Genomic DNA, 144,179 nt, shown 5'->3' on the forward strand with positions numbered 1-144,179 from the left:
TGCGTGATGAAATTATTTTAAACTGAGGTTCAAAGGGTCGTTTGTAAAAGATGAAAAAATAGTTGGCCCTTTGTTGAAAGAAAACATTAAAATTGAACCGTAGTTTATATTAATTTCTGTCTTTTAACCTGCTTGCAAATAAAATAAGCCCACTAGTCATAATGAAATATTGCTCCATGGTGCACAGCTGGTGCACAGAGGGTTAAATTAAGTTGTCTGAAATTCAGCTGAAACCAGAAAAGAATGACAAGTTAACATGAACGTGCCCATTCTGCTGTAGCTCCAAGTTGTTTAATGATTCACTAGCCTTTCATGTGTGTACAGAGCCAGTTCAGTCAGTTCAGCGAGCTCTTTCTAGGAATCGTTCGCTGACCTAGGACGTGACAAGTTTGGCCTGCCCTTGCCCCGTTAAGTGAAGAGGCGAATTGTTTGCTCAGCACAGATAGCATAGATAGCAAGTGCGTCATTTGTGTTGGAAAGCAGAAAACGCGGGGCTCTGCTGATAGTAGATCAACATTGCATATTGACATTTCAAGATAACCGGCCAAGGCAAGGCTGAAAGTCAGGAGGTGGTGGTTTAAAGATTAACCTGTAGCTGCATGGTCAGATGCGTCGCAAATAATGTAAAATGTGAACGTAGACATATTTCTGAAATGCACCTTGATACTGTAATGTACACGTGGACCTAATTCTAGCATGGTCACACCATGATGTAATAGTTAATTAATAACAAGCCAAGAGTCTGTGAAGGTATATAAAGACTGATTTCTTTCTGTAACACCAGATTACTTTGCACCCCTGCAAATTGTCTCAGCTGGAGCTTTATTGGCAATAAAGCCACTTTCCTTTGAAACCTTGAATGTGCCCTTCTTCTTGTCCCTATTAATAAATTTCTTTGCTTTAACAATATAGCCATGTCTGAACTGGGGTGGCAGAGTGGGCTAAAGAACGGTGATGGATTAAACCCAGATCTTTTGACTGGGTGTGAGTGTTTGATTGATTCAGATGCTCCGTCCATCACCACCCCCTTTTGTACCGCTTTTGGCCGTCATAAGTGTGGCAGGGTATGCTCAGACGTGAGTCCCTTGCTCACTTTGCCACTGGATTCAAGCAAGGCGGGCTGAAGACGGCTGGAATGCCAGAAACCGGTCCTCGGAAGCTTGTTTCCGGTCCAGGGAAGACATGGCTTGGCAGTTCGGGCTGGGCTGTTCCCATGAGGCACAGAGTCTGACTGATTTGCATATAGCCATGTCTGAACTGGGGTGGCAGAGTGGGCTAAAGATCGGTGATGGATTAAACCCAGATATTTTGACTGGGTGTAAGTGTTTGATTGATTCAGATGCTCCGTCCATCACCGCCCCCTTTTGTACCGCTTTTGGCCGCCATAAGTGTGGCAGGGTATGCTCAGACGTGAGTCCCTTGCTCCCTTTGCCACTGGATTCAAGCAAGCCGGGCTGAAGACGGCTGAAATGCCAGAAACCGGTCCTCGGAAGCTTGTTTCCGGTCCAAGGAAGACATGGCTTGGCAGTTTGGGCTGAACTGTTCCCATGAGGCACAGGGTCTGACTGATTTGCATATAGCCATGTCTGAACTGGGGTGGCAGAGTGGGCTAAAGAACGGTGATGGATTAAACCCAGATCTTTTGACTGGGTGTGAGTGTTTGATTGATTCAGATGCTCCGTCCATCGCCACCCCCTTTTGTACCGCTTTTGGCCGCCATAAGTGTGGCAGGGTATGCTCAGACGTGAGTCCCTTGCTCACTTTGCCACTGGATTCAAGCAAGCCGGGCTGAAGATGGCTGGAATGCCAGAAACCGGTCCTCGGAAGCTTGTTTCCGGTCCAGGGAAGACATGGCTTGGCAGTTCGGGCTGGACTGTTCCCATGAGGCACAAGGTCAGACTGATTTGCATATAGCCATGTCTGAACTGGGGTGGCAGAGTGGGCTAAAGAACGGTGATGGATTAAACCCAGATCTTTTGACTGGGTGTGAGTGTTTGATTGATTCAGATGCTCCGTCCATCACCAGCCCCTTTTGTACTGATTTAATAGTGAGACAGATGCTCCTTAAGGTCTCAGGAGGGGGGACTGAGAAACATGTCAGCCTCCTCCCGTCTACCTGTATCCCACCAGTTCCTCAAAATCTAGACCACTCCCAGGACAACCAGTGAAAGTAGAGTAGATGTTTCTCACCTTCTGGGAGATGAATTCTGCCACCCTACTACATTCACCCTCTGAATCATCACTGGGTGCATTTAGATTGCCACAGCGGAAATCTCTTTATATATTTTAAACAACTCCAAGTTGTACTACAAGTAATACAAGTGAAAGAATAACGGGGAGAGTGAAGAAGGTAGGGATGGTGATAAATGGGCAAGCAACAGGTGCTGCAAGAGTGTTCTTACTCAATGGATGGGCGGTGTTGTATGCAACAGAATGTGTGTTATGTTTCTGAGTGGTGGTGTGTAAACGAGCTATGGCGAGGTGAATGATGCCACATGTGTTATATTTGTTTAGTGTAATGAGTGGCGTCACATGATAATGGAGAGTCAATGGTAGTTTTTTTTTGTAGGGTCTCAGCTTGAGGTGATGTTACTGGGTAATGTAGATGGATTTTTCTGTAAGCATGAGAGGCTGAGCTGTTTTCCATGTGGCTCAGTGTGTAGAGTGGTGTGTGGAATGGCCTGAGGTGAACAGGTGATTGTGTGGGTGTGTCATAATGTTAAGTAAGTGAGTGGTTTCCCAAAGGAGGAATAATATAAAACATTGATGGCGAGCAAATAATGTAAGAAACTGGTTTTGAAAGGGCTAAATGCTGATGCATCTGTGTTGCTAAGTGGCGTTCGTGTGTGAAAATGAGTTGTGATATGAGTGGCTGTGAGTGAAGGGTGGGACCAGCAAGTAAGCGGTGAATACAAATCAAAAGAGGAGAGTGGTATTATGAGTGGATGAAAACTGTACTTAGTAAGAATAGTGGTCTGACTATGTGGTGAGTGAGAAGTGTCATAAGTAAACAAATAATGAGGTAGTGAGTATGATGTATGATGTTGAGTATCTTTCATGATGTGGGGTGAATCAGGTGGTTGGTGCAGCAAGGTCTGGGTGAATAGTGTGTTAAAGTGTGGCACTAATTGGATTTATCAATAGTTTTACAAATGTTGACTGATATTAATGAGTAATTGGTTCAGTGGAATGCGTCAGTAGCTGTAACAGAGTAATAACAAGTAAAGTAGTAAGTGGTGAAACTGCCTGAAGGTGAGATCTTTAGTCACTTCCCAAACTTATGTTAAGCTGTTGCAGGAGAACAGGGATGCCATCTAAATTGTGTGAATATAATGAGTGTATTCTGGTGCAAGTGGTGTAAAAACTCAACTGAAAAGCATTATATGGTGCACAAGTGGAAGGTAAGAATATAAGTTGAGTAGGTAGTGTGAGAGTAAAGGGTTATGTTACTTTTGTGAATATCTGTAGATGGTTGGTATAACAAGTAAGTGGCTATGAATGATATGAGTGGTATTGTACAATTCTGTTGCAAGTAAAAGTTCAAGTTTAGCATTTGTATAGCGCACTACTCACCCAGAGGGTCTCAAGGCGCTTGAGGGAGGGGGGTGCTTTACTTATCGAATATCCATGTTTTTAGTTGTTTTCTGAAGGAGAGGTGGTTCTGTGTGAGGCGGAGGTGGGTGGGGAGAGAATTCCAGGTTTTGGCCGCTAAGTAGGAGAAGGATCTTCCCCCCATGGTGGATCTATGGATGCGTGGAATTGCGGCGAGGGCTTGATTGGACGATCGTAGTTGGCGGGAGGGGGTGTAAAAGGACAGGCGCGTGTTGAGGCATTCGGGTCCTAGGTCATAGAGGGCTTTGTGTGCGTGGGTGAGGAGACAGAACGTTATTCTCTTGTTGACGGGGAGCCAGTGGAGGTCTTTCAGGTGACCGGAAATGTGGGCTTGGCGGGGGATGTCTAGTATGAGTCTGGCTGAGGCGTTTTGGATGCGTTTAAGTTTTTTCTGTAATTTGGCTGAGGTTCCGGCATAAAGGGTGTTTCCGTAGTCCAGTCGGCTTGTGACCAGTGCGTGGGTGACTGTCTTTCTTGTTTCGGTGGGGATCCAACTGAAGATTTTTTTGAGCATACATAGGATGTTGAAGCATGATGATGAGACAGCGTTGACTTGTCTTGTCATCGAGAGGGAGGAGTCCAGGATGAAGCCCAGGTTACGTGCGTGGTCCGTAGGTATGGGTGCATTTCCCAGGGCCGGTGGCCACCAAGAGTCGTCCCAGGCGGAGGGGGATGAACCTAGGATGAGGACTTCCGTTTTGTCCGAGTTCAGTTTTAAACGGCTGTTCTTCATCCACTCTGCTACTTCTTTCATCCCTTCGTGTAGGTTGGTTTTGGCGGTGTTTGGGTCTTTGGTAAGGGAGAGGATCAGCTGGGTGTCGTCTGCGTAGGAGATGATGTTGAGGTTGTGTTGGCGCACGATGGATGCGAGGGGACTCATGTATACGTTGTAGAGGGTGGGACTGAGTGATGATCCTTGTGGTACGCCGCAGATGACTTCGGTGGCCTCTGATCTAAAAGGGGGGAGGCGGACTCTCTGGGTTCTTCCAGCGAGGAACGAGATGATCCAGTCCAATGCTTTTCCTTGTATTCTGACGTTGCTGAGGCGTTGTATAAGGGTGCTATGACAGACTGTGTCGAAGGCTGCGGAGAGGTCGAGTAGGATGAGGGCAGCAGTTTCTCCGTTGTCCAGTAGAGTTCGAATGTCGTCTGTTGCTGCGATGAGGGCGGTCTCGGTGCTGTGTTTGGCTCGGAAGCCGGACTGTGAAGGGTCGAGGTATTTGTTGGATTCGAGGAAGGCGGCGAGCTGGCTGTTGTTGGCTTTCTCAATGACTTTGGCAGGGAATGGGAGGAGCGAGATGGGGCGGTAGTTCTTAAGTTCGGTGGGGTATGCTGTAGGTTTCTTCAGAAGGGCGCTGAGTTCGGCGTGTTTCCAGCTTTCCGGGAAGGTAGCAGAGTTGAGGGAGCAGTTGACGTCTCGGAGATGGGGTGCGATAATGGAGTCTGCTTTGTTGAAAATGTGGTGAGGACATGGGTCGGTTGGCGATCCTGAGTGGATGGAGTTCATCAGGCGGATGGTGTCTTCAGTGGTGATTGGGTTCCAGGTGCAAAGGTTGTTGGAGAGGGGTTTTGGTTCGGAGGTGGATAGGGTGGACAGGTTTTAAAAGCTGTTATGTATGTCAGCGATTTTGTTGTGGAAGAATGAGGCTAGGGAGTCGCAGAGGTCTTGGGAGGGAGTGATGTCGTTGGTGCCGGCGGTGGGGTTGGTAAATTCTTTGACGATGTTGAATAGTTCCTTGCTGTTGTAGGCGTTGTTGTCGAGTCGATCCTTGAATGCTGATTTCTTGGTGGATCGGATCAGTTGGTGGTGTTTGCGGGTGGCGTTCTTGAAGGTGGTCAGGTTGTCAGTGTTTGGGTTTTTTCCCCAGGCTTTCTCGAGGGTGCAACAGAACTTCTTGGATTTCTTACGGTCATCGTTGAACCAGGGGGCTTTTTTGCTACCTTGCTTGAATTGATGTTTTTTCAAGGGTGCTAATTCGTCAGCGCTGTGGGTGATCCATTGTGTGAGGTTGGTGGCTGCAAGGTTTGGGTCCGATGATTTTGCAGGAGGGTTTTGGTGTAGCGATGTGAAGAGTTGGTCGGAGGTAATTTTGTTCCAGTTTCTGCGGGGAATTGGTTGTGGGTGGTTGTGGGTCGTAGTCTTTTTGTAGTTGAAGTGAACGCAGCTGTGGTCTGTCCAATGGAGAGCTGTGGTGTGATTGAAGGAGATGTGCTTGCTTGAGGTGAAGATTGGGTCAAGCGTGTGCCGGCATAGTGGGTGGGGGTGTCAACAAGTTGTTTGAGTCCGAGAAAAGGTAAGGAGCCAGTGGTGTTGTGCATGAGTGATGCGAGCGAGGGATATTATAACTGGCTTTGGATCATGATGATGGTGAGCAGGAACTGTGTTGGGGGGGGGAATACATTGCTTCCAGTAATAGACTTTAATTTAGAAATCTGCCATTTTAGGAATAGTCTTGGTTTGGTTAATCTGAAAATGATTTGAAAAAGAAAAGCCTAGGACACTGGCCACACAATAAAAATCTTGGCCTCATGGATGTGTTTCAAAAAACATAATGCTTGGGTGCTGTTAAATTGTACTGGTTTGCAATTAGCTGCACCTATGAGAAATTAATAATCAAATAGTTGCCTGCTTGAAACTGTTGTTTACAAAAAATGTCTAGTTTGATAACATTGCAAGACTGCCCATCTAGCAATTGTCCCCATTTTAATTTACTCCCATTTTTAGTTTGCAAAACATTCAGACCAGCAGATGGATGTCATGTTCAATAAAATATACAATAAAATATACTGTTTCTATTCTATGCATGTTTGTTCTAACATATGCATTCCAGTGCCGACATGAAGATAGCAGATGAGGGGGGCGTGGCTTGGATGCCGAGGAGGTAGGCAGCGTGAGCTCGGAGCTCCGTGCCCGATCCCGGATAATATCCTGAAAAATCATTTGAACCCCGAGATAAAGGACACTATCCGGTACTGGACGGTATTGCGGGGGGTCCGGGACCCACGGAGGATGACACCGAGCCTTCCCACAGCAGTATCTCAACTTTGAAAGCTGAACTCGGCCGAGAAGTCGCGGACCCCAAAATGGCGGCGAGGGCATGAGATAGCTTGTGACGGAGACATCTGCCTGGAGACCCACTGAAGACCACTCCCGGACACACTAGAGGTGTTAGCGGCCGCGTCGCGCCTCCCCCCAGGTCTTTTGGCGCGCCCTTGGGCGGTGGTAGAGGACCGTCTCCTGATTGGGGCAACAACGGTGCGACAGTGACCCGGAGACGAGAACCCCGGACCTCTGGCGCCACTGGGGCTGGCCGGGCCACGACCGCTCGGTGCTTCCTGTTTCTTGGTGACATTTCTGGGCCTGAGAACCCGGCCGGAGGACGGTGCCCGGCGACGCTCGGAGGGCGACCAAGTACACTCTTGAAGACCACCGCCCATCCCGGCCCAGATGGGGAAGCCGAAGGGGAAAGGAGATGGCGCGACCGACACTGAGGCGGCGGAAGGAGCGGAGAGAGACCAAGCGGCGTTGCAGCAGATGCAGGATCGTATCCTGGAAGCTATCGCCACCACAAAGGATGCCCTGCAGCAAGATATAGCTCAGGTGGCAACGGGCTTGGGCCTCCTGAAGGCCGACCACGATAAACTCAAGGACAGGGTGAAATCCGTGGAGTCCACGGTTAAGGACTTAGCCCCGGCCCAGGCAACGGTGAAGGCCCAGATGGCCGACGTGATGGACCGTCTGAAGGTGCTGGAAAGGAGGGCCGAGGATGCAGAAAACAGGAACAGGCGCAACAACGTACGCCTAGTGGGCCTGCCGGAGAAAATTGAAGGCGACGACATGGTGGGCTATTTGGATAACTGGCTGCGGACGGAGGTGGCACCAGAAGGTCTGTCCCCCTTCTTCTCCCTGGAGCGGGCACATAGAGTTCCGGCGCGTCCGCCAGCCTTGGGCCTTCCTCCTCGCCCGGTGGTGTTCAAGTTGCTCCATTACCGGGACAGAGACTGGCTTCTGCAGAGGGCGAGAGAGGCAGGGCCCTTTCAAGTGGAAAACAACAGAGTCACCATGTTCCCGGACTACACGTTTGAGACTCAGCGACTCCGGGCAAACTTCCTGTCCCTCAAGCGGGAGCTCCGCCAGGAAGGCATCAAGTACTCCCTGTTGTTTCCTGCCAAGCTAAGAGTGGTGGTGGATGAGAAGTCTTTATTCTTCACGACTTCCGCGGACGCATGGGACTGGTGGGACACTTATAAGGCAGGAACGGACGGTGCTAAGGCCAGGGAGGAAGAGGCTAAGGTGGAAAAGCCGATCAGGCAGTCCCAACGGATCAGAAGGAACCGCAAGAGGACCGGGAAACCTTCGATGTCGCAGACGGAGGCGGAGAGGCAGGCGGCCCTACAGGCGGTGGTGGACTTATCTAGAGCCGCCAGGACTCAGTCTGGGAAGGGTACGGATTCGGAGGCCCCGGGCACGGGCTCAGAGACAGGACAATCGGAATTTGGTGGAGCCCGGGGCCCTATTTTGACGCCGCAGACCTCGGGAGAGATACTGGAGGCGTGATGAACTGGTTTGGCGGAATGGACTCGCTGGTTGGACACCGGGGCGATGGACCTGCAGCAGTGGAGAGATATTGATTGAGGTTTTGGGGAGCTGTAATGTGGGGATTGTGGGGTGGAGCGCGCGGGGCTGATTTGTTGGAGGTCTTATAGCATTGAGCCGCGCCTTACTGGCCCCTAAGGTCATCGCAGTGGGGACTGCGAATATTACCACCTTTCCTTGAGGGGTGGTCGGGAGTGTTGGTTTGGATGGGGGTACTTCCAGTTGCGGGGGGGCCTGTCCTGGGGGGGTGGGAGTTGCGAGCAGTTGGGGTTGCTCAGGGGGTTGTAGTTGTTGGAGGGGTTTGGCTTCCTGTTTGGAGAGGGTGGGGGGGGGGGCCCGTGGTCGCAGGACTTATACGAACACTGTTCTTTGCTGTCTGGTCCGGTTGTGTAGGGGGGAATGGCTAGTACTGGAGCGTTGAAATGTGTGACCTGGAATGTGCGGGGTATGCAGTCCATGACGCGCAGACATAAGGTTCAGGCGTACCTCAAGCGTAGGGGGGTTCACATAGCGTTTTTGCAGGAGACGCACCTAAATAAGCAGGAAGGGGCGGCTCTACAAAGGCGCTGGAGGGGGCAGTTATTCTATACGACATTTTCAGCATTTGCGAGGGGGACATTGATTTGGATACGGGCGGGGGTCCCCTTCCAGGTCTCGAAGTCGTCGATAGACCCAGAGGGCAGGTATGTGGCGGTGGAAGGAAGGCTGAGAGGCAGGATGATTTCTCTCTGTAATGTGTATGCTCCTAATGTAGATCTGCCCGCTTTCTTGTCTAACATCTCGGGCAAATTGGCGGGTTATTTGGCAGGGCCGGTCCTCTTGGGGGGGGACTTCAACTCAGTTGAGGATGTGCTACTAGATAGGTCCCATCCCCCGCTGCGCGCGTCCCCAGCACATAGGATCGCCAAGCGTAGATTAGAATGGCAGGAGAGCTGGGCCCTCACGGATGCATGGAGGGCGTTGCACCCCACCACTAGGGACTACTCCTTTCACTCGCACTTGCATGATTTACATGTGAGGCTGGATGCGTTTCTTTGTTCGGAATGTGTGCTCCCCGCGGTGGGAGGGGCGGAATACTTGGCCAGGACGATATCGGACCACAACCCCTTGTTGATGTCTCTGGAATGGATGGTGACTGTTAACTGCGTGCCAACATGGCGCCTGCAACCTGACACCCTGGACGACTTGTTGTTCAGGGAGGCCCTGAGTGACCGTATTGAGAGGTATTTTGAGGAGAACAGTGGCTCGGCTTCCACGAGGGCGGTTGAATGGGATGCTTTCAAGGTGGTGGTGCGGGGACACTGTATTGGGCACACGGCAGGGGCGCGGAAGACTCTGTTGGATGACTTAGACAAGGCTGAGACACGGCTGAGGGATCTTGAGAAGAGGCGCCCGAATCACCCTGAACTGCAGGAGGGGCTTAGCGGGGCGCGGGAGGGGCTGGCGGTGGAGCTGGAGCGGCTGCGTAGCTTCGACCACAAGGCGTACGTGACGAGGGCGCATGCGGAAGGTGATAAGGCGGGGGCGATGTTGGCTTGGCTTGCTAACCCTATCCGGGGGGGAGGGCCGATCATGAGGATCCAGGAGCCAGGGGAGGAGCCTTGCCACTCCCAACCCGGGATCCTGAACAAGTTCCGAGCTTATTATGAAGGGCTCTATCTGAGTGGTGGCACGGGAGGGACGGAGGAGCTTGAGGAGTTCTTGGACGGGCTAGAGTTGCCGCGAGTGGAGGACTCGGAGGCAGAAGAGTTAGGCCGGCCCATCTCCCTCGGAGAAATAGGTTGTGCTGTAAAACAGATGGCTAGAAACAAGACCCCGGGCCTTGACGGTCTACCGATCGAATTTTATGGCAAATACCTAGAACATCTTGCTCCGCGGCTGCGCGAGGTGTACAATGAGGCGCAGGAGAAGGGCCGACTCCCGGGCTCTATGTGCGAGGCCCTTATGATCCCACTTTTGAAGCCGGGCAGAGAGGGTGCGGCGCTGTCCTCGTATCGTCCGTTGTCTATGTTGACGACGGACTACAAGATCCTCAGTAAAATTCTGGCCAACAGATTACTAGTGCACATGACGGGCCTGGTTCATGGTGACCAGTGCGGTTTCATACCGACACGCAATACCACTCATAACATCCGTAGACTCACGAGACTGATGGGTGCGGATTGGCCAGACACCGTCTCCCCATTTGTCCTGTCCATCGACATTGAGAAGGCATTTGACAGCCTCGAATGGGGATACCTGTATGAGGTGATGCGTCGCTTTGGGCTGGGAGACGGATACATACAGTGGACCAAGGTCCTCTATACTGAGGCGGTAGCAAGGGTCCGGGTGGGTGCTCTGATCTCAAGACAATACCCGATTAGGCGTGGCACTAGACAGGGTTGTTCCCTATCCCCGCTACTGTTTGCGTTGGCAATGGAACCCTTCGCTGCGGTAGCCAGACTGGGCCGCCACTACGCAGGTTTGTCTTTTAGGGGGAGGCCACACCTCATCTCCCTATATGCGGATGACTTGTTGATGTTTTTGGCCGATGCCGGCGCCGAACTTCAGGGGGCGCGGAGGCTACTGGAGCAGTTCGGTAGGTTATCGGGCCTGAGGGTCAACTGGCCCAAATCCTGTCTGTTTCCCCTGAGGCCGGGAGAGCCGTGCCCACTCACTGCTCAGGAACTCCGGTGGGAGCCGCGCTGCCTACATTATCTAGGGGTTTATGTTTACCACGCCCCGTCCGACCTGCTGGATGGCAACATAATTCGCTGTATTAACGCCCTGCGTGGATCTATGGACTTCTGGGCGACTCTACCGCTCTCCCTGGCTGGTAGAATTTCCCTGCTTAAAATGGTAGCCCTGCCCAGGCTTTTGTATTATTTTAGAACACTGCCGGTATGGATCCCGAGTTCGGTCTTCAAACGCCTGAGGTCACTGATTATAGCGTTCCTGTGGGGCACGGGTAGGAGACGCATAGCGCTCGACACGCTGTTACGCCCCAAAGACGAGGGAGGTATGGCAGTGCCGGACTTCGAAGGATATTACCTCGCCGCGCAGCTGCAGACTTTTACTCAGGAGGTGGCAAGAGTATATAGAGGTCCCGAGGACGCGAGAGCCGAAGGCACCCCGCGACACGTTCTGGCTTATATTACGCTGCACCAGAAACTCCGAGTGGGAGACCTGACGGTCGAGGAACAGACTTTCCGGCTATGTTGGGACCGGGCCCGTAAGCGGGCGGGTGTCCGCCTTATGTATGCCCCCGAAATACCGCTGGGAATGGTCACTGCCCTCCCACATGGAGGTGATTGGTCACGCTTGCTAGGGTGGGAGGAGGCGGGAGTGCACGTGCTGGGTGACCTCTACGAAGATGGGGTGTTGCTGCCGTTTCGGGACCTGCAGGAGAGATTTGACCTACCGAGGGGTGACTACCTGCTGCACGCGGCAGTCACGGGCGCCATGCGAGCCCACTGGGGGGAAGGGCTGCAGGAACCAGGCACCTCGATGGCTTGCCAGTACGCCATGATGGCGGCGGGAACCTTTAAGGCCGTCACGTGCCTGTACTCGAGGATGCAGCGGGAGGCCCTGCAACCTTTGGCGGCCCTGAAGGCCAAGTGGGAGCTGGACCTCCAGGTGGAGATACCAGACACGACCTGGGGCCAACTGCTGAGGAGGGCGCGGAAGAGCTCGAGGAATGCAAGGTTCCAATTGATCCACTTTTATGTTATCCACAGGGCATACCTCACGCCCGGGAAAATCCAACAGTACTTTGGGGCGACCGACGCTGCTTGCCCCAGATGTAATACAGCGGGGGCGGAACTATGTCATATGCTGTGGGATTGCCCCACTTTAGGCGACTATTGGCAGGAAGTTGGGCGGGCCCTTAACGGCGCGACGGACAGGGATATCCAGTATACTAAAGCAGTTGGCATCCTTCACTGGTTCCCACACACACCTAGAAATACGATGTCAAGTAAATTTATAGATTTAGGGCTTATCTTGGCCAAGCGGGAGATCACACGAAATTGGAAGTCCAGAGTGGGGCCCACGTATAAAAGATGGTATGGGGAGTGTCTGAGATGGGCCGCGTGTGATAGTACCCTACGGTACCAGATGGCTTGGAGGTCGAATGACGAGAAAGCACTGGAAAGGGCGACTGCATGGGAGGTGATGGTGCAGGCGCTCAGGGATGTAGACGATGAGGGGCAGGAAGGCGAGAGCGAACTAGCTGGAGCAGACCCTAACACTATACAGGAGAACACACCTTAGCGATTGTTTGCTTCCTCCTACAACACACCGGGCACTAATACGTGGTTACTCAAGCGCGGCGCGACCACGGGGGAGGGCGGGTAGGAAGCTGGATTGGAGGGATGTTGGGGTACCGAAATTGGGGGAGGGGGAGGGGCGTAAATCACAAAAGCATTCCAGAGTTATGTGCAAAATGAAGCGGTCAGACAATGTAAGAAGTACGAGACCAGAACGGAAATGAGGCCACCCGCGTCAAGAGCGGGGAGATCCCCCCGGATGAAGATCGAATGTCTTCAATTGCATCGATTCATGTCATGCTACTTTTGTTGAATATCTTGTCTGTGCATTTATATTGGTGATGCAATAAAAATGATGTTAAAAAAAAAAAACATGAAGATAGCAGATGAAATAAAATTTGGGAATTAGCAAATTCAAAAGTTGAATAGCATTCTTTAATAGAACTCTATAGTGGTCACCATGTATGTTCACACTAGGGCATTCTGCCGTTGTCCTGATGGTGACGCAAGTGAGAGAATGAACTATTGAGCCTTGGTAGTCTCCTGATACAGTGTTGAGTGCAGGCATCAGTGTTTCAGCAGTGGATGGTAGAGGGAAGTACATTTCAACAATGAATAATTGCTTTCGTTACAATTGCAGTCAACTACTTTCTTTTTGCAACGCTCAATGTTTCCCCCTATACTATGCTTGGCAACTCTAAAGATTTCGGTGGTAGGCTAGCCATTTTTCTGCAGCAGTACTGCTTTCATATTTTACCCTTAAACCCTTTTTTCTGGGGCTAGGACAGGCCTTAGCAATTCCTGCCTTCACGCAGAAAAAAGAAAGTATTGGCAAAGCCAATACGGCTCGCTTTTGGGACCTATTGGCTTTGCCAATGGTTTTGACCAAGTGCACAGCATCCATAAGCATGGCTAGTAAACAGGAATTAAAAGCGTAGATGACCAGCTGCTTCATTTTGTAGGCTTGTGCATTAAGTATGGTCCAAGACAGATCGATAAACAAAATGGGAAGCAATATGAGGGTGTAAGTAACACAAGGGCATGCGGAAAAGCAATGCAGAGGCCGAGCCACGGGAGGGCATGGAAGTGAACCAACAAGAAAAACGCAACAAGGAGTTAAAACGTACAGGAGAGTGGTTCGAAGGGTGGAAGTTGTAAAAAAATTATGGCTTACATAAGAGCTGCTGGAAGAACAAAGTTGTGGGAAATTATATTTTTATAATGAAAAGTTAGAAAAAACATAAAATGGGAAAAAAACACAGGCACTCTCAACTCTTTTTTCTTTTGGCAGAAAAAAAGTAAGTTTCCAAAAAGCAGACACTTGCAAGAGAATCAAGCAAGCCATAAAAAATGCCAGTGAAATGGCCATACCAAGCTTCCTAAAGAGGTTGGAGTTGATGCTTGCCCTGTCAGGTTAGGCACAATTCTTGCACAGCACAATGGACAGCCAAATGCCCGAAGCAATATCATGGCTTACGCTAGCAAAAGATTGTCATAAACTGTACAAGTTTATTCACAACCTGAGAAAGAAAATTTGGCAGTGGTATGGGCATGTGAATTTTTCCATGTTTTCGCATATGGAAAGCCTTTCACAGTAGTGACCGTTCTCAAGCATTATTGACAATATTTGGCAATCTTTAAGACAAGATGGCTCCTCGTATTGAACGTTTTATCTGAGTTTACAAGAATACAACTATACAATTGTTCACCATCCAGGAAAAGATAAAAATCCTGCTGATTATTTTTGAGTGCCATTATAATGCCCTGGTGCTCGATCTAAGCAGTCTGAAGCCTACACAGATTTCATTGTAAAATTGAGCATACCAGTTTCTATGTCCGAACAAATTGTCACTGCTACAAGCCAACATAGTGACATGCTGACACTGAAAGACATTATTGCTCACCAATCATGGAACCAGCACTCTTTTTAAAAAAAAAACGTTATTTTCATTTTGCATGTTAACAAACAAAGCAGTAGTTTCGGAATTAGTCTTAGAGCAGAGCAATTGTACCTCATAAATATAACGACAGCATAGTATTTTTATTTATTTATTTTAATTTTATTTATTTTAATCTTATTTATTTTGAGAGTTTTATATAGCGCTGGCTAGTTCTGGAGGTATCAGAGCGCTTTGCATAAGGTTCCACAGAAATTACAAAATGACATCAGTTACACGTTACATCAGTTAATAGAAAGACAATTTAAGAGGGTAGGGGACAAAATAAATGGAGCTTAGAAGGGTGAGGGGGTGTAGATAAATATGCGACACATTAAAGAGCGAGAAGGGGAGACAAATATAGCGGATAGGGGGGAGTGAGAAGGGAGAGGAAGAGGGGGTAGATGGTATGAGAGACAAAGGGTAAGTCTGCCCAAAGACCGACTGGGTAGATGACGGCCGAGGAGGGAGTCCACAGCCAGTCTCCCCTTTAGCTCTCAAGGTAGCTCCATTGGGCATCGGTCAGATAGGTAGGTCTCTAGGTTACATTAGTTACAGGTTACATTGGTTGCTTGAAACATTTAAATAGCATATAAGACTAGATTAATGGCGCCAGGAAGGGTAAGAGGGGTAAGGGTAAAAGGGAAACGAGGAGGGAGATGAGGCGGGGAGACGAAGGAAAATGTCTGCCCAATGTCCGGCTGGGTAGGTGACTGTTGAGGGGGAAGTCCACAGCCCATCTCCTCTGTAGCTATCAAGGTAGCTCCACTGGGCATCGATCAAAGTGCTAGGTCTCCGCTGTAGGTGGCAAGTTCACAGATTCAATGTCCATAAGGGTGAGCCGGATAAGGGTGGAGGGTGGGGGAAATGCACAAAGTCGGGTTGATGACCACCCCACGTGCTTTTGTGTTTATACCTCTCCGGTGGAATAACTTAGGCCGGCGCCCTTTTGGGGGTCAGGCTCAGTGGATCTGGCATAGAAGTATTGGCAAAGTTTATTGTAGGGGATTCATTTGGGAGCTAGCAGGTCCTTTAAACCCCCATTGGGATCACTGGTACAATGTATATAATGTATCCTCCTTAATGACTAAATACTGAAAGGCAGTGAAAGGAATAACCAGTCGAGCTCTATGATAAAAGAGGTACCTGACCTGAAACAGTGTCAATGAAAGACAATAATCCGGTTATAGTGTTCAAGAAACCCGCGTACTCCCTCCACGCAGTGTGCATAATAGACAAGGATCAATACTAATAACTGCCACGTATTCATCAACTGGTGTGCCACCCCAGATCACCAATATCTTTACAGGACATCATCCTAAATTTCGCCTCTGCATCAAAGACTCTTGATATGGTCCCCATATATTTTTGGGCCAGTTACAGACAGGCAACAATGCATGGTAATTATCAGGCAGAATATTACAGTTTATCATGTCTGTTTGCCATTCCAGGGTAGTGGGCAGGGGGCCTTTCATCCATGGAACCAGAACTCTTGAGTGCTCACTAGTGACAGTGAGTACTTAAATTTCTGTAATGTCAGAGATTAACTGTAGTAACTCAGGAAGGGCTCATCTTGCAAAGTGCTTGGATTGTCATTGGGGAGAGTCTACGACAACAAGTAATTGAAGTGGCCTGCGAAGGACACTGAGGAATAGTTGCCACAATAAGAGCCCCTCAAGACAGAGTCTGGTTTCCTCATCTCGACGAAAGGGTTGAAAGAGAGTTAAAGGCCTGCCACTTATGCAACTGTCTCATCACACATAAGTCAGCACTCTTTAAACATGTCAGATTTGCCTAACCATCGTTGGGTGGGAATGGCTGTTGATTTTTTTGGTCCTCTTGAGAATGATTCAGAAAAGGGGGTGGTGATGGACAGAGTATCTGAATTAAACAGAACACTCATACCCAATCAACAGATCAGGGCTTGATCCATCACCGTTTTTTAGCTCACTGCACCATCCCAGCTCAGAACCTGGCTATATGCAAATTAGTCTGTCCCTGGCCCAGTGCATCATGGGAACAGGGCAGACCAAACTACCAAGCCAATTCTTATACTGGGAAGGAAGCCAGCTTCCGGGGACCGGTTTCTGGCATTACAGCCGTCTTCGGCCCGGCTTGCTTGAATCCTAATGGTGCAATGAGCAAGGGACTCGCATCTGAGTATACCCTTCCACGCTTATGGTGGACAAAACGATTCTGAAAATGGGGTGGTGATGGACAGAGTATCTGGATTAAACAGAACACTCATACCCGGGCAACAGATCAGGGCTTGATCCATCACTGTTTTTAGCTCACTGCACCATCCCAGCTCAGAACCTGGCTATATGCAAATTAGTCTGTCCCTGGCCCAGTGCATCATGGGAACAGGGCAGACCAAACTACCAAGCCAATTCTTATACTGGGATGGAAACAAGCTTCCGGGGACCGGTTTCTGGCATTACAGCCGTCTTCGGCCCGGCTTGCTTGAATCCTGATGGTGCTATGAGCAAGGGACTCACATCTGAGTATACCATTCCACGCTTATGGTGGACAAAACGATTCAGAAAAGGGGGTGGTGATGGACAGAGTATCTGAATTAAACAGAACACTCATACCCAGTCAACAGATCAGGGCTTGATCCATCACCGTTTTTTAGCTCACTGCACCATCCCAGCTCAGAACCTGGCTATATGCAAATTAGTCTGTCCCTGGCCCAGTGCATCATGGGAACAGGGCAGACCAAACTACCAAGCCAATTCTTATACTGGGAAGGAAACAAGCTTCCGGGGACCGGTTTCTGGCATTACAGCCGTCTTCGGCCCGGCTTGCTTGAATCCTGATGGTGCAATGAGCAAGGGACTCACATCTGAGTATACCCTTCCACGCTTATGGTGGACAAAACGATTCAGAAAAAGGGGTGGTGATGGACAGAGTATCTGAATTAAACAGAACACTCATACCCAGTCAAAAGATCAGGGCTTGATCCATCACCGTTTTTTAGCTCACTGCACCATCCCAGCTCAGAACCTGGCAATATGCAAATTAGTCTGTCCCTGGCCCAGTGCATCATGGGAACACGGCAGACCAAACTACCAAGCCAATTCTTATACTGGGAAGGAAACAAGCTTCCGGGGACCGGTTTCTGGCATTACAGCCGTCTTCGGCCCGGCTTGCTTGAATCCTGATGGTGCAATGAGCAAGGGACTCACATCTGAGTATACCCTTCCACTCTTATGGTGGACAAAACGATTCAGAAAAGGGGGTGGTGATGGACAGAGTATCTGAATTAAACAGAACACTCATACCCAGTCAACAGATCAGGGCTTGATCCATCACAGTGTTTTAACTCACTGCACCATCCCAGCTCAGAACCTGGCTATATGCAAATTAGTCTGTCCCTGGCCCAGTGCATCATGGGAACAGGGCAGACCAAACTACCAAGCCAATTCTTATACTGGGAAGGAAACAAGTTTCCGGGGACCGGTTTCTGGCATTACAGCCGTCTTCGGCCCGGCTTGTTTGAATCCTGATGGTGCAATGAGCAAGGGACTCACATCTGAGTATACCCTTCCACGCTTATGGTGGACAAAACGATTCAGAAAATGGGGTGGTGATGGACAGAGTATCTGAATTAAACAGAACACTCATACCCAGTCAACAGATCAGGGCTTGATCCATCACCGTTTTTTAGCTCACTGCACCATCCCAGCTCAGAACCTGGCTATATGCAAATTAGTCTGTCCCTGGCCCAGTGCATCATGGGAACAGGGCAGACCAAACTACCAAGCCAATTCTTATACTGGGAAGGAAACAAGCTTCCGGGGACCGGTTTCTGGCATTACAGCCGTCTTCGGCCCGGCTTGCTTGAATCCTGATGGTGCAATGAGCAAGGGACTCACATCTGAGTATACCCTTCCACGCTTATGGTGGACAAAATGATTCAGAAAAGGGGGTGGTGATGGACAGAGTATCTGAATTAAACAGAACACTCATACCCAGTCAACTATAGGTGTGGCAGGGTATACTCAGACATGAGTCTCTTTCTCACTGCACCATCAGGATTCAAGCAAGCCGGGCCGAAGACTGCTGAAATGCCAGAAACCGGTCCTCGGTAGCTTGTCTCCTTTCTGGTGAAGAATTGGCTTGGTAGTTTAGTCTGCCCTGTTCCCATGATGCACTGGGCCAGGGACAGACTAATTTGCATATAGCCAGGTTCTGAGCTGGGATGGTGCAGTGAGATAAATAACGGTGATGGATCAAGCCCTGATCTTTGGACTGGGTAAGAGTGGTCTGCTTAATTCAGACACTCTGTTCATCACCACCCCCTTTTCTGAATCGTTTTTGGCCACTAGAGGTGTGGCAGGGTATACTCAGACATGAGTCCCTTTCTCACTGCACCATCAGGATTCAAGCAAGCCGGGCCGAAGACGGCTGAAATGCCAGAAACCGGTCCCCGGTAGCTTGTCTCCTTTCTGGTGAAGAATTGGCTTGGTAGTTTAGTCTGCCCTGTTCCCATGATGCACTGGGCCAGGGACAGACTGATTTGCATATAGCCAGGTTCTGAGCTGGGATGGTGCAGTGAGATAAATAACGGTGATGGATCAAGCCCTGATCTTTGGACTGGGTAAGAGTGGTCTGCTTAATTCAGACACTCGGTTCATCACCACCCCCTTTTCAGAATCGTTTTTGGCCACTATAGGTGTGGCACGGTATACTCAGACATGAGTCCCTTTCTCACTGCACCGTCAGGATTCAAGCAAGCCGGGCCGAAGACGGCTGAAATGCCAGAAACCGGTCCCCGGTAGCTTGTCTCCTTTCTGGTGAAGAATTGGCTTGGTAGTTTAGTCTGCCCTGTTCCCATGATGCACTGGGCCAGGGACAGACTGATTTGCATATAGCCAGGTCTCGAGCTGGGATGGTGCAGTGAGATAAATAACGGTGATGGATCAAGCCCTGATCTTTGGACTGGGTAAGAGTGGTCTGCTTAATTCAGACACTCTGTTCATCACCACCCCCTTTTCTGAATCGTTTTTGGCCACTATAGGTGTGGCAGGGTATACTCAGACATGAGTCCCTTTCTCGCTGCACCATCAGGATTCAAGCAAGCCGGGCCGAAGACGGCTGAAATGCCAGAAACCGGTCCACGGTAGCTTGTCTCCTTTCTGGTGAAGAATTGGCTTGGTAGTTTAGTCTGCCCTGTTCCCATGATGCACTGGGCCAGGGACAGACTGATTTGCATATAGCCAGGTTCTGAGCTGGGATGGTGCAGTGAGATAAATAACGGTGATGGATCAAGCCCGGATCTTTGGACTGGGTAAGAGTGGTCTGCTTAATTCAGACACTCTGTTCATCACCACCCCCTTTTCTGAATCGTTTTTGGCCACTATAGGTGTGGCAGGGTATACTCAGACATGAGTCCCTTTCTCACTGCACCATCAGGATTCAAGCAAGCCGGGCCGAAGACGGCTGAAATGCCAGAAACCGGTCCCCGGTAGCTTGTCTCCTTTCTGGTGAAGAATTGGCTTGGTAGTTTAGTCTGCCCTGTTCCCATGATGCACTGGGCCAGGGACAGACTGATTTGCATATAGCCAGGTTCCGAGCTGGGATGGTGCAGCGAGATAAATAACGGTGATGGATCAAGCCCTGATCTTTGGACTGGGTAAGAGTGGTCTGCCTAATTCAGACACTCTGTTCATCACCACCCCCTTTTCTGAATCCGCTTGAGAATGGACATCATCTAACGGTCATTGTTGATGAATACTTCTGTTTTTCCATTGGTAGATCTTTCATCCATCACTCATGAAAAGGTTATTGAAAGATTAGATGGTATTTTATTTATTTTATTTGTTGGTTTGTATAGCGCTGGAATAAACTCTCAGTGGAGTATCTCTGCGCTTTGACACCTGTAGAACACCAAGAAATAAATATAGGTGGAAGCTAAACTTCATTTTTAAACAGTATTGTTTTCAATTGCTTCCGAAATTTTAGATGGTCTATGCATTGTTTGAGGGACCGAGGGAGTTTGTTCCAGAGAGTAGGTCCTGCTATAGAAAGTGCCTTGCTCCCGTGTCTGGCTTTCTTAGCCCGTGGAACCTGCAAAAGAAAATCATTGCTCGACCTCAGAGATCGAGTGGGGGTGTAAGGGACAAATTTATTTTTCAAATAAGCAGGTCCTTGGCCATTTAGGCACTTGTGAATCAGGCAACATGTTTTGAATTTCGTTCTCTGCCGGACACAAAGCCAGTGTAATTGGTCAAGAAGGGGTTTGGAGGCAGTTCTGGGAGGGGCATTAAGAACCAAGCGGGCCGCAGTATTCTGGATGACTTGCAGTCTATCCAATACCCCTTCATTGGCAGCAAGCAGTAGACAATTACAATAGTCGATCCTGCTTAGAACAAGTGCCTGAACTAAGGTTCTCCTCACCGAATCAGGCAAAAGAGGAAAAACCTTGCGCAGTAGGCTGATGGTGTGAAAGCATATACCTGAGATATAATTAACATGTTGCTTGAGTGTCAGATCTTGATCCAGACGGACCCCTAAGTTCTTTCCAACATGGGGTGTCACAGCGATTTTAAAATCTGACAATGGCCTGACCTTCAATAATCAAGAGTTCAGAGACTTTCTCAGCTATCCGCATGTAATGCAACAGAAAAGCACTCCTCTTGGCCCCCAGGCCAATGTCCTCGTGGAACTATTCATGAGGATTCTAAAGAAAGCTGTGCATTGTGCTACATTAAAGAAGCTAGACCTCAAGGTTGTTTTGAATATGATCGACCCATCGCTCGACTACAGGTGAAAGCCCTGCAACCTTAATGTTTGGGAGAGGCATTATGACCTATAGTGTAGTTCCTATATTCCCAATGGGCTCTGCGCATTGGAATAATATATCCTATAGATTAGACGTAGGACTGAGGTCGACAATAGATAAGTATTTCACTCAGTCACTCGTGCATGCTTCATTTCTACAGAGGTGCAGAGAAATAGAGAGACAGGCGTTTTCAATAAAAGGTTTTATTGAACAGTCTTCTTTCTCATGCAAGTAAAGTGAACTGCTACAATCGTAATGCAGACTGCAAAGTATAATGCGTACAGCGAGAACAATATTATAAAATAATACTGTAAGAGCATTGTATGATTTCTAAACCATATATAAATACATACATAAATAAAGATGGCTAAAAGTACTCAACTGGTGCTTCTAAAATGCGCCTACCCCAATGTACATTAACCTAGGTCTAGTACGCGGGAAGGAGTAAGGGTGGTGTAGCATAGGTTTAGTTTTTCTTTGCCTAGAATCTATTCAAGGTTTCTCTAGGTTCTAATCAGCTCCATACCTTTAGTTTAGAATGAAGGAGGTCTGGTATCCCCAGTCTCATGACTCGATTTCCCTACACCCTGCAAGGGGAACTTGGAAACACTGGAGCTGGATTCTCGCTGAGAGAAATGCAGCCTCTTGATCATTGCGTCAGCTGGAGGGTTGGCTTCCTTCGGCACTTGCTGTAGCGAGCTGCGCCGGGCAAGTAGATAGTCGAACTGCTCCGAAGCACCGTGTCTTGCTAGAGCAAGTGAAGGCATTTTTATACCTTGAAGGTGTCTAGTTTTACGTAAAGTCAGGCACAACACCGTCAGGAAAGAACCTCAAGGGAATAGTAGTTCTTTGTAAAGTACAGGAGTACTTGGAAAAATCAATTGTCAAGCAAGTGAGGGTCCCTGACTGCTTAAGCCGATTTTCCAAGAAGTCATTGTGACGTTTTGGTACGGGTGGAAGTAGCCATGCCTGTATTTGGTCTGCATGGGCAATGTCTAAATAAGGGAATGATTTCTATGCCTATATCAGGGCAATGTGAATTGTACCTATATAAGGGCATGAATCGGGAAAATTCACTTGGATCCTAAAACTCCATACAACAGCCACTCCACTCTATTATGTACGATATTACTAAGTTCTAAACACATAAAACATATCTAAAACATGGTGTTAAAACCCCCATGCTAAATAAAAAAAAATAGCATTCGAAAAATGGTTGTACACACGAAAAGAGCATTTGTGCTGTACGCATTTAAAAGCAATGTTTCATTCAAAGGATGTAGATAACTTTTTTTAAACGTTATCCCAATGAATCATGAAAATACATTTATGAAATGGCTCTTAACTACAGAAGAAAAAAGTCGAGACCATTCCATGATATAACATATAAAATGTTTGGTTGTGGAAAAGGTCAAATATTGTCCCTTGGAAGTATTCAAAGAATTCTTGTTCTCTAGGAATAGTTCTACTTTAAGCAGATTACTTTGTGCCAAAAAAAAAAGTTTCCATTTTGGAGAAAAAAAATCAAATCATAGAAAAGTAGAGTTCCAAAGTTAGGAGTTTGTTTTTGGAAAATTCAGAGACTCACAAAACACTATGTGCTAACTTCAAAAGTCAGTGTCATTGTTTGGAGAAAACATCAAATCCTCTAAGCTGGTAAAGAATTAATCTACCACTGTAGGTGAAAGCTGGACTACCTCGTTGAGTAGATCAATTGCACATAGATGAGGAGCATCGCAGTCCGCGTCAGTAGCATTAGCAATGTTTGATGTAGATGGTTCGTACCTGTGTGCATGTTGCTCCACGTATCTCACTGTCTGCAGTTTGCGTCTGTGAGATTTCAACGCATGCCGTCATCAGGATTGGTAGCCGCTGGGGACAACACAGTGCATGAGCCGTTACCGGTCCAAGCAAAGCATCAACATCCGTTGGCATGACTGATGGGAGTGTCAGACAGATGTCTAGCACGCATTCTTCTCCACATAGCAGGCACCGTAGAACAGGTAAGATGCAATCTGGCCAGATTGGTCTGAATGATAGAAACCATGTGGTATTCAGATCTCTTAAATGAGCCAAGCCCAGAATTTGTATCATGCGCTCACGATACTTCGTTGCCAGGAAGGTGTTCTCCAAGGAGAACTGGGTGTCGATGGTGACTTGGCTTGCCATATCGGAGCAGAAGGAGCAAATATAGTATCCCTGCTACGAGTCACAAAACAAGAGACAGGTCCCCAAACACAGAGTGCACGAAGTTTGGAAATATGCCTAGGACTGCTTCAAAGGGTGCTAACAGTCCTGAAAAAAATCGTCTTAAATACATGTACAATACAACTCGTATCAGACATGTTTAAGATACGACCAAACATTTCTGAGAAATGTATGGGGCAGTTTGTATATAAAAGTGCATGTATCTCTGCAGAAGTCTTTGCAACTCTCAGATCATATGTCTCTTTGGCCAAGGTCAGTGGCACAGTTTTTTGTAAAAGAATGGCTTTCAGTCTGCCTAAAGTATCAATTTGAATAGAAGAGATGTTCAGTGAAGGCCATAATGACGACTACCTGTCTGTCTTAGTTTTAGGAAACAATACTTGTATACAGCAAGTGGCCCTGGCTGATACAGTTACGAGATAGGGAATTCCTGGCAATATGCCACAACAGCTGTGATCATTCAACATAATGTAACTCCCATTTGAAAGCTGACTAAAAATTGGATCTATCAATGCAGCTGGAGAACCTTGCAGGTGGCAGCATAAGTTGCTCGAGGAACCATCGTAGGCCCCATGTAAGTTAATGCCCTGACATAGGAGTGAACCACTTAATGTGTTTTCACAATTCGTACCACTAAGAAACACTTCTTTTCCCCCACTCCAACATTTGTGTGTATAAGGTAAATCCCAGGATGTCTTGATGTATTCTCTAACCAACCTTTCATATACAAGTTCAAGTTGAAGTTCAGGAATTTATATAGCGCACTACTCACCCAGAGGGTCTCAAGGCGCTTGGGGAGGGGGTACATTATTTATCGAATAACCAGGTTTTAAGTTCTTTTCTGAAGGAGATGTGGTTCTGTGTAAGGCGGAGGTGAGTGGGGAGTGAGTTCCAGTACTTGGCCACCAAGTAGTGGTGGATCTTTGGATACGCGGAACTGCGGCGAGGCCTTGATTGGAGGATCTTAGTTGGCGGGTGGGTGTGTAGAAGGATAGTCAAGTGTTGAGGCATTCGGGCCCTAGTTTGTAGAGGGCCTTGTGTGCGTGGGTGAGGAGACGGAATGTTATTCTCTTGTTGACGGGAAGCCAGTGGAGGTCTTTCAGGTGGCCGGTAATGTGATCTTGGCAAAGGATGTCCAAAATGAGTCTCGCTGATGCGTTTTGGATGCGTTGGAGTTTTTTCTGTAATTTGGCTGTAATTCCGGCGTAGAGGGTGTTTCCGTAGTCTAGTCGACTCGTAACCAGTGCGTGGGTGACAGTCTTTCTTGTCTCGGCGGGGATCCAGTGGAAGATTTTTTTGAGCATACGAAGTACGTTGAAGCAGGAGGATGAGACGGCGTTGACTTGTTTGGTCATCGAGAGTGAGGAGTCTAGGATGAAGCCAAGGTTACGTGCGTGGTCTGTGGGTATGGGTGCTGAGCCCAGATCCGAAGGCCACCATGAGTCGTCCCAGGCAGAGGGGGATGATCCTAGGATGAGCACTTCCGTTTTGTCTGAGTTAAGTTTTAGGCGGCTGTTTTTCATCCATACGGCTACTTCTTTCATGCCTTCGTGAAGATTGGTTTTGGCGGTGTTGGGGTCTTTGGTGAGGGAATGGATCAGGTGGGTGTCGTCAGCATAGGAGATGATGTTAAGGTTGTGTTGATGCGCGATGGGAGCGAGTGGACTCATGTAAACGTTGAAGAGGGTGGGACTGAGTGATGATCCTTGTGGTACACCGCAGATGACTTCGGTGGCCTCTGATTTGAATGGGGGAAGTTGGACTCTCTGAGTTCTCCCAGCTAGGAACGAGATGATCCAGTCCAAGGCTTTTCCTTTTATGCCGATGTTGCTGAGGCGTTGTGTGAGGGTGCTGTGACAGACAGTGTCGAAGGCGGCGGAGAGGTCGAGTAGAATGAGGGCCACTGTTTTCCGTTGTCCAGTAGTGTTCGGATGTCGTCTGTTGCTGCGATGAGGGCGGTTTCGGTGCTGTGTTTGGCTCGAAAGCCGGACTGTGAGGGATCGAGGGAGTTGTTGGATTCGAGGAAGGCGGCGAGTTGGCTATTGACGGCTTTCTCGATGACTTTGGCCGAGAATGGGAGGAGGGATATGGGGCGGTAGTTTTTAAGTTCAGAGGGGTCTGCTGTGGGTTTCTTCAGGAGGGCGCTGACTTCGGAATGTTTCCAGCTTTCGGGGAAGGTAGCGGAGTTGAAGGAGCAGTTGATGACATCACGGAGATGGGGTGCGATGATGGAGTCTGCTTTGTTGAAGATGTGGTGGGGACAGGGGTCGGTTGGCGAGCCGGAGTGGATGGAATTCATTAGGCGGATAGTGTCTTCAGTGGTGATTGGGTTCCAGGCGCTGAGGTTGTTAGAGGGCGTTTTAGGTTCTGAGGGGGGTGGAGAGGATTGTTCGTTGGAACTGTTTTCGAAGCTGTTCTGTATGTCGGCAATTTTGTTGTAGAAGGAGGAGGATAACGAGTCGCAGAGGTCTTGGGAGGGAGTGATGTCGTTTGAGGCTGCAGTGGGGTTGGTGAATTCTTTGACGATGTTGAATAGTTCCTTGCTGTTATGGGCGTTGTTGTCGATTCGGTTCTTGAATGCTGATTTCTTGGTGGATCGAATCAGCTGGTGGTGTTTGCGGGTGGCTGCCTTGAAGGTGGTCATGTTGTCGGTGGTTGAGTTTTTTCTCCATGTTTTCTCGAGAGTACGGCATAGCTTCTTGGATTTTTTAAGGTCATCGTTGAACCAGGGGGACTTTTTGCTGTCTTGTTTGGTGTGATGGTTTTTCAAGGGTGATAATTCGTCAGCGCTGTGAGTGATCCATTGTTTGAATTTGATGGCAGCTTGGTTTGGGTCCAATGAGAGGGCGGGTGGGTTTTGGTTGAGCGATGTGAGGAGTTGGTCGGTGGGGATTTTGTTCCATTTTCTTTGGGGAATAGGTTGTGGGGGGGTTGTGGGTCGAGGTGGATTTGTAGCTGAAGTGAACACAACTGTGGTCCGTCCAATGGAGAGCTGTGGTGGGATCGAAGGAGATGTGTTTGCTTGAGGTGAAGATGGGGTCGAGCGTATGTCCGGCTACATGGGTGGGGGTGTCAACAAGTTGTTTGAGGCCGAGATTGGCCAGGTTGTCAAGAAGGGTGGTGGTGTTGCTGTCGTTTTTCATTTCCAGGTGGAAGTTGAGGTCCCCTAGCAGAATGTAGTTCTCGGAGGCGAGGGCATGTGGACTGATGAAGTCAGTGATGTCTTCGCTGAATTGTTTACGGGTTCCTGGAGGCCTGTAGATGAGGGTGCCTCTGAGTGTGGTCCTAGGGTCGGTGTGGATCTGGAAGTGGAGGTGTTCGGCGGTTGTAAGGGTATCGTCGGAGCTGGTCGTGATTTTGATGGTGTTCTTAAGGACGATGGCGATTCCTCCTCCTGTTTGGACGGTGCGGTCTTTTCGGATGATCTTGTAATTGTCCGGGATGGCTATGGCGATGTCGGGTGTTGATGATGCATTCATCCATGTTTCAGTAAGGAAGGCGACGTCCGATGATGTAGTGTCGAGTAGATCCCAGAGTTCGGTGGCGTGTCTGTGGACCGAGCGGGTGTTCAGCAGGATGCACTTCAGTTGGTTAGAGTCGGAGCTGTGTTTGGGGTTAGCAGATGTAGTATGGGTCTTGATGCTGGTAAATTTGCAGGTGCAGTAGGCAAAGGGACCTTGGGTACGTCCTGGGGCAGCTTCGTAGCATTGCGGTGTGCGTCCGGGGTTAAGGGCGAGGAGAGTGGCGGCGTCATACGAAAAGCGAGTGGGGTGGGTATGGCGGGGAACAGGGGGTCTGGCGCTGGGCGCGGTCCAGGCGTAGACGGGCTTACCTTTGGTGCACCTTCGGCACGACTGGGGCGGGACCGCAGCGCGTGAACGCTGCGCGTAAGTTGTTCTGGCATAAGTGGAAAGTGGGGGGCGGAGCGAGGGGGGGTCAGCTGGGAGGCGGGGGCGGGGCAGAGAGCCCGGCTACGAGGCACACCAACAAATGGCAGATAAAGCCAAACCGAAACAGGACACCAGGACACCAGGACGAGATTGGGGCACAAACTACAGATACGCTATGGGCAGTGGTACAGGCACAAACAGGCAATAATTTCAATTTAAAATACGAGCGCTAAATAAGCACAGAGCGCTATTACAATACGAGGCAATTATTACAAATTAAACTAGATGCGAGCGCTAGATATGCACAGAGCGCAATTACAATGAGAGCAGTAGCAGGCACCAATATTATTAAAACAATTCAGGCACAGCGCTACGATACCCAGGCTTGGAGCGTGGGGGAGCGACCTCCTCTCAGAGAGTCTGGATGGTCACAGCGACGAACTCGACGAGGTGAGCCTAAGGAGTCTGTGGGAGGGGGGTCAGCTGGGAGGCGGGGGTGGGGCAGAGAGGCCGGCTACGAGGCACACCAACAAATGGCAGATAAAGCCAAACCGAAACAGGACACCAGGACGAGATTGGGGCACAAAATACAGATACGCTATGGGCAGTGGTACAGGCACAAACAGGCAATAATTTCAATTTAAAATACGAGCGCTAAATAAGCACAGAGCGCTATTACAATGCGAGGCAATAATTACAAATTAAACTAGATGCGAGCGCTAGATATGCACAGAGCGCAATTACAATGAGAGCAGTAGCAGGCACCAATATTATTAAAACAATTCAGGCACAGCGCTACGATACCCAGGCTTGGAGCGTGGGGGAGCGACCTCCTCTCAGAGAGTCTGGATGGTCACAGCGACGAACTCGACGAGGTGAGCCTAAGGTGTCTGTGGGAGGGGGGGTTCAGCTGGGAGGCGGGGCGGGCGGAGAGGCCGGCTACGAGGCACACCAACAAATGGCAGATAAAGCCAAACCGAAACAGGACACCAGGACACCAGGACGAGATTGGGGCACAAAATACAGGTACGCTATGGGCAGTGGTACAGGCACAAACAGGCCATAATTTCAATTTAAAATACGAGCGCTAAATAAGCACAGAGCGCTATTAGAATGCGAGGCAATAATTACAAATTAAACTATATGTTTCAAACAGAACTGAAAATGGAAAATCGTCACAGGCAGAGTGATCGTACCATGTATTATACATTCTGTAACTGGCTTCTCAAAAACAATAAATGGTAATCTTTCCAGTTTTTCAATGCTCAGCACCGTATAGTCTGCACCTCTTGTGCCAAAGGGATTTGTTTATCTGTAAGGTTAAACTCGGAAAACAATGACGTGGTGTTGATTAGACGCCATGGTACATAGCCAGAACAAAGATTTTGCATCGTCCAGCCCAAAAGCATTAAAGAACGCAATTGTGACTGACCATCCTGTAACATAACTAAGTCCTGTTCCATTATGTCAATGGCAGACGATACTATGCTGTCCAAAGAATATATTCTGGATGACAGTTGTTAACCCATTGTCAACTACAGAGAGAGATTTCTCTAAATTAATATGATCAATTTCTCGTATCCGTTCTGCAGTCTCTGCTTGCGTTGTTTTCCATGCTTCATTATACATGGCATAGATACTGGCGTATATGAAACGTTTATGACGCGGTTTCGCAGGTCCTTGTAAGAAATCCCTTAAATCAACGCCATCTTTAAGTAAAGATACGTGTTTTTTTACTTCCTTCGGTGTAGATTTGTGTAGCCACTCAAGGCACAGTTTTCCCACACTGTATGATGTTACTATCCCTGTATGTTGTCTCTGGACATATCTTGGATCTGGCCTAGTGAATGTGAACCCCTGTGTTTTGGTCAGGAATCTATGTTGACAGTTGTTTGTTTCCGTGGGCCAGATTAACCATTTTTTTCAATCAGGATCTGTTCTGCTGTTAACTCGCCTTGCTCGCTTTAGCCTGATTAATTAATTATTTAATATATATCGTAGCGCTAGACTTCCTCGCCTGTTTATCATTAAATAATCACTGATGTAAAATAGATCGCAGCGCTTGATTGCCAAGGTGCGCTTTCACGATAATTAGTATTTGTGCTGTGCTGCCTGCAGACTCGTGCCTGATTGTGCCGGCACCATTACCGTCTGCATCGCGCTATTTACGAGTGTGCCCCAATCCTGTTTCGATATTGCTCGCTGCCATTTTGGTTGTTGTTGTTGTGCCTCCCTGCCCTGATCTCCACCCCGCTCCCGCCTCCCAGCTGACCCTCCCTCGCCCCTCCCCTTCCACTATCCAAATATGACAGATGCTCTTGCGCGCAGCGTTCACGCGCTGCGGACGCGACCCATGCGCGCCAAAGGTAAGCCGGTCTACGCCCATCCGCGCCTGGACCGTGCCCAGCACCAGACCCCCTGGCCCCCGCAAATCCCATTCTACCGCATAATATACGACGCTACAACACTCTCAGCACTCAACCCCGGCCCACTCCCAAACTGCTACCAAGCTGCCCCAGGACACACCCATGGATCCTTCACCTGCCACTCCTGCAAGTTCGACTGCATCAGGAGCCACACCAAATCCACTAACCCCTAACAGAGTTCGGACACTAACCACTTAAGTGCTTACTGCTCAACACCCGCTCAGTCCACAGACACTCCATCGAACTCTGGAACCTACTCGACACAACTTTACCAGACGTCGCCTTCCTCACAGAAACATGGATGAATGCCTCATCAGCCCCCGACATCGCCAAAGCCATCCCGGAGACCTACAAATTCATCCGAAAGGACCGCATCAACCAAACAGGAGGAGGCATCGCCATCGCCCATAAGAACACCATTCGCATCACGACCAGCTCCGACGATAACCTCGCTACCGCCGAGCACCTTCACTTCCAGATTCACACCGACCCCAAAACCACACTCAGAGGCACCCTCATCTACAGACCCCCAGGACCCCGCTCACAATTCAGTGAAGACATCGCTGACTTCATCAGCCCACATGCCCTCACATCCGAGAACTACATTCTACTGGGAGACCTCAACTTCCACCTGGACAAGAAAAACGACAACAACACCACCACCCTCCTGGACAACCTGGTCAATCTCGGACTCAAACAACTCGTTGACACCCCCACCCACTCTGCCAGACACACGTTTGACCCTATCTTCACCTCCAGCAAGCATATCTCCTTCGATCACACCACAGCTCTCCATTGGATGGACCACAGCTGCGTTCACTTCCACTACAAAAAATCCACGACCCTTATCCCCCCCACAACCAATTCCCTGAAGAAACTGGAACAAAATCACCACCGACCAGCTTTTCTCGTCGCTTCAACAAAACCCTCCTACCAATTCATCGGACCCTAACCAAGCAGCCACCAACCTAACACAATGGATCACCCACAGCGCAGATAAACTAGCACCCTTGAAAAACCATACTATCAAGCAAGGTAACAAAAAGCCCCCTGGTTCAACGATGACCTTAAGAAATCCAAGAAGCTCTGTCGTACTCTCGAGAAAACCTGGAGAAAAAACCCTGCCACTGATAACCTGGCCTACTTCAAGAACACCACCCGCAAGCACCACCAACTCATCCGATCCACCAAGAAATCAGCATTCAAGGATCGACTTGACAACAATGCCCAAAACAGCAAGGAACTATTCAACATCGTCAAAGAATTCACTAACCCCTCCGCAGGTAATAACAACATCACCGCCTCCCAAGATCTTTGCGACTCTTTATCTTCATTTTTCCACAACAAAATCGCCGAAATACACAACAGCTTTCAAAACCAGTCCGAAGACCAGCCCACTCCACCCACGTCCAAACCAAAAACCCCCTCTAACAACCTTTGCACCTGGAACCCAATCACCACTGAAGACACCATCCGCCTGATGAACTCCATCCACTCAGGATCGCCAACCGACCCTTGTCCCCACCACATCTTCAACAAAGCAGACTCCATCATCGCACCCCATCTCCGAGACGTCATCAACTGCTCCCTCTACTCTGCCACCTTCCCGGAAAACTGGAAACACGCCGAACTCAGCGCCCTTCTGAAGAAACCCACGGCTGACCCAAACGAACTTAAGAACTACCGACCCATCTCGCTCCTCCCATTCCCCGCCAAAGTCATCGAGAAAGCCGTCAACAGTCAGCTCGCCACCTTCCTCGAATCCAACAAATCCCTCGACTCCTCTCAATCAGGCTTCCGAGCCAAACACAGCACCAAAACCGCCCTCATTTCAGCAACAGATGACATCCGAACACTATTGGACAACGGAGAAACAGTTGCTCTCATCTTACTTGACCTCTCCGCAGCCTTCGACACAGTCTGTCACAGCACCCTCATGCAACGCCTCAGCAACATCGGAGTACAAGGAAAGGCATTGGACTGGATCATATCGTTCCTCTCCGGAAGAACCCAGAGAGTCCGCCTCCCCCCTTTCAAATCAGAGGCCACCGAAGTCATCTGCGGTGTACTAAAAGGATCATCTCTCAGACCCACCCTCTTCAACGTATACATGAGCCCCCTCGCATCCATCGCGCGCCAACACAACCTCAACATCATCTCCTACGCAGACGACACCCAGCTGATCCTCTCCCTCACCAAAGACCCAAACACCGCCAAAACCAACTTACATGAAGGAATGAAAGAAGTAGCCGAGTGGATGAAGAACAGTCGTCTAAAACTAAACTCGGACAAAACAGAAGTTCTCATCTTAGGATCATCCCCCTCTGCCTGGGACGACTCTTGGTGGCCACCAGCCCTCGGAACCGCACCCACACCTACGGACCACGCACGTAACCTTGGCTTCATCCTAGACTCCTCCCTCTCGATGACCAGACAAGTCAACGCCGTATCATCATCCTGCTTCAACATCCTACGAATGCTCAAAAAAATCATCCGTTGGATCCCCACCGAAACAAGAAAGACAGTCACCCACGCACTGGTCACAAGCCGACTGGATTACGGCAACACCCTTTACGCCAGAACCACAGCCAAACTACAGAAAAAACTCCAATGCATCCAAAACGCCTCAGCCAGACTCATTTTAGACATCCCTCGGCAAGCTCACATTTCCGACCACCTGAAAGACCTCCACTGGCTCCCTGTCAACAAGAGAATAACGTTCCGTCTTCTCACCCACGCACACAAAGCCCTCTACGACCTAGGACCCGAATGCCTCAACACGCGTCTATTCTTCTACACCCCCTCCCGCCAACTACAATCGTCCAATCAAGCCCTCGCCGCAATTCCGCGCATCCACAGATCCACCATGGGGGGAAGATCCTTCTCCTACTTAGCGGCAAAAACCTGGAATTCTCTCCCCACCCACCTCCGCCTCACTCAGAACCACCTCTCTTTCAGAAAGCAACTAAAAACCTGGATATTCGATAAGTAAATCACCTCCCTCCCTAAAGCGCCTTGAGTCCCTCTGGGTGAGTAGTGCGCTATACAAATTCTGGAACTTGAACTTGAACTGAAGTGTTACTGCTTTCAGGTGTAGGTGTAGGTACTGACGGTTTGTTTAAATTTTTTATCTTAGCTAATCCAAGAAAGATGTCTGTTGAACAGTGTCATTCAAAAATATTATCTGTTATGGGATAATGCAGGCTCTAAATAAAGCTTCTAAGCCCTGCACCTGCCAGTCTTTTGTGCCCCAGACAGTTTTTGTCTCAATGGTGTCTTTCCAAAAGTTAAAACCTAATGTAAACAGCTGAGCAAAAAAGGCAGCAGAATAAATTTGATTGTTTTTGTCAACATACTTTTCATTCCTGTCCTATTAACATTTTTAAAGTAAAATGATTCTGGAATGGAAATATTAAAGCCTGAAAAGTACGTAAATTTGTCATAAAATGTTTTTGAGCTACCTTTTGGTGGTGTTGGACAATGTTCCCATTGGTAATAAGCAAGCACATTTCTAGGGTTTGCAGATTTATGTAAGAAATGATGACCATAGTGATTATAACAGTACATTTGTTCATAATCTGATTAACCTTCTAAGTATTCATGATTTTTACATTTTGCAGACATTTCTAAGTCTGACATCATATCATTAACAGTCTCAAAGTCCCAATCATCAGAAAATGTGCTGGTTGAAACAAAATCACTCAAGGAAACCTTGAATTGGTGTAGAATCTTCAACAGCTCCGCCGGACCAAGAATGTCATATTCAGTTCTGTCCCAAGCTATACTACCTGGTATAGAAATTACTGTGATTTTTACTGCTGACTAGTCTCTTTGTTCACGATGGGTTGATTTATGCGGCTTGAGTAGTAAGTTGATGTTTTTTCTTACAGTGTCCTTTATACTATATTTCCTACTGATCAGCATAACCAAGGTAAATACCATAGTCAACCATAGCAGAATAAAAAGGGCACCTAAGACAATCCATACTTCAACCCATTGTGAACTTAGATATGTCTTTTCCAGTTGTTGAAAGAGATCTGTTATTTGTTCTTTAAAAGTTATTTTAGCTGACGCCGTTTCAGGTTCGCTGGGATCCTCGGAAAACGTATCGAAGTGAATGAAATAGCCAGGGGCAGTTCTGTCAATTGTAGAGATTGCTTCAGGATTCGATGAAATCGCTGGAACCACTTGAACCACTTGATCACTTATCACGCTAGTATACTCGGATGCTATATCATTGTAGACAGGTGTTTCTTGATGAACTGTTATTTGGGTCTCAAGAGGCACAGGTTCCATGGCTTTGTTACATAGTCCTTTGTTCTGTGCTACAGATTCTTCAAATGTTATCAGTCTCTCAGTCTGAAACTCTTGGATTGTAGCCAGATTCGGGCGTCTGCTATATCTTTTGAGTCCACTCGGCCTGCTACTTATGATCGGCCACATGATGTGGTTTTACCAGGTCAATGGATACGAACCTCTTCTCCTTTCTTCCAGCAAGGGGCGGCAGTAATACTGTTCTCGATCTGTGAATTGCTATAACAGGTACTGGTTGTCTGTATGAAGGCCCAAATTCCTTCTTATCCGCGATCTTTTCTCTGACTAGATCCCCAATCTTTGGATTCAAGGCAGGCCTTGCTGGGACGGGTGGTTTTTCTTCAGTGGTCCTTGGCTTCAGGAAGACGTTGCTTTGACTTTTTCTTGTTTCATTTAAGTCCTGCTAAACAGCCAAACGTCTTTGATATCAAAAGGTTTTTGTTCTGGGGGAGGAGCTACGCTAGCAACCAAGATGCCGACCTCCGTCTCCAGACAGATAATCCTGTTATATATCTTGATTGTACGCCCGACCTCCGAGTAGATGAACCGTTTGAGTGTGATGGAGCAATCCCGGAAATTTTATTGTCCTAATTGGCGGAGTTGTCGTGTTTTGGATCTCGGCCTAACCCAGCGTGTGAGCCGGGGCCTCGAGTACTGGCCCAGCCAGGTTACAGTTGAATAACATCGGCCGTGAGACTCAGACAGGGTCCGGTCTCTCGCAGTGGAGGTTATCCTGGCCCGATTCTGATGGCGGTCGTTTGTCCTGATTAATATTGAAGGAGTGGTGTCAATTTTCGTCTGTGGCTCTGTGAAGGGGAGTCCCCGTCCCGGCGCCCCGGTTTGCCGCCCCCGGTGTTTACAGGGTTGGGGCCCTTGCTTGCGGTAGCGGGACTCACACTGAGGCTGTTTATACGATGATGCACCCTCCGATGCCGTCCTCTCCGCTCTTGCTTATTCCCGGGCTCTCCAGGGAACAGGCCTATGATTGAAATCGACAGAGCAGAGATGGGTCGGCAGAATTGTGACCGTCATTAAAGACCGTATTGGCCGCCATTGGGGCACTTCATTCACATCTGGAAGCCATTGTTCATAAAATGATCGCTGGTATCATAGAAACTGGGTGCCCGAGTCCGGACCCTTATTTATCGCAAGAACAACAACGATCTGAATTTCCCACGAGGTACATAGTGCCGGAGGATGAGGATCCCGTGCTAGAAGACGTGTTGATGCACTTGGCTAGAACGCAGAGTGCTTGCGGACTTGGTTCTTTTACTGTATTGCATCAATCACCATCGCTGCCGATTGAGACTGATCTACTTGTTTTTTCACTCCTGGAAACTTCCATTAGTGACTATCGTAAGGCAAACACGTCTTTTCCCTCCCTAGCGGTTTTCCTACATCTACGGAGGACGCAACATCTGGACTTAATGTTGGTGAGGGAGATCATATGTGTGGCTGAGGTCTGCAAAGACTCATTGTTTTTGACCTGTCCCAGACTGATCTTTATTGAACTCCTTTCGAACTTTGATTCTCTTGGGATTGTGATGGTGTTGTAGGACAGAGTTCACGTGAGGGATCGGAAGGGCCAAGGATGAGATTGTTTGCCTGGGTCTGATTTCGGGGCTTTAGAGGACACTGGATCTGTTACCATAATGTTTGCGGAAGGTTGGGCGGTGTTTAACGTCTCCCCTGTTTAACTCTGTCTATGACCTCTGGCTACTTTTTGGTTTTTACAGGGGTTGTTCGTTGCTGGCGGGTGGAAGGGAGACCGCGAGCCTGTATGAAACTCTCCTCCTCCGTTTTCTTTTCTACTTTTAGAACTTAGTTAGTTGGGGCGACAGGCACACTGCTAGTTGGGGTTAGGCGATAGCCATATGCAGGGGTGCAGGGTGGGGGGATGGGCCTATTGTTTCATTTTGTTTTAGCTTTAGTTCTTATGGTTTCCTTTTTTCCCACTCTCTCTTTCAGTTTCTCTTCAATAATATTGGGAATTATCCTGTACTTGTCTATCTTCTAGTATCTGGTGAACGTGCCTCTTTTACTATCCTGATTCTATGGGTGGATTGGTTCTGAGGATTTGCGCCTGAGTTGGGTGGTAGATTGAAATGTCGTAAATCCTGTTTTTTTCAAATTATTAGTGCAGGCGACTCAGCTACTTCCTTATCGCATCGTGTTTATCCTGTTTTTGTACCGATTCGCCTATCATTATCTTTGATTGAATGACACCAGATATGTCTATTCCTTTTCCTTGTTTTTAAAACAATAAAAAGATTTTTTTTTTAAAGGTTTTTGTTCTACCACTGAAGTGTGACATTCAAAGTCCTGGACAATCATTCTAGTTCCAAAAAGGATTTCATATGGAGTGACTCCCCCTAGAGAACCTCTTGGCACATTGTTAAGACTACATTGGCCACTTATTAGATGCCTAGTACCCTATCTATAGCACCAAGAAACTGCTTAGTGAATGTGCGCTCTACAAATAACTCCAAATTCAAATCTGTTATAGATTGCTTTATGTCTCGGTTTTTTCTCCCCACTACAGAATTTCCCTCAGGATAGAATGGACTAGAATACCGCAATGCAACGCCCAGATTGTCTCGGGCCTCCTTGTAAGCTTTTGCGCTAAACGCAGGACCCTGGTCAGAATGTAGCGTGCCGACTGCGTATGTGCCAATAAAGACTCGCAGTTTTTTTATAACAGTTTGGGCGTCAGTCGAGCACTGGGGCCACGTCCAAATGAATCTCGAGCATGAATCCACTGCGACCATGATATATTTATAGTTACCATCCCTCTGTAAGGGACCGCAGTGATCCAGGTAAATGCAAGCTAATGGTTTATCTGAATTTAACAGGGGCGTCTGCGCCAGGCGTTTCACTGTAGAGTCTTTCATCCTTTGGCAGATATCACATTCCAAAACATAGTTTCTGGTCTGTTTCCTCATGTGCAGCCACCAGTATCGCTGCTTTAATAATGATACTGTAGCAGAAACACCTGTGTGTGCAGAGGTAAGCCCTTCATGTGCTGCTAAGATTAGTCCTAATCTATGTTCCATGTTTGGAATCACTCTATCCCCCACTCCAGGGATTCGAGCAAACTGAACATTATTTGCATCAGTTATATAGGAGTATTTGAGTTGAAATCCTTTTGGTAATGTTTTACTACTGTCTTTGCTTGAAGCATTGCAGGCTTGCATTATTTTAATGTCTATTTTAGTTTTTGAACGAGTGATTGCAGCTACGGAAGCAGTTTGCACAGCTGCCTTCGCAGCTTCATCACCCAATGAATTCCCTGCAACGTGAGCGCTATCACGTTGATGGCTCAGTGTATGGATCACGTGAGCTTTTTGTAGTTCTTTTCATAACTGAACTACTTGTTCCCAAAGCAACTTATGCTTGATTGTGCCACCTTTCGCATCTTTGAAACCGTTTTCAATCAAGTTCTGCAAGTAATTATTATAAGATTGAACACAATAATCGAAATCGCACACTGAGTGTGTGGAATTCGCGATCCGTATTTTCAAGCGCCATCTTAAATGCCTGTAGTACAACTCGCTGAGCTGTACAATCTCCGAGAGATTGTGTTTTTGTAACCATAGGGCGGAATTTACCATTTTGCGACTGATCTTTAACGATTGCACACGCAGCACTATAAGCATGTTTACTTCAATTGGTTGTGCTGATCCGTCAGTATAAATTATACATTCATACTGTTCAAGAGGCAGAATCTTAGTTGGCAGAGGACATTCTTGTTCGTATTGTAGAAATTCTTGTGTTTTCGAATATGGGTCAGAAACGTATTCAACGTCTTTTGCAGCAAGAGAATAATTAACCCATTGTATCCTTCTTGGATGTAAAGCCTTTGTATTTGGAATGCTTGCTTTTGTCACTGCTTCTAAAGCAGGTACAGGAGTAACAACCATTATGCGTTTTCCCTGTGCAAGGGCTCTCTTTTCTTTTTTGCTACTGCAGTTTGAACCGCTGGCCGAATTTTTTCTGTACAAGTGAATTTCATTTCTGCTTGTGTGTACAAGTGTGATTTATAAGCAATTGGTAGTTTTTCCCCTTCATTAAAGGTTAAGTATGTTTATCCGCATCTTCCTGGAATGATTTGGAGTACTATGTTGCAAATGTTTACACGTGTTTGTAAGTGTGTGGTTGCTAACATCTCTGTTTGCACTGAACGCAGAATTTCTGTGTGTTTTTCAGTCCAATTTATTTGTTTGAAATCTGGTTTGAATAATTTGTAGAGAGGTCTAACCCTTTCTGCGTAATTTAGAATGTAAGTTAATCCGAAATTTAGGAAAACTAGAATTGACTGTAAGTTTTTCAGCATTTTTGGAGGTTGGAGCAGCGCACATTTCTCTAGAAAGTTTGCTGCCAGGCTTTTGCCTTCACTTGATAATTCATATCCTAGAAACAGGACGTTGAGGTGGGTAATTCGTGATTTTTTTTTAATTGATTTTGTACCCCTCAGAGGCAAAGCCCAATATTATGGTGTTCACCCTGTTCAAGTGCCTATCCAAGTCATCCTCTGTTAGATAGATGTCATCGACATATGATAATGCTTCATCATCATACGTTTGTACTAACTCTGTTACTCTGGCTGAAAATAACCCTGGACTATTCTTAAATCCCTGGGGAAGACAACAGAATTAACGCTGTGTCCCCATACTTGAGAAAGCGGTCAAATACCTGCTTTCTGGTGCAATATTGTGACAGAAAAAAACCATTAGAAATATCTAATGTAGTTTTATACTTTTTACGCACACTGTTATTTATTAGTGCTGCACTGTGTGCATTTTGTACTGCAAAAGTTTTACAACAGGAGTTTAAATGCCTGTAATCCAAAACTAGACGATATGTATTGTCTGGTTTGGATACAGGAAACAAAGGATTGTTCATTGACGAGGTGCATGTTTCAATCACCCCTTAGTATTCAAGTTGATCTAAGATCTCCCTGACTTGTTTTTTAGCTTCTTGCTTAACATGATACTGTCTTTGTGCAGTTGGTAGAGTTTTTAACTGGATTTTATGTTGAGGAGAATCCTCATCCCTTCCCACATGATTTTTATATAATGCAGGTGCCCATTTCCTGCCATATGTGTATTTTTGTTATGAATTGGAATATGGTTGGAGAAGGCTGGCATAATGATGTCTTAGCCATGTGGGCACTCCCTGACAAATTGTGGTGGCCAGTCTTGTTCAGCTAGAAGAATGTCATAACCCTTAGAGAGCTTCTCCCAAAAGAGTGCTCTTATTTTTCTAGTTATATCCCCCTCCACCCGGAGTGTTACTTCATATAACTTGTGTGGGACACTAACCCTGGTATCAGCAGTTTCAACTTGGATGTACTCATTCAAGTCCACTGTCTCCAGATGATCCTTCAAGATCTTGCGAGCTTCTGTTACTTCTGCTGCGCTGTCCAAAATTGTCTGAGCCCACTCCCCTTTCTTGGGTTGTGTCCTCGAGATCCTCGGCATGTCTGATTTTTAGACCTACTGCCTTCTTTTTGGTGAATTGGGTTTTCCTATTTTTTGAACTGTGCTGATCGACTTTGGTCTTCACACGTTCTTCCTTGTGTTCTGATAGTCCTCTTCTTTACGATTTCTGTGATAAAGTCTGAAAGGTACAAGAAGAATGTGTATCAGTATCCTGATATCTATCCGTTTTTCTCAAACTATCCCTATTCCTGAGGTTATACCTCCTTTCAGAGGGCTCCTTTTGAGGAGACCTACCTCGGGATTTAGAACGCTTCTCTTTAGTAGGTTGTTTAGTGCTCTCCCACTTCTTTTTAGGAACAGTGAGAGTGTTTTTAATAAAGACCTTTTTAGGACTATGTCAGCTGGGGTTTTACTGGTTTACCACCCAAACTCTTTCTACCTAGTTCTTCATAGGATTTTCTATTATTCTGGCTAGCTCTTGAGGTTGCTCAGTTACATCAAATTCTCTTAACTTTTGGCGGATTGCCACGGATGCTGCTTCACCTTTAATATTAGCTAATATCATTGTTGAGACCTGTTTAAAATCTTTCAGTTATTTCATACCTAGATTTAAAGCAGGCTCTGCCCCGTATTTATTTTGAATCCGTTTCAGGACGTCTGTATTACCGCCATAGACGGAACACCATGTGTTTTTGTGTAAATTGCAGCAAAGACTGTACCCCAAGTGTTGCATTCCTCCAGGTGTGGTGCAATCCCCATTGGTAAACAGATTGTTAAAATCCTGTGTTTCTCACGAGGGGCAGTATCAGGAAATACTGCCTCGATTTGACTAATTTTTTGAGCTATCCAGAATGGAATTTGTTCCCAATGACTGATTGTATAGTCTGTGGTGTAATTTTATTTGTGTTCCCCTAGTAAGGGGTGTGTTGTGGAATCCTTATAGGGGGTTGGACTGTTAGAGTCCGCATGACATATTGAACCAATTGTCTATGTATTTTGATTAGTTATTTTAGTTGAACTAATAGTTCCGCACCTGTCATGTCTTCAATGTAAGGATGTGATGTATAGCTGGGTAGTACTGGCCATGTTGTTCCTGGTCTACCTAGTGGACCGAGCCTGGTAATGTGATTTTGATGTTGTAGGGCGCCTTTAAACCAGAGCGCATGCTCTTGGTAAGTTAGTGGAATTTCAATATCCTCGAAAGGAACGTATTCCGTTGGATGTTCCTCTACTTTATAGAAGTGAAACACATGTGCCACTGAATTTGCTTCATTGAAGATAAACCATGAATAGAATACCTCTGTCTGACGATATTTGTGTGCCTCAATAACAAAAATTACCCTACCACCTCTTGATGATAGGCCATTTGTTTTAAGTTTTATAGTGATGGTTTACCTCAAATTTTCTGGGATGATTATAGCATCCGGGTCGTCTTGTTGGAAACCTGTAACGTCTAAGCCTGGTACAATATTATTGCCTGTGGCGCCACTGTTCTCTGTGCTATTGCCATTATTCGACATTGTTTAATGAAAGTTGCAGAGCAAGTTTCAAGGAAACAGAGATAAGGTGCACAACATTTTGGAACACTGTGTCCTTCAACGTTGGACAAACCAAAAACTATTACATAGCATTTTCGACCTACTTAGTTATGGCTGATGTTTTATCCTTTTACACACTCCAGACGTCTATTGGAGTATTTTAAGGGGAAAAAAGGGGTCTCTGAGAAAAGCACAACTGAGTTACTTTAGTATCTAGCATTAAATTAGTGCCTTACCAAATGTTGTGCGCCATGTAGTGTAGTTCCTATATTCCCAATAGGCTCTGAGCATTGGAATAATATATCCTATAGATTAGACGTAGGACGGAGGTCGGCCTCTAGGTCTCTATCGAATATATTAAACTTAATTGTGAATGCCAGCTAGCTCAGAGGTCACTAGAAACGTTTTCGAATTCACAAGAAGGGATAAGATTCTGACAACCGCATAAACATGACAACTTTATTTCCCAAGAATAAGAAATGTATCTCTAGATTCGCGGAAAAAATAGATAAGTATTTCACCTAGTCACTCGTGCATGCTTCGTTTCTACAGAGGTGCAAAGAAATAGAGAGACGGGTGTTTTCAATTAAAGGTTTTATTGAACAGTCTTCTTTCTCATGCAAGTAAAGTGAACTGCTACAATCGTAATGCAGACTGCAAAGTATAATGCGTACAGCGAGAACAATATTATAAAATAATACTGTAAGAGCATTGTATGATTTCTAAACCATATATAAACACATACATAAATAAAGATGGCTAAAAGTACTCAACTGGTGCTTCTAAAATACGTCTACCCCAATGTACCTAACCTAGGTCTAGTACGCGGGAAGGAGTAAGTGTGGTGTAGCATAGGTTTAGTTTTTCTTTGCCAAGAATCTATCCAAGGTTCTCTAGGTTCTAATCAGCTCCATTTCTTTAGTTTAGAATAAAGGAGGTCAGGTATCTTAGTCTCGGGACTCGATTTCCCAACACCCTGCAAGGGGAAATTGTAAACACTGGAGCTGGATTCTCGCCGAGAGAAATGCAGCCTCTTGATCAGTGCGTCAGCTGGAGGGTCAGCTTCCTTCGGCACTTGCTGTAGCGAGGTGCGTCGGGCAAGTAGATAGTCGAACTGCTCCGAACCACTGTGTCTTGCTAGACAAGTAAATGCATTTTTATACCTTGAAGGTGTCTAGTTTGATGTAAAGTCGGCCATAATAACGTCAGGAAAGAACCTCAAGGGAATAGTAGTTCTTTCTAAAGTACATGAGTTCTTGGACAAGTCAATATTCAAGCAAGGGAGGGTCCCTGACTGCTTAAGACGATTTTCCAAGATATCGTTGTGAGGTTTTGGTACGGGAGGAAGTAGCCATGCCTCAATTTGGTCTGCATGGGCTATGTCTAAATAAGGGAATGATTTCTATGCCTATATTAGGGCAATGTTAATTGTACCTATATAAGGGCATGAATCGGGAAAATTCACTTGGATCCTAAAACGTCGTACAACAGACCAAGTTACCTCAATGGACTAACCTCACATCAAAGACTGAGAAAGACATTTGCACAGAAGATTCTGGTTGCAAACAAAAAACTAAAATCTATGCTGACCAGCAACATCATGTGAAAGATATCTATTAGAACTGGGCGTCGCTAGTTTTGCAGAGGTAGGTACCACTGTCCAAATAGGGACCCTTGCTTCTAGTCAGGGTAAGGAGGAAACACTCTTTAGATAACCCCTGCTCACCCCATTGGTAGCTTGACACGAGCAGTCAGGCTTATCAAAGGCAATGTGCTATGTATTTGTACCAACACTCACAGTAACACAGTGAAAACACCAAAAACTGACTCCACAATAGTTTTGAAAAATTAAGGTATTTAATCTAAACTATACAAGACCAAAACAACAAAAATCCAACATACACAGTTCAAGAATAGAGTTTTAAATGAGTTCTTAAGGTTGCGTTAAAATAATCCACAGTTGCGTCACGTTTTAGCCGATAGTACCTTTAGATGCAACAAAAGTTCCAAGTGAAAGCAAGTGATGCGTCACTCCCGAGACCCTGGGGAGGCGATGCGATAACTCCACTGGACGCAGCGGGCGTGTTGCGGTGACTCCGGTCTGTATGGGGAGGGATGCGATACCTTGCATTGATTCCGGTGCACAGGTTTCGTTGGAAGCGGCTCGCAAAAGGTATGATGCGACTATCTTTGGGGCGGCGATGATCTCCGGTGCGGCAACGATGCGAGGCTCAGCAGCGATCATCTCCTCTCGTGGCCCCTCAATGCGATGGCTCTGCGATGACTCTCGCAGCGACATGATGCGGTCCGCAAGCAAGCGGTGCAACGATCTCACCCAGTGATGACAGGCTCTGCGACGATACTCGCAGCGATGGTAATCGTTCCGCACCGGACTGGTGCGTCCCGCAAACGAAGGATGCAACGACTCTGGTAGCGGCAACAGGCGCTGCGGCGATCTCGGCCTTCTTACAGGCTGGAATTATCTTGCACTGATGGGGATGGACTCCGCAAGCGAGCGATGCAATAAACTTTGCAGAAAGTTGTTTAGAGCTTGGTAACCAGCTTCCCAACACAGGTACAACTCCCAGAGACACCACACATGAGCCAAGCACTCCAGGAAGGACAGAGTTCCCTCAGCAGAATTCAGGGAAGCTGGGGGTGAAGTCCTTTTGTTCCTGGGACTTCTTAACAGGGAGCCAGCTCTTATTCGGGCCCTTGGAGATTCCTTCAAGCAAGGGGACAAGGCACAAAGCAAAGTCCTTCCCCTCTCCTTGGCAGCAAAGCAACAGCACGTCAGTCCAGCAGAGTAACAGCAGGGCAGTCTTCCTTCTTCAGTTTCAGCTTTCTCCTTCGCAGAGGTTCCTTCTTGATTCCAGAATGATCTAATGTTCTGTAGTCTAGGTTCCTGTACTTATACCCCTAAAAGTCTTTGTTCCCTTTGTGCAGGAGGGCTCTGAGCCCGGTCTGAACCAGTTCTGGGTGTTCCTTGAGCACTTCGTTTTCCTGGCTTCTCTTTTCCTTTCAGAGAAAGGGGCGGGTCGTCAGCCGTCCAGCAGGAGGTGGAGCCAGCATTGTGGAAGGCAGGCACAGCCCTAGTCAGGCCCAGGTGCTACCCCCTCCCACCACTCTAGATGCAGATGGAGCTTTTCAGCCCAGGGATGGGCCACTCAGCCTCTGGGAGCCACCCAGCCCTTGCCACTCACAAACCAGACAGTTAATTCACAAACAGGCCAAGGCACACAGAAAGGTCAGACGAGAGAACAGCAACTTTCTAAAAGTACTGTCCTCAAACACAGGATTTAAAAACAACCTTTCCTAAAAGATGTGTTTTAAAATTCTGGGTTCAGGGATACCACACTTTTATGTCCTAACTTGCTCCTATGGGAAGATATGCTGGTAGCCACTGTAGCCAGCATTCCCCATGATAGCCTATGGGCAAGGTAGCCTTACAATAGTGAAAAACGAAAATGGCTGTCATTCACTACCAGAGCATGTCACCTGCACTAGTACATGCTCTACCTGTCACATACACTGCACCCTGCCCAAGGGGGTACCTTGGGCCTTCCATAGGGGTGACCAATGTGTATAGAAAATGAAGGGTTACGCCTGGTCAGTGGGGACACTGACCAGGAGGACATGGCAGTTCAAAGACTGCACACAGACACTGCGGTGGCAGGCCCGAGACACAATTTTAGGGCTACTCATGTGGGTGGCACAATCAATGCCGCAGGCCCACTAATAGCATTTGTATCACCAGCTCTGGCACACTTAGTGAACTTTACTCGGGACTTCTTGGTGAGACAAATATGCAAATCATGGATAACCAACTACAGTAACAATTTACACAGGGAGCACTTGCACTTTGACACTGATTAGCAGTGGCAAAGTGCCCAAAGCATCTATACCAGCAAAAACTAAATCCAGCACAGCGTCAAAAATACAGGAGGTAGAGGTAAAAAGACAGGGGAAACCACGCCAAAGATGCCAGGTCTACCAATATCACTTTCAAGAGAGAAGATGGAGTACTAGTTTGACAATCCAGCAAACAAAAATCTGATGCTCTTCTTGAGACTGAGCCCTTTACTGTCACAACGATTGAAGGACACATGGTGACAGCCCAAAGTTCTGGTAAGTCGGATACAAAAGATTCTTCTCACTTCTGACATGTGACTCACCACTCACCAAACATTGATGTCGTCTTAGAGACTGGGTCTAGACAGACAATTGATGATCCTGCAACTGGTGGTGTTTCCACCTCAGCTATGCAGATCACTGACATGTGATGTGACTGCCAGCTCCCGGGTTTCTGATGACTTGATCAGGGCGTGAGATCCAAATGCCACAAAGGCTCACTGAAGAGTTCTAAGTGCATATGTATATTTTCTTTCGCTGTAATGTAGGGGCAGCGGGTGTTCCAGTTCTGGAGTTGTGTAAAAGGGCTGAGATTATTACAATTTTTCAAAAAAGGTAATCGCCAAGACCCCTGCAAACTACCGGCCTATAAGTTTAATCAACACCTTACAAAATATTTACGCTAAGCAGATTTTAACACAATTAAATGATTGGATTGAAGAGAATCATATCTTATCACAACACCTGGCTGGATTTAGAGCTGGAACCAGTACAATTGATCAGGTTTTTAGATTTTTCTGTAAGAGCTGGAAATATAAGATTTAAAAAAAAGGCCACTTGTACATTGCCTTTATTGATCTGAAGGCCGCCTTCGCCCTCATTCCTTGAGACTTGCGTTGGAATTCCCTAATAAATCAAGGTGTACCAGCGGAACTTCTTGTGCAAATAATAAGACTGCATGATGACAACTATGCAAAAGTCAGATGGGGTCCAGGGGGAGAGCTTACTGAGGCTATCCCGGGAAAAAGGGGCGTAAGACAAGGCTGTGTACTGGCACCTACCGTTTTCTCACTATATGTAAATGATGCCCCAGAATACCTTCTGGGTTGCGCAAACGATTCACCGAAGCTAGGTGGGGTGCCTGTATCAGCTCTTTTATTTGTGGAAGATACTATTCAAGTGTCCCAAACGCCGGAGGGGTTGCAATGCTTATTAGACTGTTTTAGTGTCTACTGCGACTCTAAGGGTCTAGAAATAAATTCTAGCAAAACAAAATATATGACAGTTAATCCACATAAATCGTTCAAGAAGGACATAGCTGTTCAAAAACAGAAGCTAGAATATGAGCCAAATTTGAATTATTTAGGCATTACACTCAACACTAAAATGACCTGGTATCCTCATCCGCATATGAGTAAGACCATTCTGCTCCAAAATTCCCTACCAATACTAAAAAAACATGAGAGCCATATTATCATGGCAGTACTTGAGGTATACAAATATAGGGCTCCATCGGCATTCCTTTATGGTGCTTATCTATGGGAGCCTTCATGTAGGAATACTTTTGCAGGGGAAAATTCTTTAGGGAGTTGCTACGTCTCCCTGTGCACATACCTGTAATTCCTATCGTTATGGACTTAAACATTAAACACATTGATCACCAGGCTATATTAAGACCACTGTTGTTCTGGGTGCGATTGTGGTCCACAACAGAACTAGCTTGTTATAAAGAAGGGCTAAAAGAGATCTTAAGGTTTGACTGAGGTACTAGCCTCCAGTGGGTCAAGCATGTGCACACATGGTTCTGCAAACTTTGGCTGAAGCTCTTCTGTGGAACACCTACCCTGCTGACATCAGCTTCCAAAAAAACATTGAAAACCACTTTTTGGGCCTATATACAAAATAGTGTCTCCCATAGTCCAGGCAGTGGCAGACTAACAGCCCAGTTTCTTCATATGAAACCAGCCCAGGTTTGTTATCAATATCTAGACAAAGTGCAGCCCCAGTTGACAAAATCTTTATACATGAAATTTCGCTATGGTGTTTTACAAACTAACTTGAGTACATCGAAATGGGATCGAAACGCAAATGAGAGCAATGAGGACTGTTGTGTACTATGCCAATCCGATGCACAAGAAAATGATTTACACGTATTATTCTTTTGCCCAGCCTATGCCATGACCAAGCACAAATGGATTAAACCTATCGGTTGAAATCTGGCAACTTGGTCTTGTTCTGAGGCGGAAAGAATACTAAAAACTGACACTTCCCAGAAAATTGTTTTTTTAATATCAGCAGATTTTGTTTATCGTGGGTATAATAAGAGGAAAAAAGGTCTGAAATTTTAACATTCTGAATTCTATGTGTCATCTTCAATTCCAATTTGTACTTTTCTGCATCTACACTTTAAAACTGCCCAGAGCCCAGGTAGAATGTATTGTTGGGTATGCTATGTCCGGTCGCCCATAAGCACTTTTAAAGCACTTGCACTTTTTTCGCTGTCCAGATTTTTATGTGCGAAGACTGTACTCATCATACGTACACTTCTAGTATTCGATCCTTTCCAACCCAACCTGGATTTTATATTCTCCTCAATGTTTTAATTATATCAGACTGTAAGCTTAGCATTTTTATCACCTTTAAACCTGTTAGATCAATTGCTGTTTTTTTCGCTTTTTGTTCAAATTGTGATTATTTTAGTACTTGCATTTGTCTAAAGCGGTACCCGTGGAATGTTTTGTATTTTAATTTTGTTTCATTAACTAATGTATATAAATTGTTATTATGTATCTTTTATGGTTCAAGCAAAACCGAAATAAAAATTAATGAATGAATGAAAGTGCATATGTATTTGCAATTATTTATTTATTGTAAAAGGTTGGAACTTTTTTATTTAACAAAGGGGGCGATATGGTGTATTGCAAATAAAGAATGACGGAGCTCGTTTGGTTCCTGATGGACTCCATTGACCTGTGACGTAATCACTGGAGGGTAATGAACAGTCCTGCCAAGTATCACGCATCAGGTGTGACACTCACGCATTTCAGTGCGGTGTTCCGCATCACCGCACTGAAATGCATTCATCACGCATTTTGCCACCTGCCAGAGCGTGCCACCAGCGGCGCATGTGCACAGGCTCTGGTGCTCCGAGAGACGTGCTGCTTGCTTGCTGAGCTCCTAAATAGTTAAACCGATCTGCTCTCAGCTCTGTGGAGTAGCTGAGAGCGCTACAATGTATCCACTCTGCCCAGCTGCCTGGAAACAAATGCGTCAAATAGTGGCGCGCGTGGCTTTCAGACTCATCACACACTCACTGCTTTAATTAGTGGGGGAGGGACTGCTCTCTCAGCAGTCGATACTGCTGTCATTACTCACAGTGGCACACCATGGGGGCCGGGATATTAATCTGGATGTGTCGGTAGAGTCAGTGCTGTCACGTCCGGAAGAAGTAGGCAGAATGGCGGAGGACTCATCAGAGTCAGAGGTGTGCAGCACGAGACTCGAGTCTCTGTCATGGCCGGCCCGCCGCGCAAGAGGCATGAATGGCGATTGCGGCGGGCGGCCGGGCCGCGCAAAACACTGCAGCACCTCACCTGGTAGCTGAGGCGCTGGCGACAGTCAGTCAGCTGAGCTCAGCTGGCCAGCGAGACCGGAGCAGCCATGCTGGGGGGCGGTCCAGGGACGACTCAACTGGCCAGCACTGAGCAGCCTGATGAAGCAGAAGACACAGGCAGAGTCTCAGTGCACATCGTGGCTGGGCAGCAGTGCCGTGAGTGACCAGTCGGGGTGTCACTCTCAGTCTCTGTCTGAACTCAGAAATAAGTGATTTAAAGACCACGCCGGTCACGGTGTCAGTATGAATAGCACGTGCTTATCATGCTTGCAAAATTACAGGTACTAGAGCAAGAGATAAAAGTAAGTGTGGCAACTAAATGTGGAAACGAAAGACACCCTCACCCTGAGTTTAATGAGGTAACACTGACCATTTAGCTAGTGTACTAGGGCACATGATTCACCTGTGACGTTTACCTATGTTGTTTTCCTCCTTTTTCTTTTCACACACACACTTCCTTTTGTTTATTCTGGTAGCCTCTTCCTTTATCCCTCAATTTCGTCTCCCTTTATACTGCCCTACACCCTTTTAAAACTAATTTAGGCTTTTTCCCTTCTGTGTTATAGCCCTCTTCTCTCACACCTCTTCTTTTTTTCTCTGATACTCTTGTTCTGTTGCTCTCATTGCCTACTTTAAGGGTAAGCTGAGCTTCTCGCTGGTGCCTCTTAACCTGCTTGGTCAGGCCTTACATCCAACAGAGCCTGGACAGACTGCTTGTCAATTGTTAGTGCCTTTTCATTTCTGGTGGTTTACAGCAGTTTCAAGATCTTCTTAGAGTTTCTCGTTGCTCAAATGAGTGTAATTTATCATATTGATATGTGCGCCTGGTCTCCGTTGTTTGATTTTGCTCGCGAGACAGTGTCACTCATAGTCGCTGAAATGTCACTCATAATTCCACAGAAATTATGAAAATGTCACACATAGCAATCCGAAACCTTGGCAGCTATGAATGAAGTGAATGCAGGTTTAGAACATTGAGTTATTTCTTACAAGCTGAAGAATAAAGACGTGTATAGATACGCTGCGTGTGTGGCATAGTCATTGGAGAGTGCCCAGGCTCGGTAGGACACTACACATTAGATCTTACATCACGCTCTTTAGGGAAAAAATCAAGTCCTAGATGTTCTAAAACCGAACTGTCTGAAAAACTGGAGCATTTGCGCACGGATGCTTTTGCTGATTAGAAATTTCATTCATTTCATTCGATTCGTCTATTTTACTACAGCGTTGATACTTAAAAAGACAATGTGCGTCCTTCGCACTGATGTCATTTAACACTGCCTATGCGGTCACTTTCAGTGACGCCTTTTGTTTTGCAGGTCACGTAAAGTCAATTCATGACATAAAAGTATTTTCCACTAATTCCCATTGGTATAGTTGATCGTTGTCGTAAAGAGATTTGAACAATCTACAGCAGTATGGCTTCCAAAAATTAGCCAAACGGATTCAATAACCTGACACTCTAGCTCACTTATTAGTCTCCGTTATCCACCTGCGTCGCTCTAGCCCCTCTTCGATATCTATAGTCTGCTGGCCTCTCTCTATGCTTTCCTCTATGGCGCGGGCCAGTCTCCCTGGTGACGGCACAGCGCTGCCTGCTGGTCGCGTAAGGCGGCGTTCTGAGGCCTGGGATGTGGGAGCGGGGGTGGGGTAGGCGGAGGCTCTGTCTGAGAGGATGACGTGTCTGTGCCGCCCTGCCCCGGGCAGGTGCACGGTGCGCGAGGAACAGGTGAATCAAACTGGAGCGACTCCCACCCTTGTGACAGGGCACCTCCGGGATCTGTGACAGAACAGCCCCGCCCCCCTGCCCCTACTGTACTCCAATTCCATTGTTCACCCCCTGATATTGCGGCACGCTTAGAACCCTGGATGACTCAGGTAATGGATCTTAATTTATGTCTGCTGTATTCTGACAAGGGAGAGAGAAGGAGTAGGTGGTGGACATGTGTACGCGTTTGGTGCTACAATACCGGACGGGATCATACTTTGTGGGGCTGCGATGGAGGCGGGGGCTGGTTGACACAGGTGATATAGCGAGAAGGGTATCTCACAGCCGGCCGGCGACCCTTCGCCTTAGGGGACACCTTTAGTCAGCCCATGGATGGTTTTTTTCCGTGACATGTTGCGTTCTGGGATTTGTAGTCTCACGATTGAACATTGTGTGTGTTGGGGGCTTTACTATTCATAGCATGCAAAGTGTTGTTGGCAAAAAGTGAGGACTGGCTCAAGGTGTCATAAATGATATGAGACTACTTGATAGCCCGATGCCATGTTTTAATCAGTAACCCCCCCCCTTCGCGCAGTAGAAGTAAAAATGCTGGAGGCCATGGCAATGATGGGCTTTATTACGAGATTGGACAGAAAACTGATCGAGGTTATTTGATATGTGTATACTAGGTATAAGGTAACAGCGACGCAAAGTATTAAGGAAGGGACAGAGTATTTGAGAGCCGCAAGGTCCTCCCATATATCTGTGATTTTCTGACCCTCAGTTCAGCTATGCAGGTGCGTGTGTCCGCATCATAAGTAATGAACATGGACGCGCACAGCTGCGTACTGATTGGCGTCTCCTTTACTTTGAATACACCTGATCGCACACTGGGTTCTTGCAGTTAACTAACCCCCCCGTCTAAGACAATCTAGAAAAGTCTCCCGTTTGCTGCGGACGTGCATTTATAGTACTGGTATTTGTGTAGGGCGTTGCTGCCTCTGGTGCGGCTCTCTAGCACAGAGTAGTTCATGACAGATTGGGTACAGCCTGTGAACAGTGAGAGTGGCTGCCTTGCATCGTATAGTGCAAGCTGGGCTTTTGTGGCAGGATACCTTGATAACGTTGTCGTAATCCGTAGATTGTATGTGCAGTTATTCGATTTCGTTCACGCAAGAACTTTACTCTACGGGTTGCTTTGACTCCGCTTTGGTGCAAAGTGGTTGGTAGAGTTTTAAGTTGTAAGCATGGTCTGTGTTGGTACCAACATTGTTGTGAATGTGTTCTTGACACGTGATCAGAGGTAGGCGTTGATACTTGATTCTGCAAACATGCATACTTCGATTATGAGGACGATAGAATGGTACGTTATAGGTTGAACACATACCATACCTTTATTGTGTTGAACCCTTCCAATTTGCTGCTAGCCTGCGCGCTTGGTTGTTTTGTTTGATTATGTGCAAGCTAGACTTTATTGGTGGTTGCCTGTGCTTATTTGGTGTTAGCAGGCCTTGGGTGCTCCGGTATGTTTTCCGTATGGTAAGGCAGATGAATATGGTCTTAGTTCAGACAGATCTTGGGACCTCGGTGCACAGTCCACGCAATAAATGATCAATATAACGACAGTGTAGAGTAAGCCCTATAAAGTCATGCATGTACAAGGCAAGAGAACAATTCAATAACTACTGGAGTATTGTGATTGCATTTGGGGTTCAAACCGATATTGGGAACAGTCAGGTCTGTATTGCTTTCCAGAGTGCATGATGTTATTCAAGTATTCAGTATCCTCATTTGCATAGGTAGGTTTGCTTCGAAGTTTAACCACCTGAATTAAGGAAGCTGCTCCTCCCATGTAGTGTTTCCTAAACCTGGGGATGACCAACATTACGGCCAGATAGATCTGAGGTTACGCCACGTTTGGTGGACTTGGAGCTTTTGTTTCCAGGATGAGGGTGGACTACGACACACAAAGTGCAGCACAGTTTGTCTTAAATAAAATTAATCTGAGTACTGAGAGCCCCTGCAGAGGTTGTAAGGCAAGAGAGATGATCCAGGATGGAGGTGGAGAACTAGACTGGTTGCTATATTATGGGAATGCCAGGTCGTAATTGAGATGCTCTTTAGCCCCTTCGAGGCTATTGACGAGCTGGGCTCGTCATCGCGCTTACCTGTCCTGCGCGGATGACAAGGCCAGCTCGTCACGTAACGCGGTAATTTTGAATTTGCCGCGCACAGCGGGAAAAGCCGCCGCAGCGATGCTTAGAAAACTGCAGGAATCTGAACGATGTTGGAAAAATTACCTTACCCACAACTTGTGGCATGGTTCATCATAGGCAATTCTCCACATCTCTTTAGGTAAATATTCCCTCTGTGGACTCAGCCATTGCTGCGAGTTCTTAACCCCTTCGAGGCTGATGACGAGCTGGGCTCGTCATGGTGTAGCCTTCTCAAACACTGATGACGAGCCCAGCTCGTCATGAACAATGGGTTTTTTAAAAAGTCAGCATAGAAGGAGAATCAACGCAGCGCGCATGTGGTTAAATAAGTAGAGACTGGTTTGTAGCAGAAACCCAGATAAATCATAAAAATACCTTGAGCTATAACCAAAGGGATATCCTTTATTGTGGGTAGTCCGGATATGATAAAAAAAACACGTATAACTGATATCTGATGAGAAGCGATGACTTGTCAACCCGAAAACTCGTGGCAACCTATTTCGTCTGTTTTTAAACCCCCTATGGACGTTCTCTGGATTCCTGCTATAATCCTGTCTCTCCAGGCAATGGTTGAGTCCTGGCATCCATACTGAATCTCTCCTTCTCTTCGGCCAGTGTCCCGACTGCTTGGAAACAAGCTTGGGTCTCTCCCATCATTAAGAAACCGACCCTAGACCCCTCCAAATTGGAGAACTTTAGACCTATCTCGCTGCTCCCATGGCTGTCCAAACTCGCAGAGGCCCATGTAAATATCATCCTGTCTCAACACATGGATCACAATAACACATGGATCACAATAACATCTTAGACCCATCCCAAAATGGGTTTAGGCCGGGCCACAGCACTGAGTCTGCCCTCTTAGCCACGTCGGAACATCTACAGACGATACTTGATGCCGGTCAAAGTGCTGCGCTGATCCTGTTAGACCTCAGTGCAGCCTTAGACACGGTTTCTCATAACATACTGTTAAATCGTCTGGCCACTGTGGGAATCTCAGGCCTTGCCCTGGAATGGTTCCGCTCCTTCCTGAAAGACAGATCTTTCCGGGTGTCAGCTCCTCCATTCCTCTCCCAGCCCCACCCCATCGGACAGGGAGTCCCTCAGGGCTCTGCACTCAGCCCATCCCTTTTCAACCTATATGTGCAACCACTTGCCACAGTGGCTAAAGAATGGGACCTCACGCTGGTGTCATACGCTGATGACACGCAGCTGGCCATCACTCTCACCGAAGGTCCTTCTACCTCAGCCTAAAGATTCAGGGATGGTCTGGCTGCTGTAGCCCAGTGGATGACAGACAACTGCCTGCAGCTTAATGCAGGCAAGACGGAGGTGCTGCTCCTCGGAAAGAATACCAGCCACTGGAACGAGCACTGGTGGCCTTCTTGGTTGGGCACCATCCCACCTCCTAAATCCTTGGTCAAAAACCTAGGCGTCTGGATGGACTCCTCACTTAGCTTCCAGACCCACACTAAAAAAGTAGCGGCCATCTGTGTGGGCCTGCTGAGGAGCCTCAATCCCATACTCGGCTTTTTTGACTCCAAGGTTCGTCAATTGATTGTCCAAGCCACAATTCTCTCCCGCTTGAACTACGCCAATGTCTTACTTCTGGGCGCCAACAAAGCGGAGATAGTACGACTGCAACGCATGCAGAACACCGCGGCAAGAACCTTGGTCGGTCTCCCCCGCAGATGTTCAGCCCGAGTCACAATCTGAAAGTTGCACTGGCTACCCATCGAATCTCGAATCCAGTTTAAAACTCTCATCATGACTTACAAAATCCTTAAAACTGGACGCCCAGAACTTCTCCGCCCACTCCTAACACCATATGTGCCACAGCGCAACTTGCGCTCGCTAGGCCAACACCTACTGACTGTACCCCGTACAAAGCTAGCCCGTACTGGTGGACGCTCCTTCAGGGTGTTGGGAGCCAAACTATGGAACACCCTGCCACTGAACATCCGCTCACTTGAAAATCTGTCTGCCTTCCGGAAAGCCGTCAAAACCCACCTATTCCCCTCCCCCTAGGTCTCCTAGCTGTCTTCCTCCTATTCCTCTGTTGAGTTTCCGTGGTTTCCTTAGCGCCGGGACGCCTCTTTGCTGGGGCAGCTGTTGCGCTTTACCAAATGCTAACATAACATAACATAACATAACATAACATAACATAACATAACATAACATAACATAACATAACATAACATAACATAACATAACATAACATAACATAACATAACATAACATAACATAACATAACATAACATAACATAACATAACATAACATAACATAACATAACATAACATAACATAACATAACATAACATAACATAACATAACATAACATAACATAACATAACACGAGGTAGTCTTTACTTACAGAGGTGTGGAGAGTCACGTTTAATGAAACACTGCATGGTAAGTTGTGAGTGAAGGGATTTTTTTCAAAATCTTTGATTCCTGAAGGTTTCAACAGAACTTCTCAATTATGACCTTGGTATTTTTGTGTGATTATGTTAATTTAGGGAGGGTCTGCCCAGGTTAATGCCTTTTTTTCTCTTAATGTGTGTATGTATGTTGTATTATCAGAGACGTTTTAAGGCATGGGCAAAGTGGTCTCTGGCCCAGGGCCCCAGCCTTTCAGGGGTCCCCTAATAGAGCTAGCTTTGTTCTGCTGAGAGTCTTACCCTGATGAGCTCACTTTGCCACTGTCAAGCTATCTCGACTGATGATGGCTGATTAGCCAGAAACCGGTCCCAGGATGCTTGTTTCCGGTCCAGGAAAGATATGGCTTGGCAGTTCGGGCTTGACTGTTCCCATGAGGCACAGGGTCAGACTGATTTGCATATGGCCATGTCTGAACTGGGGTGGCGGAGAGAGATAAAGAATGATGATGGATGGACTTCTGTATGGGCCTGGAGAGACCAATATTTGAAGCACGGGGATGCCCCCGCAAACATTTTAAAATATGGAAGAGGTGGGCAGACTACAGAGGCTTGACACTAGACCCCCCGGCGGAACAAGAAGAAGACCTTTAGCCCCATATGATCCGGCGAAACCCAATATCCACGCACACAATAGCCACGTCAAGAGCTTACATCAGCACAGTTAGTACACACATGCATGGGGTTAGGGTGGGTTCCAGGGAGGGTTCTGGGAGTTGGGTGGGTAGATAACTGAACAAGATAAAGGTGGGGTAAATGTTTCCTAGTATCCTTGATTGCATTGCTTCTTTGTTTGGACACTCAGTTTTATGTTGCGATTGTACCAAAATGTCTGGTGGTATCGTCCTGAATGTGGGATGCCACTCTATTTCATATGCTCATCTTTATCAATAAAATTGTTGTGAAAAAAAAAAAAGAATGATGATGGATTAAACCCAGATCAGTTGACTGGGGGTGAGTGCTTGCAATGTTCAACACTCCGTCCATCATCCCCTTTGGTTTTGCTTTGTTCTCCCTAAATTGGCAGGGTATGCCCAGACGTGGGTCCCTTGCTAACTTTGCTACTAGATTCAAGCTAGCCTGGCTGAGACGGCTGATTAGCCAGAAACCAGTCCCAGGATGCTTGTTTCCGGTCCAGGGAAGACATGGCTTGGCAGTTCGGGCTGGACTGTTCCCATGAGGCACAGGGTCAGACAGATTTGCATATGGCCATGTCTGAAGTGGGGTGGCCGAGTGAGATAAGAATGATGATGGATTAAACCCAGATCAGTTGACTGGGGTGAGTGGTAGCAATGTCCACACTCCGTTCATCACCCACTTTGGTTTTTCCGTGAATAATTCTTAAACAGATTGTTTTAAATACTGTTTTCCTTTAATTTATTTTTAATGTGGGTGATGTGTGAGAGTCTATTGCAGATATGTTGCAGAGAAATGTGTTTTTCATGCAACATCCATGAAAACGTTTTTTAGATCAAAACAGCACCTCACATATGAGAAATAAGAGTGTCACAGTGATTATTTGCAGTAATATTAGTTAGCTGCTGCTGTGTTACCAATATTAAAAACACATCACTATCTCTGAATATTCGATCTTAACACATTTAGAATTTGGACGAGTGTACCTGTGCACTGTCCGTGACCTGGCCGAAGAGGGCATGAAAGAGATGAAATTAGATCATAAATTCAGAGCTGTAGTAGAAGTAATTTCCCCAAACTAAATCAGGGTACCCGATACACAATAGTCAATGTGATTATGTGTCCCAGTTGCAGGCACATAGCAGGAATAAATCCTAGGATGTTGGAAGCATACTCTCCTTAAGTCCTGCTGTCCCCCCTCCACCCCCCATCAGCACCCTGAGAGCGCTAGTCAGTTAAGGCTTTGTGTCTAACCTTGGGGGAGCCCATCCAGCAAACAATTCAGGTCACCAGCCAGTATTAAGCAAATCCCTTGTTAATGAGTTTTGCCAGGATGGAGCTGAACCTGGACCTTATGAATACCAGACAGGTTAACGTAATCCTCTTGGAATGGTGAGGTATACCAAATGGGGAATCTTGAGACAGACCAAATTAATTGGTGTGTGGTTGAGTGACACAGCCGCTCACCAAGCAGAGCCTTCTCAGTTGTGACATATAATCTGCATAGGTAAAGCCATTTGGCTGGGCTCTGGGTTATACCAACAGGTTGAATCAATCGAGGCGCCATCCTGGGCTGTGTTTTTCCTGGAGCGAGGCGGGAGTTAGCGGTCTAGCGCTTCTGGGGAGGCAGGGCATAAAGGGCACATGTGTTTTCGGGAGCGCAGCGGACAGGCGGAGCGGGCGTAACGATGGCGCGCCGAAGGTGCGCCTAAGGTAAGCCCGTCTGCGCCCGTCCGCGCTCCGACAGCGCACAGGGCCAGAAATGCTGGCTCTACGAGGGCCAGTTCTGGGGACCCACTGATTGTCTATAGTCGAGAGTCACTACTCTCATTTAATAAAAGCCCTTGTAGTAATAGCACGCAATGGGAGGCATCTGCCCTGACTGCCATTTTCAATTCAGGAGGTCATGTCCTTCCTCATCCCCTCCGTCCGACATCGTCCAACATTCGTGCAGCCCTCATCAATGCACGCTGTTTGGTCAAACATGCGAAGGAGGTTTATGAATTGATCATCGATGAGGCAATTGACCTCTTATTTAGAACAGAGACATGGTTGCACGAATCCTGCACACCGGTCATAGAACTAGCGACCCCTCGAGGGTATAAGATAACCAGGCTCGACCGCAGTTCCGGCCGAGGTGGGGGCTTAGCAGTGATTCTTAGGGACAAGTGGTCTCTATTAAAGGAGAGTACAGGGGAAATTTCTGAGGGAGAAGCTATGGAGTTCTCCATAGCTTTTTCGCCTCATTTTACATTGGGAGGAATACTGGTTTACCGCCCCCCCGGCCCCCCAGGTATGTTTCTTAAATCTCTGGAGGAAGTGGTGACACAGAGAGCAATGAGGTTCCCCAAATTTCTGATGCTGGGGGATTTCAACATCCATGTAGGCACCCCTTCTGCATCTGGAGTGAAGGACCTGTGTGACCTCTGCGATCTTACTTTCCTATCCCAGCAGGTACTTAGCTCCACCCACTGGGGGCCATTGTTTAGACCTTGTCTACTCCAACTTCAGTCTGTCACTAGAAGCTCCGCGCCCTGTCACCTGGTCGGACCACTTTTTGGTCTGCTTTACCTGGGACATTGGTAGTCCACGCATATCGGGAAAGAGCATCTGGGCCCTTCCCCCCTTAAAATTAGCATCCCTGCCCTGAACACTGCATTGGCGCAATCTTGTCCCGCCATGGCCACTAATTTAGAGGGAGCAGTCGAAAATTTTTCAAAATGGCTGAGCTCTACTATTGAATCTCTTCCCCCCCAACCACTAGGAAATCGGCGTTCTAGAAACACCCCTTCCTCTCCCTGGTATACGGAGCATTTAAACATTTTAAACTTGGCTGTAAGTACCAAAGAACGGGCCTGGCAACGGGACTATTGTCCCTTAGCCAAGATGGAACTCCGAGCAGCACAAAAAGAGTATTATGCCGCCATCAAGTCTGCCAAAGGTGATTTCTTTGCGGCTAGAATCTCCAAGGCTAAGAATAAAAGCAGAGAAATCTTTGCAATAGTAGGGAGCTTTACATCCCCAGTGGCAGAAACCGCCTCGGCACCCTCTTCTCCTGGCTGGTGTGAAAAGCTGTCCACTTTCTTTATAGAAAAAATCGAAAACATTCAGGCCAGCCTTAAGCGACCCGCCCGGGCTTGGTCTTCTCCCACTCCTGCGGTCCAGGACTGTAATACCCCTTCCCAATTCCTAAACACCTTTGATCCAGTTGAGACGAAAGATATGCTGGCCATCTTAAAATCATTAAAATCTGGATCCCCTGTGGATCCCTGTCCAGCAAGGGTCCTTAGTGGAGTGGCGGAAGTTATTGCTCCTATGTTGGTGGCCTTGGTCAACGATTCACTGCAATCAGGTGTGATGCCCCACCAATGGAAACTGGCTAAGCTCCTCCCCTTGATTAAGAAACCCTCGGCTGACCCGATTCTCCCCTCCAATTACCGTCCTATTTCCTTGCTCCCAGCTCTGGCTAAGGTCTGCGAGAAGACAGTTTTCTGACAGCTGGAGAAGTTCGTGGAGTCTTCGGGGGCGTTGCATCCCGCCCAATCTGGCTTCCGAACTTCATTTAGCACGGAGACTGCGCTTGTGGAAGTTACCGCGGCCATAAGGGTATGTCTGGATGGGCGGCAGGGCGGCTCTAATTTTATTGGACATCTCTGCCGCGTTCAACACGGCACCCCACATCCAGCTACTCTCCAGGCTGTCTGATAATGGCATCTCTGGCACGGCTTTATGCTGGCTTAAGTCATTTCTTACGGACCGCTTCCAGCAAGTATGGATGCCTCCTCACCACTCTTCAAACGTTTTAGTAGAAACAGGTGTCCCGCAGGGGTCGACTTTGAGCCCGCTGCTTTTTAATGTTTACATGACCCCCCTAATTTATTTGGCAGAAAGTTTGGGTGCCAAAATAATGGCCTATGCCGATGACACCCAGCTTCTCTTCACCTGGGAAGGAAGCGACTTTGGTACGGTCGGAGCTCAACAGTGCCTGTCCGCTGTCTTTGCCTGGCTGGCCCAGGCCAGCCTTAAGTGCAACGAGGATAAGTCAGAGATTCTCTTGTACGGACAATTCCCGGTGGACTTTAAGGATTCACTCTGGCCTAAAGATACACCTTGTCCTAAGGGAGATTGCGGGATAGCAAAAAACCTGGGGATCTGGTTTGGTGCGGATCTGTGCTTTCGCGATCAAATCATGAGGTTGGCGGGAACATGCTTTGGCACCTTGGATACCCTCAGGAAGTTTTTTCCCCTTCTTCCCCAAGTTGCTAAGGAGGCAGTAGCCAGGGCACTTATTCTCTCACGCCTGGACTATTCAAATTCCCTAAACATCGGCGCCCCTGACTTTCTGATACGCAAATTGCAAGTAGTTCAGAACGCGGCAGTGAGACTCCTCTTTGATATACCCAGGAGGTTAAGTCTTCGTAAACAGCTGCGTGAGCTTCACTGGCACCCTGTGGCCCAAAGAGTGTGTTTTAAGGCTCTGGTACTGACTCACAAAGCCTTACAAGGCCCCCGTCCATCCTATCTGAGGGCCAGATTCACATTCTACCAGCCAACTCGTGAGCTTCGTTCAGCTACGCTCCGACGTCTAGTGGTCCCCAGATTCAAGAGGGTGCGCCTCGGGGGTCATTCCCTGGCGGTTAGAGCGGCCACCATTTGGAATGATTTACCTGACCTACTCAGATACACTACGAACCTGAATAGTTTAAAAAAATTACTCAAAACTCATCTTTTCCAACAAGCGGCCTAGCTACCTTGCCTGTCTTACACGCATGTTGTTCCCCTACGCGCCAGGACAGTCTTGACTAACAGTGCGCGATACAAATCTAAATATAACATAACATAACATCAGAAGCTCTAGAAAGCACACACAGAACGTAAACTGCAAGATGAGTACTGGATTTATTTATTTTATTTATTTTATTTTTGGAATTTTTATTGCGCAAACAAATACCCGAAGGTGTCTCGGCGCATGTGAGGGCTAGCGGGACCAAAACAACAGAATTCACTGATTAAACAGCCATGTCTTTAAAAGCCTGCGGAAACTCATCAAGTTAGGGGCGTTTTTGATAGTAGGTGGCAAAAGATTCCAGAGTTTTGGTGGTGCAGCAACTAGAAAGCGTCTGTCTCCCCAGGTTGCCGTTCTTGTACGGGGTACCGGTAGGAGGCAAGTGTTAGCGGATCTCAGCGACCTTTTAGGGGTGTACAGCTGAAAAGCCTCAGTCAGAAACTTGGTTCCGGCGCCATGCACTGCCTTATAGGCAATGCAGAGGGTCTTGAATTTAATTCGGCTCTCTACTCTAAGCCAATGAAGCTGGCGAATGGTGAGAGTAGTAGGCTGGCGGCGAGGAATGTCTAAGAGAATTCTAGCAGCCGGGTTCTGTATAGACTGTAGTTTAGATAGCACACGTTTCTGGGAGTTGAGAAATAGGGCATTTCCATAATCTATTTTGGAAAACACCAAGGTGGTTACTAGGGTCTTCCCAGCTGAAATAGGGAGGTAAGGCAGCAATTTCTTGATTTTTTTTTTTAGAATAAAAAAGGCGGATGACACAACCTTGTTGACATGAAGGTTGAATGTTAACTTGCTGTCAAAAATAACTCCCAGGTTCCTCGCCTTTTCCACTGGGACAGGTGGGAGACCCAACTGGTTAAACCACCAAATGGAGGACCATTCTGGGGAGAGATTGCCAAAGGTCATAACCTCGGATCAAGACGTTTAAGCACAACTGAAATTTCCAGTAACCTGAAAGCTCAAAGTCAGGGTTGGGAGACCCCACACCATGCTCGAGAGGCAAAGGGATGGTCTTGGTTACATTTGTATTTAAGTCTAGCCCGTCCTTATACATAGCATAAAAGTTTATAATTTTCTCCAAAGTGCTTGCCATTTGAGACTGCCTTGTGAGCAAATGTCACAATTTATATGAATTTCCTGCCAATCTTGTAATGTCTTGGCATACCACTCTCAAGCACTCCTCCACTCCATTGGTATGAGGTGCAAAGAGCAAGGGAGCCATGACAGAACCCTGTTGAACTCTGTGTTTTAATGTACATAATCTGTGCACTCTTCTCCCTGGGCCATGTTGCACTGTGGCCTGTAAGTTGGAGTTCAATCGTTTAATGAAATATAACACTGAGCCATCTAAACCCATCACTTCCAAAGTAGACCAGAGTTTTGCTCCATTGACTCTTTCAAAAGCCATACTTAAGTCCATAAATGCAAGGTAGGAGTGACCCATTAGAAGCTACAGTATACTTCTCAATCAATAAATATAAACATTGTTCCACCATTCCCAAACCAGGGTGGAATCCATATTGCTTTTCTATTAGCATATGTGTTTCTACCCAACAATATTTTAACAGTCATCTAAACTACAGAATCTATCAAGTAGACTGGGTGTTGGACAGGCCGCATGAAGGGCCCGCTCCCCCTCTGCCCGACCAGGCCCGAGCCCGGTCCCTCAAGTGTTACACACCACCACTTCACGTTCTCCGTCCCCTCCGGGACCCCTGCCTCTGAACATCTCGACCTCTTGGGCCCGATCCACTACTGGCCCGCGCGCCCGACCTGGGCGCCATCTTGGACAATGCACCACGAGGCCGCGTGGCCTCCGATCGACCCTAACCCTGGGCCTGGCCAGGCCTCAGACATCCCGGCACCACCATCCACACAGGAGGTGAGCGGACTACTTGGCAGGTCAATGGGAGAAAGAGGTGTCGATGGCTCTCCCCCGCCAGGTACCGCTCGCCCCCAGCCTCCCCGGGCGCTGGCTCCACCCCCCTGCTGGGTGTCTGAACTCCCTCATCCTGGACCCCCCGACCTCCAAGTGCGAGGGTCCGGACATCAAAGGGCCACAGCCCTATAACTGAGGCAGCTCCAGAGCAGGAAGGCAGTTGTATCCTGGAGTCGAGAGACGCCGAGAAGAACTCATCCTTGACGGACTACTGGCGCTGCCGTAGCCCTACCTTGTGAACTATCGTCCTGCCTGCTGGCGCTGCCGCAACCTTCGTAAACCTTCATCGTCGTCGGGACCTGCTGGCGTGGCCGCGGACCGTTTGTACCACCATCTTCATCGGGACCTGCTGGCTCCGCCGCGGACCGTCGCTCCCTTCAACCATCTCGGGACCTGCTGGCTCCGCCGCGGCCCGACCATCTAGAACGCCGAGCTCGAGGATTGAGAGCTATCCATCCACCCAATTGGTAACAAGACTGTCCCGCTACCCCTTTTCCCCACCAGAGACCCGAACCGAGGGGACCCCTGAGTCCAGACCTCCTTTTATCATTTGACCGTACTCAAAGAATTGCTGATAAAGTATCGTTTAACCTTATCCTTGTGTGGTGTCCGTCTGTGGGGGGGGGGGTTACTTGTCTGTACGATCGCTGGAGACGGCTCTCCCTGGAGACCTCTCCCCTTATACTCGGCCGACCCTCCCGGTCCGTCTAACATTGGTGGCCAGCGGCGCGATCCGAATCACCGCATAATCGTACAGAGAGTAGCTCACCCCACGACGAAATCACGATGACAACCAAAGAAAGCGGATCCACCGAGAAATTTCAGATGGAGAAATTGGAAGAATACAGCCATCGTGAATTAAAACAATTCTGCATCGAACTAGGTATCGCTACCACCGGTCTAAATACCAAAGATGATTTCAAACAGGCCCTGGAGTCCTGGGCAGAAACCGGGGCCGTCAGACCCCCGGACCAAAATATCGCAGCAGTAGACACCGCGGCTCCCGAGGAGCGAAGAACGGGCCTCTCGCAAGACGAGATCCAGGAGCGAGAAAGAACAAGACTACATGAACTAGAAATGACCCGGCTCAAAATGGATGGTGAACTCAAGTTGGCCGAACAGAAACTGAACTTAGAACATCTGAGGCTCCGAGAAGAAAGAGAGGAAAAACAGAGACAAAGAGAGCTCGAGGAAAAAAGACTGGCATATGAACATGAGCGCAAATTAGCTGAGATAGACTTACGCAAACAGAACAAGGAATCAGGGGCGATCGAGCAACCCCGCACCCCGGGAGCAACAGATAAGAAGGTACACATCCCCAAGGATGTCGTTCGAGAATACTTCCGAGAGGACGACATCCAACAATGGTTCAAGGCCTACGAAATCGCTATGACCTCCCACCGGATCGATCGAAGCGACTGGGGAGCCGGTCTATGGGGGAGATTCCTCAATGAGGGCCGCAATGCCCTGCTACAGCTCCCGGACCATCTGATGACCTCCTATGACCACATGAAAGCGGCCCTCCTCACCCGCTATGGGCTCACACCCGAGATGTACCGCCAGAGGTTCAGAGACTGCACCCGCATCCCGGGTACAACTTAGGTGGAGTACGTTAACTATTTCAGCAGAGCCTTCGAGGGTTGGATCAAAGGAAGCAATGTCACAACTTACGAACAGCTCTTCAATCTCATGGTGTGGGAGCATTTGTCAAACAATTGCTTCATCGAACTCCGGCAGCACCTCCTCGACAGCAAATTGTCTGATCCACGGCAGCTCGCAGCCGAAGCTGACCGGTGGGAAATCACCAGAGTGGGCCGAAATGGGTCCTATGAACAGAACCGAAACCACCACGGTCAGCACCGTCCCCGAGGAGGAGGAGGGGGGGGCCAAGGAAGAGGAAAAGACAGCACTCCGGCCGCCCCCGCTGCCAGCACCACTCCCCCGGCCAACCGGGGCAGCACCCCGGCACGACCGGGATATAGGGCCAATGTCACGTGTCACCGATGCCAGCGAGTCGGCCACTACGCAAACGACCCAAATTGCCCACAAAACCAGAGCCCGAGACCCCGCCAGGTGGCTGCCGCTGCCCTGGGGGAAGAACAGATCTCCGAGGATCAAGAAGAATATGAGCAAGAACATCAAGAATGGGAGCCAGCCGCCATGGCTCTAGCTTGCTTAGGGGGGAAAGACATGGTCCCGCGGGTCCCCCTACCCGCTAACACCCGGAAATACAGCCAATGGGTGAGCATCAATGGACGCCGGGCCGAAGCCCTCCGTGACACCGGGGCCAGTGTAACAGCCGTCCGCTGTCACCTGGTGACCCCAGAACAGTTCCTACCAAATATTCTCTGCCCTGTCCGTTCAGCCGATAACTCGGAGAGTCTGTGTCGGATGGCCTGCGTCCCCTTCGAATGGGGAGGGGTCTCCGGCATGTTGAAGGTGACGGTCCGAGATGATGCCCCCGTAGACTGCCTCCTGGGGAATGACCTTGAAAGCTCTCCGTGGGCAGCCGTAGAACGAAGAGAACACCTGGGGATGTTAGGCATCCCGGACTGGGCGTGCGTCACCACCCGGTCCATGGCCGCCCGTGCCAATCTCCGACCCGAGGAACCTGAATGGCCGGCGCCTCCTCCCCCGGTCGCTCCAGTCGAAGACGCCGACCGTGCCGTCCCCCCAGAACCAGCTCAACCTCCGGGCCTCTCGGGCCTCGACCAGTGGCATCAAGAGGGGGGGCCCACACAGGAGCAGTTTCGCCAAGAGCAGAAGACCTGTCCCTCCCTCGAGGGACTCCGCCAACAAGCCCTCGCCCAGAACGCAGGGGATACCTCCGGAACACATTGGGTCTATTGGGACAATGATCTGCTATACAGTGAACAAAGGATCGCGGAGTTGGGGGCCAGTCGAGTGCTAGTAGTGCCCCTCCGTTTTAGAGACTTCTTGCTAAATCTGGCCCACGATGTCCCCCTGGCTGGACACCTGGGTCAGGATAAAACTTACAGCCGCCTAGTGACCCACTTCTTCTGGCCTAAAATGAGGAATGATGTACTCCAGCATTGCCGATCTTGCCCCACGTGCCAAGCCAGTGGGAAGAGCGGCCGCAAACTAAAAGCCCCCCTGCAACCATTTCCAGTGGTCACCACCCCGTTCGAGAGGGTCGGGATAGACATTGTGGGGCCCCTGGACCCCCGCACAGCACAAGGACATCGGTTCATCCTGGTACTGGTGGACCACGCCACCCGCTACCCCGAGGCTGTTCCCCTGCGAACTGTGACAGCCCCGGTAGTCGGCCGGGCCCTGATGGGGATCTTCTCCCGTGTGGGCTTCCCCCGAGAAGTCGTCAGCGACAGAGGCACGAACTTTATTTCAAAATATATGAAGTCCCTCTGGCAACAGTGTGGGGTCACCTACCGATTCACGACCCCCTATCACCCTCAAGGAAACGGACTCGTTGAGCGGTTCAACCGCACGCTCAAAGGGATGATTGGGGGGTTGGAAGAGCCCCTCCGTCGCCAGTGGGATGTGCTACTGCCGTGCCTCCTCTTCGCATATCGAGAAGTCCCCCAGAAGTCCCTCGGCTTCAGCCCGTTTGAACTGTTGTATGGACACCCCGTACGGGGGCCGCTCAGCCTAGTCAAGGAAGGCTGGGAAATGCCCCCTCTAAAGAACCCTCCAGATGTCTTCAAATACCTCCTAACCCTCCGCAACCAGACCCGACGGTTCAGAGAGCTGGCAAAAGCAAACTTGGAGGCCAGTCAAGAGGACATGAAAAAGTGGTATGACCAAAATGCCTCCTCCATCGAATTTGAACCTGGCCAACAAGTATGGGTGATGTCCCCCACCGAACCATGCGCCCTGCAAGACAAGTGGACGGGGCCCTTCAAAGTAGTTGAGCGCAAGGGCCCTGTCACCTATCTCATCGACATGGAATCTTCACGGAACCCCCTCCGGGTCCTCCACGCTAATAGACTGAAACCCCATTTCGTGCGTTCAGAACTCAGCCTCCTGATGGCCACAGACAATGGAGCCGAAGAAGACTCCGAACCCCTCCCTGACCTCCTACGGACTCGGGAGAAAGACGGCTCCGTGGACGGGGTCCGACTCTCGGAGGCTCTCACCCTGGAACAACGCCAAGAATGTCGAGACCTCCTGCTGCAGTTCGCCAGCCTGTTCTCCCTCACCCCAGGTGTCACCTCCTGGTGTGTGCACGACGTGGACACGGGGGACAGCCCCCCTATCCGCCACCGGGCCTACCGCGTACCAGATCGGGTACGGGCCTGCATTCAAGAAGAAGTAACCAAGATGCTCACGCTCGGGGTCATTGAGCCCTCAGACAGCCCCTGGGCCAGCCCAGTAGTCCTGGTCCCCAAAGCAGCCACCCCCGGCACCACACCGGAACTCCGGTTCTGCGTCGACTACCGGGGCTTGAATGCGGTCACCAGGACAGACGCACATCCCATCACCCGGGCAGATGAACTAATCGACCGCATGGGAGCTGCCCGCTACCTCAGCATTTTCGACCTGACGGCGGGCTACTGGCAAATCGGCCTCACACCCCGGGCCCAAGAACGATCTGCGTTTTCCACTCCTGACGGCCATTATCATTTCAAAGTCATGCCCTTCGGCATGAAGAATGCCCCAGCAACGTTTCAGCGACTCGTTAATCAGGTCTTGGCCGGACTCGAAGGATTCAGTGCCGCCTACCTAGACGACATCGCTGTATACAGCCACCACTGGTCCGACCACCTCCACCACCTCCGAGAGGTGCTACAGGCCCTCCAGCGAGCTGGCCTCACGATCAAGGCCAGAAAATGCCAGATTGGTCAGGGGTCCGTGACCTACCTCGGACACCAGGTGGGAAGCGGCCTGGTGGCCCCTCTGCAGCTCAAGATCGCCGCCATCCACTCCTGGCAGCCCCCCATCACCCAGACCGAGGTACGCGCCTTTCTGGGACTCACGGGCTATTACCGACGGTTCGTGAAGGACTATGGTAGCATAGTGGGGCCCCTCACAGAACTCACGTCCAAAAATCAACCGAAGAAGGTCAACTGGACCCCAGATTGTCAAACAGCCTTCGAACAACTGAAGGCCGCCATGTGCTCCGCCCCTGTGCTCCAGGCCCCCGACTACAGCCGGGAATTCGTCGTCCAGACGGATGCCTCCGACCACGGCATTGGGGCGGTCCTGTCTCAATTGAACCCCGAAGGCCTTGATCAGCCAGTGGCCTTCATCAGCAGGCGACTCCTGCCTCGAGAACAACGCTGGAGCACCATCGAGAGGGAGGCCTTCGCCGTGGTATGGGCCCTCAAAAAGCTCCGGCCCTATCTTTTTGGCACACACTTTCGGGTACAGACCGACCATCGACCCCTGCAGTGGCTGATGCAGATGCGGGGGGAGAACCCAAAACTACTACGTTGGTCCATCTCCCTACAGGGGATGGACTTCACTGTGGAACATCGACCTGGACAAGACCACGCCAACGCGGACGGCCTGTCACGCTTTTTCCGCCTCGACGAGGAGAGTCCCCAAGAGGATGGGTGACTCTCCCCGCCTTCAGCTGGGGGGGACGCATGTTGGACAGGCCGCATGAAGGGCCCGCTCCCCCTCTGCCCGACCAGGCCCGAGCCCGGTCCCTCAAGTGTTACACACCACCACTTCACGTTCTCCGTCCCCTCCGGGACCCCTGCCTCTGAACATCTCGACCTCTTGGGCCCGATCCACTACTGGCCCGCGCGCCCGACCTGGGCGCCATCTTGGACAATGCACCACGAGGCCGCGTGGCCTCCGATCGACCCTAACCCTGGGCCTGGCCAGGCCTCAGACATCCCGGCACCACCATCCACACAGGAGGTGAGCGGACTACTTGGCAGGTCAATGGGAGAAAGAGGTGTCGATGGCTCTCCCCCGCCAGGTACCGCTCGCCCCCAGCCTCCCCGGGCGCTGGCTCCACCCCCCTGCTGGGTGTCTGAACTCCCTCATCCTGGACCCCCCGACCTCCAAGTGCGAGGGTCCGGACATCAAAGGGCCACAGCCCTATAACTGAGGCAGCTCCAGAGCAGGAAGGCAGTTGTATCCTGGAGTCGAGAGACGCCGAGAAGAACTCATCCTTGACGGACTACTGGCGCTGCCGTAGCCCTACCTTGTGAACTATCGTCCTGCCTGCTGGCGCTGCCGCAACCTTCGTAAACCTTCATCGTCGTCGGGACCTGCTGGCGTGGCCGCGGACCGTTTGTACCACCATCTTCATCGGGACCTGCTGGCTCCGCCGCGGACCGTCGCTACCTTCAACCATCTCGGGACCTGCTGGCTCCGCCGCGGCCCGACCATCTAGAACGCCGAGCTCGAGGATTGAGAGCTATCCATCCACCCAATTGGTAACAAGACTGTCCCGCTACCCCTTTTCCCCACCAGAGACCCGAACCGAGGGGACCCCTGAGTCCAGACCTCCTTGTATCATTTGACCGTACTCAAAGAATTGCTGATAAAGTATCGTTTAACCTTATCCTTGTGTGGTGTCCGTCTGTGGGGGGGGGGGTTACTTGTCTGTACGATCGCTGGAGACGGCTCTCCCTGGAGACCTCTCCCCTTATACTCGGCCGACCCTCCCGGTCCGTCTAACACTGGGCAAAACCATATAGGGTCCTTCTAATTTCCCTTTGTCAAGATTAGTATTAGTATAGATTTTGATGGTGAGTTTGGCATGGCAAAATGACTTGCTACATTTAGTACAATAGTTAAAGGAATTCCATTGGGGCCCTGTGCCTTTCCCGAGGGACTATGTCATATGTCACTCTGAGCTTTTTTGAATGTGAAATTAGTAGAAAACAGTCTAATTACAGTCGAAGGTCATACCCAATCATTTTAGTACAGTTCAATAGATGCATTCCTGTATTATACATTTTAATGAAGTAGTTGTGTGGTGTAACGTGACAGCAGAGGTCGTTTGGGGCAAGTGGAAGACCTTTTATGTAATTGGTGAGACTGGCAGCTGTCACTGCATGTTGCGGATGCTTTTGGCAATTCGTACACAGTAATCCGTATTTAATTGAATACCCATCTGTGTAATGCGCAAATCCATAGAGGGGCGATTTAATGTGGAAATTCCTTATTTATTATTTTCCAAAATCTAGCCATGCCATTCTTAGAACAAACAGATATGAATTCCTCCTGGACCCTCACCTTCATGCCATTCTTACTTGCCCTTATAATTTTTCTAGGACTTTCACATTTTTTAAAACTTTCTTTTATAGGACTTTCGATTTTTTTTTTTACTTTCTCCTCGTTTCCAAGCGTGCATTTGAGGCATTTTCACAGCATATAGCTTGGGAGACTGTATGTGCTATCACATTATCTCTTCCAAAGGTAACTGTTCTCTTACCTTCTGTTAACTTGGAGGACATTGTCAAATTGAGGGTGATCTAGCTTTATGCTTACAAAATGTGCCTGTAAGCGGCCTCTGGATTGAGACGAGTTGATTGCTGGTAACGACATTCTAATATATGTTTCCATCAATTACACCATATTCATTTTATGCCAACCTTATCTTAGCCCCATCCCCCATGTACAATGCTCTTTTTTAGAGGAATCTTTCTTACTGGTCTATTCAGTGTATTAAGTAAATCTATTTTGCGAATTTATGGGTTATGGTCACTATGGTTGTTTTGCTGCTGTAAGCTCAAAAATGTAACTGCTGTGAACAACAAGGCTTAATGTCACCACATTCACGCATACGATAAAATGGGTACATTTTGTCACATTTTATTAGTATATTTTGCCCCTCACCCACCCAATGTAATGTACCATCAGCAGCCAGAGTTACAAACAAACAAATTGACAAACACCCACCTGGCAAGTATCTCTTTTCCTCCCCTTATCCACAATAGTGCTGTACATCAGGGGTCTCCAACCTTTTTCTTTAATAGGAGCCACTAAGGTTCAATGAAAACCACACCACGCTACGAAGGGTATTAGTCAGTACTTTAAATAAGCCAGAACTGTCTGGTACTGAGTACCGACAGTTTTTTATTTTGAGAGGGAGAGTACCTGCACTTCTCAAGAAAAAGTATGACTTTTAAGTGGAGAACACCGGCACTTCGCAGAAACAAGCAGGCACTCTGTTACAGATCGCCACTGCTTAAAACGAACAATGCATCAGATATGAACACTGCAAAATCTAGTCTCTTTAAGAAATTATTCTCAATTCCGCGTTGCAAATCTGTAGCTCACATCAGGCTGGAGTTTGGATTAAAAAACCAGATCCTGGCAAGACAAGGCGCACTCATTTACTTTTTTTTTTGTAAATTTTTTATTTTGCAGTATATCAGATGAAACAGAGAGGGGGTAGGGAACAGTAAGAAGGGGATCAGGAAAGAAAAGAGAGAAAGACAGGCGACATACCGCCACAAAAACCCCACACAGGGGGAGCAAAAAATAGGGAGGGAATCATTCGAAGAAGAAGGGCAACAGGGCTCCAGAGTCCACAAGAAGCTGGCAATAGTCCGACAAAGCAATGGGGGAGTGTCCGCTCAGTTCAGGTCCTTGTTCAGGACAGATATCCCCACAGTGTACGCGGCATCCTCAGACAGAAAGAGCAGCCCGATCTCCGCTCAAGGCCAGCGGCCATCCCTAATCAGAGTTAGTCGCAACCAAAGAAACAACAAATAACAATTTCCCCAACAACCCCCCCTCCCTCGTCCCTCCCCAACATCTCCCTCCCCCCAGCGGCGGCGACCAGCAAGCATACAAAGCAATACAGACACTCTTGAAATCAAATTTGGAAGAGATGGAGGGACCGCAGCGCTGATGGACACACTGCTGAAGGCAGACCTCGGGACAGAAACCTCACAAGCGGGCCCCAGTTGCACATAAAGTTCTTAAAATTCCCCAGGAAGATGTCAGAAAGGCGTTCCATGCTCAACAGACGCCACAATCGGGCATGCCACAAGGAAATAGCGGGGGCAGACGGGGATTTCCACGCAGCTGCTAGAGTCATCTTAGCCGCACCCAGACACAACCACATAACACGCTTATCCGCCCTAGTCTGGTGCTCGAGCAGCGGGTCCCTAAGCCCTAATAAAACAAAGGCCATGGAGTCCGGGATCGGGTAACCCAAAATGTCCTTTATGTGGGATAGAATCTCAGCCCAGAATGGCTTGATGGTGGGGCACTCCCACCATATGTGGCTAAAATCTCCCAACATCCCACAGCCCCTCCAACACTTATCTGAGGCAGTGGGAAATATGTGGTGCAATTTAGAGGGATACAGGTACCAATCAAAGATGAGTTTCATATGTGCCTCTCTGAGGTCAGTAGAGTGATTATGCGCCGTCACGTCCCTCCACAAGCCCTGCCACTCACTAGTAGAAATGTCCCTCCCCAGTGTGGACTCCCAATGGTCTTGGTATCGCGGTGACACGGCAGAGTCCAACAACAATTTGTACAGGAAAGAAATCGCTCCCTTCATGGTGGAGGTGCGAAGGAGGAAGGATTCAAATTTCGATAAGGGTCTGGTAGCCGCGTCCACCACTGCAGGCGACGTCGCCCAATGCAGGAGCTGGAGATGTCTGAAGCGTTCCGTTGGAAGAACACCATAATCCCTCATACAGTTGTGGAAAGTGAGGGGTTCAACGCCATGGAACAAGTGGGTGAGGGCTCTACAGCCACCCACCCTCCAAGCTTCAAAGGGACCTTCCATCAGAGCCGGGGGGAAGGCCGGGTTGAAGTGAATCGGGGTGAATGGGGACGGGAATGTGGTCCAGCGGTCGTCGCCGCTCACCGTGTCCCAGACCTTCAACACCGTGCTCGTGGGGGTGCTAATGTAAGCGTTTTTGGGCCGGTCTGCTTTAGGTTTCCAGGCCAGATCCCAGATGGAGCGGCCTGACACGCTCCGATCCATGTGGAGCCAATGCTTCTCCGACAGTTGTTGGGACCACTCCACGATGACCCTCAGTTGGGCAGCTTTGTAGTACAAATGCATGTCCGGAAAGCCAACCCCCCCTCCAGGCGCGGGCGTCGCAGAACCGCAAACGGAAGCCGTGCTCGGCCACCCTGCCAGACATATCTCAACATCACGGTCTTCAATCGGCGGAAGTAGTCGAGCCCAATCGGAATAGGCAAAGCCTGAAACAAGTACAACAGTTTGGGAAGGAGCACCATTTTAAGGGCGTGTATCCTGCCCAGCCACGAGATGAATTTAGGCTTCCACCGTTCCAGTTCAGTCTTAATGGAAGATAACATCGGGGGGAAGTTAGCGTGGAACAGGGCACCCACGGTGGAAGTCAACCGTACGCCCAGGTAGAGCAAGGACGCTGACGCCCACGCGAGCGGAGTAAGCAGCCGGGTCAGTTGCACCTCCCCCGCCGACAGGGTCAGATTTAGGATGTAGGATTTATCGAAATTAACCTTGAAACCCGCCACCTCCTCGTAGGCAGAGAGTACCGAGTGGACATGAGGTAGCGACAGTGCTGGTTCCCTGATGGACAACAGGACGTCGTCAGCAAAGAGCGAGATCTTATGCTGCTCGCCTGTAAAAGGAAGGCCTAGAATCCGCTCGTCCTCCCGCACCGCCAATGGTTCTATACTAAGGGCGAAAAGTAGGGGCGAGAGGGGACACCCCTGGCGCGTCCCTCGGGAATGACTAAAACTCGCGGATCTATGGCCGTTGACCAAAACACGAGAGGTAGGGCCACTGTAGTTGGCTTCAATCATCCTTATGAAAAGGGGCGAGAATCCGAAGGCCACCAGCGTCTGACGTAAAACCCCCCAGTCGACGCGGTCGAAAGCCTTCTCCGCGTCAAGCCCTACTAGCACCGCAGGTATGCGAAATCGTTCCGCCTTTTCGATGAGGTGGACGACGCGGCGCAGGTTATCATGAGTCTGCCTGCCTTTAATGAACCCGGATTGATCAGGATGGATCAAGGCAGGCATCAGATCCTGCAGTCTACCCGCCAGTATAGAGGAGTACAGCTTGGCGTCCAAATTGAGAAGCGCTATCGGGCGATAGGACGTACAAGAAGTAGGGTCCTTCCCCGGCTTGGGGATAATAGTGATCAATGCTTCGGCCATAGAGTCCGTGGTCCTGCCATCAACCGCCATTGCGTTGAAGAGGGAGACTAAGTAGTCGCAAATGTCAGAGGCGAACGTTTTGTAGAAGAGGGCCGTGTAGCCGTCAGGCCCAGGGGCCTTGTGCAACTTCAGGGCCTTAATGGCATCTAAGACCTCCTCCCGGGTGATGGGGGAGGACAGTAAGTCATTCCATTCGTTAGAGACTTTCGGGAGAGGCAGGCCTTCCAGGAATCTGGATTGAGCCCCCGGATCGAGAGCGTCACTCGAGTAGAGCGCTGCATAGAAGCGCCCGAATATGGTTGCTTTGTCCGCATCTCTATGCTGAACAGAGCCCGTATGGTCGCGAATTCCCCCTATATAATCTTTCTCACGTTTGTCCCGGAGTTGCCGGGCAAGATGGCGCCCGATCTTGTTGCCCTGGGAGTAGGAGGTGCGCCGAAGGCGCAAAAGAGTAAACTCCGCCCTGTTATTATAATGGGCCCTCAGTTTCCCTCGTACCGCCGTCAGGGGGCGCAGTGTCACCCTGGAGGGGTTCGCCTTGTGGGCCTGTTCTAAAGAGGCCAGCTCCGTTTCAAGAGCCTCCCTCTCCTCGCGCCTCAGCTTGTTCAAATTCGCGTTGAGAGCGAGGCACGAGCCCCTTAAAGAGGCCTTGCACGCGTCCCACATGGTATACACCGATGTGTCCGCCGGGGGATTGAGGAGAAAAAATTCACCAATAGCCTTGCGCAAGGCCTTACAGGACACCTCATCCCGCACCAGAGCTGCCGGGAAATACCACTTATGCCAACCATCCCCCCCGGTGGCCCAATGTAGTCCCAGAACCACAAGGCTATGGTCCGATAGTGAGAGTGGAAGAATATTAGCCAATTGTATGTCCCCCCGAAGAGCCTGACTAACCAAGATATAGTCAATGCGGGAGTATGATCTATGAACGTTGGAGAAAAAGGTGTAATCCCTGGTCTGTGTATGGAGAAAGCGCCAGCTGTCGATCAGCCCCATATCATCCAGCTGACGTTTAGTTTCGTCCGAGAAGACACCAGTGTCCGCCCTGCGGGCCCCCGAACTATCCAAACCCCTGTCCCATATCATATTGAAATCACCCAGCAAGAGTAAGTGACCCTCCACAAAGTCCCCCATTTTGTCCAGCAGACCCTGCAGAAAGCCATTCTGACCCGCATTTGGGGCATACAATACAGCAAAAGTACACAGGCGGCCATGCAACAATCCTTTCACCAGTAGCCAACGGCCTTCCTTATCCACACTCACTCCCATGGGCTGAAAATGCAGGGAAGCCCGGAAGAGCAGGGCCACTCCTCTATGCTTCGTGGTCGCAGACGCCCTGTAGATAAGAGGGAACTGTCTATGACGAAGCCGCAACTCGTCCCTTCTAGCCAGGTGGGTTTCCTGGAGGGCGACCACATCTAGGTGGTGATCCACAATGTACTTCCAGAGTTTCTGCCGTTTCTGCGGGGAGTTAAGGCCCTTCACATTCCAAGTTCCTACGCTGATAGGCATAAGGGAAAGTTAAAACACCACGCCATGCACACCTCCAAACAGCCACGGTGCTCGCACCAGTCCTGCACATGCACTAGAACCGGCGCCCAAGGGAGATAAGCAAGCACAGGTATTCGAGGGAAAGATCCCAGCCACAACCACCCCAAAGGGCTCGCAAGTTCGCCCCTCAAGCCACGCGAGGCATCCACGCTTCCAGAGCGCGTGAGGGACACAGGAATCACACCACAGAGCAATGTACAAAATACAGGAGTGAACTTCAACAGAAGCTTCGTCAGCATACATTCAGCACACACGGTCGCCGCCACTACCCCCCCAGCCCCCATCCCCAACCCAAACCGCCCTGTCATGACATCCACACGCAGAGCGTTAACAGACCCACCCCCCTGCAACAACCCAAGAACCAAAAAAACAGGGCACAGGGCCCGCAACCTGTAGTGTACAGTCGGCAGTTCCAATGGGCCACAGGTCACACGGTCCACATCAGACTGGAATTGGGGTGGGGGCACCAGATCAGGGGCCCCCAGGGCCAAGGCCTGGGGTGTCTTCTCCAAAAGTACCATAGTACCCCAGGGCCTCAGGAATAGAGGCGCCCCGGCGCCCAACCATCAAAGAAAGCAGGGATCATGCCGCTCCAGAGGTCTGCTGAGAATCCGCACGGGTGGCCGAGGCCACCGACGCCACAGCCGATCCTCTTTCCTGCAAGCTCACTGAGTGGTCTGGGCGCAGCCGCTCCGGGGAAGCCCCAACTCGGTGCCAAGAGGATGAGCGACGTCGTCGCCGCGAAGGTGAGGACTGTGACGCTTGCGAAGATGGGTCCTCCTCCAGTCCTAACAACTCCCTCGCAGTCTTCAGAGAGCGGATCTGCACCAACCTGTTCTGCCAGCGAAAAATAATCCGGAAGGGGTGACCCCAGGAGTAGGAGACGCCGTGCTCCCCCAGACAGGCAGTCACCGGCCGGAATTCCCCTCGTTTTTGAAGCGTGGACGCTGCCAAGTCTTGGAATAGCTGGGGTCGATGGCCCCGAAAGTCCAAGTCGGAGAGAGCTCTGGCTTTCTGGAGAATGCGTTCCTTAGTCTGGAAGTCGTGTACACACGCAAGGATGTCCGGAGGGGGACCCCCTCGCCTGGGAAGGCCCACCCTGTGCACCCCGTCCAGCCTGACCTCCCGGACGTCTTCGTCGTCCAGGACCTGTATGAAGAGGGCCTGCACGTAGCCCCTCAGATCCCCAGTCCCACCGTCCCAGGGGACCGCTCCGATACGGATGCCACTTCCCCTGGAGCGGCCCTCCAGGTCCTCGGCATAAGCCCGCAGGTTTAAGTTCTGGTCCGTAAGGCGAAGAACATCCTGCTGCAACTGGTGCACGTCATTCGCCATACTCAGATCGTGGTCTTCTAGCAGGCCACCCGTTCCCCGATGCCATCCACGTCCCTCCGGACCTCACGCAGATCTGAAGCCAGTTGAGTGCGGAGCTCGGAAATGTCCTCCTTGATCGAGGCAAAGAGTTCAGACATGAAGGCCTTAGTGGCCGGCGCGTCTTCGTCTGATTGTCTAGCCGAGCCACTTGCCCCAGGGGAATTCGGTGGTTGCGAAGTTTTAGAGGTCCCCTCCTTCACCGTCCTCCCCTTGCGTGGCTGTTGCGACATCGCGGCGGAGCTGCAGAGGCAAGGCCGTCTAAGATGCAAGCCGTGCTGGGGCACCCGCGTTACCAGTGGCAGCCGCCCGAGAAAATGGCGGCACAAGGCCTCCCGCCGAGGATGCTGAAGTCTCCGTAGCACGGGGCCTGGCACCGGGGGAGGACACCCGGGGAAGCCGGGCGGGAGGCACCGCTCCTGGATCGTGTGAGTCGGAGAAACAGTCCGTGGGACAGAGCCAGGACCAGATGTAGCCCGTGTCCAGTCGCGGGCGAATCCCACAAGTCCACCACTGCAAGCCGTAGGAAAGCTGTAGGAAACGCAGGTGATGGGCCTCCCAAGGCCGGGCGGTGTTCACACTGGAGGGGACTGGTGGGGACGTCTCTCCGGTGGGCAGAGGCCGTCAAGGGCGCTGAAGCTAGGGGCAGGCAGAACCACTCCCAGTTCGTCCGGGTCCGCTAGAGTTCCGCCGTTCAGGTGCACGTGGCCAGCCGGCCGTCGTGGCGTCCAGTCGTGCAAGGCACGCCACAAAACAAACAACTTGCTGCAGCAGAGGTGGTTGACGGCTGGGAAGGGCAGATGACACCCTCCGGTCCGCGAGGCCACACCAAATCGATGCCGTGCAGCTGCGTCCCACTGCGGCCTCACGTTCACGCGAGGCCGGTGCTCCGTAGGCCCGAAGCTGTAGAGCTCCCGGTGGCGTCGCCCAGCCACTCCAGGACACACCGATGGCACCAGACCACCCCGCACAGAGCCGTTGAAGTCTGCGGTCGTTTCAGAGCGGACTGGAGCCCCGCAGGCGATGCTGTACAATGCTTAGCAGGCCGGGCGCCGGAGCGACTCGAAGGCACGTCTTACTCCGACGCCATCTTGGCCACGCCCCCTCATTTACTTTTACTGGAGAATGAGGGCAGCAAAGGCAAACTCCCTAGCCCATCATTGCTGGCTGGAGGTTGAAAAACAATCCAGGCTGAATAATTCAGTATATGCTGTTTTAAGGCAAGCACTTTCATCTTTAAAGTTAAGCGAGGCTTGGCTTACAATATCTGCCTACCCCGAGTTCAAACAAACAACCAATAAAGCCATTAGGCTGCAATCTCAGCTAACAGATAAAGCAACCTTGTCGCACAAAACACACACATAGGTGGTGATGCCAATATATAAAACCTTAAAACCTCAATCGTATCTTCTGGAACACTTTAAGTTAAAAAAAGCAGAACTTGATGTTACTGAGGCTCGGAGTTTATCCAAAGACCTTACACCAAAATGGAAACGGTCTTGGCCTACTTTGGAATGTCGCATTTGTGGTTATGGAATGAATCACTACTCCATCTATTAAACACCTGCCTGGCGTTACTACCTCTCCGGAAAACTCTGGTACAGCCAATATTGAAGCACCAAGAAGTAAGAACATGTAGATCTGCCGCTATTGCATAATTAAGAGGTTCAACAGTCCAACTGGCATGTTAGGCGATAAAGTTTCTGAGCTCAGCGGCAAAGGAACTAGAAAAGAGAGACAGATGAATAAAGCATATCTATTGGGATTCTTTGCCTCTCCTGTTTATTTTAAATTAACTGAAAAAACACTCCTGGGTCCGGGCTCCCAACGGTAAGGCCAAGGCACTAAACTAACACTAAACTGAACAGATGCCAATACGGTTGTCCTTAATTAAACTCTTTTTACACAGCACATTGGAATTAAACCTAACATGGGTGAAAGACTTCAAATTCTGTCTGAATTAATCATTTTATTATTTGGTCACTTGAGATACATTTGTTTATCGTTTAAGTACCATTTATACAATTTTTACATCCCTACAATCCACATGACAACATTTACAAAACATACAAATTATATATCATCTGGGAGTAGTCGAGACATTGCTATGCCAGGTCAAGCATGTTGAAAGCAAACAATGATCCGACACCTAGAGGGGTAATAATTAAGCATCTTGTAACGCACCCAGTAAGGTTTGGCTAATGAAAATGTAGTCTAGTCAAGAATACGGGCAGTGGACATGAGAATAAAAAGTGTAATCTCGAGATTGAGGATAGAGAGTTCGCCAAGCGTCCAAAAGGCCCAGGTCGTGGAAGTTTTGCTTAGTGTCATGGTAAATGAGCCCATGTCAGATCGGTGTGGGTGAGTGCTATCTAGGTCTTTCTGCCAAGTCAGGTTGAAATCGCCCATGAGTATCATTGGTCCCTCTACGAAGTCCATAACCCTCCCCATTAGATTTTTTATAAAGGCTGTTTGCCCAGTGTTAGGTGCATATACTACTATGAATGTACAGAGTTTGCCCATCAAACAGCCCTTATCCATGACCCAACGGCCGACTTTGTGAGACTGGATGTCCAATGGTTGGAATTTTGTGGAAGAATGACATAGGAGTGCCACCCATCTATGTTTCGTAGGTGTGGAGGATATATATATATCAGTGGGTATTGCTTAGGGCAAAAGTGTGTGTCCTCAGCTCTAGCTAGATGTGTCTCTTGCAGAGCCACTATATCAAGATAGTGGTCAATGATATACTTCCACACCTTTTGGCGCTTTTGGGGTGAGTTAAGACCCTTAACGTTCCAAGATCCAATGATGATCGTCATACATTAGAATGTAAAACATTGTCTATTGCTAGTTCTAGCTGTCCCTCCGCTGTCCGAGCCCAAGGATCTCCCCAGAAGTAAGTGTACCACAATTGAATGCTATCTGTAAGTATATTGGAGCAGAAGAAACCACCATTGAAAAGTTTTAAAAAGCCGCCACCAGAACCCTCCCTTCCCCTCCCCACAAACCCCAGAAACATTAGAATAAACGTTAACAAAAAATGCGGTAGAAAAAACGCTGTCAGGTCCTTGGCTGGGGGAACAAAAACCCCACATGGACTAGGGGGAACGGTACACCCGAGGACTCCGTCCGCGCCCAACCCGGACAAAGCTCAAAATGACATCTTCGTGCGGCTAGGGTAAAGTCAACAACATAGAACCACATTTTGTAATGAGGAGAAGTCACCGCCCCTGGTTGAAGAGGCGAAATATGTCACAATTCCCCCAATCCACAATTATTCGTCATGACCTCCAAATGAGCCAGAGGAGTCCATGAGGCAACCTCGTCGCGGTCCTTGAGGTCGTCCATAACCTAAGGGTAAAGCCCCACTGTCTAGCCATCATGGCTGGTGGGGTTCACCATGGCGGTCAGAGTTCCACTGTCTTGGACTGTAAAGGGAGATCCTCACATAGATTTTATTTGCGATTCCTGCGTGTTACTGTGTACCACGGAGCGACCGAAGGACTGTTCCCCAGGGCCTCCGGCGATTTTGAGGTGTTGGGGCCAGGTTGCTCCGAGGGGAGACCGAAGAGGTCTAGTTCCTTCCTCAGCTCTGAGATGTGCCTTTGTTTGTTGTTGAGTTCAAAACTCAGACCAAACGGATAGGTCCATCTGTGCCTAATTTTACGATCACGGAGCTTCGTGGTGATGGGCCTAAAGAGTTGCCTCCGAGCTAGAGTGGCCGGTGCTAGGTCCTGGTATATAGTGCAGGGGTGGCCTTGAAATGAGATTGGTCCCTTCTTCCTGGCAGCCAAAAGCACTGCTTCCTTGTCTTTATATGAGAGGAATTTAGCAAGTACATCTCAAGGACGTTTCTTTTCTCCGGTCTTTAGCCCTGCCGCACAGTGGACACGGTCCAATTTGATTCTAAGCGTTTGAGGGCTGAGGATTTCAGCAAAGAGCCCCTCCAGGAAGGCTTCTAGGTCTGGCCCCTCTGCGCCCTACTCCAGGTCCGGTTTGCACAGATTTTCTCGTCGGGACCTGTTTTCAAGGTCCTCCGCTTTAAGTTGTGTCTGGTGGAGTTGGTCTTGTAGAATGCACACTTCCTCCCGTATTTCAGCGGTCTGTTTAGCTTGGACTTGGGTTTGCACCTCCAGATCCAAGACCCTGGTGCCCACTGAGTCTACATCCTGCTGTAGAGAGGTCCGCCTGTCTGTGAGATCAGAGTGCAGCTGGTCCATCGTGGCTTTGATGTCCTGACTGAAATCAGACCGGCGTTCTGTTTTGAAGTCTCTAAACATATTCAAGAGGTCGTCCTTCGAAATGGCCATGGTGCCTGGCTCCTCAACGTGACCCGATTGCGGGCGCTTGTCTGTTGGTGCAAAGAAATCTGAGACCTTGTTCGTCTTCTTGTTCGACGCCTTCTTAGAGGGCAAAAGGGCGGGTCCAGGAGGACCCCATGCGCATTAACAGAAAGACTGAGGCGTGCAGAATTCAGAGGGTGACCCGCTGCTGAATCGCTTGAAAAGTAAGGGACGACTTCTTTTCAGGTCCCTGGGTGCTCACAGCATGGTCAAGGAAGCCCCCCCCTGCTGTGTGCTGGCATACCTGCGCTGCGATGGTGTCTGGCTCAAACATGGAGGTGTGGTGTAGCTGTTGCAGCCTGTCTGGGTACGGTTAAGTGTTAAGAGCCTGGCGAGGAGACAGCAAGGCTCACACTTTACTCGACTCAGCTCTTGAAGGGAATACGTGGGCCCAGGAGTTCCGCGAGAGCCTCCTCAGCGTAAGCAGGCTCCACCGTAGAAGCTCCGCCAGACCTACAATCCTCTCCGGACCCCTCTTCAGTGGCCGCCGCAGGAGTGCCCTGGTGGTGACAAGTCGCAAGACGTTGTGCCTTTGTTAAAGAAGCCTAGTCTCCCCGACTTTACTGGCCGCCATTTTGGGGCTCCACCATGTGCCTCACCTGATGATGCAAAGAGAGAAGAGACCCAGCCTGCGGGATCACACAAGGATCGTGCTCTGATAGCGGGGGGCAGCGCAGCCTATGAAGCAGGACCCTGCTATTGGAGGTAGGGCGGCCATCCGACTCCACGGGGACAATCAGGCCTTGGTGCGCGGGTTCGCCTTTTCCTGGTGGAGCCACGGACCGCCGACGATGCTGTGGTAGAGGAGCAAGCATTGCAGGTGTGCCTTCTCGGATGGCGCTTGTAATAAAACAAGTGGAATCAGAAAGCTTAGGTAAGATTAAACAACGGTGCCTGTAGTCACAACTCAGCTTCCATCTTAAAGTCAGGCATACCGCGTGTGAAGGCTTGTCTTTGCGGGCTGTGCGTGTCGGCCCCCAGTAGCAGTCCCCATAAGGTCCGAGGCAACCCCCTTCCTGTCGCCGAGCTCCCGCTGCCTAGAGAGCCTCACATGCACCTGCAGGGTTTCAAGTGTCCTCTGGAGGCGGTAAGGTCCTCTATGACGGCCGCACCATTTCAGCGTCTGCTCTTTCCAGGAAACCACAGTGGCGGGGCTATCCGCGGGACTCGATCCCAGCCTCGGTGAGTACGTTGATTGTCACTGTTCTTCGCTCTCGTCACCGGCATGAGGGCTGCTCTAGCGCTCTGCGTGCATCAGGCGCCATCTTGATAAGCGCCGGCTCCCGCTGCGCTGTTTTGTTTATGGTGTTAGAATGGCGCTGGGCGCCCTTTAATATGCACCGATTGTGCCCCGAAGCTTCCGCTACACTTAAGTATGCCTCTCGACCGTCAGAGCTCCATACAGCTGCTCTTATGCATTCTGGGATAACACGCGGACCGGGAGCCGAGACGAACTACGTCCAATCAGCCATCTTGCCTGGCCACTCCCCCAACATCTGATTTTTAATTATACTCTTTATTTTTCTGTATTTTCTGTATTTTTAGTCACTGCTATTTAGGACTCTTCAAAATAAAATAATAATGAAAAGGGTATCATGAAAATATGGAAAGTTTGTGAAACCCACAAGTTACTACTTTCTTGCTGCCCACTTCATCACAATGGTAAACCCCCTTTCTCATGGTCTGGCAATACCTTTGCTTCCACTCTAATCCTAATTTTTCAACTGTGGTAAATGTATCACAGTAGTGAATGGTATTTGTTTGGAAATAGAATTTCCAAGACTCAAAATTCTGTGAGTCTGGATTTGCATTTTAAGCTTTTTTGAACTGTCTGTAATTATAATGCGCCTCCTGTCTTTCTTGCAGTCCTTTAGGCGCACTTTGTTGACCAGCAAGCTACCTAAAGGTATTTTGAATGTGTGACATCAAAACTGTTCCCGGTGCCAGGAATCTGGCTTCTCTACGACTAGTTTGTCATTATGTAATGCATGGGTTTTGCCCCCCCAGCTCGATTAAATGCACATCTAGCTGATTTTATGAAACACTTTGTGTGGTAACTCGTCTGTCACCACAAAAAGTATCTCAGTCATAAGCAGATGTGCTTATAACCGTGCTCAGAGACTAGGGACAAGAGGGTGGGTCTTCCTATCATGCTTTTGGTGTGGAATGTTCCTCGGCTGCTCGGATGCAGAGTCTGTTCAAATAGCACAGCCACACACCCTGGAATCTGCTGAGACGCTTTTGTTCCACCACCTAGCAGGAGAGGGTGTGGTGCTACATCTGGATTCAGTTAGCGAGGAATACTTTGTGAGGATTGCCAGATGTGCACTGAGAGGTGCTGGGACAGTAATTAAATAAATTTAAAGAACGGGCATCGACTAGGCAAGCAACATTTGTACGCGCCAAAACTTCTTTTTCTTGAGAAAGGAGTGTTGAGTCAAGCACAGAGGGAAGTGGTCAGAGATTTGCCGATGAGCAAGAGTATGCATGGAAGCAACTAACACGGAGGGGACAGTAGGCCAAACAACAACTGGAGATGGGCAGTTCAAGCAACAATAAGGAGGAAGCGGCGCCGTGGTAAATTAGAAGAAAACAGGAACTATGAGGAGGGAGCAGCAAGCAGGAGGAGTAGGAGGGTGCAAGAAATAGTACCTCGATCATGTCGGGTGCAGCCGACAGACACCAATTAAGATAAATCAATCTGTGCTTGGTTCCTGCTCCACGGAAAAGTGACACTGTAGCCACCAAATGGTAAGTAAAGAGTGGGATCTAAGCCCTTTTTGGATACAATAGTGTCTCACAAGCGGGATGCATGGGCTAGTGCTTGCTCTCACAAGCTTGACCCCAAAAAGGGTGTGTGTGGGTAACTCCACATTAAAAAAAAAAAACAAGCATTTACAATGCAATGGTTTCGCCTTTGGAAAAGTTAGAGCTATTGGCATTGTAAATGACAACATTTGTATTTATGTGTTGGTTTTGAAAACAGATAAATAAATGGCATTGTCATTTACATTGCCATTAGCTTAATCTCGGCAGTCACTCTGCACTCCCTCTGCACTCCCTAGCTAGTCACTCTGCACTCCCTCTGCACTCCCTAGCTAGTCACTCTGCACTCCCTAGCTAGCCACTCTGCACTCCCTCTGCACTCCCTAGTCACTCTGCACTCCCTAGTCACTCTGCACTCCCTAGTCACTCTGCACTCCCTAGTCACTCTGCACTCCCTCTGCACTCCCTAGTCACTCTGCACTCCCTAGTCACTCTGCACTCCCTCTGCACTCCCTCTGCACTCCCTAGCTAGTCACTCTGCACTCCCTCTGCACTCCCTCTGCACTCCCTAGTCACTCTGCACTCCCTAGTCACTCTGCACTCCCTAGTCACTCTGCACTCCCTAGTCACTCTGCACTCCCTAGTCACTCTGCACTCTCTAGCACTCCCTAGTCACTCTGCACTCTCTAGCACTCCCTAGTCACTCTGCACTCTCTAGCACTCCCTAGTCACTCTGCACTCTCTAGCACTCCCTAGTCACTCTGCACTCTCTAGCACTCCCTAGTCCCTCTGCACTCCCTAGTCACTCTGCACTCCCTCTGCACTCCTAGTCACTCTGCACTCCCTCTGCACTCCCTAGTCACTCTGCACTCCCTCTGCACTCCCTAGTCACTCTGCACTCCCTAGTCACTCTGCACTCCCTAGTCACTCTGCACTCCCTAGCTAGTCACTCTGCACTCCCTAGCTAGTCACTCTGCACTCCCTCTGCACTCCCTAGCACTCCCTAGTCACTCTGCACTCCCTAGTCACTCTACACTCTCTAGCACTCCCTAGTCACTCTGCACTCTCTAGCACTCCCTAGTCACTCTGCACTCTCTAGCACTCCCTAGTCACTCTGCATTCTCTAGCACTCACTACTCTGCACACTCACTACTCTGCACACTCACTACTCTGCACACTCACTACTCTGCTCACTCACTACTCTGCACACTCACTACTCTGCACACTCACTACTCTGCACTATACACAAAGATCTGTTACAATTAGAATAAAATAAAACGAGGTGTAAAAAATGATATGAAGTAATCTTCCTCGAGTTTTTCTAGCACCCGATTCTCTCCCTTCCTTCCCCCTTCTAGCTCCCCACCTCACCTTCTGCCCACACCTTTTCAGATAATGCTGTGAATGGGTGCAAGTATTTATTTTACTTAATGCAGTTTTATATAGCGTAAACTTTTCTAGCACCCGATTCTCTCCCTTCCTTCCCCCTTCTTGCTCCCCACCTCACCTTCTGCCAACACTTTTTTCAGATTATGCTGTGAATGGGGGATGGCGGGCAAAAAGAGATGAGGTGAAGGAGGGACGAGGGGGTCGTAGGGAGGGGGGTTGGGCGCCAAGGACGGATGGTGGATGTGGTATACAAGGACGAGGAGTGATAGAGTTATTGGGTGTAGGGATAGGGAGGGTCGTAGGAAGTGGGTACGAAGGGAAGGGGCCGGAATGGAAGGGGGAGACGAGGGAGGAGATGAAGAGAAGAAACGTCAGGAGAGCTGAAGGAAGGGGGCCGGACAAGCTGGCTGCAGAGGGAAGAATGGCTGAGTAAAACCGGGTAGTGGAGAGAAGGAGGGACGAAGTGAAGGAGATGTGAGAAGGATAGGATGAGAGGGTTGGAAGGGAGCCTGGCTGAGGCTCGGCAGGGGCTGGAGCTGAATAACAGACGGGATGCAGCGGGGGTCTCACGGATGCACCTGACCCTCGGAGCATCCATATGGCGAAAACCCAAGATTAGATGAGAGAGTATGGTGTGATGGAAGATCTCGATTTAAAATGTCAGGTCACTTGATCATGTTCTTTAAATTGTTACACCGATTAATGGTTATTTATTTTTAAATTTGTTTCTTCGATGTTTAGCTCTGTAAGCACACCAATAACCCTTTCGGTGCATAGACTATTCGAAACAAGGAGGAAGAGACCTGCTTTGTGGTTTTGTCAACAAATAATTATTCAGAGTTTATACAGAGTTTCTAGGACGTTAATTACCCATACTACTACTTCAGAAAAATCTGTAGAGATTAATTCTCTATTTTGCCGCTCTACAATGTTTCAGGAGGGGCACTCCTGAGAACAGAGTTGCCTTTGTTGTCACTGTTTTTATGGCGTGAGCTGTTACTCTTTCTCAAATTAACTCCAGTGCATTGGTGTTTGTGAAGGTGCTTCACCTGATCAAACCAAAGACTTCTTGTTGACAAGCCTTAGAATGTGCGCTCCCTATCTCCAGCATACGTGGTCAGGCTGGAGCTTGGTTCCAGCTCCTGGGAGGAAAGTCCAACTGACAGGCTGCATACAACCATCCTTCACGTTACAGCTGCCATGATTAAAGGTGTTATTTGCACTGAATCTTCTCACACTGCATCCGCCTGCCTTTACTGAGCGGGTCTCATAAATAGATGGCAACGTTCTCCTGGAGCCCTTTGTAATATCTGACTGTACATGATGTTGCCTTTATGATGGTTAGTAAATTGTAGTCCTGTTAGTTTACAGTTGCGATGCCACCACCCCTCATTAAGGCAAACCGGATTACATATTTTATATCCCAAAGGGATCGCCATTTCAGTCACTGGCTTAGAAGTGCCAGAAAGTCATGTTTCAGTGACAAATAAGACGTGCAGTGCCTTATCACAGAGGAGGACATAAATAAGGCCCGCACGTTTTTGCATAGACGCACATTAATTAGGGCTCTATGCAGCGGCCCAAAATACTTAGAAGCACGATTTATAAAATTAATAGTGTAGATTAATTTAATTAATTTCCAAAAAAATACACAACCTTGGGTGGAAAAGTCCTCTGAGGGAAAGTCCTCTGACTTGCTTGTTTGCTACATTACTCGGCTGGTTTGTATACATTACCCATGGGGACTGGTTTACCCTACTCCAGTTCTAGAACTGTGCATTGGTTCTTATGCGTGACCCTACTGGGACCCTACTACATGGGGGCTCCGACCTCTACCACCATCACCCTTCTCTCTAGCTTGTTTCCTTTCTGTTCCCCATCACCCCTAGGATGAACGGACCTCTGACTATCTCCCTGCTATGTCTGGCGAGGAAGGTGTCTGTGACTCTCAGAGCCAATTACAGCCCACACGGGATGGTTCAGATTCACCCCAAACACAGGGTGACTCAGTTTCCATCCTTCCAAAGTCGATAAACTGAGTGCTTCTAGATCTGGGTAATACCAGTGTCTGCAAATTACAGTGCTTTGAAGTGGCAGAAGTGCTCTACTTATGTAACAGCTCGCTATTACTGTGTTTTACATGTAATAGAAATTCAGTGTCTTTCACTCCAGTTGCCACTAAAGTCTCTGAGAGCAGTTCCACAAGCGGGGCACCGAGATGATGATCACCAAGTCCGGCCGGTGAGTGTCTGTCTGCGCAGAACCACTTTCTCTTTCACTTCCCCCCCCGCCTGCACTCCAAGCCTACACTCCCATCGCCCACTCCAATCACTTCCCTAAACACGACTAGCAAATCTGGCACCTGCGTTAGGGGAAATGTTTTCCCTCTCCTCAGCTACGCCCGGAGTGAACGGGGAAATAAACGGGGGCCACCAACCCCGTAATTCAGGCAAAATCTCGCCAGAGCGCAAATTCGCAGTATGTGCGTACAGCAACCTACTGACTTCAAAATCCCACAATACATTTCTGTATTCTGCCTGCAGAAGGTTCGACAGCAGCCACGGAATTGTCATAATACTACATAATTTACAGAAACGTCTGCCGAAGCGCCGCCTCGTATTTTATGCATAGATTAATTACAATGATGTGCAGCTACGAGTGAAGCATACAAAAAAAATGTGTCTGTGTATATATATATATATATATATATATATATATATATATATATATATATATATCTTGTGCTGCAATAAACAGCCTTGTGTGTCTCCTACAGATCTGTCTATTGCTTTGCCCCACAACTTTCCTAGATCTTGCGGCTCAACGCTACACGTATGTGTATATATGTATATTTGTCAGTGTGTATATATATATATATATATATAAACACCACTTGTAGCGTTCAGCCGAAAAATCTAGTAAAGTTTGTGGGGCAAAAGGCAAAGCAATAGACAGATCTGTAAGAGACACCCACGGCTGTTTATTGCAGCACAAGATATATATATATATATATATATATATATATCCAAAGAAACAACTTTTAAATCACAAAGTTGACTCGAGCCCAGGTCCTTGATAGCGTGTTATTTATTCACACACAGAGTGCCAAACAACACCCGACGCGTTTCGGTGCAGCCGCACCTTGGTCACGGGTAACGGTGTTTACAAACTTTTGGTAGAAAATTTGACCAACTGAGAGAATTGAATAAAAAATTACAAAAGACCCCGGAAAAACAACAACCTGTCCAAATAGACCAAACAGGGTCTACCCCCGATGCAAACATGGGGATTGAAGATGGGACAGCTCCGTCCACAAGTGGTGAATCTACAACCACAGAAGGAGTAAAAAACAATATTTTAATCGAATTCTCTTTGCTGGCACAAGGGAGACAAGGGCTTGCCAGCCCCGGACCCGGACCTGCAGAGTCCCCAAATCCAGGTCGTGGAAGAGGCGCCAAAGGCGGAAGCAAGAGAGGCGCCAAAAGACAGGGATTGATAGATGCCTTCGTGGGAGTAACAACAAGAGGCAAGATGGCAAAGAAATGATGGACACCCACACAGTGGTAAATCTATCTAATTTGATTTTAACTTCTGACCAGATTGAAGTCTTATCTTTGGGATTGACATTCTGTCCTTCCAGTCATTTTAACTACATTGACGGAAGAATTGACTTATTTCATTTTGTACGTAAATTGAAATTAAGGAAATGGTTTCAAAATAGGAAATCTGTGGTGGGGGGGGCCACTGCTGAGGTTAATACAGGGGTTGCTATTGGTGATATTAGCCTTTTGAAAACCATGAGATGTTTGGGCTCTGATACTGACACAATCCCAAGCACGTTAGAATGTTTATCCGAGGAGGAACTAACTTATGACTGTCCCAGTGGCAGTGGATTTAAGTCCAAATCCAGGTTCCTACCTCAAATTCACTGTGATACGATTGATGTATTTGAAAAGGGTGTCATTACTGAGTTCAAAAAGATAAACCAAATCCAAAAATCCACTCATGACAATCTAACTAGAAAACAAAGGAAAGCCATGGTTGATCTCAAAAACAACAACAACATTGTACTAAAAATGTCTGACAAAGGCGGGAATGTTGTGGTGTGGCCCACAGAAATGTACCTTGCTGAGGGCAAAAGACAGCTTGATGACAGGGACAATTATGCAATAAGCTCTAGAGTTGCTTATGAAAGAAACAATCTAGATTATCAGAAACAGTTGCATGAGTGGAAGAATGACAAACTTCTATCAGAAGATGAATACAAATTTTTGAAGTGTGATCATCCCAAACTTGCGGTTTTATATCTTTTACCCAAGTTACATAAGAACACCTCAACACCCCCAGGGAGACCCATTGTTTCCGCTATGGGCAGCACATATGAGAACTCATCCAAATACATAGACCACTTTTTAAGACCTTATGTTGAACAATTACCGTCGTATCTGCAGGATACACGTGATTTCTTGAGAATTATCGAACCCATACAGTGGGAGGAAGACATGTGGCTCATGACATTAGATGTCAACAGCCTCTATACATGTATACCCCACAATTTGGGTGTGGGTGCGAACCAACACTTTCTTAAGAACAGGGATGTCAAGTATTTGAAGCACACTAATATGCTTGTGTCCATGATGCGTACCTGCCTCTCAAGCAATTATTTTTTGTTCAATCATGTTGTCTATTGCCAGGCCAGAGGGACTGCGATGGGGACCTGCTTTGCCCCCAGTTACGCAGGTTTATACCTGGGCTGGTGGGAGGAGCAGGTGGCCAGTAACATCTTGGCCTTTACCCAGAACGTGGTCCTCTGGGCCAGGTACATAGACGACGTGTTTTGTCTGTGGAAGGGCAGTAAAGAGGCAGCTTTGCAATTTGTCAACGAACTGAATCTAAATGAATGTAACTTACAATTCACCAGTACCATTGACAAGCAGTCAATTGAGTTTCTAGATGTTTTGGTATCAGTTAATAATGGACGACTCATCAGCAAGCTGTATCGAAAGCCTACAGCAGGCAACAGCTTGTTGCATGCGTCGAGCTGTCATCCCAAAAACCTGATTCATAGCATACCTTTTGGCGAGTTGCTACGCGCAAAGAGGAACTGTGGAACTGACACAGACTTCCACAAAGAAATGAATATCATAAAGGAGAGGTTCAGGGAGAGGGGCTACCCGGCCAAAGTGGTCGAACAAGCCTGTAACAAAGTCAGAGACGTAGAGAGAAAAGATCTTCTCACATCCAAACAACCAAGCGACAGTGAAGAGGGACCTCTTAGATTTATTACCACATATTCTGACCAAACATGGCAGGTCAGAAGAAGTCTGAAGAAATTTTGGCATGTACTCCAGCTAGATGAAACACTAAAAAAGGCTGTGGGAAATCAACCCATGATTACCTACAGGAAATGTCCAGCTCTTAAAGACGTGCTATGTAGCAACATGGTAAAGGACAAGGAAGATACCAGGAAGGTAGAAGGTTTCTTTACCTGTCGCTCATGCAAAGCTTGCAAGAACAGTGTCAATAGAAAGGAAATAACTTTGTCCAAAAATAACAAACCCTTTAGGATTGCAAAACATTTGACATGCAAATCTGACTACTGTGTCTATGCTTTGCAATGTCCCTGTCCTTTGACATACATTGGCAGCACGATACATCCCTGCAAAAAACGTGTGTTAGAACACATGCGGGCCATAACGAATGAGGACAAAAACTATCCAATTGCCAAACATTTTAAGGACCTGCATGGTAAAAATCTAAGTGTATTCAAGTTTTGTGCATTAGACAGAGTCCCACCGTCGGAACGAGGCGGAGACAGACTGAGACAACTACGCCAGCTTGAATCCAGGTTCATAATTAAATATGACACTGTACACCCGCTGGGGTTGAACAAGGATGAGGAGTTATCAGTTCACTTAATTTAATGAGTCCATGTAACATATTCACCGTACTGATGATACTCTAGTTATGTAATCCCTTAAAAACATGATTTTGAAGCTGTCTTGGATGTTTAACTATTTGAGTATATTTTAAAGTGATTATATATTTTTTTATGTTTGTAGGAGACACATATGTCGCCACTCAGGGATGACGCAATACCACTGGTTGCTGCCGATTTGATTTAATTGGATGGAATCACAGGACTATACATTTTTGTTTATTTAAAAAACTTTTGGAATTCAACTAGTGTTGAAGTTTCAGGACATTGAGACCAAACTGGTATGATGCAGTTATGCCCACTGGGGCGGAATTGTTATGTGTTATGTTTTATGTATCTGATCATGGTACATTTGCCCACTGGGGCTCAATCTTGAGAAACGTTTGGTAATTCTTTTCGTTTTAACAAAAGGGTTCAACCTTTGAGTAACTTGTAACAAAATGATTTAAATGTTACATCAATCTCCATGGTCCTTATACAGTCTTTTTGTATAAATTGTACAAATGTATACCTTATCTGTGTCCAATTACCCATTCAAATATGGCCGCCACAACTGGGGTTGTACTAACACTGATGTGAGGACGAGTAGTCCTACATTTATGTTTATATTTTTTGACTTTAAAAATGTAATTGTTTGTAAACACCGTTACCCGTGACCAAGGTGCGGCTGCACCGAAACGCGTCGGGTGTTGTTTGGCACTCTGTGTGTGAATAAATAACACGCTATCAAGGACCTGGGCTCGAGTCAACTTTGTGATTTAAAAGTTGTTTCTTTGGATATTACGAGGATCGCCTCCTCACTTGAGCCCGCCGCCGTGTGTGGCCGGGAGACTGGCGGACTTTTTTGGACTCATATATATATATATATATATATATATATATATATATATATATATATATATATATATATATATATATATATACACAGACATTTTTTTTTGTATGCTTCACTCGTAGCTGCAAATCATTGTAATTAATCTATGCGGAAAATACGAGGCGGCGCTTCGGCAGACTTCACTCGATATTACGTATTCATGAATGCTGCTTATTGGAGCAGAAGGGCATTCTAGAGGTGCCCGGTGCCAGGGCGCGAGGCACACGCCTGTTTTATGGCTCCGACTGCAGATTATTAAACGATAAACAGTCCGGGCCAGAGGTGAACATGGCCTCCGTCCTCCCCATCTGGGCGCTATTTATGCCCTGGAAGTCCGGAATGGCCGCGTGCCCCCTCGTGTTTGTTGCTGGCATATGTTTCCTTTTAGGAAAGCATAATTTAAAGCCACATGATTGACAAAAATAAACAGGCAGGCAGTGGCGTTCGAGGCAGATTGAAAGGAGATGGCGGGGCGCTTCTCTCAGCAGCTCTGCCCCCAAACGTACTGGCACGTGAGGTGAGGGCACAGGTGTTTGCCCACACGTGACGCTTAAATCTTTCAATATAAAATATTTTAAGCAGAAAGTGCATTGATTACAAAATAAAAAAAAGCGACTTAAGAAGACAGCTCCAACAAATGCGAGCTGGAATCAATGTCTGGCACTGTTCGAGGCCTCGCACATTTTTCAGCTTTTGAAAATAGATTTATTGTAACTATCCCATATAATCCCTTCGACCCTCTTTCTCGCTTTAGATAATATTTCTTAAAAAGTCCCGCGTGGATGGGAGCTAAGGTTCTAGTGTATTTCTTAGACTCTGAGACCGAGACGCTCCGCTGTTTGCTCCGTCACAAATTGTGCTGCCCCCCCCCCCCCCTCGCTTCCAGTCCTCGGTGCTGCTTACCTCTTCTTCCAGGCCACGTGGGTGCTCATGCTTACTCCCGCTTCCTGTCCCCGCATACGTCTCTCTGCTCCGGGCCACTGCGGTTCTGACCCCGTTTAAAAGGGTTGTCAACTCTTCGTCTGGCTGCTGTCCCTGCTGCCTGCCCCTCTTTGATGGTGCTGTCCCTGCTGCCTGCCCCTCTTTGAGGGTGCTGTCCCTGGTGTCTGCCCCTCTTTCAGGGTGCTGTCGCTGGTGTCTGCCCCTCTTTCAGGGTGCTGTCGCTGGTGTCTGCCCCTCTTTCAGGGTGCTGTCGCTGGTGTCTGCCCCTCTTTCAGGGTGCTGTCGCTGGTGTCTGTCCCTCTTTGAGGGCGCTGTCGCTCTAGCTGAGTAGTTCACAACGTTGCTGACCTCTTCTTGACACTCCTGTTGAGAGGGTCTCCCTTGTGCCTCTGTGCTGTGGAGCTCACCTCAGACAGCACCTCCCCAGCCGAGAGCTGCTCGCCCTGTCTCACTAGCACAGGGTCCTAGTCAGTCCTGGCTTATGAATGAGTTTGGTACTAATGCTCTGCTTCTGCATAAGCGCTTTAGGTCACTCTCGTGGTATGGAAAGCGCTATATAATTACCTATGCAAGGGTACGCCCAGCGCCAGCCTCTAACCCAGGGTACAGGGGACCCCTGCCTCGAGATGATCAGACGATGCTCCCTGGTGCCGTTAGGTGACATTGTTCATCCCAGCCTCTAAACAAGAGAGTGCTGCTATTATCAGCCTCTAAACAAGAGAGTGCTGCTTTCACGCCGCGACGGGGTGACTCACAGAGGCGGCAATATGCTCACAGTTGGCAAACACAGCTCTGTTTGGACAGCCAGTGGGGCCATCCACTCGGCAAACACCGGCAATCCAGTTAGTCCTCGGCAAAGGGAATCAGACACTGTGTCCACTCCCCGGGCCTTCGGGGACACACCAGTCTGGCCTTCAGCACAACAGCCCCTCTCAAGAGCCAAAATCCCCGAAAAAAAGAAGAAACAAGCAATGGAGAGTGAAAGGGGAGGGGGGCGGAACGGACACACGGGGGGGGGGGCAGAACGGACACACGGGGAGGGGGGCGGAACGGACAGCGGGGGGGGGGGGCGGGAACGGGGCACAGGGAAAAACACGTGTAATTTATGTTAATCTAAACTAACAAAACATGCCACGGTGACGTTACCTGCTAACATATTGTACCTTGTTAACTTAAAAAGCACAACACTCACAATGCCATAAAGTAGTGAGTTAATCTAAGTTAACATATTAATAGTTTGACATAAAATAAACGTTAGATAGTAAGATTGTCTGACATATTATGTAAACAGAATCCAGCATACCTGGAATGAAGGCTAAATAACAAAACACCGTGTTATAACATAGTATGTTAACGTAACATAGCATTGAACGTGCGGCAATATGTTAACCTAGGACAACCGACACAGAAATACACTCTCGGCTTAGTACAACGTGCCACAGCTTAGCGCACCATACATGGCTCTATTTGTGTACTACCAGATTCACTTTGAAGCCCATGCACATGAACTCTCGGACAACAATTCCCAGAATTCAGGGTGTGTGCGTTATACCAACAGGTCTGGACTAGGCCTGGGCGCGGCCTGCCGGGTTTCCTCGAAGGCTTGGCCTTGAGCGGGACGCAGGCTGGAATCTAGTGTCATATCTGGGACAGGTATGCATCGCCTCCCACTGCCTCGAACTGGTGCAACAGGACTTTCCAGTCTAGAAATGACACCTCGGGGCAGAGAGCGAATGAGGCGGAGAGCAGGGCTGCGGTACACACAGATCACTGACATACGTTTTGCCCGCCTGTACGAAGGTAGGACGGCTTCCTCTTCACCTCAGCACTGACCAGGCGGGCTTGAGCCCCTCTACCGGCGTGTCGCACGAGGATTCTCGGGAGTAGTGCCTGACTCTACCCTCCAGCCTCCTTTATCAGTCCAACAGCCTAAGTCTTGCGTGCCATCGAGGCCCTACACGCCTGCCCTCGCTCCCAAGCCTCTCAGACCAGCTGCTCAGCACACAGGGACAGTCTTGGGCCCGTTCCTGTCTTCTCGCCTGCCGGGGCACCGGATGACCAATGGGCATTTCTGATTCAGCAGGGGGGGGGGGCGGGAGAGGACACGGGGGGGGCGGGAGAGGACAGGAACGTCGGAAGAGGACACGGACGGCGGGAGGGGGGGCGGGAGAGGACGAGGGGGGCGGGAGGGGACGAGGGGGGCGGGAAACGTGCACAGGACAGCGAGGGGAGGGGGACGGCGGGAGGAGGGACACAGAGTAAGGCAGGACAGCAGCAAGCACGGCCCGGCCGGACCAGATTCGGGGGCGTTCCCGGCTTTTGGCTGACGTATCATGACGTAGCCAAAAGCCAAAGATTCTCGGGAACGCCCCCGAATCTGGTCCGGCCATGACGGACGCCTCTCTGTTCCAATGGCTAGCCTCCATTTATGGAGCTAGCCAATGGGACAGGGGGGCGTATTCCAGAGTCACTACTGAAATCAAGAGATTTCTCTGGAGGCGGAGCTTACAGCTCCGTCCCCCAGCGAAACCTAAAAAGACACAACGAAGGTTCTCCTTTTGGCCAATGGCCGGTGTCCAGTATCCTGCCAGAAATGCTGGCTGCTCTTCATTCGAAGAGCATCATTGTGAAAGATAAAGGTACACAAGGGGAAGGGTGGGTAGATTTTGAAATTCTAAAACAAAAACATAGTAGATGAGTACTTGGCAGTGGCAAGCTCTAGGACCAACTTGGCTAACTACAGACTCACTCCTTCCATGGATACATTATGGGTAAATTGAACAAGAGAGTAACTTTAAAACAACTACCACAATACTCAAACGCAAGGGCACCCTATCTGACTCACAAAGTGACTTTTTGTACAGACGTTGCACTGCGTCCCAAGCTAGTAGCACGTCAGAAGACATCATCAACCCAAATGTGGTGGCATGTCCCTTGCTGCTCAACCTCTCTTTGACACTCAATGCATTACCTTGCTTTGACATTCAATACAATCCATCCCCCACCTTACTGTACATACTAAATAAACTTGGAAACCCAGCAAACACTAGTCTGGTTTGTGTCATTCCTCAGAAGCAACTACAGATCATTCTGCTTTCCTACAAACCAATACCACTGAAGATTAAATAATGGTTCCACCAGACTCCTCTGCTGCATACCCTCCTCTTTAACACCCCATGGAAATCGAGAATTCATGCCTCTGCTGCTTCAGCTATGCCATCAACAGATATATCACTCCAAAGCTAAAGAAATTAGTCGACTAAAATAATTGTGCCATTGAGCCCTTGCTGCAAGCAGTCAAACGATGGATGCACCTCAATCTAGAAGCAGCAAAAACTGATATTTCTGCATGCAGAGATTGATCAACCGCAAAGTCATGTGCCCAAAGGCCTGGAGATTTGGGGCCTCTACTCCATCCAGTACAGTCTGGAAGCTTCTGTAAGAAACTGGGTTACTGGCTGAGGGGGTGAAATCCTTCTCAAGCAGCAACTACAATTCTTCTTAGGATCGAGTCAAAAGCAACCCTAAATTAACCTGTGCTCAACCCTCGAGTAACTTGGCATAGAGGAGTCAGACTTAACTCGGAGGTAAAGTGTAAAGTATTTGTGCACGTCAAACAGTAACTCAGTTACAACACACCACAAAGGGATCACAGAACAACGTTTGAGGAATAGTCATTTTCAATAAATAAAACAAGCCTAAAATTACAAAAATCCAATCAGTAAAACCAGAGTTATTCAATTTTAAAGATTTTAGTGAAAACCGCATTAAAAGGCGTTAAACAACCAACTGTGTATATCTGGTTGTGCCAAACCAGGAACAAAGTCACAAGTTCAGGCCAACGGCGATGGGATGCTGCCCGGCTACAGGGACACAGTTAGGCCAGCAGAAACAAAAGTACCTTAAATCTTGGTTTACAGAGTATTGCAAGGATCCCAGTCAAAGATGTGTCGAGCAGCTGACGCGATGAGCCAGTTCCGAGATGCAGCGAGGCTGCAGTGAAAGGTCCTAAGTCACAGAGAATCCCGTCAACCAGGGCTTGCGATGTGAAGTCTGGAGTCTAGGATGTGCTGCACAGTCTGGGTGATGCTTCGGTTCCGAGAAGCTGCAGGGCTGCGATGCCTAGTCCAGCATCTAGCAAAAAACACAGTTGATGGACAGAATGCAGAACAATGTCTTACATTCACCCAAGTACAAAGATCTGGGCCTAAATCCATCGTTTCTTTGCACTCCACACCACCCTAGGTCAGACAATGGCTATATGCAAATCAGCCTTGACCCTGTGCCTCATGGGAACAGTCCAGCCCGAACTACCAAGCCATGTCTTTCCTAGACCGGAATCAAGCATCCAAGGACCGGTTTCTGGCTATCAGCCTTCTTCAGCCTGGATAGCTTGACTCCAGTGATGTGGAGAGCCTGGGACTCACGTCTGAGCATACCCAGCCCACTCGGGGTGAAAATTGCAAAAAACACAGTTGATGGACAGAATGCAGAACAATGTCTTACATTCACCCCAGTACAAAGATCTGGGCCTAAATCCATCGTTTTTTTGCACTCCACACCACCCTAGGTCAGACAATGGCTATATGCAAATCAGCCTTGACCCTGTGCCTCATGGGAACAGTCCAGCCCGAACTACCAAGCCATGTCTTTCCTAGACCGGAATCAAGCATCCAAGGACCGGTTTCTGGCTATCCCCTTTTGTACCGCTTTTGGCCGCCATAAGTGTGGCAGGGTATGCTCAGACGTGAGTCTCTTGCTCACTTTGCCACTGGATTCAAGCAAGCCGGGCTGAAGACGGCTGAAATGCCAGAAACCGGTCCTCGGAAGCTTGTTTCCGGTCCAGACATGGCTTGGCAGTTCGGGCTGGACTGTTCCCATGAGGCACAGGGTCAGACTGATTTGCATATAGCCATGTCTGAACTGGGGTGGCGGAGTTGGCTAAAGAACGGTGATGGATTAAACCCAGATCTTTTGACTGGGTGTGAGTGTTTGATTGGTTCAGATGCTCCGTCCATTACCACCCCCTTTTAGTCCAGCATCTAGCTTGCTGTCAATGAGAGATGCGTCATGCAGCGGCGGTTCAAGTGTGGTGACGAGCTGTGATGTGGTATGGGTCTTTGCTGAAGTGCCGAACAATGCATTGGCAATGATGCGTCTTTTCTGCTCTTGTTGTGCAGCAGAAGAAATGCGTTGTTTCCACTGGGTCCAAGGAGGGTGTCAGAGAACCCAAGACCCACTTCTATGGGTCCAGGACCGGGGTAGAGTCACATAGCAGGGTAGACTCACAGATGGCAGAGTCTAGGCGCTGAGTCAAGGTTGTTGGAGCCTTCTGTTCCTGAGTCTCAAGTTAGGAGGCTAGCCAACTAGCCCTTGAAGTCACTCTGAGGTTCTTGGCTCAAGAGATGCCGGTTCAGTCCTTCTCCTCCGATAAAAGGGCAGACGGTTAGCACAGTAGTCCAGCAAGGCAGTAGTTCAGCAGGGCAAAATTCCAGAACAGCGGCAGGCCTTCTGCAACACAGCAGTCGTTCCTGGTAAAGTATCATCTGAAAGAGACATGTTAGTGATAGATTCCTTACCTTAGAATATCCCCAGGTGTCAGACTGGATCCGGATATTTTTGCGTAGCAATACCCCTGCGCGTCGGTAGGCGTCGTCTGCGGCTCCGCGTCCGTCGTTGGCATCGTTAGCACCGGAATGATGTCGTCGGAGTACTTAGACGCCACCCATGCGCGCTGACGTCAGTTCTTCTTTTTTCCGTGCCAGCTAGCGCAGATCCGGAGAAGCTCTACCCCTAGTCATTTTTTGACTAAACGTTTGATCTTTTTGCTCATTCTTTTTCTTCTAGTCTTCGACTCTATCGGTGCCGGTAGGGATGCCCGGGTTCAAACCCTGCTCGAAGTGCGACCGACTGATGTCGGTGACGGACCCCCATCGCCGGTGCCTGAAGTGCTTAGGCCTCGATCACGATGACCGCACCTGCTCAGACTGCCGGGCCCTGACGTCGAAGGCTAGGCGGGAGCGGTCCCGCAAGCGGCTCGAGCTCCGGCAGTCGGCCCTGCGCCGCTCCAGGTCCCGGTCCCACGGGAGGTCGAGGGACAGGTCGCGGGGGCGGAGTCATCGCAGCTCCGGGAGTGGACACCGGTCGTCTGGATCCAAGTCCTCAGGTAAGAGGCATGAGAGGTCGGAGAGACGTCATCGTTCCTCCGACCCACTCAGACGCTCGCACGATGCGGCTGGGGGCTCGGGCGACACTGCCCACGCGGCTCTGCGGGAGTCGCATGCGTCGCCGCCTGCCCCACACTTTCGGGTCCCTGGGCACGGCGCAAAGCCGGAGGAGATCGAGCGGTACCTCATGGCCATGAGGTCCCTCCCTCCTCAGTCGGGTTCCATGGCGCCTCCGGGCCCAACGGTCCCGACTGGAGGTCCTAGCGGGTCGGTTGCTTCGGCCCCGATGCCGTTGGGTGCTTCCGCCCCGGCGCCGCCGGCGACTTCGGTCCCGGCGCCGCAGGACCTCACTGGATCCGGATCCGAGTCGTCGCCGGTCGACCTCACAACCTCACCGGCGCCGGCCTCACGGGTGTTGCCCCCGGCACCCACTGTGGACGCCATCCCCAATGTTTCCTGCGGTCCGACTCTGGCACCGGAACGGCGCCGCTGGGCGCCGATTCCGTCGGCCTTTGGGGATTTTTATCTCCATGAGGAGGCCCTGTCTACTAATCCTGTTTTACAGGACACAGGTGACGAGGAAGATTGCGGGGGGTCCGAGGACCCTCTGGCACGCGTTTGCCAGTCTCAACAGGACTGGACATACGAGCTTGGGGAGGCCAGTGGTATTGACACATCGCCAGACACTGGATTTGTCTCCCCTCCGACTGTGGCTTCGGAGGAGGGGTCTAGATGTAGCGTAGTGTTGACGAAGGCAGCCAAGGCCTTAAACCTTGAGCTCCCCGTCGCGGCCGTGAGAACTAACCTCCTCACCGAGGTCCTCAAACCGCAGTCAAGCTCCAGGGAGCCTCTGCCGCCGTTCAATGAGGCCTTGTGTGACGTTCTTGTGGGCACTTGGTCCAAGCTCGCCACTGGTCCGCCTGTGGATAGGAATGTGGCCAGACGCTACTGCTTGGCCCCGGGCGACCCATGCTTTTTGTCCACCCACCCCACCCACGAGAGCCTGGTCATCCAGGCCTCAAATTCCCAGACCTCATTCCCGTCGGCCCCGCCAGACAGGGAATCCAGGAGATACGAACAGTTCGGGAAGAAGGTGTTCTCGTCTGTGAGCTTAGGGCTGCGGTCTGTTAATACCACCTGTCTCTTGGGCCGCTACACCCACACTCTGTGGGACGCGGTTGTGGACGTGCTGCCACAATGTCCGGGCTAAACTCGCCCAAACCCTTGCGGAGGGGCGAGATGCAGCGTGTTATTCCATCCGGTGTGGGCCGGATACAACGGACTCACTGGGCAGGGCGATGGCAACGACGGTGGCGGTTCGCCGCCACGCCTGGTTGAGGTCCGCCAACTTCTCGGCCGATGTCTAGGCTACAGTCCTGGACATGCCGTTCGATGGACGTCGCCTCTTCGGCGACAAGGCAGACCATGCGCTGGAACGCTTTAAGGACTCCAGGGCTACGGCCAAGTCCTTGGGCCTCTCGGCCCCACGCCAGCAATCGGATGTTTTTCGCTCCTTTCGTGGCCACGGAAGGGGCGCCCCCACACGTGCTGCCAGCCACGCGCCGCAGAATGTTCAACAGCGCGGTGGCAGCCGTGGAAACCGGCGTGGCGGCGGTCGGGGACAACGGCGAGGCCAGTCCACACCTCCCTCCACAGCACCCGCCTCAAAACCTTCCGAGTTTTCAAGCCCATGTGACGCCTGTGGGAGGCAGGGTTCGCCATCACCTCTCCCACTGGCGCACTATCACATCGGACAGATGGGTGCAACAGATCGTCTGAAGGGGCTACTCCCTCCCCTTCGAGGTGACCCCTCCATCCATGCCACCGCAATGCCACCGCGTGTCGGGGGATCACTTGCAACTTCTGCAAGAGGAAGTCACTGCCCTCTTGGCCAAGGGGGCCATTGAGCGCGTTCCTAGGCCAGAAGTAGGGTGTGGATGTTACTCCCACTACTTTCTGGTACCCAAGAAGGGCAAAGGGAGCCTACGCCCTATCTTGGACCTGCGGAACGTCAACGGCTTCTTCCGGAAGGAGAAGTTCAAGATGCTGACTTTGGCTCAGGTCCTAGCTGCCCTGGACCCAGAAGACTGGCTGGTAGCGTTGGACTTGCAGGATGCTTATTTCCACATCCCCGTCCTGCCGGCCCACCGGCGTTACCTGCGGTTCACGGTAGGCCAAGAGCACTTTCAGTTTACCGTGCTCCCCTTCGGCCTTACCAGCGCCCCACGGGTGTTCATGAAGGTGATGGCGGTGGTCGCAGTTCATCTGCCAAGTTAGGGGTATCAGTCTTCCCCTACCAAGACGACTGGTTGTTGAAGGCGGGCTCGCCCCAGACAGTCGTCAGCCACCTCAAGACTATGGCCGACCTCCTGCATTTGCTGGGGTTCTCCATCAATGTGCCGAAGTCGCACCTGTGTCCCTCTCAGAAGCTTCTCTTCATCGTAGCGGTTCTCGACTCGGCGCAGTTTCGGGTTTACCCACCTGAACAGGGGGTTCGGGATATACAGGCTCTGATTCCCATCTTTCAGCCTTTATCCCGAGTCTCGGTCAGGTTGACGCTGCGGCTTCTGGGGCTGATGACTTCCTGCATCCTTCTGGTGCATCACGCCCGGTGGCGGATGCGGGCTCTGCAGTGGGACCTGAAGTTTCAGTGGGCCCAGCATCAGGGCAACCTGTCCGACCATGTCTTGATCTCGGAGGGCACTGCGAGACAACTGCAGTGGTGGCTCACGGACCGCGATTGGGTCAATGGCAGATCCCTCTCCCTATCCCACCCGGAGCACGTGATTGTGACAGACGCGTCCCTCCAGGGCTGGGGAGGCCACATGGGAGAGGCGGAGATCAGAGGCCTCTGGTCTCCGGCGGAGTCCCGGCTCCACATCAACCTTTTGGAGCTGCGGGCGATTCGTCTAGCACTGAAGGCATTCCTCCCCTCTGTCCGGGGGAGTGTAGTACAGGTGTTCACGGACAACACCACCGCCATGTGGTACTGCAACAAACAGGGCGGGGTGGGGTCGTGGACCCCTTGCCAGGAGGCTCTGCGCCTCTGGCAGTGGCTGGAACATCAGGGCGTGACCCTGGTGGTTCAACACCTGGCAGGCTCTCTGAATGCCAGGGCGGACGAACTCAGCCGTCGGTGTATGATGGATCACGAATGGCGTCTGAACTCGGACGTGGCGCAAGGCCTCTTTCAGCAATGGGGAGAGCCTTGGTTAGATCTATTCCCCACAGAAGAGAACGCGCAATGTCATCTGTTCTGCGTGTTGGAATTTCCAAGGCAACACTCGCTCGGAGACGCTTTTTGTCGCGAGTGGAGTTGCGGTCTATTGTACGCCTTTCCGCCTATACCACTTCTGCCCAGAGTGCTGAAGAAGATCAGGCGCGACCGGGCCCAGGTTATCCTTGTGGCTCCGGGCTGGGCACGAAGATACTGGTATCCTGAGCTACTCAGCATGTCAGTCGATCCCCCGATTCGTCTGCCTCTTCGGGAGGACCTTCTGTCGCAGCAGCAGGGGACGGTCCTGCACCTGAACCTGTCCAGTCTCCACCTACAAGCTTGGAAATTGAGCGGCGGCAGTTGAGGCCATTTGACTTGCCTCCCGAAGTCTGTGATATCATTCTGGCAGCCAGGCGTCCCTCCACAAAGTCGGTATACGCCTGCAGGTGGAATAGATTTGTGGTATGGTGCACAGCAAAGGCTGTGGACCCTCTCTGCACCCCTTTCTGAAGTTCTACTCTTCCTTCTTTCCCTTGCCCTGCAGGGCTCTTCTCTGGGCACTCTTAAGGGGTACCTTTCTGCTCTTTCCGCCTTCTTACGGCTTCCTGATCAGCCTTCCTTATTCAAGTCCCCCATTGTAAATAGATTTCTGAAGGGCATCACACACATGTTCCCTCCTGTTCCCTTCGTGATGCCCCAGTGGGACTTGAACATTGTACTCACTTATCTAATGTGTGCTCCTTTTGAGCCGCTCCACAACTGTCCTCTCCGTCTTCTCACTCTGAAGACTGCTTTCCTGGTTGCCATCACCTCTGCCAGGAGAGTGAGTGAGCTCCAGGCTCTTTCTTCTACTCCACCTTTCCTCTCTGTTCATCCGGACAAGGTGGTTTTGCGTACACGACCTTCCTTTCTGCCCAAGGTTGTCACGGCCTTCCACATCGGGCAGTCCATTACTTTGCCCACCTTATTTCCGCCTCTGCATCCCTCGAAAGAGGAAGAGAGGCTCCACCGTCTGGACCCAAAAGGTGCGCTCTCTTATTACCTAGATCGCACACGCCAGTTCCGGGTGGATGACCAACTCTTTGTTGGTTACGTGGGCGCGAAGAAGGGAAAGGCAGTACACAAGAGGACCATTTCGCAGTGGATCATCTTGTGTATTCATGCATGTTACTCCATGGCCAAAAAGGAGCTCCCTGCTGGATTACGGGCTCATTCCACTCGAGCCACTGCAACAATAACTGCATTGTGCCGAGGAGTCCCCTTACAGGACATTTGCCAGGCAGCTACGTGGGCCTCGCTGCACACGTTCGTAAGACACTACTGCCTGGACAGTCAAGTCCGGAGGGATGGCTTCTTTGGCCGTTCCGTCCTCCAGGACTTTCTGGTGTGATATTGGTTCGCAGACCCACCACCGGGGTGGGTATTGCTGGGGTATCTATTCTAAGGTAAGGAATCTATCACTAACATGTCTCTTTCAGATGGACAAGTTACTACTTGTGTAACGATATATCTGTAAGAGACATTAGTTAGTGATAGATTCCTTACCGACCCACCCATCCTCCCCGTTCTGCGAACCGATATCTAGGGTTAAAGTCATCCCCTTTCAGGGCCCTAGTTTCATGGCATCAGTGTTGGTTTTTATCATGGCTCTGCGTTTCTGGCGTGGAAAAGCCATGTATAAGAACTGACGTCAGCGCGCAAGGGCGGCGTCTAAGTACTCCAACGTCATCCCGGCGCCGCCGACTGACGCGGAGCTGCAGACGATGCCTACCGACGCGCAAGGGTACTGCTACACAAAATGTTCTGGATCCAGTCTGACGCCTGGGGATATTCTAAAGTAAGGAATCTAATACCAACTACTGTTTCTTACAGGTATATCGTTACCGAAGATAAGTAACCGATATCTAGGGTTAAAGTCATCCCCTTTCAGGGCCCTAGTTTCATGGCATCAGTGTTGGTGCTACCAGGGCTCTGCGTATCTGGCGCGGAAAAGCTGTGTTTCAGAACTTACGTCAGCGCGCATAGGCGGCGTCTAAGTATTCCGACGACGACATTCCGGCGCTAACGATGCCGACGACGGACGCGGAGCCGCAGACGACGCCTACCGACGCGCAGGAGTATTGCTACGCAAAAATATCCGGATCCAGTCTGACGCCTGGGGATATTCTAAGGTAAGGAATCTATCACTAACTAATGTCTCTTACAGATATATCGTTACACAAGTAGTAACTTGTGCCACAGGTCCAGAAGTATACAGAAGAGTTGGTGTTTGAGATCCAGTATTTATGCCCGGTTGTGCCTTTGAAGTGGGGGGAGAAGCTTCTAAAGGTTTCTCATTGAAGTCCCCAGGCATCCTGCCTTCCCTGTACTGTCCCTAGACTAACTTCGGGGGAATTCAGCCATTTGGGTGGAAGTAGGAAACATCCTATTCGGTGTAAGTGGGGCTGTGCCAAGCTCCTCCCTCCCAGTGACGGCTCATCCAGGAACACCTAAGCTCCCTATTATGTGTGGGTGGCTAGGAGGAATACACAATTCTCAACTGCCAGCTACACCCAGTCATGTGACCTAGGTACAGACACTAAGGGGGCCAATATGATGTTGGGTGGAAACTTTCCGCCGACACCGTTTCGGAATTAGAACAAACCGACTCCCGCTCAGCGGTTCTACCCAACCGATTACAATGCGATTGAACACTGTTCGGTCGGAGTCCCATTGTTTCCTATGGGAGCTTGTGCTCCGCCCGACAACACAGGCTCCTAAGGTAAAATGGGGTGTGTGTGTAAAACCCTGCACCCTGTTGCGGGCACCCCACGGGGCCTCCCACACAGTACAGGGTTGTACAGGGGGGTCCCTTGGGTACCTCCTCAGCCCGACCAGAGGCCTCCGGATAAATGGTTCCTGCTAGTGCCCCCAATGTCACCTTCCAACAGCCTCTCTGTGTCGGACAGACCGTCTCAGAAAGGCTGTTGGAAATTGGCATCGTAATCGCGAGGTCAGAAACACTGTCCATAGAGGTGTACGATGCGGTTCCGAGCGACACAAATTCTCCAAGAGCCAGTCGGAACTGATTCGGAATGACTGTGTTTACAATCTGATCGCAAACATCATAATCGGTCGGGCGGATTGTAAACCGACCGAGTTGGTCGGAAGGGTTCCGATACTGTCAATGAGATTCCAACTGTCGGGAGAAGGCTTCCCGCCCAACATCATAATCGGCTCCTAAATGGATACGGCAGGAAAATGACAACTTTCTAAAAGTTGCATTTTCAAAATTGTGATAAAAAACCTGCCTAGGGCCTATCCTACTGGTGACTTATATGTGTTAAGAAGGAAGGCTTGGGCCTGGTAAAAGGTTATTTTGACAGGTCGAAATTGCAGTTTAAAACTGTATACACAGGCTGCAATGGCAGGCCTGAGACATGCTTGAAGAGCTTCTTAAATAGGGGCACTAAGAGTGCTGCAAGCCCACTAATTGCATTTAATTTACACCCTTTGGGCACATGTAGTACCAATTCACTAAGGACTTACAAGTAAATTAAATATGCCAATTGGGTACAAGCCAATGTTATCATGTTTTAAGGAGTGAGCACATGCACTTTAGCACTGGTTAGCAGTGGTAAAGTGTGCTGAGTCCAAAGGCCAACAAAACCGAGATTGGCAAAAGCGGAGGAGGAATACAAAAAGTTTAGGGGAGAACCAACAGAAGGCGGTATAACACTGCACTACTTGCATCGTGATGTCTTGTGGTGTAGGTAAAAGGGGCAATATGTTGCAGTCATGTTTCAAGAAGAAAGTGCACCTTCATATTAACGTGGACAGTGCCTTGTGTTGATCTCTAAAGCAAATCAGATAATCAATTCAAACCAAACCATCATTGCGTTACTTTCTCGCCTATACTACACAAGGGGCATCTACCTGTGGGATACTGCCTCTTCTCCCCAGGTCATATAACACACAGGGACATCTTAAAGAATTTGGGGGCACTCAGCCAAACGTATTTGGGGGTCGCTTGTTCATTATCTGACACAGTAACTGTCCGATCATTCGCCCCATCTCTCGAACTGCACGGTTGAAGTTCGATGTAGCTCTGGAAGCCTGCTGTAGGAGGCACATGCCCTTGCTTTCAAAACCTACCTCTCTCCTAATACAGAGCTCTTACAATGTATACAGCAGGTGAACAGGTGTAGCTATCAAATGTATTCTGCAAGAAACCGGAAACACATTGCAAAGAAGCTGTGCTTGTCTCTGCAAATGTTGGAGTTCACCATAGCTCTGAAATAAACCATAATATAGCGCAAGCTCTGCCAGTGCACCGTTGAAGAAGCCAGGCCTATATCTGAAACCTGCTAAAGAAGCTGTGCTGAACTTACTCTTTGAAAACTTGCATACCGCAGTAACCGCTCTGAAACACATTGCATAAGAAGCTCTGACAGTGTAAAATGCAGATTTATCTCTGCATAGGTATGAATAATTACTGTAGAGGACAGAATACATGGAAAAGACGCATTCTTGTAGAAGAATCTCATCGGTGTAGTTGTGTCGAATCAATTTCTTCCACGATGTGACTGCTACTAGTTTTGCAATGCATGTCGAGCATACATGGGGACTCACTGCACTTACAGGACACCATCATACATCATGAAGGAATGTAGGAGAACCTGATTAATGAACCCTAAACTCTAAATAAGTCGAGTTAGGACAGTAGATAAAGCACTCGGCTAATGTTCGAGTGCTATTGGTGTGCCATTGGCAGTTCAAGACGGGTGTTGTAGGTGGATAGAGGCTTAATATAGTTTGAACACATTATCGAGAGGTAAAATAATGCTAAGAAGTCGGCTATCCAAATGTTCACTTATCAACATAGATCACCTTCACCAGATATGCTACTGCCATATTTCTGCTTCCTTAATGAGATGTTATCTAGAAGTTTTTTTCAGTGTCCTAAAGCTATAAACACTGTCATCACATTGGATTTACCTACAAGGTCATTAGCTTTCCTATACTAAATGTTTTTGGTGCTACTGCTGTGAAATTGAATCCCTTTTGAATTAAGTTTTGCGTCTGTTGTTTGTATTTATTTATTTATTTATTTGAGAGTTAGGCTCGAAGGTATCGGAGCGCTTTACAACAGTAAATGCTCACATCAAAGATAAGTCTATACAGAGCATTTGAGTCAGAGCGCTTTACAACAGTAAATATGTATAGGTCTGTGTGCAGAAATACACAACAGTAAATGTCACCTCTGCTTAGTCAATTGTAGTGTGTCTGTGCGTGCGCTTGATTTGCCTTTTGTGATATTCCTCCCAGTAACACATAATTTTGTACCTTCTTCTATAGGACACTTTCTGGATTTTACAACTCGGCATCAAGAGCCATGAATGAGAACAAGCAGTTGGATGTTAGCCGAGCGCTGGCAATTGCCGGGATCTTCCGCTTTCTGCATTGTGCGGCAAACTCTTGTGTGATGCCTTTTTTGACTATCTATTTTCGGCACCTGGGACTCACCCCACCACTGGTGGGCATCATCATGGGAATGAAGCACTTGACATCTGTTGTATGGGCACCTTTATGTTCCTATTTTGCCAAGAGTCATCAAAGACGGAAAATACTCATGTGTGGATCTCTGCTCTTGACAGTGGGGGCAGGGTTACTTCTCACTCTCATCCCCCCTTTACATAAGGAAATTGTGTACAGATTGTGTAATGTCAGCCAGCAGTCAGGTAACAGATTGCTTGCAACAGGGATTTGGAGCTTGAAGGATAGCTCTAACATGAACATTAGCCAACTTTTGGCTTTGACTGCCAGCCCAGAATTACCACCCAATAATCCTTCTTCTGAACTAAGTTCATTGACTTCCAGCAAGAAAGAAGCTGCAGGTAACACTAGCCCGGCATTGCCAGTGATGATGAAGGCCACCACTGACAAAAATGGAGCAAGAACAAGAAAAAACAACAGTGAACCCGAATATATTGGACCTAAATCTTTTCTGGAAACAAAAGGTAAAAGGGTACAGGAACATTCTCAAATGCAAAATGTGAAGCCCATATTTCCAGAAAATACAGACTTCCATGACCTTCAAACAGAAAATATTACCTTTCAATCTGCGTTAAATAACTCTGAGCAAGATATTTTTAGTGGGAATGACGACGAAATCCTGGAACCTGTAGGAAGTCCCAGATCCATAGAAAGACCACTTAACATTTCAAAGCACTGGAAAACTGCAAGGGATATAAACTTTGAAGTCTTGAAAGAAAGTAATTTTTTCAATCCTGAACATACCACGTTTTTGATGATTTTAGGTGCCATTGTCCTGTGTGAGTTGCTTGCAGCTCCGCTAGAGTGGATAGCTGATGAAAGCCTCTATGAGTATCTAGATTTTGTGGATGCCACAGATAGACATGGCAGGCTCTGGATATGGGGATACTTAGGCACTGTAGTTGGGGCCTGCAGCATTTCTGCCCTAGTGGATCATCTGAACTGCTACCTGAGTCCAAACATCCCTCGCATGGTAGTACATTTCTATGGCTACGTCCTTGTCATAACTGCTTCTTTGCTTGTGAGTGTCTTCTATCCCATTCACGTCTCTAAAAAAACAGAACACACAAACAAAACAGTGAAGGCCTTGGGCTTGATTGGCAGCGATGGAAGGATGCTGCTAATGGCAGTCACTGTCTTCCTCACTGGCGCAGTAGTATCTACAGCTAACAATTTCCTCTTCTGGCAAATGCAGGACATTGGCAGCTCCGAGTTGTACATGGGATTCTCAATTGCTGTGGCCCTCGTATCTGAAATATTATTGTTTGTCTTCAAGAACCGGTTATTTAAGGTCTTCTCCAGCAGCTTCATCGTAGCTCTAAGTTTAAGTTGCCTGGCCATTCAGCTTCTATACTACTCTTTCCTGTGGACATCATGGGCAGTGCTGCCCATTCAGATTCTGAGTGCTTTCAGCAATGGTGCTTTGTGGTGGGTAGCGTATTCCCTGGCAGATGAAGTTGCAACTCCTGGGACTGAAAGGTCACTGCAGATGGTCCTACACAGCCTGTCCTATGGTTGTGGGGCAAGCTTGGGCAGTTTTTCAAGTGGCTTCATTGTGAGCAGCTTCAGCTTAGCCATCCTGTACCGGGCCTCCTCCATCACCTTGGTATGTTGGTTGGTATTGTTCGTCATTGTCCAATCCAAACTGCCCCGTCACCGGAAAATCAACTATTCCCGACTGCTAGCTGCTGACACCAGTGATCTCAGTGACTCGGAGGAAGACCAGGAGAGAGACTGGCTGGTGAAAGCGATGAAGGACGAGAACGCATTTAAGAAACGGTAGCAAAATGCGCCACTGAATCATCGGAACAAATTAGAATTCATTTAATTCACAGCAGCTGGAAAGGTGGAAGAAAATGACACTATGGATGACAACACTATTGCAATGAATGCTAAATGTTTCAATAGAGGCTGTGTGTGTGCGTGCGTGTTTACAGTATGGCCTGAAAACTATGAAGTCAAAATTTATATTGCGTTTTTTCTTTTGGTTAATTTATTGTAAATACGTTTTGCGAGTACACATTTGCCAAAATACTTTATTTATAGAACTGATCAAAGAGTTTTAAGAAGATATTTTTCATATATGTGATTCATATGCAGTCTCTTATTTGTGGAGTCATAAAAACACATATTTTCTTTCCTTGGCTTCCATGACACATCATAAAGCTACTAGTGCCCTCTGTCAGAAAGTCTGGGGGAGAGGTATGTTCTTGAATTTGCGATTAGATTATGTCGAGATGCTCACAGCATGAATTGACCAGTGGAAACAACATTTATGGCGTATTGCTGACTGCGTCTTTGTTGTATAAACACAGATGTTTTGTGATGTAAAATACCTTAAAAAAGAAAGTCATTTTTTTAATTCTGTGAGTCTTTAACCTTTTGTTGTGTAGTGTCTGAATTCAGCATTACACTAAAACCGTTATGGCCTGTTTTCTGTGCACACTCAGAAACCTGCCTTAAGAAAGGAGTCATTATGTTAGAGAAATCGGGTGCTCAAGTTCAAACCAAGCAGAGAACATAGTGGGTTAGAAATGAAAACAGATGTAGTGAAGAGATGTACCGGCTTCCTAATTGTGCAAGCACTTAATTTCGTCCCACTCTATTCGAGTTGCTCACCTAGCCACTTATTGCTCAGTCACTCACATAGGTGTCATCTGAGTTTCCTACACATATTGAGGTTCTGGATTTTAAAAAGTAGTTGTTTGATATTATATAGTTATCATGGACTATTGGGAGGGCAGGATGGTATAGCTCAACAACTCATTTTGGATGGGTACATTCAATTGTATTTGACTTTGTGCTTACGAGTAAGGGTGGGAGCTCAATTTCGCATATACTGTGCTCTTTAAGACCATGTGCTGGATTCTCAACAGTGGAGCAAGGAGACCGGAGTTTCGATCTTAGGTTTTCTGGATGACCAAACGATGTGATTCTGAGCATATAATTTTATCTCCATGAACGTAGGTTCCTTTCTATTTCCTATTTGCAAGTTTTACAAAAAAAAGCCCATCCGTGGTATTAAGTGCTGTTAAAAGGAAAACATTTGCCAAAGCCTAATTTACATTCCACAGGACTCAGAATTCTAATAAATGATGCAGCTATTTGGTCCTCTGCAGTAGCCTAAGCAGCAGATGTATGGCCTCCTGGAGAAGAGACCTTTACTTTTCAGTCATGCTAAGTATACTTTCTGCCTCAAATGCCAGCTGAGTGAGAGCAGCAGCTCAATTCTAACCCATCCTCATAAAAGCCTTTGTGTGCCAAGGCCTGTGCATTCATTCAATATGTACAATGCAAAATATATAATAAAAACAACCTTTAAAGCCTCCTGTTTAGTCCTAGCCCAGAAAAAATATGTCTGTTGCAGTGCTTTTACAGACCAGCTTAGATGGGAACAGAGCAACAATGAGCATGGTTGCAGGTATTTTGGGGTGGAACAGCGCATGAGGGAGGCAGCAAAAATAAATACATGCGCTCTCATGGAGTGCTGAATGAAAAACAAAAAAGGGGTTCCCTGAATGTGAGCAACAGAAGGATACAAGTTATAAAGGATGGTAAACCAGCTAGGCTTCACATGATGGACAAACTGAAGAAGTGGACTGAAAGCCATCAAATATGAAGCAAGAGTGGCTAAAACGCCACCCAATGGTAAGTAGTGAACTGGCATACAGCCCACTGTAAGATTTTGACATTGTCTAATAGAAGTCTTTCAGCAATGGACAGCTAAAAACTGTCTGTAGGTAAGACCTAAACACGATCTTTGCTTTTAAAACTATGTTTAGGTCTCACCTAAAGACCTTTGTGTGAGAGCTTAAGTCATCATACAACATACATACGCATAAAAAATACTGAAAGTGTTGAAGGCAGCTGGTTACAGCCGTTGGCTTGCAGGTCTGTCCATTAGATGGTTTTTGCCATTGGCTAACAGGGATATCCATCATCACTGGAATCAGATCACACCTTTCCGGGGTTGAATATGTTTCGTACATGCTGGGTTTGATTTTTTTCATTGTTTTTATTTTTTTCTTATGAACCCTATTTTTAGCATTGTACAATGATAGCTATATAAATACAGTCAAATACAAATATCGGTCCGTCAGCAGGAACAGTTGAGCTATGTTCCTATTCCTGCTATATGACAGAAAGTTTTAGGAGGGCAAGACTCTCTTCAATCCATCTGTGTTCTGTTCGGGATATCCAATAGTAAATCCTTAAGTTATCCAGTTGCTTGGTTAGCGCAGTCAGCACTGAAATTCAGAAAGTTCATGGTGGATCAAAGATCAAGGCGGGATGGGGAGGACAGTTAAATTCTGTAGGCTCACTTCCTGAAGTTTTGGTACAAGCGTGAGTTATGTAGGAATGATTCTCCTGGTATAGGGCCACTAAATCCAAAAGTTGGTGTATTGTTGGTTAGTCACTATAAGCGTCACTGATATGTGTTCCCAAATACCATTACAACACAGCACTCCAACTTACAGAAATAGCAGGCAGTGTAAACACAGGGCTAAGCATCTAAAGTTTGATGCACACATCAAAAAAATCACAAACTCAATCTATTGCACCATTAGACTTTTCATACCCAAACAGAATTTTAGAAACGTCGTGTGGGCAATAATGATAACTCTTAGGGAATATGGGTATGCTCTTCCGACTGTGTACCTAAATCTTACCTTGTTCTTGTGAAAGCTATATTCCACTTTTCAACCAGATTGATCACTGAAACAAAACATATTGATTAAATCACCCCAGCACTAAACTCTCTGAAATGGCTTCCAATTGAAGCTTGCTGTACCTTCAGAATTGCCTGTGTCCCCTCTAAGGGTGTGCACCTCAGTCCCCCCTTATGTCTTACAAAAGCAACCTTTATCCAGGCAAAATAGGACCTTAAGACACAAATAATACTCCAGGTTTCAAAAAGTCAGTCACCATGAAATGCTTTTCTAAGGGAATATCCCTCGGCCTTTGCGGTGAGATAAAGTGTCACTCTACACTGTGAATATTCAAATTCAAGAACAAAGATAATTTCTTAGCAATAGGTAGTGACTATTCTTGTTTTAACCTTTCTTTCAGAAGCCCATTTCCCCTTCTGTCATACCGATTTGATGTGGATTACTCACCTACTTTACATAGATGAATTTAGTACTATTAAAAAAAAATGGGGCTTATTTTTTTTGTGACGCACCGTTGGCGCAACCTTCTGCCCCATATTGACAAGGACACGTAAAGCCACCCTGCATGGCTTTTCGTGTCCTTGTAAATATGGCCCCATTACATGCAACACTGCGTGAAAGGGGCGTGCCATGGATGTTGCTGTGGTTGTTCCAGATTTACGAGAAATTGTAAACATGGAAATGTGTCAGAATGCCACTCCTCCCCAAGGGAGGAGTAGGGAGGCGCAACAAGGAGAAATGTCTTTATTCCTCCTTGTTTTGTTTCCTCTTTCTATGCATGCTACATTCTGCAGCGCACATAGAACGAACAAATCACCTCTTGTGATTGTTTATGTGCAGGAAGGGACACCTTCCTGCACATAAGCAATACAAAAACAATGACGTTTTGCAACTTCTATGCATGCATAGAAGTTTCAAAACGCCATTTCAGATTGTTTATGTGCTGGAAGGGACACCTTACTGCGCGTAAACTTTAATTCCCCTCAATACAGGTACCCTTGCACTATGGTACAAGGGTGCCTGCGTCAGTGCATGGCAGCACATTGTGCACCAGCACGAGGGAGAGCAAAGAGATCCGTCATATTGTTGTAGATATGACTCATTCGTGTGCTTCGGAATTAACTCTGCACGGCGTAGCCAATTGGCTTGCGTCACCATGCTGCTTTTATTCCTTGTAAATTAGGCCCAACGTGTCTCAACTCTTGCCCTGATGCATATGCCTCTTTTGTGGGAATCGACTCATATAGTTGTATAACGCACTCAAATTTACGTTAAATTTGCTTCTCTTAATAGCCAGTATTGAATATTGCACAGAATAATATTTATCTGTGACCGCTGTAATTACATTCTACAGTGTTAGGCCACCTGGTAGGGTTAGTAGCGCTATATTAAAAACTACTAAATAGAAAAGTAAATAAAATAGGCACAGCTATAAAGTGTCATCTCTGTTTTGAGCTGCAACTTAGCCTTGAACCTAACCGAGGTAAAGGAGAATTATGGCATTTCTTCATACTATTTACAGATATAGCTCCACAAAAATATATAGCTCCACAAAAAACTCCCCCAAATAATTCCCAATCCTACCTCACATCTTTCCCTTTCGATAGATCCTCAAGGTTCTGAGGTGAGGCTAGTTTTAACAAAACCCCCAGATATCTCAATTAATTTCAAATAACTTGGGATCCATATAACCCGGCAGAGAATGTCCACATAATTTCAAGAAATAATACAAACCCCTATAAAAGTAACCTGCTAAAGAGAAAGGTTTGCCAACAAAAAACTCAGCAGCTGCAATGCTCTCCGATTAAAAAAACAAAACATTATGTGGGCTATAAGGTATTATCAAGCTACTTTTGGGCAGCTTATTTGATTGTGCATGTTTTAGGCATTTATTGTTCAGCCACAAATCTCCCCTGTATGGATTGACCCAAGTGTCCTAGGCCTTCAGTGATATTTACCTGCATCGCTTGTGGATCAGATTTGATGATCTAGCTTGTTTAATTTTTATGTGGATGTTGCTACTGTATGCAGTGTGCCAGGGCAATCTTCCAGTATGCCAGCCCTGCAAATTAATGCATCTTCTCATTACTACTTTGTGCATCGTTCTTCTCGCAGCTCTATTGAAGCGAGTCGTCAGCTGGAAGGTAGCCGACATATTTGAGACGTTTTCTTTTATAGTAAAAAATAATTTTCCCAGAATCCTAAAAATATAATTAAACCTTTTCTGTTTTTTAAGATTAAGTGGCTTCCATAGATTTTTGTGGGCCTCACGAACTACTGCCATAAATAATTCATAATGCTTTACCCTCATTCAAGTTGTATATTTCCAATATTACCAATGAGAGAGCACGTATACAACCAGATGAGCTAAAGTGTTTTGTGGTTGGAGACCCTGTGATTTGCAAAATCACAGGGTTTGAGACTGCAAAATAACATTGATTAACTTAATCTCTTTTGCAATTTAGAAATATCTTTCTGAATCACAGGAGGGTTTTGCGATTCATTCCAAATTGTAGTTAGCAAGAGGAGTCGCTTCCTAATTGAGAATCGCAGTAAGAACTATCAGTAGTTTAAAATCATAATTGCAGTTGCAAACCATAGAAATATTGCCAATTCCTCCAAGGAGGGCGTAACTGGTCCTCAAAGGGAAAACTGGCTATTGGCAGCTTCACCTGTGGGAATGTTGTTGGGCTACTGGACATAAGTTGCTTAAAAAAGCCCAAGGCTGCTCTTGGTGCCTCTGTTACTTCTCCCTGCACTCTGAGATAAATTGCACATGCACAGGGTGGCTCTGTTAGAAATTGGGTTTCTGCTTGGTTAGGGTATGCACTTAGCCAGGCAGAACCCACCACTCTAGTCAGGATAAGGAAGTTGCACACCCAAGATAACCCCTGCTCACCCCCTTGGTAACTTGGCAGAGCAGTCGAGCTTATCCCAGAGGCAATGTTTAAAGTGGTTGCCCAACACACCCACCCACCAGTAGCACACTAGGCACACCACAAAAAGAGACTCCACACAAGGTTATATAAAAATATCACTGTATTGTATATGACTCATAGACCATAAATCACTTTTTTTCGTTTTTTTACTTCAAATCATTTTTATTGAGTTTTATAGAAAGCAATCAAACAAATGGTCAAGGAAAAACAAGAATAAAGAAAGCAATTACAATGAAATAATAATAATAATATTAATAATACAGCAGTCAATAAAAGTAAGAGAACAGTAAAAAAAGAAAAAGAAAACCGTAATAGTAGTGTAAAGATAATAACAATGATAGAAGATACTCAAGGTCCAGGTGATTATTCAACAGGAGGGCTCACCCACATTCGTCTAACAGGTTACCAAGCATGAAGAACAGTGGCAGTGGTACGATACAGAACGGGTGTACAGAAGGCATACCAGTTTGAGGCTAAAATTGAGGTATTCACGGGGATCATAGAATGCATTGGAGGCATCAAGGGATTTCCACAGTTTCTTGTGGGATTTACGTCAGGGGGAAGTATGTAGGGATTCGTTATCTGGTCCTCTTAGGGAGGAGAGACATTCCTACCATGCTCTAAAAGATACTACACTGGAGCTTTTCCAATTACTCAGGATAACTGTACATGCTAGAGTTAGCATAAGGTCCAATAGGTAGCGATCCTGCAAGTCCTTGATCTTAGGATCCAGTATTCCTAGTAGGATATAGGATAAGTCCTTAGGGGGGAGGATGTGGAAGGTCTTATTTATGTACTCTTAGATCCTATCCCAGTATGATTGTAGATTCGGACAGTAAAAAAACACACGGGCAAAGCTACCAATGTGGGATTTACAATTCCAGCACTTGGGGCTCTCGCTGAGTTTAAGTTTAAAAATTCTCTCGGGTGTCCAATATGTCCTATTTATTGACATTAGTTTAGTCTGGGACAGTATGGGTGATATTTTGATCGTGAATAGTGTCAAATGAATGTTCTCCCATTCAAATGGGATGTTACAGGAATTAAGTTCAGATTCCCATTTCGCCTCACACTTCTTGGGCAGTTTGCGGGGATTGGAAGAAAGAAGCTTGTATATCTGAGAAACAATGTGTCCTGCTTTCATTAGTTGGGTTGTCTTAGGGATTATCGTGGGGTCCCTGGGTTTGATGGAGCGTGGCGTTAGGAGGGACTTTCGTTTTAAGAACTTGTAAAAATCTAGTGCTGTAAGATCATGACGATTTTGGAGGTCTGAGAAAGTCAACGGTAGTTCATTTGTGTAGAGATCTCTGACTAGGTTTATTCCACTTTTAGACCAGTGTTCTCAAAACAGTGACCTACCATCTATCAATAGGCTCGGATTATGCCATAAGGAAATCAACTTGCATTTATTGATTCTGGTTTTGGAAAGCTTGTCTAGGCGCAACAGGGCCCTTTTAGTGATGAGCATAATGTACTTTGAGTGGGGAAAGGTGGAGACGTCCATTGTTAAGAGCGCAGTCAGAGGTATACCATTTGAGAGTGTCCTTTCTATGTCCAACCAGACTGGGGTGTAGTCTATCTGGGGGGGTTAGCCAATTGGAAACATGTTTACATAAATATGCCGCTTGGTAGTTTCTGAAGTTCGGTAGACCCAAACCACCTTTATCTTTGGGTAGTTTTAGCTTGTTTAGTGATATCTTATTTATTTATTTATTTATTTATAGTGTTTTGTATAGCGCGGACAAGACCCGTGGGTATCAGAGCGCTTAACAGGGAAAGAATGACATATAACATTATCATAGCAGTAAAAAACACCAAAAATAGATATGAGGTAGAGGCAGTATAGTTTATGGACGTAATTAGATATATAAATTCCTAATGTCAAACATATATACATTATAATAGCAGTAATAACAGCAAAAATAGATATGAGGTAGAAGGCAATAAAATGTATGGACGTGATTAGATATATAAATTCCTAATGTCTGTGCAATTAGCCTTAGATGGCTAGTAAGGCTTAACTAAAAGAAGTAAGACAGAATTATGCATTACTATGTTTTTTTTGCCTTGCCACAGGAACGTGTTAAAAAGCTTATATATTTTGTTCAAAAAATCATTGGACAGCGTCATAGGGAGCAAGCTGGCTAAGTAATCATCATTTTTAGTGTCTCAGCCCTACCCCACCAGGACAGAAATTTAGGGGACCAACCATCAAGCTGAGTAGAGATTTTCTTATAGAGGGAGTTTTCGTTAGTTTTTAAGGTGGTGATAAGATATTTTTCAAAATCCAGACCTAGTTACTGGAAGCATTTAGGTTGCCACAGTAGACCAGAATCACCGATGATTTCTTTGCTGCCATGACTGTTCAATAGTTTTTACTTTGGTCGTGTCCTTATTTAATTTGTACCCTGAAACCTTAGCAAAATCTCTTATTGAGGACATTAGTGCCGGTATGGCAGAGTCAGCATGTTCAGATACCACCAAAACGTCATCAGCGTAGGCTGTGATTTTGACTGTGTGATCATCAAAGCGTACCCCTGTGATCTGGTCATTGTTTCTAAGGTGGTAGAGAAAGAGTTCGATTGCAAGTAAAAATAGAGAAGGGGAAAGAGGGCAACCCTGTCTAGTTCCCTGTTCTAGTTTAAAGGAGGACGATCAGCATCCACCCGCTCTAACTTTAGCCGAAGGGTTGTGATATAGTGCCATGACTATGCATGTGAAGTCCGTCCCCAGATTGAATTTGCCTAAGGCCGCTTCTAAATAGGACCAGTCTATTTTATCGAAGGCCTTTTTCGCATCTAAGGTGATAGCAATTGTTGGGGAGTCCGTCAGTTTAGCCTTCTCCAAAATATGAGATAGTATACGAGTATTGTCACTGGAAAGTCTATTCTTTAGAAAGCCAACTTGTGAGGGGTGGATGAGTTTAGGTAGAAATTTTTGGAGTCGTTTGGCAAGGATCATAGCATATATTTTGCAATCTAGATTAATAAGGGAAATTGGTCTGTAATTTTTTGGAAGTGTTGGATCTTTCCCTTCTTTAGGAATCACAGCTATGATGGCTTCTGCCGGAGTACCGTTAATTTGGCCAGAGGTGTAGAATTCTTGGTATAAATTTAATAAAGGAAGGGTTAGGACTGATGAAAAGCATTTGTAAAACTTTGCATTAAACCTATCCGGGCCGAGGGCTTTCCCAAGTTTTAGAGTCTTGATCGCAGTGTCTATTTCATGGGAAGCGAGCAGTCTGTGGATATCTGCCTGTTCCTGGTCTGATAGTGCAGGGAGCGTGCATTTGTCTAAGTAGTCTTATGTCTTAGAGCCTTCAAGATCTGGGTTTCTGCTGTATAGGGTGCTATAAAAGTCTTTGAAAGTGTCTGCGATTTTATCTAGGTCAGAATGAACTAGTCCCGTCTGGTCTGTAATATTCAAAATTGTATTTTTCTGCAGTTTAAATTTTAGGTACGAAGCAAGGCTCTTCCCTGCCCTATTAGACTCGCATAGTTTGATGCTTTTTTGTTTGTTTAAGCATACACCAGCTCTGTTGCTAACTATCCTATTATATTCATATTTCTTATGCACCATTTCCTTTAGGAGTGAGGTATCCCTAGAGATAATGTTTCCCTTCAAGAATAGCTATTTCTCGCTCTAGTTTTTCAAGGCTGCTGTTGTATTCCCTATTCATTGCCGTTCTGATTTTAATGATTTCTCCCCTGACTGTGCACTTGAGAGCTTCCCAGCGTGCAAGGTGCGAGGTTTCACCATCTTTGTTGTTCTTGAGATAATCCATTATTATTCCTTCAATAATCTGTTTGTGGGCTTCTTTTTCTAATACCTCATTATTAAACCTCCAGATATTTTGCTTTTTGGTAGAATTCAGTTCAAACAGAGACAAAGTGATGCAGGAGTGGTCCAAGATGACTCTCGGCTCAATCGAGGTGTCTTCAATTCTGGAGATGGCATTGCCAGAGAGGAGGAGATAATCAATGCACGAATAGGTCTTATGTGGTGTTGAGTAAAAAAGTGTAGTCTCTTTCAGAGGGGTAGTGTAGTCTCCAGGAATCTATCGGGTTAAAGCGTGAGCAGAGGTTAACAATGGCTTTGTGAGAGTTATTCGGTCGAAAAGAACATCGGGAGTCCCTGTCTAATGTCGGGTCAAGGGGTAAGTTAAAATCACCGGCAACTATGTGCATTGCAGTATCTGGGATCGTTTGGAAATGGTTGCTTAGCTCATTCCAAAAGTCTGGTTTGTCCTTGTTAGGGGCATAGATGTTAGTGACATAGAATTCTTAATTGTTCTTGGACATTTTTGATGATACCCACCTCCCCTCACTGTCAGATGTGCTAGACAGTATATCGATATTGGATCTCCTTGCCACTAAAGTCAGGACCCCGTTTTTTTACCTAAAGCTTCAGAACCTGCGACCTCGCTGTACGCTTTACCTCTAAGCGAGTTGAATTGTTTTGAATCAATCTTTGTCACTTGAAGGAGAAAAATATCTCCCTTTTGTTTTTGGATATAGTCGAGTACCTTTTTCCACTTGATAGGGTGGTTAATGCCTTTTACATTCAATGATAATACCTTAAAACTGTTATGTACCAATGGACCTGTTGAGGGTTACAACGTCATAGTTGGGTTATCAGCTTAATCATGAGGACCCGGTCATATGCAATGACCGTAATAGGATAATAGAGGCACCTATTTATGACAAAGTACATTAGCAGTTGTATGAACTTCTTAAGATCTGTCTTTCCATTTATGTCTATACACTTCTTATGTGCTTTCCTACCAGACCGACTACATGAGTTTGTGATTAAGAGGAGAATACGGGCACTTGAATAGAGGAAGCAGTGGTATGAAGATTGAACAGAATAACATAAACCGAAAAGTAAGAAAAGAAAAACAAGTTCCAAAACCCCTTCCCATCCCACCCCAGTCTCAAACCCTCCAATCCCACCCTGAAAGTGAACAATAGACATGGTGACAAGAGGAGATGGCTCAATTCCCCAGGTGTCGCCAGTAACATCTTAAAGTAGTGGAACCATTGACCGAGCAGAGCACAACTGCTTATCAAAACTGAGAAGGTGATGTTCAGATGAAGCTGAAACATACATGAGGAGAAACATATGGGTGCAGCTTGAAAAATATTTAGCGAGTTGCACTTATGCAAACATACTGAATACATATGAGAACATACTTAATTGAACAGTAATGTAACCTGGATTATTGGTCTGAAAGCTTGCCTTCGTGGGCACTGTAGAGCCCAAGGGCCTAGGGGTCCAAAATATCACATGGTAGGTGTTGTGTTCATGCTAGATTACTCTAACTAACTACGAGTAGCTTGATATAACACAAGAAAGGTTCCTGAGATACGTACTAGTTTAAGTGAAATGACAGAAAATGTTAACTCTAAACGTACTGACTTTATAAACCTCTAGAGGTGAGGGAATCAATAGACCTTCAGATACAGAAGAGCAAGGTGATTAAGAGCCTATGTTGGAGGAGTGTGGTTTCGCTATGTCCATGATGTTGTCATCTGGGCCATCAAGGAATTTCGTAAGAAGTTGAGGGTCTGTGAAGAATTGAGGAGACCCCTGGATCATCACCCGGAATCTAGCTGGACCTGCAAAGCCAAATTGGTTATTCAAAGAGCGCAGTCTAGGGCGTGGTGCCAGAAACTCTTACCTGATGTCCACCGTTTTTTTGCTGTAGTCTTGAGAGATATAGATTCTGTTGTTTTTCCACAAGATATGGTTGTGCTTGCGCATGAAGGTCAGGATCTGCTCCATGTGCTGATAGCGAAGAGGTTTGCAAATAACAGACCTTGGTGCTTTCTGATGTGATGTAGTTCTGGTCGGAACCCTATGGGCCCTATCGAATTCCAAGGGTTTGTTAAAGGATAGATTAGTGCGAGAAGCGGTCGCTCCCCACGCTCCCTGCCGACTTCTACAGCGCTTGCTCTCCCTGATTGGCAGAAAAAGGAATCTTGGTGCCTGGTATCGTAGCGCTTAGCCACATTGCTCTGCTGTGCATTTTCGTAGCGCTTTTAACATCGCATACTCTGCTCGCATTTTAATTGAATTATTGGAGCGCTCACACTGTATATGCTTTTCAAATTGAATATCATTGCCTGATTGTGCCGGTGCCACTGGACATAGCGTCACGCTTCTTTGTGCCCCAATCTTCGCCCAGTTTCTGTTTCAGTTTGAGTTACGCTGCCATCTTGTTTGTTTAGCCTTGCAGCCAGCCTCTCAGCCCCGCACCCGCCTCCCAGCTGCTCCTCCAACCCAAGGACTCTTAAGTCTTGCCCTGCTGCTTGTAAGGCTGTGACCTCTCTCTCATTGCGAGAAGCGGTCATTCCCCACGCTCCCTGCCGACTTCTACAGCTCTTGCTCTCCCTGATTGGCAGAAAAAGGAATCTTGGTGCCTGGTATCGTAGCGCTTGGCCACATTGCTCTGCTGTGCATTTTCGTAGCGCTTTTAACATCGCATACTCTGCTCGCATTTTAATTGAAATATTGGAGCGCTCACACTGTATATGCTTTTCAAATTGAATATCATTGCCTGATTGTGCCGGTGCCACTGGACATAGCGTCACGCTTCTTTGTGCCCCAATCTTCGCCCAGTTTCTGTTTGTTTGAGTTACGCTGCCATCTTGTTTGTTAAGCCTTGCAGCCAGCCTCTCAGCCCCGCACCCGCCTCCCAGCTGCTCCTCCCACGCTCCGCCCCCCCACTATCCACTTATGACAGTCACGCTTACGCGCAACGTTTGACGCCGCCACCCTCCTAGCCCTTAACCCCGGTCGCACACTACAATGCTACGAGGCTGCCCCAGGACGCACCCACGGTCCCTTCGCCTGCAACTCCTGCAAGTTCGCCTGCATCAATACCCACACCAAATCCACGACCTCCAAACACAGCTCCGACTCTAACCACCTGAAATGCATCCTACTAAACACCCGCTCGATCCACAAATACGCCACAGAACTCTGGGACCTACTCGACACTGCGTCACCGGACATCGCCTTCCTTCCTTACAGAAACCTGGATGAACGCATCATCAGCACTCGACATCGCCATAGCCATCCCGGACGCTTACAAGATCATCCGAAAAGACCGTACCAACCAAGCAGGAGGCTGCATCGCCATTGTCCATAAGAACACCATCAGAATCACGACCAGCTTCGACGATAACCTTGCAACCTCAGAACACCTCCACTTCCAGATCCACACCGACCCCAGGACCACACTTAGAGGCACCCTCATCTACAGACCACCAGGAACCCGTAAACAATTCAGCGAAGACATCACCGACTTCATCAGCCCACATGCCCTCCCCTCCGATATCTATATTCCACTGGGAGACTTCAACTTCCACTTAGAAAAGAAAAACGACTGCAACACCACCACCCTTCTGGACAACCTGGCCACTCTCGGACTCAAACAACTTGTTGACACCCCCACCCACTTAGCCGGACACACGCTCGACCTTATCTTCACATCCAGCAAACACATCTTCTGGACAACGGAGAAACAGGTTCCCTCATCCTACTTGACCTCTCCGCCGCCTTCGACACAGCCTGTCATAGCACCCTCATACAACGCCTCAGCAACGTCGGAATACAAGGAAAAGCCTTGGACTGGATCATCTCGTTCCTCGCCGGGAGAACCCAGAGAGTCCGACTCCCCCCATTCAAATCAGAGGCCACCAAAGTCATCTTCTCAGTCCCACAAGGATCATCACTCAGTCCCACCCTCTTCAACGTTTACATGAGTCCCCTCGCATCCATCGCGCAACAACACAACCTCAACATCATCTCCTACGCCAACGACACTCAGCTGATCCTTTCCCTCACCAAAGACCCTAACACCGCCAAAACCAATCTTCATGAAGGCATGAAAGAAGTAGCCGAATGGATGAAAAACAGCCGCCTAAAACTTAACTCAGACAAAACGGAAGTTCTCATCCTAGGATCTTCACCTTCTGCCTGGGACGACTCTTGGTGGCCATCGGCCCCGGGCACAGCACCCATACCCACAGACCACGCACGCAACCTGGGCTTCATCCTAGACTCATCCCTCTCGATGACCAGACAAGCTAACGCCGTCTCATCCTCTTGCTTCAACGTACTCCGCATGCTCAAAAAAATCTTCCGTTGGATCCCCACCGAAACAAGAAAGACGGTCACCCACGCACTGGTCAATAGCCAACTGGACTATGGAAACACCCTCTACACCGGAACCACAGCCAAATTACAGAAAAAACTCCAACGCATCCAAAACGCATCTGCCAGACTCATATTGGACATCCCACGCCAAGCTCACATTACCGGCCACCTGAAAGACCTCCACTGGCTTCCCGTCAACAAGAGAATAACGTTCCGTCTCCTCACCCACGCTCACAAGGCCCTCTACAAACTAGGACCCGAATGCCTCAACACACGACTGTCCTTCTACACACCCACCCGCCAACTAAGATCCTCCAACCAAGCGCTTGCCACAGTTCTGCGCATCCACAGATCTACCATGGGAGGAAGATCTTTCTCCTACCTGGCAGCCAAGACCTGGAACTCTCTCCCCACTCACCTCCGCCTCACACAGAACCACATTTCCTTCAGAAAGGAACTTAAAACCTGGCTATTCGATAAATAATGCACCCCCTCCCACAAGCGCCTTGAGACCCTATGGGTGAGTAGTGCGCTATACAAATTTTTGAACTTGAACTTGAACCTGCACGAACCATGTTTCCAAGAAGGAGATGCACGACCCAGCGGAATCCTCTTCCCCTTCCAGAATTCCAAAAATCCTTAGGTTCCCTCTTCTATTTCTATCTTCCAACTCCGACAGCCGTTTTGTTAGAGAGTCAGTTGTGATCGTCAAGTTTTTGAGGGATTTACCAACTTTGATTTCTGCATCCTCCAGCTGACTGATTCTGTTTTCTGATTTGTGCTAATCTTGCATTGTATCTCTGATGTCCTGCCTAATTGCAGAGGTTTCTTCCTTCGTTGACTTTGCAAGGTCGTGGACTTCAGCCAATTTACTCAATATAGTATCCATTGTTGCATTGATGTCTCGCCTGCCTTTAGTAGGAGAATCAGGATTTGGCGGTTCTGCTTTAAGTCTCTTAAGGTTTTTGGCCTCTTTTTCACCCATGTTTGCTGTGATAGGGTGATTGTAGTGCTTATGTCGCTTGTAGATTGGAGGTATGTAAGTTGCGAGGAGTAAGTTGTGTGCAGGTTGGAGGTTTGTTTGTAAATTGACTATAGGCTTACTGATTGCAAGTTATAGGTCGTCTGTTGTTAGCCACAGATCATCGATTGTCTACTGAAAGTAGTAGCCTGTAAGCAGAGGGTTATTATATTGAGGAAAAAGTAGAAACCAGGGTGATGATGTGAAGGTCACATTGCAGCAGTGGCCATCTTAGGGTCAGGCAAAACTGAGGCCAGAATCATGTATACCTATGCTAGCGGCCATTTTGAAGTCCGGCATCAGAAGAGGAGATTCAAAGTATTTACACAGGATCCTGCAATACCTACATAAATGTCAACTGACTGGAGACTATTATTATTTATCTCCCATGAATTGCAGACTATTTTCCTTCAACTGCGCAGGACGCCTCCTTGGCCTTAATATCGCATGCAGACTGGATTATCACTATTCTTGTCTTATTTCTGTCGTTTTAATACTGCCTTCGGCTTCGATTTTGCAGTTAGTGCGCTAGTTAGGCAAACCGCTCGGCATTCATGTGTGTTTAAAGATATTAGCCATTGCCAGTGTAAAACAGTAACCATGCCTGTTTGTTTTGGCCGGTTAGCTGCTACTCTGAGCCATTCACCACCATGTTATGTGAGGCCTCTGCAGTCCTGGTGGCTTGCAAGCATTGATTAAATGACTATATTTGCTGCCAGATCTCTGTGAAGCTTGCTATAGCCTCCGTACATCAAGTGAGACAGTTAATGGCTCATGTTAGTGTGGCTTCATGATGTAGGCTCTTGAAATTAATGATTCTTTACTCCGCCGGTAGCAGGAACGCCCGCCATTTAGTGGGCGAGAGCGCGCAGCCTTACCGGGAGACAGTGAAGAACCAACTGCCGATATTGGAGTTGGTGTCACCTTCGCTCTGTCGCTGCTCATCAAGGTCACGCGGCACACAAAGTGAACTCCGGTCGCTTCAAACGCTGTCTGACAACTCTTGTCTGATTCGCCTGGGCTCCAGCCGCAGTGTCAAGGCCGACGCAGTCAGGTTAGAGTCCGAGGTGTGCAATGCAGCATAGCGCTCTCGTCGGAACTCCCAGGCAAGCTCTGTGAATTCACGCCACCTTCCGCTACCTTTTCCCCATCAAAGGTGTTATCAGTTCCCACGGGGTGCAGATAGAAATGCAGGATTCTGCGACACCATGGGAGGTGGTGAAGATTTATACCGCCATCTTCACTGGCGTCCAAACCACGCCCCCATAAATCACTTCGTAGTATGTAAAGCACATTAGACTATATCACATTAACCACTTTGTCATAGAAATTGGTCATTACAATGCAAAGAGCATAAAACCTTTTTGCCATCTAGACAATTGTCATAGTATCACATTGATCATACATCAGTTTACCATAAGGCAATTGCCATAACTCCGCTTTCAGTGTAATACAGTAAAGAAACTTGTAATAAGAACATCATTACTGTACATACTATATAGCTCCTGCAACTGGTACTTCTTATCCTGTCCCAAGGCATAAAATGGCACTTGCATGAAACAAAAATGCAATGGTTAAAACACATGGAGGGACTCCCACATCCTCATACTGGGGCTAGTAATTCTGCGAAACGTAATAAGGGCCTGTTACCAACTGGGGTGCAGCAGACCGCGATTGTACTGCGGGCTGCTGCTATAAGATAAATGGCTTCCGACGGTGAGGAGATCTCGCCGGGCCCCCCACGCAGCTTCTTAAGGGGAAAGGCAGCTGCCCACAGGACTTGTGGTGCAGTCTGCGACGAAGTGTGGCAAACTTGTGGCGTTCACTGCACCCGAGCCCTCCTAGGGCTACCGGTTTCACCTTACAGCAGTCGTCGGCAGGCGGACCAACCTTGGTCCCCTGCTTACGAAATGAGCTCCAAGCAGCTTCCCGCGAAGGCACAGTGTAGCCGCAACGCTGAGAAGCTCAGCCCCACCCGCCGTTTTGTGATTGTTCTCTTTGCTGTAAGGGTCTCTGAACCCAGTTCTGTGCTCGCTGGTGCAGCATGACCACAGGAGGCGGAGTCAGCATTGTGAAAAAGGAGACCCAGCCTATTCAGGTGCTAGCAAAATTCCTCCCAAAGCTATAAATGCAGACCAGGTCTATTCAGCCTAGCGATGAGTCACCCAGGCAAGGCAGGGCACACCTCAACTCCACCAGTGACTGTCTAGAGTGAATGCACAGTATCAGCTCTTGTCACTGAAACACCAGACGCTGAATACACAAGCAGCCAGGGGCACACAGAATGTTAAAGTGAGAAAATACCCACTTTCTTAAAGTGGCATTCTCAAACACAGAATTTAGAAACCGCTTTTAACAAAAGGTGCTTTAATAAATGCTGGGTTCCATCTTGTTCCTATGGAAAGCTACAAATGTAAAATGTTACAGCACAGTTCCAATGATAAACCTATGGGACAGACAATCTTTCAATAGTGAAAAATGAAATACACAGTATTTCACTGTCAGGACATGACACACATACCAGTACATGTCCTACCTTTCACATTTAATAACCAAGTCCTGAATACCACCTTTAGTTGAAATTACATATAAAAAATCACCACAGGCACCGAAAAATTGAGTAACTCTTATTAGCAAAAGTTAACCTGTGATTGAATTAGAGGTGCAACTGTAATTTAATTTTTTTCCCAGCTGAGCGGTTCATTGTCATCAACCTTTGCCATGTCTTCTTTTCCATACCGTTATATAATTTCTACTAAAGGTGATGCTCAGGACTTGGTCATTAAAGGAGTGATATTCCTTTCTTTAGCAACTATCCTTGATGAATGGTCCCGCCCAAAATGCATTGGGGTTTCTTGAAGATGTGAAGAAGTTGAAATAAGCCCTATAATGTAATGTGAATTGAAATATTACTATTCTGGAAACAACGAAAAATAATAAAAGAAAATTGCAATCTAATTACATTTGGATGTACTTTCTTACCTTTTACAAAATATAACCACAAGGAGTGCCTAGTGGGTCAGTTTTTTCCTGGTTGGAGAACGCTTATACATTTCATATACAACAGAACTCAGGATCAGGAGGTGATACTAACAGGCACTTAAAAATGGAGTAACGCCTATTAGCAAAAGTTAAACTGTGATAGAATTAGGAGTGCGACTAATTTAATTTTTTTCTCTACCTTTCACATACACTGCACCCAGCCCCTGGGGGTACCTTGGGCCTACCTTAGGGGTGCCTTACATACAAGGAAAAAAAAGGTTTGGGCCTAGCAAGTGGGTGCACTTGCCAGGGCAACATGGCTGTTTACAACTGCGGGCGCAGACACTACAGATACATTTACTGGGCTACTCGTGGTTGGCACAACCAGTGCTGCAAGCCCACTAGTAGCATTTGATTTACAGGCCTTGGCACACACCGTGCTCTCTATTAGGGACTTACCAGTAAATTAAATATGCCAATCATGGATAACCGATCATATCACAGTTTATACGGAGAGCATATGCACTTTAGCACTGAGCAGCAGTGGTAAAGTGCCCAGAATCCTATAGCCAACAAAAACCGGGTCAGAAAAATAGGAGGCAAAAGTCAAAAAGTTTGGGGGATGACCCTGCGGAGAATGCCAATTCCAATCGGCTTCAAGAGGAAAAAAGTGTGGGGGGGAGAAGTAGAGAGAAAGTGATCAGATATAGAGAAGCCAAGAGAGAGAATGGATGGAGAGAGAGGCGGTTTAAGAAGGAGACAAAGGGAGCAGAACTGTTTCAAGCATGTTTGTCGGGCTGATTTGTGTTCCTCAGCCCTGCCTTGAACCATTTTGTGTCTAGGGCTGACCTAGAGCATCTACTTTTGTAAGCCTCAAATGTCTGTGTACTGCTAAACCATTACATACTGATTTGCAACAAATGCATTTCCACCCTTCCCACTAATGCCATAATCCAATTCCTAATGTCTGGCCTGATCCCATAGGTGCGCCTTGTGGAGTCTACCCACCAACCTATTTTAGACTCGCAGAATCAGATTGACCAAATTAGCCTCAGAAATAGATTTGCACATGGAGATGGAGTCATGAGGTGTGGATAGAAGCGAAACAATTTCCAATCGAACTCTTGCTTTTGAACATTTAGTGTTTTCCTGGTGCGTTATTGATCTGTCAAAATTAGCAGCCCGTGGAAATTGGTTAAACAGGTTAATCCTAGTATTACATGTTTTATTACAAAGTTTGGGCTCTTAAACTCATAAATTAGGCAGCTGCATCTCTCTCTCTGCTAGAGGTAGAGTTAGCTTAATAGATGTGCAGTCGGTAAATGGCGTTTTCGTCTTTGATCACTTTCACTTGTACATTCAGTTATACTCGGAAGTAAGGCAATGCCTCGACGTTGCAGTGCAACTCTCATGATAGTTGAGTGCAGAGAGTTACCTGTAAGGCAGATATGGGATGACTTTCCATTTCCGTGAGCGCCACAGTAGTAGCTAAACAGCTGAAAGGCAAAAGCAGTTCGACCAGTGAACCCGACAATGGCTACTCTAAGATCTGTCAATCACAAAACAAGCTTGTTCTGCGACATTCCTTCACCTCTTACATAGGTAGGTGCAGTTGTAATCCTCTGTACTTTTAACATTGTGCAGCGATTGGTTTAACCACACATGTCTGAAACTCATCCTTAAAAAATCCTGCCTGCCTGTCTTCAAAGAGGTGCGCCAGTAAAGAAGAGTAGGTGAAAGGTGTTGGGGGGGGGGGTGTACATTCGTTGCTAACGTTGAAGATTGCTTCCTTGTTAATTTTTTTGTGTGTAAAAAGATTTCAGAAGTGGCTGAATAAATCCTTTTGTTTTTGAGCAGTGAATATTGGCACATTTTTAAAGTATACTGACATGTATTATAATATATACATTTACATATCCTTGTAGACATTGCTTGTCTGGATCCGGTGTGTGTACTACTTCACCCTCTGTAACCCCACACAGATTCAACCCCACACACACAACCCCCCACACACACACAACTACACAAACACACACAACCACAAGCACACACACAACCACACTCAACCACACACAACCACACTCAAGCACACAACCACACACACAACCCCACACACTACCCCACACAGATACAAACCCCCACACACACAACCCTCCCACACACACAATTACACACACACAACCCCACAACCACACACACACAACCCCACAACCACACACAACCCCAAACACACACAAACCCACAGACACAACCCCACAACCACACACACAACCCCAAACACGCACAACACCACACACACACACAACCCCCCAACACACACAACCCCACACAGATACAACCACACACACACAACCCCCCCCCACACACACAACTACACACACAACCACACACACACAACCACAAGCACACAACCACAAGCACACAATCACACACTACCACACTCAACTACACTCAACCACACAACCACACACATAACCCCAAACACACACCCCCCCCCACACAGATACAACCCCACACGCACACAACCCTCACACACACACAACTACACACACACACAACCACACACACAAGCACACACACAACCACAAGCACACACACAACCACAAGCACACACACAACCCCAAACACAACACACAACCACACACAATGAAACACAACCACACACACAACCATCTATCTATCTATCTATCTATCTATCTATCTATCTATCTATCTATCTATCTATCTATCTATCTATCTATCATTCTATCTATCATTCTATCCTTCTATCTATCTATCGCCCTCACTCTATCTCTCTATCTATCTATCGCCCTCACCCTATCGCCCTCACTCTATCTATCGCCCTCTATCTATTGCCCTCACTCTATCTATCGCCCTCACTCTTATCACCCTCACTTTATCTATAGCCCTCACTCTATCTATCTATCTATCTATCTATCTATCTATCTATCTATCTATCTATCTATCTATCTATCCATCTATCTATCCATCGCCCTCACCCTGTCTATCGCCCTCACCCTGTCTATCGCCCGCACCCTATCTATCGCCGTCGCTCTATCTATTGCCACTCACTCTATCAATATATCTATCTATCGCTCTCACTCTATCTATCACCCCTCACTCTATCAATCTATCTATCTTCGCCCTCACTCTATCTATCGCCCTCACTCCATCTATCGCCCTCATTCTATCTATCTATCGCCCCACTCTATCAATCGCCCTCTCTCTATCAATCTATCTATCTTCGCCCTCACTCTATCTATCTATCGCCCTCACTCTATCTATCAATCGCCCTCACTCTATCAATCGCCCTCACTCTATCAATCGCCCTCACTCTATCTATCGCCCTCACTCTATCTGTCTATCGCCCTCACTCTATCTGTCTATCTATCGCACTCACTATCTATTGCCATGACTCTATCTATCTATTCGCCCTCACTCGATCTGTCTATCTATCGCCCTCACTCTATCGGCCTCACTCTATCTGTCTATCGCCCTCGCTCTATCTGTCTATCTATCGCACTCACTATCTATCGCCCTCACTCTATCTATCTGTCTATCGCCCTCACTCTATCTATCTATCTATCTATCTATCTATCTATCTATCTATCTATCTATCTATCTATCTATCTATCTGTCTATCGCCCTCACTCTATCTGTCTATCTATCGCACTCACTATCTATTGCCATGACTCTATCTATCTATTCGCCCTCACTCTATCTGTCTATCTATCGCCCTCACTCTATCTATTGCCCTCACTCTATCTATCGCCCTCACTCTATCTATCTGTCTATCGCCCTCACTCTGTTTATCTATCGCACTCACTATCTATCGCCATCACTCTATCTATCTATCGCCCTCACTCTATCTGTCTATCGCCCTCATTCTATCTGTCTATCTATCGCCCTCACTCTGTCTATCGCCCTCACTCTGTCTATCGCCCTCACTCTGTCTATCGCCCTCACTCTATCTATCACCCTCACTCTATCGCCCTCACTCTATCTATCGCCCTCACTCTATCTATCGCCCTCACTCTATCTATCTATCACCCTCTATCTATCGCCCTCACTCTATCTATCTGTCTATCGCCCTCACTCTGTTTATCTATCGCACTCACTATCTATCACCATCACTCTATCTATCTATCTATCTATCTATCTATCTATCTATCTATCTATCTATCTATCTATCGCCCTCTATCTATCTATCGCCCTCACTCTATCTATCTGTCTATCGCCCTCACTCTGTTTATCTATCGCACTCACTATCTATCACCATCACTCTATCTATCTGTCTATCGCCCTCACTCTATCTATCTATCTATCTATCTATCGGCCTCACTCTATCTATCTGTCTATCACCCTCACTCTATCTGTCTATCTATCGCACTCACTATCTATTGCCATGACTCTATCTATCTATTCGCCCTCACTCTATCTGTCTATCTATCGCCCTCACTCTATCTATCGCCCTCACTCTATCAATCTACCTATCGCCCTCACTCTATCGCCCTCACTCTATCTATCTGTCTATCGCCCTCACTCTGTTTATCTATCGCACTCACTATCTATCGCCATCACTCTATCTATCTATCGCCCTCACTCTATCTATCGCCCTCACTCTATCTGTCTATCGCCCTCATTCTATCTATCTATCTATCTATCTATCTATCTATCTATCTATCTATCTATCGCCCTCTATCTATCTATCGCCCTCACTCTATCTATCTGTCTATCGCCCTCACTCTGTTTATCTATCGCACTCACTATCTATCACCATCACTCTATTTCTCTATCGCCCTCTATCTATCTATCGCCCTCACTCTATCTATCTGTCTATCGCCCTCACTCTGTTTATCTATCGCACTCACTAACTATCACCATCACTCTGTCTATCTATCTATCTATCTATCTATCTATCTATCTATCTATCTATCTATCTATCTATCTATCTAACTCTATCTATCTATCTATCTCACTCTATCTATCGCCCTCACTCTAACTATCGCCCTCTATCTATTGCCCTCACTCTATCTATCGCCCTCACTCTTATCACCCTCACTTTATCTATAGCCCTCACACTATCTATCTATCTATCTATCTATCTATCTATCTCTCTATCTATCTATCTATCTATCTATCTATCTATCTATCCATCGCCCTCACCCTGTCTATCGCCCGCACCCTATCTATCGCCCTCACTCTATCGCCCTCACTCTATCTATCGCCCTCACTCTATCTATCTCCCTTTATCTATCCCCCTCACTCTATCTATCTGTCTATCGCCCTCACTCTGTTTATCTATCGCACTCACTATCTATCACCATCACTCTATCTATCTATCTATCTATCTATCTATCTATCTATCTATCTATCTATCTATCTATCTATCTATCTATCTATCTATCTCACTCTATCTATCTGTCTATCTATCACCCTCACTCTATCGGACTCACTCTATCTGTCTATCTATCGCACTAACTATCTATCGCCCTCACTCTATCTATCTGGCTATCGCCCTCACTCTATCTATCTGTCTATTGCCCTCACTCTATCTGTCTTTCTATCGCCCTCACTCTATCAATCGCCCTCACTCTATCAATCGCCCTCACTCTATCTATCGCCCTCACTCTATCGATCTATCTATCTATCGGTCTCACTCTATCTGTCTATCGCCCTCACTCTATCTGTCTATCTATCGCACTCACTATCTATTGCCATGACTCTATCTATTCGCCCTCACTCTATCTGTCTATCTATCGCCCTCACTCTATCTATCGCCCTCACTCTGTTTATCTATCGCACTCACTATCTATCGCCATCATTCTATCTATCTATCGCCCTCACTCTATCTATCGCCCTCACTCTATCTGTCTATCGCCCTCATTCTATCTGTCTATCTATCGCCCTCACTCTGTCTATCGCCCTCACTCTGTCTATCGCCCTCACTCTGTCTATCGCCCTCACTCTATCTATCGCCCTCACTCTATCTGTCTATCGCCCTCATTCTATCTGTCTATCTATCGCCCTCACTCTGTCTATCGCCCTCACTCTGTCTATCGCCCTCACTCTGTCTATCGCCCTCACTCTATCTATCGCCCTCACTCTGTTTATCTATCGCACTCACTATCTATCGCCATCACTCTATCTATCTATCGCCCTCACTCTATCTATCACCCTCTATCTATCTATCGCCCTCACTCTATCTGTCTATCACCCTCACTCTGTTTATCTATCGCCCTCACTCTATCTATCTGTCTATCACCCTCACTCTGTTTATCTATCGCACTCACTATCTATCACCATCACTCTATCTATCTATCTATCTATCTATCTATCTATCTATCTATCTATCTATCTATCTATCTATCTATCTATCTATTTATCTCACTCTATCTATCTGTCTATCTATCACCCTCACTCTATCTATCTGTCTATCACCCTCGCTCTATCTGTCTATCTATCGCACTCACTATCTATCGCCCTCACTCTATCTATCTATCGCCCTCACTCTATCTATCTGTCTATCGCCCTCACTCTATCTATCTGTCTATCGCCCTCACTCTATCTATCTGTCTATCGCCCTCACTCTATCTATCTGTCTATCGCCCTCACTCTGTCTATCGCCCTCACTCTGTCTATCTATCTATCTATCTATCTATCTATCTATCTATCTATCTATCTATCTATCTATCTATCTATCTATCTATCTATCTATCGCCCTCTATCTATCTATCGCCCTCACTCTATCTATCCATCTATCGCCCTCACTCTATCTATCCATCTATCGCCCTCACTCTATCTATCTATCTATCGCCCTCACTCTATCTATCTGTCTCTAGCCCTCACTCTGTTTATCTATCGCACTCACTATCTATCACATCACTCTATCTATCTATCGCCCTCACTCTATCTATCTGTCTATCGCCCTCACTCTGTTTATCTATTGCACTCACTATCTATCACCATCACTCTATCTATCTATCTATCTATCTATCTATCTATCTATCTATCTATCTATCTATCTATCTATCTATCTATCTCTATCTATCGCCCTCACTCTAACTATCGCCCTCAATCTATCTATCTATCTATCGCCCTCACTCTATCTATCCCCCTCACTCTATCTATTGCCCTCACTCTACCTATCTGTCGCTCTCACTCTATCTATCTATCGCCCTCACTCTATCTATCGCATCACCTCATCATTACTCAGCACCACCACAGCATCACTCAGTGGCACCACAACATCACTATGCACTACCACAGCATCACTGAACGCCACAGCTTCACTTGTCGCCTCCACATCACTCAGCGCCACCACAGCATCAATCTGTGTAACCATTCAACAACTCAAATATGTTCTCTCAATGTTTCAAGCTTTATTACAGATGTCACAAAAAGATGTTAATATTTCACTTCTGTTCTTGGATTTTCGTCACAATAAAATACACAACATAATCTTCACAAACGGTATTTACAAAAGTTTAAGCTATTGCCATTATAAATAACAATAACTTTTATTTAAGTATTAATTATTTTTTTTAAAAAGCCATTGTTATGTGTAATAGCAATATATCTAAGTCACGTAAATACGACACATATTGCATTACAAATGCTACAGGTGTCACATTTGCGAAAGTTATAACTATTGGCATTGTAAATGACAAAGCTTTTAATTTTGCTATTTTCAAAACCTACACATAAATAAAAAAAATGTCATTTACAATACCAATAGCTCAAACTTTCCTAATGCGAGACCTATTGCATTGCAAATGCTTGTTTTTCATAGGTACCGAAATCTGTCTTAAACAAGTTTAGTGTTACAGCAGCACAGGAAGGTGTGTTCACGCTCTCTAGAGTAATAGAAACAGTAATGGCTGGTGTATGTTATACGCCATGTGCAGGAAGCACAAAGTAAAAAGATGCTGATAAATAGGATGAAGGTACACTCAGAACTGTGGCTAGACATTTAACTTCAAGGGGTAAAAATGAGGAAAAACAAAAGTGCAATAGGGCAAGGAGTCAAGAAATTACCTGGGCGAGATTTCTAGGAGTAGGCCAGAGCAACCTATTCCTACCCCCAAAAGGAGTAAGACGCTGATATACATTAAGATTAAAGCTTTGAGTAGATTTTGCTTTAGGTTTTTTTTTTATGGAGGACTGTATGATCCTCTACCAAGGTAAATCTCTGGAAGTAAGCCAATTTAGTAAGGTGCCCTTATAATACTTCAGAAGTCTTTATAACAATTTTCCTGTTGTAGGGATTTATGGGTGGGGGGTAATCTCTGATTCTGGCAGGTATCCCCTTACCAAATAAAAGGCACTACAAGCTATTCCACTCAGAATGGGAAATTCAGTGCATATCGAAGAATATTGGGACCTTTTCTGCTTCAAATTGCTCTCTGATATCCCTCGGGATCTTGTTCGCGCTATATAAAACTTTATAAATAAATCAATTCTCCCTTCCAGGCTGAACAATGGGCCTGTTTCTCCTAGCTTTTACCACCTCGTTTATGCAGGTCATAAATGGCAGTGAGGGGGAGTCTATCTGAGGCATTACGGAATGGGAATAATATTGTAAGCCTCTCCTTGCTGGAAGGGGCTGAGCTTTACATCTGATGCAGCCCTGCCCTAAACATACATGTTTTTACTCAGTGGGGGATTTGCCCCCAGTAAAATTAGGTTCCCTGTTTCTTGACTGCTAGTAGTTTCTATTGCGGACTGCTCATAGTTCCCCAGAACAGTATCCCACTGGGAATAGCGCTCCAGGCAACTCTTAATGGAATCAAAGTGTTCTCCAAGAGACTGATTCCTAAAAAAGAAACAAGGAAACTGGAATGATTCCCCTATTATCTTACCATCCTGAAGGAGACTCAGTTAATCCCCACAAAAAGAAAGAGGTCTGATTTGTGGCTGGCATACATGTTGTTTGGGAAGGTTGTTGGGAGTAAGGGCTATGTGCCATGTTAGCTAAGTCGAGTATCAAGTCCGTGTTAAAGGTTGTTGTCAGCACCAGCATTTCCTTGTATTTGTCATGGAAGGTAGCTTTTTCAGGATGGGATTTATAGTTCCCAAGTCAAAAAACAATTAGGTGCAGTATGTACTGTTAGAGACAAAGCCTAGGTATATCTAGTGGGGCACAAGTTCATGATGTTTCAATGAACCTGGATGGGTATAACCTTTTGGTACACAAGCATGGGTTCACACTAACAGTCTACAGGTTTAAAGGTCTGTCCAAATAACATTTGGCATCTCACCACAACTCTAAACTCTGTCCAAAGACTGAATTGTAGCTTATAATTTATAAATTAAACCTTCTAAAACTGAGTTTCTACTTGTCTCCTTTTCTAAATCACAATTTCGGTGCTATTCTGAATGGACACACTCTTCATCCTTAACTGCAAACCCACCATCGTTGACAGTTCCAAATCCTTAGGAGTCATCCTAGACAAAAGGTCCAACTTAAAATTGCAAATCATGATCTCTGGCTCTCACCAGATTTGATTATTGTAACCCTCTCCTGACTGGTGTCCCCAACCTTTCTCACCCCTCTGAAATCATATTACAGTCGGCAGCACGTTTCTTCTATGGGGGCAAAAGAGAATGAGCACATCTCTCTTATGCCGGTCAATCTCCAAACGTTGCACATTGAGGTCAGGACCATATGTAAGACAACCTAAATCATCCAGAAGGTTCTACACACATTCACTCCCAGTTACCTGGCAGATCAACATAAGCTATCTGGAGGTACTAGACCACCAGGAAATAATGAAGCACTATTGCTAGAACCTCTGACCTTCAAAAAGGAATGACTCCTGGCACGGTCCTTCTCAGGAACACAACTAAAATATGGAACTCTGAACTTTAGACCCCCACCAACTCACTTGTGATATTCAAAAAAGAGGTGAAAGATCTAGTTTAAAGACATCTTAGTTCATGACATCCTAACTAACCTCTTCAGTGGGAAAGTGGTCTCTTGTTGCAGGGATTATGCACATACACGACCTCAGTGTATTTGTGTACCAGAAAACCCACTTCAGTACCCAGAACCCCAATCTGACTAGCTATAGTGTCTCATTCGTTCTCTGTATTTCAGCGCAGCTACCAATGATTAGACATCCTAGAACATGTCTCTCCGTCCCTCTCATACACTCATACTTGTCCACAACATGAGTAAATAGAGACACTGTATAGTTGAAAATGTTTATTTTAACAAACGTGCTCTACAATTCAGTATACTAGCCAACACAAGCAGAGAAATGCATAAGAACAATATAATCAGCATGGTTACAATTCCTTAAAGCACAAAAGGGGTAATCATTTTATAATGATAGTGGAAACAGGGCTACAGCTCCTTACCTCCCTCCCGTGCTATAAGCTAGTTTATTATAATTATAGAAGACCTCTAGGCTTTGTGTGGGGGACCCCAAACCTCCAAGTTTAGATGCAAGGAATCACATCTCAGGCCAAGCACAGCTCTTCTTCGTTGGAATGAATCTCTCCAAGTGCCTTTTCATGCATGCAATGCCATATTAAAAGCACTCGACTTTCAGTAGGGCAGCTGTGCTCTATGTTGTGTATATGGGCGCAGGACTAACCAAAGTGAATCAACAGCATTTATTGTTTTTCAACCTTGAACACAATGTGCAGACTAGGAGCACAGTGTACAGCTTAATGTGTGAATGGTGACAGTTCTCATGTGAGAATGCATGAGCAGCCTATCCATGAGAATAAAGCCATGTAGTAACATGCGCAAAAGTGGCAAGATGGCTGCCAAGCATATACAAACTAATGCTACCTTAGCAATGTCTGAAGTTAATTCTATGATCGCACTCTCACCGCTAAGGTTTACCCTCTGGCCATTGCCCCGGGATTATCTACTTTACCCCTGTTTCGTTAGACTTTAAAAGTTGGCAAAATGTTCACTGCCGCAGGGAATATTATTTACATCCTCGAACAATTGTAATTCTGTGCCTTAGGTAATGACCTGCTGATTTGTAAATTTGTAACATAATGACCCTATGTACTGTTCAGATATTTGGTAATTTTAGAACAACTTATGCTTTACTGTAAAGTCCTTATGTAACCATTTAATTTAGGACCTTATAAAAAGACCTGTGTTTTATTGTAAAGCGTTCTGGTGCCTGTGGGTAATGTCCACACTATATAAAAAGTATAAATAAATATGAAGGAGACCCTCAAAACTGATGAGGTAACACCCATTCCATTTGGATTGGTGCAGCATTGGAAACACAGGCAGCAGGCATAGAGGAAGGAGGTTGTGAGGCCCGTCGGCCTTAGAGTGGTCTTCTCCCCAAGGTTTTGCCATCCTCCTCTATTTATTTTTGGTTGCTTTAGGACTCTGCCCACTTTACCACTGCTGACCAGTGCTAAACAACATGTTCTTACTCCTCAAAACATGGTAACCTTGATAAATCCCGATGCGGCGTGACCTGACAGCATGGCTGTCTAGACCTGTTTTTGGTGAGCTCCGTGCGGCGGTCCGATATCCTCTACTATCCTGCTCTATCCCGGCTTCAAATTGGACCTGGATTGTGTCTGGAGCTGCGGCAGATCCTGTGTGGAAGTGGTACGGCCAGTGGCGGTGATTGTACAACTAAGGGGCTTGAAATTTCAAGCGAGCCCCAGACTGCGTTGTAGCGCCATTTTGTCTGTGAGGACCAGGGGCGCAGTCCCGTGGCAGAGTGTTAAGTGCCCGGGCGCCCCTGGGGATTGTCCTGCAGGACTACCGTGATGTGATGTGATATGATGTCTGCACCCAGGACCCTGTGGTGGAGCTCCTGATTCCGTGTTTGTTCTGTGATGCATGCAGTGCCGCCAGAGGATTGTGGTACCCCGGTAGCTGAGCCTGATAGAGAGAAAGGAGCGCTCCAGTTGCCCTGATGATCCATTTCTTCTTTCTTTGAGAATCGGATGAGACAGGGGCCTGTCTGGAGATTACATACCAGTTACCCCGTTGGTGTTGTTTCCGTGAGGTGTCATTCGTTTCTTGCAAATTTTTTCTAAGTAGAACTTGGTCCAACATTGATGGTGTGGATGTCCGGTACTGATTAGAGGTGTCAGACATTATCTATATGGTGTTCTGTGTAACTGTCAAGGAAGATTGGCCTTTTAGTCTGAATTGAAGAAATTTATGGGCGAGGTGCAGTGAGCTGTCCCCTTATGAGAATAAAAATAAGTAGGGGAAGATAATAGTTATCAGTACGTACAGATTGTTCTATTATTTAAGTAACTGACACAATTAGCGTCATGTGGACAGGGTCTTTTGTTGTTAGCCCTGATTAGCCAGCCTGTTAAATACTGTGGAATGTACCTGGTACTCAGCGGACCCCCTGTATGTCATTTTTAGGTCTTGTAGAGGCGTGGGCTTAAGCAGCGAAGCTGCTAGCCACGCCCTACGAGAGATTTTGTTCTAAAAAGGGTCCTGTAAGCCCCACCCCTCCTTTCCATTGGATAGCGTCAGCGTTCATGGTAAACGCTGGCTTCCCATTGGAAAAGAGGGGTTTTGGGTGGCACCCTGTCCGCTTTTTAGACAGCCCCTACGGACACCATGGCCTGTTTTACGACTGTGGTAAAGAACTTATCTGCTTGTTTATTTTAATAAGTAGATAAGAACATTCTTCACCACAGCTGTGAAACAGGCACGGAGAGCGGAGGCGGAGGGGGCACGGGGAGTGCAGCACTCCCCAGGGCAGGGCTCTCCCTCCCAGCCGCCCTCTGCCAGCAGACACTGTAGCAGGGGAGAGCATCTCCTCCGCCCTCCCACCTTCAGCCTCTTCAGTTGTTAACGCTTATTGTGTCACATTTAAGTAAGATCATGTCTGTATCTTTATAATCATAAAACGTGATAAAATGGGCTATTGGGATAGATGGAAATCCTACTTCATACCAGTGTTTTATCATCTGCAAATAACTATTATCGCCCTGAGAAACTGTTCCAAAACTTTAAAAAATGGGAAGTACTAGCGGTGCGTGAAGCGTAAATTGTGCGACGTTTAACTTTATGTCATTTTTTAACGCTATTAACTGCTTAATTGGCCCAGTGGAAATCGACGGGGAAGTTTGCGGGTTAAAAGTCCAACTCTTTAAATTGCAGACAGTGTTACCGTGCGCAAAAAGTAGGTCGGTGGAGTCGCAGGAGCTGTCGTTATTTTGTGATATGTTATATAATTGCTAATTACTAGAAAGTAGCAGTGCTGAGGGAGAAAGTGTGCCCCCGCCTGCTGCCGCTGCGCCTGAGCTCGGCGTCTGGGTGGCCCCTCTGTATCAGATGTCCCCGGGAATGAGTGCCAGGCTTGTTGGTGTTAAGATAGCATGGTGGTTCTATGCCCCATGCTGAGATGAGACCGGGTCTGTGGGTGATGCGGGTCCGCGGTGTGCAGGATTTAGTGCCAGGCCTGTACCCACACACAGGCAGGGGTCTCGGGCCGAGGGACTTTCCATACCCGAACACCCCTGTCTGTGACACCCCTGCGATTTCCCGACCCCTGTCTGTGCCTGCCCTCTCAGCTGAGAATGAGACTGAGAGACTAGTGCTCGGGCCACCCTGCCCGAGCTGGGCGAGCCCTTCCCTCTCGCCTGTGTGCCAGGATGAGTGCAGACCTTCTGTCTTGTCCTGGCCGGGGACAGAGTACTCCTGTGCCCCTTGGCATGCGAGGGGCACAGGACCCGCGCATCGCTCCTGTCTCACTCAGACTGAGAAGGGGAGACCCAGACAGACCCGTCCCCGCCTCTGCCTGTCCGTGTTTGGCTGCTACAGTGGCACCAGAACTGGGTGCTGGTTATTATTAGGGGCTGTGTGATCTACTGCTGGGAACCCCACGGAGATAAGAGGAGTATGTGACTGACCTTTGTTGCTGGGAAGCCTCGTGAGGAAGGCATGGTGTGCGGTGATCCCAGTGGCGGCTCGCGATAAGCGGAGAATTGGAGACAGGCGATGGTTTGGTCACTAATTGGTACCCTGATTCTCCCACCTTGAGTTCCTGCCACTATTAGAGAGTATAGAGGAGCTCTCTCCTGGAGCCCTTGTCTGAGTCCTAAAGCCAATTCTTTGGGGTTGCTGAGCAGTGGTCTGGATCAATGACGGAATACAGCAGAGATTCTACGGGGAGTATAACCGGATCAGGTAGAGGACCGCACGTAGTTGAGCTGTGCTTAATGCTCATTGTAGAGGCGCTTTGGTTGTTCTCTCAGTGGGTGGTGTTAATCAAAGTGAGTTCCTGTTTAGTCCTCTGTTTGCCATGGGGAAGGACAAGCGAGTGTAGTCGCAAGCAAATCAAATACTGAACTATGCCCAACCGGTCTCCCATCACCCTGACGAAGCCGTTGGGAACCCAGCAGTGGACATAAGTACTGAGGAGAGTGGAGCTGAGGAGGTACCGACACTGATGGATGTGCTGCGTGCCGTCCAGTCCACTAGAGATGAGATGATTAGGATGATTGGTGCAGTGGCTATTGACGTTAATCTCCTGCGTTGTGTCCTCCGGAAGGTTTCAGACAGAGTGACGGTCATCAGGGAGAAAGATATTGATGCCCTGAAAGAAGAAGTGAAAAGCTTTCGCGCCACAGTGGTGGATTTAAAACGTCAGGTGGTTAGGCTCAATGACCATGCCAAAGATGCTGACGGGTGGTCCCTACGGCGAAATCTGCGCTTTGTGGGTTTCCCAGAAAAGCCGGAGGGTCCTGCAGTAGACCGGTTTCTGGAGGATTGGATTACCCAAGAGATGGCCCCTACATAGTTATTGAAGTTCTTTGGCATGGAGAGAGCGCATCAAGCGCGAGGCCTGGAGCGCCCCCTCTGGCTATTATTGCAAAGTTGTTTAATTTTAGAGATTGGGACCTTTTGCATCAGCTCTCTCGCAGCGGACGACAATTCTTCTTCGACGGCCAGTCTATTTCAGTGTATCTGGATTATACGCAGTTTGTTCAGGAGCAGAGGATGACCTTCGTGGCAATTAATTGGCATCTTTGGGATCAAAATTTGAAATGCAGTCTTATGTTCCCGGCGAAACACCCAGGGTGGTGAGTGAAGGCCATGTCCTGTTTTTTTTCTCGGCACAGGAGGTGAGAGACTGGTTAGATACCAGAGCCCCGGGAAGGCCATGGTTGGTGCCCTCTATGAGTTCTGAGGAGACACCCTCCTTACAGTCCACGCTGGGAGGTCGCAGACAGTTCACCCGTCAGAATCCGCAAAAGATAACTATGAGCCTAGGCCGTGTCACGGTCTGTCGAGATGGGACACTACATGCTTCGGATTCTGAGGTTGCACCGGTCTCTATGGCACCGACACCAGATCTTGTGCGGGACGATGGGGGGCCAGGCAGTGGTCATGAATGACCTTCTTTCTGAACTGAGCATTGACAGCTGGACTGTGCAGATAAGTTGTCCCCAAGTACCTGTATTAGGTCTCGCCTAGCGACTTTGCTCATGCGCTGCTCGATGTGCACGTCTCGCGGAATTTCAGCACAACGCGCATGTGGCGCGCTTTCACTTTCTACACTTTGAGGAGAGGTGTTGGCCTAACGGTTGGGGAACTGGGTTCGAGTCTCGGCAATGACGCTGAACATTCTGTGATTCTGGGCAAATCACTTAATCTCCCATGCCTAACAAAAATAAATGTGTCCACATGTAATGCAACTGGTGCTATGTAAAGGGCTCTGATACCCGGTTCAGGTCGAGTTCGGGGTATATAAAACTTAGTAAAATAAAAAAATAATAGAAAAAAATACAATGAAACACGTATGATGTAGCAACATGGAGGTACATTGTTTACAACGTTCTACAATTAATCTTTATTGTGTCACTTGAAACCTTTTCAAATTAAAACACATACAACTTGTATTATAAAGTTAAGAACTAACTGTTGCACTAAAATATTTAAAAGAAGCTGAGAAAATAGTTCTGCGGCGTGCCTCTGCATGTGGCAGACAATCACGAAAGCATGGGATCACTCAGCAATGTGCTTGCAGTGCACACATATGCCTCCTACACTATAGGAGGCCGCCTCAAGCTGGCACTGACCGTGAACTGGACATGCAGCGCAGATAAGGAGCCCAGTCGGGTAAGAGAATAGGCTTATTGGTGGGGTCGCTCTGTTTTGTTTTAGTTGCACTGCACAGTCTCTTAAATGTTCATGACCAAGTTAAAAAGCCAGTTTACATATTGATTGCTAATTCTTTCACAAGAGTCCAGCATTAACGTTAGCTTGCACCGTAAACAGATATTTTGTGAACAAGGATTGGATCCTCGTGGGCAGCCCTTTCCTTACACGTTGAATGACAATCCCTGCCTCCTGCATTTGATTTTGATTTTGGACAAAAACAATACATATACAATCCACACATTGAGTTGGAAGCTAAGCAATTGATGCTAGCTGGTGTGTTTTAAGTGACAAGGTATCACAAATGCATCTCTTCAAGACTTCAGGATGAATACTCTCTTTGTGTAATCTTTTGTGGTCAGACCTATTTTCTTTCGCTCAAGGATTTTTAACGCATACAGGCGTTAGATTAATACGTCCCTCGTTTTGTTTACTTATTGCGTGTTTTCTATATGTTTTAATGGCATTTCTTTTCAGATTCAATGTAATATCTGATTACATTTGTTTTCGTAATCAGAACAAAAAAAATCCTACATTCTGGGTAAACTTACAAGGTCAACCCACACATCTATTAATATTTCACTTCATTCTGTTACCCGTTCATAAGTCTTTTGGCAAACCTATTGTTTCCTTTCTATGCCATGTTTTTTAGAACAGCATATGGGATGATGTGTAGAGGGTATACGCAGGTTAGTGGAGTTTTGACGTACCTTACCCTTAACACTAATGTGATGTGTGGCTCTGATAAAAATGGTGGTCCTCCCACAGAGTTTCTATGTAATGCAGAATTCACTTCATCAGATACCACGGGAGTACTTTCTCTGGTTAGACCGCCTGCTGGTAGAACTATTGTGGGGAAACAAACGGAAATGAGTGGGGTTGTGAACATTGCAGAGAACTTGGGAATGTGCGGGTCTGGAGGTTCCAAAATTG

At 47.6% G+C, this 144,179-nt stretch overlaps 1 protein-coding gene across 1 annotated transcript; it reads left to right on the plus strand.

Annotated features, from left to right (window-relative positions):
- The first annotated feature begins 50,090 nt into the window (after positions 1-50,090).
- MFSD6L (major facilitator superfamily domain containing 6 like) lies at positions 50,091-110,674 on the plus strand. Its single transcript, XM_086930636.1, has 2 exons — positions 50,091-50,340; positions 107,151-110,674. The coding sequence occupies exon 2, from the start codon at positions 107,188-107,190 to the stop codon at positions 109,129-109,131; it is 1,944 nt and encodes a 647-aa protein (XP_086786762.1). The 5' UTR covers positions 50,091-50,340; positions 107,151-107,187; the 3' UTR covers positions 109,132-110,674.
- Positions 110,675-144,179: the final 33,505 nt, after the last annotated feature.

This window comes from Lissotriton vulgaris, chromosome 7 (genome assembly GCF_964263255.1).
Source record: "Lissotriton vulgaris chromosome 7, aLisVul1.2, whole genome shotgun sequence".
Classification (NCBI taxonomy): domain Eukaryota; kingdom Metazoa; phylum Chordata; class Amphibia; order Caudata; family Salamandridae; genus Lissotriton; species Lissotriton vulgaris.

Excerpts from the sequence above, each read along its gene's own strand:
- MFSD6L (XM_086930636.1), top strand. The coding sequence starts at position 107,188 with ATGAATGAGAACAAGCAGTTGGATGTTAGCCGAGCGCTGGCAATTGCC.